This window comes from Vulpes lagopus, chromosome 21, assembly GCF_018345385.1.
Source record: "Vulpes lagopus strain Blue_001 chromosome 21, ASM1834538v1, whole genome shotgun sequence".
NCBI classification, from domain to species: domain Eukaryota; kingdom Metazoa; phylum Chordata; class Mammalia; order Carnivora; family Canidae; genus Vulpes; species Vulpes lagopus.
In genome coordinates, this window is record NC_054844.1 from 38990348 (window position 1) to 39134235 (window position 143888).

Here is a 143888-nt window from a genome sequence, read left to right on the forward strand (position 1 = left end):
TTTCTATCACTGAAAGCCTGAGACTTTGGGATTATTCAATCCCTAAGCTTGTTTTCTCATCTGAGAAATGGGGATAATAGTGCCTACATCATATACTCGTGGGGACTAAATGAGATCATGTATATAAAGTCTTTGGCACAAATGGCTGGGACCAGGGCCTCAATAAATGCTTATTCCTATTGTTAATATTATTAGAAGGTAGCTCCAACTGCTACATGGATGATGCATTGGAAGCCAGGGATCCTTGGGTGGCGGTTTAGCGCCGCCTTCAGCCCAGGGCATGATCCTGGAGACCCGGAATCGAGTCCCAGGTCGAGCTCCCTGCATGGAGCCTGCTTCTCCCTCTGCCTGTGTCTCTGCCTCTCTCTCTCTCTGTGTGTGTGTGTGTGTGTGTGTCCCTCATGAATAAATAAAATAAAAAAATCTTAAAAACAAAATGAAGCCAGGGACCCTGGGTAGGACACACTGTAAAGCAGACAGGAGGACTTGAATCAGGGGGAGGCTGTCAAAAAAGGAAAGCATAGGCACCCAGGACACAGCATGAACAGAATTTTAGTGAGAGACAAAACAAATGAGTAAACTGATGTAGAATTGTTGGGTTTCAGAGTGGATGGCCAAGAAAGCTTTAGATGTTTTCAGTGCAAAAAGGTGGTTTTATTACAGCACCAGGACAGGATGGCAGAAAGAGTTGCACTGGGGCTGCGAGGGAGTGACGGATTATATACTTTCAAGTTGGGAGGGGGTCAGGGACAGCACAAGGCTTCAAGGTATTTCGGACACAAGGTTTCTGGGACCCTGAGGGGGGGTGGCTAGCTATTGTTAGGAAAATGTTATTGTTGTTAGTAAAAACTCAGTCATGAGACCCTTCAAGATGTGAATTGGTGGGTCCTACACTTGGAGGATGACTGCCAACATAGATCTTGGGGGGTAGAGATAAAGGATGCTTCCAAAGGAATTTCTGTATGTTAAAGTAGACTCACAGGATCCTGAGGAGTGGGGCTAAGATTGCTCTTTGCCCTTACCAAGTGTCAACATCAAGGCAGCTGAGTTTCCAGGGAAAGGTCACCCCACCTGTTTCAAAGAGTTGTTCATGGGCTGCAAAGTAGGAAGGAAATTTGTTTCTTGTTTCCCACATCATTAATAAAACAGTCAGATATGAAATGCTACAGAGAAGAAAAGAAGGTACCGGAGCTGGGGAGCGTGTGGGGATGACACTGCACCAGAGCCTGGAGGTGGTGAGGGCCTGAGTCAGGAGGAGATCTGAGGGAAAGCCCTCCAGACACAGCAAATAGGAAGAACCCCTGTGAGGTGGAAGCAAGTTAGATTTGTCAGACCAACACCAAGGAGGCCCCTGTGGCCGAAGACCAATGAGCCTGGGCTGAGGGGTGGGGGAGGCTGTTGTTTGGAGGTGGTGGGCCCACAGTGCAGGGCCCCTGTAGGCCATCGCAGGCATCCATCACTGCCCAGTGATGGGCTGACGGGAAATGGGGCACAGGTACACAAGGAAGCAAAACAGTTTTCCTGGAGTTCAGAAGTATCTGAAACACAAATTCCTTGAAGAGCAGAACAAGCCTCCCCACCTTCCCCCTACTGGGCCCTTTGTAACCCTCTGTAATGCAAGATGACACCAGGGCCCCTGGAGCCCCTGGGGACAGACACTGACTGACTCACAATCCAGTCCAGGTCCCACTTTGAAGGAGTCTTCTCCCTGTTTGGTGACAGACATGCAGATCCACGCAATCGTCAGCTATCCCTAACCACATTCAGGAATGAGAAAATGAGAATGGCTTGAAGACTTCCCTTTTTGCTCCAATCATTTTCAAAGGGTTGAAAAATCTTAACCGTGCCTAGAAAACTATTAGAACTCAAGAATGTCCTGGAGGCTACAAGGGACTCTTCTCACACAGATAAAATCATTTCACCAACACAGTGGAAGATTTTTCAGAAGCTGGTGCTTTCTTATGTTTTATTCTCTGGAGTAGGAGCTTTACAGGTAGAGAGGTTAGATTGTGAGGAGGAAGGGGTGCAGGAGACAAGGGATGCTGTTAGCAGAGTGGGTTGGAAGTCCTGACTTGTGTGTTTGGCTCAGGAGGGCCCTCTGGCCAGCTCCACAGACAGGCCTGGTTTTAAAAAGTGCCAGGGAGCCATGGATTTGCATGTTATTTGCGTTCCAGGCTTCAATTCCAGGTATGTGGAATGAAATGAATGAATGAACAGTATTCAGACTCTTGGTTAAGGGGTGGACTCAGGAATCCAGACCACACTGAGGATCCAATCACTGGTCCCATTTGGATCAGGAGACACAGACACAGAGACAGAATAAACAGTCAAAGAGACAGAGAGACAGTCTTAGAGAGACAAACACCACCAGGTCCCTTTTTACCAGGGAGTTTCCAGTCAGCGCAAAAAAGCAAAATCCACAGAATTTATTTTAAATAAATCAACTTTTAAGAATTAGGGAGAGTCACGCACAGGTGGATAAATGCAGTATCATCCCTGACTTATCTCCACCTCTGTCCCTCCATCATCCACATCCAGCTTCCGACTGGACCAGGTGCCTATGAGTTGGCCTTCTGGATAAGGTCCGTTGCTTGGTGTCTGCATCACCTCCAAATTAGTTAGACTCTAAGGTCCTTGAGGACAAGTGACTTTTATTTCCTTGGTCAAACCATCTTTTCACTCTACCCTCCAGGGCCCTCAAATCCAGGGCTTAAACACATGCTTATTAGACACCCATTGTAAAGGGTTCATTCCCCAGAGTATCTGACAAGGCAAATGGCTAATTTGCCTTAGCTCTGGCTAATAAACTTAGCTCTGGCTAATAAACTAGACACAGGCAGCATGTAAAGTGGTCCCATTTAAAGCACAAGGCAGAAAGGGACTCTCAGTCTCAATCTACAAGGGATGTACAACAACACTGGAAATAAAAAAGATGGAGAAGACTAGAAAGATGTGCGGTTAGGAAAAAAATACTATGATTAGGTCCTTCGGACGGAGACCAAGATCCCGGGAAGGCATGCTAAACTGCCAGGGAAAAGGTGTAAGGGCAGGCTGGGGCATTAGGTTTGGGGCCACAAACCAGGTGCAGTGGCTCACTGCAGGCTGCCATAAGCAGTCCTCCTTCCCCAACCTTCAAAATGTGGTCTTTCTCAATCAATGTTTAATGCAGTCACCCTACTCCTCCCTGGTTGGCCTGAGAAGCAGTTTGCACTCCTGGCTTGAAGAAAAAGCACCAAAATCACTAACCTCCCCTCTGGCAACAGCCCTCAGTCCATTCCTGATGTGAAAGACAGATTACAAATAGTATGTGGAGTTATAACATTTTCTGATTCTAAGGGCTACAGCTGTCCAAATAAGAGATTTTAAGATAATATGATCAGGGAAGGCTTCAGGGAGATGGGATTTTGGGTGTGTGTGCTCTGTAGGTACTTGTGAAAGGGACACAGGAGTAAACTGAATGAGGAGTGCTCAGCAGACTGAAGACTCGGGGCTCCTTTATATCACTTTCCCACACTTTTTCTCCAGAACACTGATATTCTGTGGAATAGAAGCATAATTTCCAGGAGTAAGCAGTTGATGGCTACCTGTCAGCTGAAAATGGAGAAGTCAACAGCTATGATCTGTCCCATCAGAGTAAGACTCTGACTGGGCTTTAATTGTAAGACCAAGCCATATTGGTAAGACTGGCCTTAAACTTGAACTTTGAATCCCTACCTTGACTGAATTCTATTCCATGCAGAACTATAGCCCTCAACATTTCAGAATCTTGGGCTCTGACAAGACCCTAGATCTGGTCCAACCACTCAGATTTATCCCTGCCGTATCCCTGACAGCCCAGAGAGGCAGCCTGCACTAATATTATCTCAAGGTTTACCCTCTGCCTCTGTCTCCTAGTTTCTCTTTTCTATCTCACAAGGGATTCATGTGTAAGGTCTCCCTTACCTTTATGATAGGTAAGTGACCCCCACATACCCTTATTGTCCCTCCTCACCTCCAAAGCCAGGAGTGATAGTCATGGACTCTTAAGAGAGGTCAGGATTCAGCACAGGTGATGTAAGGCTCTGGGATCTAAGGAGAGATGCTGGGCTAAGCCCTACATTTTAGAAAAAAATTGAAGCAATGGGAGGTCCCCCTGGGCAGGGAAATATGGTAACTTTCCCAGGAGTCCAGCATGTAGCTTGTCTGAGTCATCGACAGGGCTTGAGCATCCATATTCCACCTCACCCTGGCCCATCCAGGGAGAGCAAGGTAGAAGACAAAGTCCAAGGGTCAATTGTCTGTCTCTCTTACTCTGGCAAGATATATTTGAGAGCTGGAGGGACGGCACAGGACCAGAGGCTGAAACATGAAAAAAACAGGGGCTCTCAAGTGAATCCTGTCCCTCTTCATAAGCCTTTTATAAGCCATGTAAAACCAGGTGGTGATAGACATACTATGGGATGGGGTTGCTGGCAGTGCTTTTTCAGAACACCTGTTTCTGCTACAGGACACTAAAACTTGGGGCTAACATTGCAGTGGGCAGTGGGTAGAAAATGCTGGCACAATTATAAGAGCTAAAGAAGAGCTGAAACCACAGGAAGTATGAAGCACCTCATATATATAGAGAGGAGTCACTTCACACAATGCCTCCATGAGGGAAGAGAGGGAGGTGAAAGTACTCTTACATCCAACCGCAAACACCCAGGAGCAACAGTCGGTCCCCAGCAACAAATGGGACAGAACTAACCTCCATGCCTTGGACCATGTATTTTCAAATGTTCTGATTTTCTCTACAGGGTCCAGGAGTGATTGGTGGGGCTGTGGTTCCTGTTGAAGGCTCTGTATCTAGATAGAGTTCATCATCCCTCAAGTGTGTCCCTTTTTAAAGGGAGGTAGGTGATTATGAGCACTGAACACAGGGAAGGAGGAAAGACAGGAGAAAAGGAAAGCAATAGGCTTTAGTTTAAAGCAGTTAAACTAAAATATTCATAGCATGCCCTTGGCACTGGAATGCAGGAACCTCCTTATCCCCTCCCCAGTCATCAAAGCCCACCCTTAAATGAAGGAGAAACTAAGTTTCCAGATGCTAGTCCTGATTTTGTTGGCTAGTCCTCTGGAAAAATGGCCCGCTAGAGAAGTCTATATTTGGTTCCCACTGAGCCACCCTGGGCCACAACCTTTGTCTCAGCTTGGTCCACAACCTTTGTCTCAGCTTGGTCCACCCATGTAGAGTGGTCTCAGGATCCTAACTTCACCTTGTACAAAAATGCATTGGTCAGAAAGGGGGTCCACGTTCAGACAGGCTCAACAATTCCTTATATATTTTTCAAAGTGCTTTTGTTGCATGTTTCATTTTCTGTTATACATGGCAATAAATATTTGTTGCTTTGGTCTATACAAAAAGTCTGTGAGGAAGGTAAGACAGATGTTGTTATCTAAATGGACAAACAATAAATACAGACAACTATCTTGTTCTGAGTCCCCCAGACAATAGCAAGAGCATCTGAAAAACTCAGGTCTTTTGATTCATAGTCCAAATCTATGCCATACTGCCACCTTTCAAATTGTCACTGAAATACATAAGTACCAAGAATCCATGTGCAGGAGTTCTACAATGAGCCTGCACACTGTAGTTTTCTAAAAGAGAATGTGAAAAGGTCTCAGCAACTCATAAATAGAAAGCTATTTATTTCCTATAGAAAAACACAAGAAAGGAAGGGAGGAGGGGAGGAAGGAGGGGGGGAAGGGAGGAATGGAGGAAGGAAGGAAGGAAGGGAGGAAGGAAGGAAGGAAGGAAGGAAGGAAGGAAGGAAGGAAGGAAGGAAGGAAGGAAATGAACAAACGAATGAAAGAAAGGTGGTCTTCCCCAAAAAAGGCAGGCAGTTATGAAAAAGGTAGGACATCTGGTTGCTGGAGTGGAAACAGTAACATTCAGTTAACAATGGAATATTTAAAAAAAATAGTTTTCTTTTCAAATTGTAACCTGTGGTAAAACATAGAAAAATGTACTAAACAAGCTTGGTATAAAACAGAGTAAAATTTTCAAATAAGCCCAGAGAGAAAGCACAATGTTGGAAAGGATGGGGTACAAGGGAAGAAGAGAAAATATTTCATACAAAACTACCTATTACAATACAGAAAAAAGTATAAAACGTTCCTATTTTGGAACTTAAGTACAAAATGACACTGGCATTGGATCGTTTCACTATCTAGCCTGAGGAGCGAGCGCTCAGAGGGTGGGGGAGATGCTAGAAAGAACAAAAGGAATAGCAGTTTTTTAGTCTCAAGTTGATCAGTCCAAATTCCACCCGTTTTCCAGTTGAAAATCTTGCCTCCCTCTGTAACCTCTACCCCTAAGCCAAAGTTCATCCAGGCCTCAAAATATTGTTAGGAAGTCCACAAACACCCTACACATAGGGGCTGGGATCTGTGCGTGCTAGAGCTAAATTTGGAAAATGGATATAAATCTAAGGCTAAAGTGGTAAACACATTCAGCCTTTTAAAAAAACACATATCCCTGTGATTGAGATATATAATATATATATATATACACACACATATACATATATGTGTGTGTGTGTGTGTGTGTGTGTGTATATATATATATATATATATATAATTCTCTGTGGTTAGAAACATATTTAAACTAGCCACAGACCAAACTAGACCTGCATTCATCCAATGCTGGAATTTTATGCTAAAGACTGAGGTCCTTCTTCTTGGTCAGAAGTAGGCGGCAGTAAGAGTGGTGCCTTTGTTGCTCCACTAAACCGCTCCCTGGGTGGGTCTTCTCCATATCATGTGTTGTGAGCACATGCAAACCCCTGCTTTAAGGAAAGGACTGCCTGGGACTTTGGGGTCCACCCAGGGCTCATGTGTTGTGCCTCAGGATAGAGGAAGCTACAGATGATAAAACAGCCTTGTACAGAAGCAGATGGATTTCACAAAGAGGCATATAAATAGGGAAGTCCTAGAGGGACTTATGCATGTGGCCCAAAGTCCAAGTTTACAGTCACTTTCCTGACAACACATCTTGAAAATCCTGCATGTATGTATGTGTGCGTGTATATGCTGGTGGTTTTCATCCCTACTTTTTTGCCCATGCCCTTTCCTACCTCTTAGTAAGGCCTAACAACAAGAGTTTATATGAAACCAGGAATCTGTCCAAGCTTCTCTCGGCCCCCAAATTAGGGACTGAGTGAGGCTGGAGCCCTTTGAAAACAAGATGGCAGAACTGAAGAAGTGAAAAGCAGTCTTTCTCTTCAGCTTAGGGATGTCCCTCACCCCTTTCACAGCACCAAAGTTTCTTTGCAAAAATAGTATCTGAGATACAAAAGGAAAGGCAGATGTGCTTGTGAATGCATCTCGCCAGGGCCTGGTCCAGGATCAAGGGCTTTACAAGAACAGAGGGGTGGGAGCAGCTGTTTCCAAGGTCTCTGGCTGTAGACAACAAAAAGCTGGTCCCCCACAAGGTCAATGTCGGGTAACTGAGACATCTTCACAAAAGCTTTCGGTGGAGAATCTCCCAGACCATCCGCTTCCGGAAGTATGGCATGTGTTGCTGTAGGGACACAGAGATACCCTTAATTGTTTCATTGCTTTCATCCAGACCCAAAACTCCTTTCCTTTTCAATGTTTTCAATTAAAATAGCTTCAGTTGCATTTCTGGTCCTTCAAATTGCTCAATTCTTGATTACATGTAATTTTTTCCTATCACTATCTACCTCTACTATAGTCTTACAAATTTTACTGGACACCACCAGGAGTCCCCAGGCTATACCCAAATGTCTCCAAGAATTTTGAGAATAAATAATATCAAGTCCTCTAATGTTGAACTTTTAAGCTATGAGATCTAGGGCCTGAAAACCAAAAGCTTACATTTTAGGGGAAGAGTTATAGGAACTGCAAGAGTTAGCTCCACCCTAGGGCTATGGTGGAAAAGTCTGGTAAAGCTATTAATTTAAAGTGAAGGATATAAGCCATAATCTCTAGTCTCAATCCACTTTGGTCTCTGAAGTACCAGATGGACAGAAATAAACAATCACAAACTAAGAGAAGATTGATCAGCTTCATCAAGCGAGGGGCAGGGGAGGAGGGCAGCATGACCAATTACACTAGGAATTCAATTGGTGGCCTGTTCCAAAACCTAACATGCTAACCAAATGAAGAGAAAATGAAGAAAACTTGCTCTAGTCCCAGTTCAGTTTCTTACAGGATCTGAGGTAGGTGGGGGAGAAAGAGGCAGTTAAAGAAGGCTCTGCTAATGACCAGGATTCCTTGACTACAGCAAGTGACGTAAGGGAACCCAGCATGTGGCCTATCACTACCCGTCTTTTTCTTATGATGTGGTCTGCACAGTAACCATCATGTTATGAGCCATAGGCAGAGTTCCCTAGGCAGAGCAGTTGGAGGAAAAAATATCTACCAGGCAGCCTGGAGGCAGGGTGGTCACAGGGCTCCATCCTGAAGGCTCGGCTCACCTGTGTGAAGTTGATCGGTCTGTCTTTGGTAATGCAGTCAGCATATTTGCAAGCAAACATGCCACAGTCACTTCCATTCATCTGCTGTGGAATTTCCTGAAAGATTGAAAACAACAAAAAGGTGACATCTTTACAAGCTTCTTTCCTTAGTAGGTTATAAATAAGAACCAGAGGATATAAATATTACAGGTTTCCCTGAATTTTGAAGAGGTGACTCTAAGTCCTTCACCCAGAACAATGGAGGCTCAGAGAAAAAAAATGAGCATCTCAGTCAGGTCTTCCTATTAATATTAATCTTCACATCAGGCACACGGGAGACTATCTTAGACTTCCATGACACCTACAGATGTAAAGACAAGTCCCTGCCACAAGGGCCAATCAGCAAATATTTCCCACAAAGAGCTTATTCTATCTTCCCCAAGGAACCAAACAACCAAGCCAAAGTCAGGCTAGACACTAAGATAGAAGGTCTCTGGGAATTAAGCAATAAAACCCTTTCCTTTTCAAATACCCTAATATCAAGATTTCTACCTGAAGAGAGGAGATGTACCTGGCTTTTCTTGCTGAAGAGCTGCCAGCCATTGGTGTCAAACTCTTTCCTTTTCTTGTCAATGCTTTCTTGCTTCAGGTATTGCCTAAAGGTATTGGGAGAGAAGGAGATGAGCTATGGAAACACTGATGTCAGTTGCCACTCTAAGAATGGGGTTAACAATCTCTTAGGAAGGGTTTTTGTCTATACTCTGAGGAAAACAGTACACAATGTTGGACAGAGAGTCTCTGGACTGCTAAGCCACCCCTGAAGCTCCCATAATTCATGCCCACCCTGTCAACCCAAGAGAAACAGGACCTCTGCCTCTGACACCCAGATTCCTTCTACCTATTGTTCCTCCTAAGGAATGAGTTTTCATTCTTTTCCTTGGTTTATATGGTCCTTTAGAACTCAGTCTCATGGAAGAAGGTTTCCCTACCAATATCAAGGCAGTTATTCACTATTTATAGTCTTGACTCTCCTGTGTGAAAATTCAATCCAAATTACAATTTGATGAGTGCATACCTCATACAGAGCACTCTTCTTAAGTGCAAACTGTTCACCATTCTGGAACCTACCTCCTCCTGGCCACCAGAGTGGTACAGTGGTACAGTGAGGAATAGGCATTTTAGAAAGAGAAACAGATGAGGTATAAAGAGATTTGCATTCTGGTTCCCAGTTGAGCCACTAACTAGTAGGACCTGAGCATATCAAAGTCACCTCTGTGGGTCTTGGTTTCTTCATCTGAAAAATTAGGAGGTTGGATTAGATAATTTCTAATTAGTTACTATATCTATAGGTATATATTGACTCATTCATTATTTTTAGTGCCCTGGGACAATAGTTGTGCCCATGAGGGTATTTTTTTTTTGGTATTATTATATTATTATTAAATTTTACTTACTTACACATAATATATCCATTCTTACTCAATATGAAGATTTCCTTTATTAATCTTAATTATTCCATGGAAGGCGTCAAAGAAATGACTTCAACAGCTGGAAAAATACAACATACACCCAACACCAAACTCTTTTGTTCTCAACTCCCTACTTACAGGAGGATCCTGCAGGCTTCATTGTTTATCCCACCCATAGAGTCATAATAGGTAATATTCTTCTTTCGGAAGTCCACAACCTGGGAATAAAAATATCTGTGTATTCATAAAATAAGAAAAATAGTTTCTCAGCTTATGCTTCCCTGGAATTTGAAACTTTCTGCCAGATTTCCTACAGCACCATGACAAGTTTGATTGATACTTTGCACTATACCATGCTTAAACTGCAGCGGAAAGAACAAGGGGACTATTTACATAGCACTATGTAAATAGTAATGAGTGGCCTCATTAACGGCCCTGAAATCTTTTTTTCTAGTATTTAGGTTCTCCATCTGCCATGTGGACAACAGTGAAGACACACACGCTCTTTAGAGACTATAAGATGAATGAGATCATTGCCACAGGGTTTCAGAAAGATGATAAAATATTCAGGGTTTTGTTTCTTTCTGTGGAAGTTTTCTCTTTGGCTTTATGCTTTTCTTTTTTAGGTTTTATTTATTTATTTGAGATAGAGAGGGAGGGAGAGAGGAAGGGAGCGGGGAGCATGAGCAGGGGGAGGGGTAAAGGGAACAGCAGACTCCCTGCTCAGCAGGGAATCGATCAAGGCTTGATCCCAGGACCCTGAGATCATGACCTGAGCCAAAGGCAGATGCTTAACTGACAAGCCACCCAGGCACCCTGGCTTTATGCTTTTCAAATATAATTCAAAATAGGCTGTGAGATAACTTTTATATTTTTATTAACATATTAAATGAATGTATGTATGTTCTCAAAGAGTCATAAAAATATTAAATTACCAAGTATGCAAGGCAAATCATAATTAAGCAGAAAATAAGTCACAGAATCTGAGTTGGCAGTATCACTAAGAAGTCACTTTTTCTCCCCATGCCTTTCCTTGAGACTGTTTAGACTTACAACTCCCTTTTAAATATTTCCAGAAAAGGAAATTCCACAACTTTCTTCAAAGTCTAAGTATCTCCCACTCTTGACAGGAAGTTCACTGATCTATCCAATTTTCAGCCAATGTCTTACTATTCTTTCTCACAATCACCCAGTGAAAATGTCGAATTACAAACTCACTCCTCTATATATTCTATTAATTACATAGATTTCTTTTAAATTTGATTGAAAGTAAGAGAGGTACTCACAGCAAGACACCAGTGCACTCCCAGGTGAATGGGCACCAAAAGAATGTCAACAGAAAATACATCCACTTTCTTTGTCCAACGTTTCACTGCCTGATAACCGGCCGTTTTTAACTTAGTGAAGAAAAAGGTATTAAATGCATGCACACTTGGCAATCCCTTCTCTTTACTTCGCTCCATCAACATATTCATGTAGAAATTGATGATCTGTGGGAAGAAATTAAATGTATTAAAATAGATACTCAGGGATCCCTGGGTGGCGCAGCGGTTTGGCGCCTGCCTTTGGCCCAGGGCGCGATCCTGGAGACCCGGGATCGAGTCCCACGTCGGGCTCCCGGTGCATGGAGCCTGCTTCTCCCTCTGCCTATGTCTCTGCCTCTCTCTCTCTCTCTCTCTCTGTGTGACTATCATAAATAAATAAAAATTTAAAAAAAATAAATAAAATAGATACTCAGTCCCTAAAATAGTTGTGTTGTGTGAAGGAAAAGCAGTTGCTGTGTTGCAGAGCATATGTTATTGTTTCTTAATCAACTGAGACTTCAACACCCCAAAGCCTCATGTCCCTGCATCAAATTCTGGAAGGTTGAGGGGCTTATAAACAGTGAAAACAGAAAAAACTGATATAGAGATGTAGATGTACAGATCTACAGATATCTTATGGGGTTGAGGATCCATATGGGGCATGCTGGTCAGATCTGTAGAAGACTGAGGATTAGATCCAAAAATAAGAAGGAGGAGGAAGAAATGCTAGAAGAAAACACTTAAGAGAAAAGGAAAGGAAGGAACCAAGCAGTTGATGAGACACATTAGAGGAACTTTAATCTACTGGGAAGGGGTGAGCAACTTAAATAAATCCTGAGCTCAGTTTAGTGTAATACAGCAAAGACCAATAGTTCAATCCTTTGTGTGAGTCACCTGGTTTTGCACAGACAGAAAACTGTTCCATGACTAAAGACTGCCTTTTCAGCCTAATAAGTTGGCTTGTAGAGGCAAACGGCTCTGGTTTCAAGTAGAATTGAGTGACAGGATAAACCATCAACTATACTGAAAAAAACACCTCTCAACTGACAGTAGCTCAACATTGTCATCTTTACAGAGGCAGACATGGATGTTGTATAAAAACCTACATTACATGAGACATGAAAATCCAGTCACAAACATGAAGAGTCAAGTTTTCCTCCAGAATCTATATGGTTTGCTTCCTCATTTTTGTTGACTCCATATATGTCACCAATATCAAGTATGACTGTAAGAGATTTGAATGCTTGATATGGAAGATAACAAGATTCTTTCTATTAACAAAACAATATATTCTCTAATAGTGACTATGTCGACTACGGCCCCTTTAGGTCCAGGACTCCCTGGTACTAAAGCCTGAAAGTTACTGTGCCGGAAGTTACTGCATACCTACTTTATGTGGCCAGCTGAGGCCAGGCCAGTGTCTGTCAACTGCAAGGAATGAATGGGCTAACTGATCCACAGCTTGGAAATATGACTAAGAAAACAGGCACATTTTTCAGAATGCTTTTTGGGGAATGGGAAAACGCCCCTGTCCTTTGACAAATATTTACACACTAGGATGCCAGAGCAGTGAGCTACTGCCCAACAGTAGGCAACTACATACTGGGTAGGCAGCAGGGAACACTGCCAGGAACACACCGAAACATGGTCTAGACTAGAGAAAGGGCCTATAGATGAAGATGCCGAGGCAGTCTCAGGGAAACCACACTGCCATGAAGCAGAGCTCTGAGGGTGGGGGGGAGGAGGGGAAGACTAGGACTGAAGAAAGACACTGTTCTGCCTTCATCTCTGAAGACTGAGCAACAGGCCCAACCCTCTGGACTTGGGTCATGGCTGATTCTCTGCCTAGTGTGATGCCCAACAGATACCTGGAGCTCAGTTATTTTAAATAATGATCATGAATCAAAACCTAATTAGGATCACAGATTTCTCAAACTGAGGTTTTCAATCTAATTCTGTCCCCAAGGATAATGGTGCCAAAAGACAATTCTAGGCTTGTGATAGGGAGCCAGGAATGTAGAAGACCTGCCCAAAAAAGCAGAGATTTCTAGGCTATAAAACTACATTCTCTAGTGAGGGAAAACCAGCAAGAAGGAATTGATTCCTCTGGTATTCTACTCATCCCACAATATTAGTCATGTTATGAGGCTAAGCCCTTCAATCCAAGGGCGAGGTGAAGAGGTAGATGACCCATCAGTCACTGTAAGCCAAACCTTCCATGGGGCAAACAAGTCATATACTGTAAAAAGCAATACGGACTCAAGCAGAATGTGCAAAGAATCAGGCAAAAAGATAAGGACAATCTAACACATGAAAGCCATGGAAATGTATCTCCTTTAGGTGCCCATCAGAAGGGTATCACCTTTGGGATCATTAACCTGAAGTAAAAAAGAATGACATAAATGAGTATCATGCTATCCATAATTTTCCTTTTTTTTTTTTTAGGAGGAAAGAGTTCCAGAAGCCAATGAAGTTAAATTTACACAGCCAGGTTGTTTGGTTTCTTATTCTTACATTTTTATTTTGAGAGCATGGATTATAAAGCTAAAAACCAACCCAGCTTAAGTAGTAAGAGACCTAATGATTAGGATACACATTGTCTATTTTCTTTGAGAATCCCTCTTCCATGGCTTTAGTTCTACCTCCAACCAAGGTTTCTCCACTGCAAGGGAAATGGCCACCTCCAAAGTCAGCTTGTTAGTCAGCTTTAAGGAGTGATCTGGGCTCTTTTTCATTTCCCTTGTATCCCAGTAGGAGAGAGCTTGGTGGCCTCAATGTTCTCCTCATCAGCTGATGTATAATCTGACACCTGAGGCAGAACTGAGATCCCAGTTTCCTCAGTTTTGCAGCTATTACTCTGTCCAAATGAGGAAAATTGCCATAGTTTGGCCAAGACACAGTTCTACCAAAAAAACAAGCTAGTAGTTAGAGAACAAAAAGAATCCTACATGTCAACTCACAGAGGAGGGCTGAAGATGAAGGAAAAAGAAATGAGAGAAGGGATCACAGTGCGTAAGATCAAAGAGAAGCAGTGATAGAGCATTTGCTTATATTTTGTGAAGACAAGGGTCCCTCTCCCCACCATGGGGAGAGCCTTTCTGCATGCATGTAAGACTCTCTTAGTTCCCAAGAGATCTCAAATTCCCCTTCAAATAGGGGGCTAAGGGCAGCCCTGGTGGCTCAGCAGTTTGGTGCTGCCTTTGGCTCAGGGTGTGATCCTGGAGCCCCGGGATCGAGTCCCACGTTGGGCTCCCTGCATGGAGCCTGCTTCTCCCTCTGCCTGTGTCTCTGCCTCTCTCTGTGTGCCTCTCATGAATAAATAAAAAAATAAAATCTTTAAAAAAATAAACAAACAAACAAAACAAATAGGGGGCTAAAAGTGATCAGCCCTGTGCTACTGTTTGTCTTGCCAATATACCAGCATCTGGGGACAACTGCCAGTGTTGGTCTACCTGTCCCTCTTTTGGGGACCCACACTTGTCTGTCTGCTTGCTGTAGCTCCAGTGCCTCAGGATCTGCCCTTCCTGCTGCCTTCACAGCCTTGGCCATGAGCGCCTGCTTGTCTATGCAGTGCTTTTTGGGGGGTAGGACTGTTGTTTATAGTGTCTTGTTCCTTTGTGATTTTATTTGAAGAGCTGCCAGGCTGAAGTTGGAAAAGCTTCTCTTTAAAAGAAAAGCCTACAATGTTTTTAAACTAAAGACTCAATCCTTTTCCTGTATGTTACCACAATGACATAAATGACCATTGCTATTTGTATCTTCCTTCTCACCCAGTAGACCTGCCAAACTATTGTTTTCTCACCCATTTAGAAGGAAAACATCTCACTAACAGTAAAATCTTAACTTTTAACCCTTTCCAACTTTACACTCTGAACCTTTTCTTTTTTTTTTTAAGGTTTATTTTATATGAGAGAGAGTGTGCACACAAGTCCCACTCGGGGGAAGCGCAGAGGGAAAGAATCTTCCACAGACTCCCTGCTGAGCATAGAACCTGACACCATTGGAACTCAGGACCCTGAGATCTGGACCTGAGCCGAAACCAAGAATCAGACACTTAACTGACTGAGCCACTTAGGTCCCACTGAACCCTTCTAATTGGCTCAGGAAAAATAAATTTAAAAAAAAAATTTAAAAAAAAAACCATTCTGAAAGTTTTGGGCGTTAACACTGGTCCTAAGTAGAGACTAAGACAAGTTTTAAGGGGAAAAAAAGCTTTTTCCTGTTTTACCTGTTTTACTTCTCTACATTTTCACCTTGACCTCCCTGTTCGGTTGTTTAAATTAAATCTAGCCTTGACCACAATGCCCAAAAGACCAGCCATGCAGTAACACTTAAATACTATGAGTCAGAAGATCATTCACTCCTAAGATCTAACCTAATTAATATACAAAGTAGACTTTAGGTAAGCTCTGTGCATTGCATCCCTCACTGTGAACATATACCCAGGATTTTTCTCATACGCAAATCCAAGTAACAAATGATTAGAACCACTGCTAAAGTTTTAGACAAAGACAGGCAGGCAACACCTATTTTTATGGAGTTGTGACAACCATAATGACTCTTCTCCCTGTGACCTTGCATAAATCCCTGGTTTATCAAAAGGACTCGTTCTATTAAGAAACACTTTGACTATAATGATGTGGAATCTATCAGTGAATCATGTTGAAACACTAAAATTTCCATTCTGATCATTTTATTCTACACGTTAAGAGTGCACTGCATATGGCAGACACATCATATTCACTTAACTAATTTATCTCATTTTCTCTAGTTTTTCCCCTCCTTCTTATGAAATGAGTTTTTATTTCCTAAGGAAAACCTATTCCTTGTGTTAGGCTTGTCTAGTTGGGCTTAATGTTCTACAGGCCATTTTCTCTCTATTTATTGAGCATTACTTAAATTTAAATTAAATTTAACGGCTCCTTGGAAACAACCAGAAAGCTCTGATCACTACCAATTAATTCCCCATTTCCACTTTTGTTATGAAAGAATGCTAGACAAAGAGTTACATGCTCTAATTTCAGATGATGATTCCACAGTAAAAATCAGATGACCTTGGTATATCCCTTATTGTCTTACTTCTTTTTTTTTTTTTTTTAAGATTTTTATTTATTTATTTATTCATGAGAGACACAGAGAGAGAGAAGCAGAGACAACAGGCAGAGGGAGAAGCAGGCTCCATGCAGGGAGCCCAATGTGGGACTTGATTCTGGGACCCCAGGATCACGCCCTGGGCCCAAGGCAGGCGCTAAACCGCTGAGCCACCAACCCGTCCTTTTAAGTCTTCCTAAGTCCCCTCTATCAATCAAGTAAGAATACATCCTTTATACACAAGGCTATTGTGATGCAGAACAGCTGAAAGACACCTCTTTCTTTTCAGAGACTTAAAAACAGGTAACTGGTTGGCCTGGTTAGCTTGATCATCAGTCAGTATGCTATATAGATTCTACCTTAATTCCTCCTGCATTTCCTCACACCCCACATATGCTATTAGTCATTTCTTTATGGCATTTCCCTAGCTGGGAAAAAGTCAGAAATACAGTATTCCAACAGTCTAGTGCTTTTGCATTTTGGAAACAACTGACAATAATTAACAAGGGTTTGCAAAATAAAACCAGAAATAAAGACTTGGCTGCTTGCTATTTTCCCAATTCATCCACATAAATTAGTAGTACAGGATGACAGGAAGGAAAGAATCTTGGAGGGAAAATGAAGAGACCAAAAGTGCAGCATCATCCTGTTTCTCCACATGGGATGGGACACATTTAGTGCTGTGTAAAGGACAAAGTATTTCTTGCCCACAAGCATTTGGGTAGATGGTATCCATCTACCTACTCTGGCTTTCTACATCCTTGATGATTTTCTATTTCTCCTACTGATTGTTGAGAGAAGTGCTGAAATCCCCAACGATAATTATAAATTTATCTATTTCTTCTTTCAGTTCTGTAAGTTTTGCTTCAGATATTTTGAACTTCTCTTAGATTAAGTCCTTTTGAACTTATCCCTTTCAAAATGTCTGTCACTGGTAATATTCTTTGCTTTGAAATCTACTTGGTATGATATTAATATAGTTACTTCTTTCTCTTGATTAGTTTTACATGGAATATTTTTTCTATCCTTTTACTTTTAACCTACTTGTGATTGTGTCTTCACATTTAAAATGGGTTTCTTGGGGTGCCTGGGTGGCTCAGTGAAGCCTCTGCCTTCAGGTCAAGTCATGATCCCAGGGGTCTTGGGATAAAGCCTCACATTGGGCTCCCTATTCAGCTCCCTACTTCTCCCCCTCTCTCTCTGCTACTCCCCTGCTTGTGGCTCTCACTCTCACTCTCAAAAATAAATAAAATCTTAAATAAAATGGGTTTCTTGGGAGCCAAGCTGCCTCAGTCAGAAGAGCATGCAACTCTTGATCTCAGGGTCTTAAGTTTGAGCCCCATGTTGGGTGTAGAGATTACTTAAAAAAAAAAAAAATCCAGGAAATTTCTAAATAAATAAATAAATAAAATGGATTTCTTGTAGACAGATGTTTTTCTTACCCAATCTGACAAGCTATGCCTTTTAACTGGATGTTTAATCTACACTGTCCAATATGGTAGCCACTAGTTGAATGTGACTATTGAGCACTTAAAATATGACTAATCCAAACTGTGCTATAAGTATAAATATGCTGTAAGTATAAAATGGGTACTATATTTTAAAGAAAAGGTAACATATCTCTAATAAAATTTTACTATTTATTAAATGCCAAAATGACATATTTTATATATATTGTGTTAAGTAAAAAATATATATATTTTTTTAAGATTTTATTTATTTATGTATTCATGAGAGACACAGAGAGAGAGAGAGAGAGAGAGAGAGAGAGTCAGAGACACAGGCAGATGCCCAACCACTGAGCCACCCAGGCATCCCATGTTAAGTAAAATATGTTATTAAAATTAATTCCACTGGGGACCCTGGGTGGCTCAGTCAGTTAAGCATCTGCCTTCAGCTCAGGTTATGATCCCAGGGTACTGGGATCGAGCCCCAAGTGGAGCTCCCTGCTCAGTGGGGAGTCTGCTTCTCCCCTCATGCTCTAATAAATAAATTAAAAAGTTTTTAAAATTAATTTTACCATTTTTTGTTTGTTTTTACTTAATGTGACTACTAGAAAATTTAAAATTACATATGTGCCTCATGTTAAATTTGTATCAGGCGGGTATTGGGATAGATCGTTTACATTTAATGTGATTATTGATACCAATGGGTTTAAATCTACCATCATGCTCTTTTTTTCTATTTGTCCCATCTGTTCTTTGCATTTTCTTTCTTCTTTTCGAGCCCTCCTTTGGAGTATTTTTTTCCATTTTATCCTCATTATTTGCTTATTAACTATACCTCTTTGGTTTGTGTTTTTGTTTTTCAGTGGTTGCTCCAGGGTTTATAATATAGGTCTTTACCTTATGATAGTCTATCTTCATATAACATTATGTCACTTCATGTACTCTGTAAGAATCTTAGAGTCGTATGTACTTCCACTTCCCCCTTCTTTTGTATTGATTGTTATATTTTACATTATAGACCCCACAATACATTTGTTTTAACTAGTCAACTGTCTTACAGAGATATTAAAAAATGAGAGCATTTCTACTGCTCTTCATTCCTTTGTGTAGATTGAAATTTCCACTGTTATATTCTGTGTAAAAAATATCCTTCAATATATTTTTTTTAATACAGGTCTGCTGGTGATCCATTCTCTCAGAATCTGTCCGAAAAAAAAGTTTTTTGAAAGATACATTGGCTGCATATAGAATGTAAGTTGACAAGATTTTTTTTTCTTCAGTACCTTAAAAATGTAGCTATACTGTCTTTTGGCCTATATGTATTTCTGTCAGAAACACATTATGTATTCCTCTAGTACATAATATGTCTCTTTTCCTCTGGTTGCTTTTATTATTTTTTTTCTTTATCACTGATTTTCAGCAACTCGGTTATTGTATTTTTTAGTGTGGTGTCTCTTCTACTTGGGGTATGCTGAATTTCTTAGATCTGTCAGCATTAAGTTTCCAAATTAGGAAAATCTACCATTATTTATTCAAAAAAAATTTTTTCTGATACTACCTACATCTCATCTCCTCTTTCCTTCTGAGACTCTAATTACATACTCAGAACGCCTGATACTTTCCTCAGCTCATATATACTCCTCTTTCTTCAGCCTTTTTTGTTTCATTTGGATGGTTCCTATTACTATATCTTCTACTTCACTGTTTTTTTTTTCTTCTGTAATGTCCAATCTACTGTTAATCCCATGTATTTTCATGTATTTTTTATTTCAGATACTATATTTTTCATCCCTTAGAAGTTCAGTTTGGGTCTTCTTTTACATCTTCCATTTTTCTCATCATCATGTCAATTTTCCTCTAAACTCCTGAACATATGGAGTGTGTTTATAATATCTGTTTTAATATCCTTCCAGTCTATGTTAGTTCTGTCATTTTTGTCATTTCGGGGTATTTCTAGAAACTGTTTTTCCCTTGTAATAAGTTGCATTTTCCTTCCACCTTGCATAATTTTTGAATGGATGCTGGACACTGTGATTTCATGTTATTGGGTTTTGCTATTACTAGAATATGTTTGTATTTCTTTAAATATCATTGGGCTTTTGTTCTGGGATATAGCTAAGACACTTGGATCAGTTTCAAGCTTTCAAAATTTGTATTTAAAAAAAATTTTTTTTTGTATTTAACTTTGCTACCACAGGTCCAGAGTGGCCTTTATTCTAGGACCAGTTTGGACCCACTTCTGAGGTAATATCCTTTAGAGGCCACTATTCAATGCCTCATGATTTTTCCACTCTAACTAGTTGGAATATGAACTATTCTAACCACCTGTTAGCTCTAAGCTTTGTTCTGATTCCTTCTTTCTGGTGGTTCTTTACCCAGCCTCTGTAGTTTCTTCCTATCTACATATAGATCAGGGCTCAGCCAAAGATTTGAGGGGGGCCTCTGTACATATCTGATGATTTCTTTGCACAGCAACCTTCCCTTCAGTATTTTACTTCACAAATCTTGGCCCACTTTCACCTCCCTGAACTCTGAGCTATGTCTCCTCCACTGAGCAAGACTGTCAGGCACTGCCAGATTCTACTAGCTCTCCACACTCAACAGACCACACTAGTGAGGTGGGAGAAATCATCAGCTCATCTTTTTCATTTTCCTAATCTCAGGGATCTCTGTTATCTATTGTCCAAAAATTGTTTCATGTTTTATTTCATTTTCTAGTTAGGCTGAAAGGGTAAACCTGATCCATTTCATTCTATCATGACCAGAAGCAGAAGTCAGATCCATTTACTTATATGCCTAAAAAATTTCCATATATCTTTAAATTTATCTGATGCCTTATAACAGCATTTAGGCCCTCTAAAAAGTAGAATGATCAGGCCATAAAGCAGAGTCATTAAGCTACTGGATCATAGAGGTTATCTAATGCAATTGCCAGGAATCAACAAATAATTTTTAGTGTTGATATCCATTTAAAAATATTCTCTTCTTGTTTCTGGATTGTGATTTTTCAATCCACTTTTGCAACGAATTCCTCCTCTTTAACCCTGACCTCCTTCCTTTAATTAGATATTTCTATTAATAACTTATCACCAGACCCAGTAGGGAAATCCCCATCTGTAATGTCCCTGGTGTCATCAGCCTTCCAGCTCCTTTTGTATTGACAAAGATAACCAATCCCCATATTACATTTCTGAGAAGTTTCATTTTCTTACAGTGAGTTAAAAATGTCAGTCCTATCAACCAATCATTAGTCCTTTGAAGCTATACAGAATTTAACTATTCATCTATACATAAATCCATTCATGAAAAATGTTTAAAAGCCTATTTTGTAAATAAGCAATGTAGCCTACTCTTCTTTTAGGAACAAGACCAGAGAAAGAGTAGCCTAACTGCTTTCTCCACATATTCCAAATATAAGACTTCTGGATTTTATTTTCCTTATAAATTATTCACATCTGTTTCACTTCCACTTCCAGACACTTCCATTGCCTATAAAATGGTAAGAATAATATGCCAATCACCTTATTTTGGAGAAGGACTTACAATAGCTTATAAAACTGACAGGAGATATAGAAAGAAAATAAATGGTTATTAATGAAAATATCTATTTGAGGGAAGAACAGGATTGAAGAGAGCATGAATTACTTGCAAAAGAAGACTCAGAGTTCTTAACAAAAAAAAAGAATTATGTATTTTTAAATGAATATTAATACTTAGGGATATCTACTAATTCCTCATCAGAATGTTAGCTTCTCAAGGACAATAACTTTGAAAGCCTGAGAAGTACAGTACTTTGAAAATGGTGCTTTTCAAAATAGTTATCATCATCATGGACATGTGAATTGGTACCTGCTTTCAAGGTTAACATTCTAAACTCAGAAGACAAGTAAGCACTCTCTACAAAAGTAATGGGTAGGTGTGGTAGAGATAAAGTAGACAAGGAATATTTCCTTCTCCTTGACTTTTCTAAATAATGTAATTTCCACTAACTTTGCTTGCTAAAAATCCAACCTTTGATGGGCCGAAGGAATGGAAAACATGTCCTGATGAATGCTGCCTCTGTAAGGGATCTCACCGAATTAACTGCCATGGTAAACAGCACTGACCCAGCTCATATCCTACTCACTGCTGCCCTCTAGGAGGCTTTGCATAATCTACAACAAATGGGTTACAATGGCTGTAGAATAACGGACTCCTTTCCATTTAGCAGTGAGAGGCACAAGACAGCAAGAAACCACAAATCAATGTCTTCACATCAAAAACATTTAATTGATGGATACTTTGAACTGTCCTTGATTTCTATTTTGCTCTTTAATCTGGCTGAACTCTTTTTTTTCCTGTTATTTGATCCAATGTTCAAATATCACTCTTCTGAACCAAAAGAAGCAAGGATGCTTTCCCCTAACACAAGACAGTATCAAACATACCTTCCTTACCACTCTTTGTCAAAGATATTTTTCAGGTAGTGATTAACTTCTGAAATCTATATTTTAGAAACCGATCAGTGGCAAAGAGAATGGGAATAATCCAGCTGCCCCCAGAAAAAAACAACATGCTGGACATGGCATATGGCTCTCAAATTCTATACATCTAATCCTAAGACAAGATCCAATTTAGGATTCTGAGGCAGTACAATATAATACATAAGACCTATTGCTTGGGTCTAAATCCTGGCTCTGCTTTACTAGGCATGTAACCTTCCAAGTTTCTTAATCTTTCCATGCTTTGTTTCTTTATCTATAAAATAGAAATGAAAAAAAAAAGAAAAAAAAATAAAAATAAAATAGAAATGGATAAAACTACAGTATATACTCTAAGGTTTATGGTGACTATTATCTGAATAGAACACATAAAACACAGTAGTGTCCAACATAATGTAAATGCTCAATAGATGTTGGTGAGTTGTTATTTGGAGGAGCCTGAGCTTACAAAATCAGATTATAGATATCTAGAATATCTGGTGCTTACTATATAGAGTATCTCAAAATCTTCCATGGCTGTAAAGTTTTGAGTACACCCAAAATATCAGGCAGGGATGCTTCTACTGGGCCTAAGGAAGGAAGCAGGTACTTAGAGAAAAAAACCCAACCCCATTCTCTTCTTTTGAAGTGAAAAATATTCTTCTAAAATAAAACAGGCTCTTACAAGTTTAAGAATGGGGACAGATTAAAGACTGTAGTGTAATTAATCTACTTAAAATTATTAGCAGGAGGAACGCCTGGGTGGCTCAGTGGTTGAATGTCTGCCTTTGGCTCAGGGCATGATCCCAGGATCCCAGGATCGAGTCCCATGTTGGGTTCCCTGCATGGAGCCTGCTTCTCCCTCTGCCTAGGTCTCTGCCTTTCTCTCTCTCTGCGTCTCTAATGAAAACATAAAATAAATAAAAAATTATTAGCAAGAGCTGAGGGCCATAGCTTTCTTTCAACTCAGTACATCAAATATTTAATAATATAGCTTTTTCAGTGTCAGTTTAAAAAAATATTATGTATAACTAGGCTACTTTAGAAAGCTTATCTCTCGGGATCCCTGGGTGGCGCAGTGGTTTGGCGCCTGCCTCTGGCCCAGGGCGCGATCCTGGAGACCCAGGATCGAATCCCACGTCGGGCTACCGGTGCATGGAGCCTGCTTCTCCCTCTGCCTATGTCTCTGCCTCTCTCTCTCTCTGTGACTATCATAAATAAATTAATTAATTAATTAAAAAAAAAAAAAAAAAGAAAGCTTATCTCTCATAACCTACGTGAACTGGAACAAGTACAGATGAAAAAGGAAGTAGAAATGGAAGCTCTGATGGAAATCCCAAAGTACTCCTTCATGCTATAACATAGTCAAAGTTATTAAATATTTGCTTAAACAATGTGAACTGCAGGGTAGGTGCCTTAAAGAGAGTGAGAGTGAATGTCCTCTCCCTCAGTGTCTAAATCTTCCAAACAGAGAAAGGTAAATCATCAATTCTTAGACTCAAAGGTGCATAAAAAAATATCAACTGAGGTACTTGTTTAAAATGTGTATCAGGGATCCCTGGGTGGCGCAGCGGTTTGGCGCCTGCCTTTGGCCCAGGGCGCGATCCTGGAGACCCGGGATCGAATCCCGCGTCAGGCTCCCGGTGCATGGAGCCTGCTTCTCCCTCCGCCTGTGTCTCTGCCTCTCTCTCTCTCTCTGTGACTATCATAAAATAAATAAAAAATTAAAAAAAAAATAAAATAAAATAAAAAATAAAATGTGTATCAAAAAAAAAAAATGTGTATCTCTACCACACTGCCTCATACTCACTCAGGAGAACAGACAAACCTAGGAGAGCCGATTCTATGTAGGCCATCTGAGGACCATACTTCGAGAAATATTGAGATAATGCTTGATTTAGTTTCCATTTAATGTTCACGTACTGTTTGAATATAAAAAAGTACAAGATTACCTCATCATTGAGCCAGTTCAAATGGTTTAGAGTTTGAATATCTTTGCGTGTAATGGTCAAGCGGAATGCTTCACTCAGAACTTCATCCTGATTCCCATTACGAAATACATTCTTTATTTCTTTCTCCATTTCCTAGGGAACCAAGAGGTGCCAGAAATGAAGCATTACATGGCTAAGACACATTAGATTTCTCACTAAGTCCCATATAATCCCCAGACTATATTTATCAGTAATCAACTGTTTACTTCTAACATTTTGGTTTGATTTCTATTCCTTCCAGTAATCTCCTGGGTCACTTCTTTTCATCCCATCTTGTCCTCCCTTATCAGCAGTACATTTCAGACCCTTCTTTCTTTTATTCCTAAGTCTGAAATAACCTTCTGCTATCAAATTTTCTAAGTTCACAAAAAAGACCTAATTATATTTCATATCTTTGGTCCACAGGATTTCCTAATAAATAGAACTTTTTCCAAAAAGGAAACCTTTTTCCAAAAGGTAGTAAGGGGATAAAGGTAGTATCTTTCAGATACTTTTTCTAAAAAAATTTGGGCTTTTTAAAGGTAAATTATGGAATCCACCACAACTTTAATAAATGTGTTATACTTACCAGCTATATGATAGTTTTACAAACAGAAGAACAGATTACAGAACAGATTATCTTACAATATACTTAGACTTTCATATATTTTCCAAATTTTTATACTGATTTTATATTACTTAAAAACTACTGTCTCAACTTACTATTTGATGTCAAACACATACGTTAAAAGTAAAAATGTACATAAAATGAAACATAAATTTATTTAATGTTTTTTTCACTAAAGCTGTGAAAAGCCACCCATAAGTCTTTCCTCAATTTTCAATAATCCTCTAATAAGAGGAATACAATTTAAATGCCAGGTGTTCTGTTATTTCTGTGGTTGAAGTTCATTCAAAGTATTTTTTCTAAACACACTTGCTAGCATAAGAAACTGTAGTATGTAATTTACCTCTGTGATTTCAGGAAATTCATCTTCACTATCAGTTAACTTATGACCTTTCTTTTCTGTTTCTTGGGTGATTGTGACAGGGATCTCCTTTTCAAGAGGCACACGAAGATGCAGTTCTACTGAATCATGTACTGAATGTTCCTGTTCCTGCAATCTCTGCAAAACAGAACTTTAGAGTAAGTGGGATAAAGAAAACTACTCCTTGTCTACATACACTGAGTAGGACTAGCTGGAGAGATCAAGGATATACACTAATCTGGCACATTGCAATGGCATAATGCTAATGGCATGCTAATGGCATAATGCTATGCCACCATAACATCTTGCAATTATAATTGCTTTGATCCCAAATCCAGGTAATCTTCCAAATTAGTTTCAACTTGGATATGCTATTTATTTACAATCTTATCCTCAATTTTTTGTTACCTGATTTTGAAGCTGCAATGCCAGTGCTTTTTGCTCTTCAATCTGGCGCAATCTCTCCCGCGCTCGAGAATCATAAACACTAGTTCTAGGAAATGAAAAGGAACATGACACAAAAGCAGACCACTGTCTTAGTATCATGCACATTGCACAATGAGCATTGAATATAAAGTCTAAACTCCTTACACTACACTGATATTTTAAGAGAAATATTAAAATATCACTAATTCTATCACTACACTGATATTTTGAGAGAAACCACATGGTATTATTAAAATTATCCTAATTTTATTGAAATGATGAAAATCATTAATTTACTGCTAAATCTGAACAGGTGACTTTTGTGGATATTTGTAAATGTGTAGTCCTTTTTTTTTAAAAAGCATGCTTCTATGATTATGGAGAAACTGAAGCTTCATTCTAGAAACCCAAAAAATGAGACTGAATCTCAAAAGAGCAAATAATATATCACTGAGGTTTTAATTCAAGTATTTATAATCCAAAATTAAAATATGAGTTAATTTTTTTTCTCTAAAAAATGAACAAGACCAGGGATTTGGATAACTCAAAGTGAGTTACTGAAACTGGAGACTAAAAACTTTCAGTAATTTTGCAAATTCCAGAAATGTGAATTATTCAATAAATTAGTTTGATCATTGTGAAAATTGTGGCATTTATTTTCCCTTCTATGTAACCTAACTTTGAAAGTTTTTCAACTCAATTTAGTTTCAGCAGTTGTTATATATTTAATAAACCTGAGCATAGAAATGTTCTAACCCCAATAGAACTCTAAAAACCCAATAACTTAAAAGTTGTCATATAAATATATATTAAATAGGGAATATTTGCTGATTAAATATAGGTAGGATGATTGGCTGACTACTTCTAACTGGAAAGGAAGTGATGGAGAAGGAAAAATGATGCCAAAAAATAACAACTTACAATTCTTTGATCCACAGCTCTGCCTGGAAAAAAGTAGGACTATGGGTGGGGGAAGAAAATGACAAATGAACAGGAGGCTTCTAAGAAAATTCAAATATTTTCACCAAGAAAATTTACCATTTAAACAATTTACAAGAATGCTTTTATGTATGCAGTAAATAAAAGGTCCTAAATTACATAAAACAATGGCAACTGTGAACTAAAAGAATATAAGTATGAGTCATTTGTGTATATACTAGTTTAAAAGATGACTCAAAGTTCAGCAGAGAAATTAACTGTAGCATAGCTCTTTACCTGCATGAAGAGACCAGTATGACGCGGAGGAGTACATCACTTGTCAAGATAATATGATAAGCTATAACATTACTCCTCCCAAATGGTTCAGACTGACAGACTTATTAATGATTTAGTCAAATCTTGGATGACTTCTTGTCAGTCTACTTGAATCAAAATATATTCAACCAAATCATAGTGAACACTGAAAATCCCCACCGACACAAGAGTCGATATCAAATTGCTAGTGAGCCAATGCATCACACTGGAAAATCAGCAATACAACTCCCTCTAAAGATGAGCGACCAAATCCAATCAATGCAGCTCTTGCTGACAATCAAAATGAATAATGCTTAGCAGAAGCTTTACAGGCATGTTCTCTCTTGTAGAGCCTCTAGCTCTTCTCAAATGTCCTCATCTCCTCGCCAATCCCTAACTGAAGGATCTCCCACAGAAACAAACAGAAGACAAACTTTTCCAAAGAAAACTTTTAGATACACAGAACAAGCAAACAGAGCAAAGCATCAAATTGGGAGTTAAGAAACCTGGATTTCCCAGAGTGGTCCCTGATTCACTTTGTGACTTTGAACAAGTCACTTCATTTCCATGGGTCTTAGTTTCAGATTTGTAAAATATGGAAATCAGAGTCCCATTCAGTTCTTCAATTGCTAGTCTGTCCTAGTGAAGGAAAGGACTCAAGAGACTATTCCTGGGACGCCTGGGTGGCTCAGCAGTTGGGTGTCTGCCTTTGGCCCAGGGTGGGATCCCAGGATCTGGGATCAAGTTCCATATCGGGCTCCTGGTAGGGAGCCTGCTTCTCCCTCGACCTGTGTCTCTGCCTCTCTCTGTGTCTCTCATGAATAAATAAATAAAATCTTTAAAAGAGAGAGAGAGACAGACAGACAGACAGACTATCCCTTTCTCCTTTGCCTATCTTTTGAGAATCAGTATTCCCAGTCATCCTTAGGCTGGGATTTAACAATGAACATGCTATTCTATTGCCTCCACACTGTCACTGAGGTTAATAAGGGGAAAACATATGATAAGCAGCCTACACCCTTGGCACAGTGAATACTGATGTAACAACGATAAAAAGCCACAAAGATCAGTGGTAGCACTGTGAGGGGCTTAGTGTGTGATACTAAAAACAAGTGAACATGAAAACACATTTACTGCACAATATAAAGAAGTGACAAGAACTCCCCAGAATTTAATGGTATTAGACCATGCTATTGAAATTTATCTGCTTCTTTTATTAGACCATAAACTTAATGAGGATAGGAATTTTTGTGTTTCGTATTTACTACCGTACCCTCTGCACCAAGAATAGTGCCTAGTACACAGCAGGTACTCACTCCTTATTGAATAAATGAATAATTTAAGGGAAAAGTACTTCTCTTCAATGGATCAAGGTATTTGCTGGCTTAGGAAAGTAAAATGCAAGGAGAGAAAGCAAAATCTTTGGCTTTTCAAAGAGATCATACATTATTTTTCATATGATTGAAGCACAAAGTAATAACTAAAACAACTTATGAGCACCTGCTCAGTGCTGTGTGAAATTCTGCTCTAGAGGTTTTATAGTAGTTTAGCCTCATGGTAATTCTCATACTAGTTATACTCAACAGAATATTTAATAAGGAATTATTACTCATAGTATAAAGCAAAGGAAATTGGGGTTCAGAGGATAATCTTTCTTGGAAGTCAGAATTAGAAACTATATGCATCCAATTCCAAAGACTGCTTTCTACTCTTGCAATGCACCTTTCAATAAACCAAAGCCTTAAACCAACAGGGAGATGATGAGTACCTGAGCTACTCAAGAGAGCATTTCAAGATTTCAAGAAAATGCATGTTTTATTTACTAAGTACCCATCATCTGCCAGGCATTATGATCAACACTAGGTGATCAGTGCAAGGTATTAGTAATGAACAAGATATAGGGATAGAAGTACTAGAGGAAAAGGCTAATGGTTTCTAGAGAAGTCAGAGAAACGTCTTGAGAAAAAAAACAACACCCAAGTCAGATTCTGTAAAGCAAAACAATAATTTAAGAAGTAGACAAGGACAGAAAGGAAATTTCAAGAGTTAGAATCAGCATGTATAACAGTACAAACACAGGAAACGACATGGCATATTCTGGGAAATAATAAGGGCAGATCTTCCCTGCTAGAACTTAACCAAGAGGCAGTGGTGGGAAATTAAGAATAAAGAGCCAATAAACCAAGCTTTGGGAGAGGGGGGCTTCAACTTCGATAAACAGCATTATTCAATCAGCCTTACCCAACAGACCATTTTTCCCTCCATCTCATTCTTCAGGCATCACTATGAGAAATCTTCCATAAAGGAAAGGCACACTGAGTAAAAAACCATAAAGAACTAAAAGCACTCTTTACATGAAATCGACTTTTTCCCAAGAGGGAATACCTACTTTTGCGTAGTACATGTGAAAACACTTTTATAAGTGTTTTTCGTGTATTTTAACCTCCACAGTAAATACTAAGGTATTAATATTGGCATTTTCATTGATAAGGAAACTAAGCTTCAGAAAAGTAACTTGTCTGAAGTTACATGATGCCTGGACGAGAGCAGAATCTAGGTCTGACTCAAGAAAAAAAATTTATAAAGAGTAAGAACTCCAGGGCAGCCTGGGTGGCTCAGCGGTTTAGCGCTGCCTTTAGCCCAGGGCATGATCCTGGAGACCTGGGATCGAGTCCCACATCAGGCTCCCTGCATGAAGCCTGCTTCTCCCTCTGCCTGTGTCTCTGCCTTTCTCTCTGTCTCTCATGAATAAATAAATAAAATCTTAAAAAAAAAAAAAAAAGAGTAAGAACTCCATACTATAAAATCTCCTTGAGAAACTATAACAGAGAATTTTTCTTTAAATATCTAAAATTCAGGACATATAGGAGAGCTGCAAAGAAGTACACAAGCTGAAATGAACAAGAACATTTCATTATTTCTAACTTCCTCAATGAAAAACTGATACTATTATTCCAACAATTGAATTGCTAAGGTCACAGAAACAGCAATGGCAAAGAAACTGCAATCTAAGTAAATCTACTGAATTACAGAGCAAAAAGTTTCATGTAGAAGTATTATATAGAAGATCATACTTGAATTGAGACTTCAAAGATAAGAAAAAGACTCCTGCTTCTTTAGATAGACAAGTTGAGGTAGGGGGTACATACCAGGCTAAAGGAACACTGACTATGAACATAAATAAGTACATATCACATTCTAGTTCAGCATGTAATAAAAACATGAAAGAGCCCCATCTTCCTATACGGCTCCTCCTCTCACCTCTATCATGACTCTCCTCAAATGTCACTTATCAGACTTTCCATGACCATCCACATAAACATCCACATAAACCCCAGTCTCTATGTTACTCTGCTTTATTTTCCTCCACAGCCTTTATTATACCAGACATATATATTTATTTGTTCACTATTTGTCCCCCATTTCTTTCCTTACACCCCGTATAACCAGAATGTAAGCTCCTTGAGTGCAAAGCTTTCATTTATGTTCACTGCTATTATCCCCAGTGTCTGTATTAGGACCTAGCACACATAGGTCATCAACTAAAAAGAAAACAGCATGTCAAGAATGTCCTTTTTCTAAAGCTTACCTGGGATTTGGAGCCTGGGAATCTTTCACTTTGAGTAAAATCACAGAGTCCGATCCTAAAGAAAGAAACAAAGAGCATATCATTATTAATAAAATCCTACATAGTTATACACTCTAGAGGTCTGTAGTCTAAGTTCCCATACTTTGTCATATTTTATTTTCATAAAAACAATGCAATGTAAGAACAAAGGCAGGATGGAAGAGAAAGAGAGGCAGGTCCATTTTCACCAAGCCAGAAATAGGGCCCAGTGAAGAGCGTGCCTCACAAAGAAAGCAGTTGTTCTAAAATACAAATATATATGCCCTTCATCATTTACTCCTGGGCTGTGCTTGATTCCTGTGCTGCTTCTTTCTGTTTCTGGGAAACAAGAACAAGCCAAGATTTCTCAAAAGTCTTTAGTTCATGAACTACCATGAGACTGAATAAGGTGAAGGCGAGGGGGTGGGGGAGGGAAGGCAGAAAGACAGAAAGGAACAGGTACAAAATTCTACCATTCCATCATTTATTTTCAGAGTTGATAAAGGCAGGAATCCTTCTAAAGGATCGTGTCCTAATGAAGTTCTAATGATTAGAATTTCATTTAAAATATTTATTAAATGGTACGAGAAAAGTAAGCAAACACTTCAATGTACTATAGTATGTTTGTTTCAGTTTAGTTTCATCAAAGCATTTGTCATATAACTTATGTTTCTGAGGTTAAAGGCTTTTTTTTTTTTAATATTTTATTTATTTACTCATGAGAGACACAGAGAGAGAGGCAGAGACATAGGCAGAGGGAGAAGCAGGCTCCACACAGGGAGCCTGATATGGGACTCGATCCCTGGTCTCCAGGATCACGCCCTAGGCTGAAGGCGGCGCTAAACCGCTGAGCCACCGGGGCTGCCCTAAAGGCTTTTTTTTAATGGTAGTTCCCAGTAAACTATCTCACAAAATTTTATAAAGGTTTTCATGAATACAAGTAGCTATATATATATAATGAGGACATCAACGATTTTAATCCTCAAGTGAAAATTTTAAGTAAGTGAGGAATAGCTTAAAAAAGAATAATCAAACCATCTGAGGGAGGGAAGAGCTTAGAGATTGATCTATCAAAATATCCCTAATGTATAACCACTTAATCTAAAACTGTTTTTTTTTTTTTTTATTTTTTTTATTCATGATAGACAGAGAGAGAGAGAGAGAGGCAGAGACACAGGAGGAGGGAGAAGCAGGCTCCATGCCAGGAGCCCGACGTGGGACTCAATCCTGGGTCTCCAGGATCGCGCCCTGGGCCAAAGGCAGGTGCTAAACCACTGTGCCACCCAGGGATCCCCTCTAAAACTGGTTTTAAGCTATATACCTAAATATATACTATCATAAATACACATAACACATAACTAAAGAAGGGGAAAACTAAGCAAAGAAATAAAATTATCATAGAAACCCTTCATTAGCTAGAGTGCTAACTAGAGTAGATATTTTGGTTCGCTGAAAATTAGGTGGAAAATCTTTTTGTTTCCAAAATTTGCTGATGACCATTCTAAAATGCACAAATGTACTATACAGTCTTGTAATTATTACCAGGTTAATAACTTATACTTCAATACTTAATTGATGTTCCAAAACTTTGAGAACTTCAGAGTACTTAATGGCCATTGTAAAGTACTAGAAACAGAGAAAGTACTGAAGTAATTGGGCTGACTGTACTGACTGTAGACTCTGCTCAGGAAGTTAATCTTCTAGATAAAAATATATGAAATCATTTGCATCTCTGTAAGAAAAAAGCAAGTTACTTGCAAGGTGTAGTTTATTTGTAGTATGGCTAACTGAATTATCCGTATTTAAAGTTTCTTATATGTTAATTAAGTTACATGTATATTACAACCTTGCCTATAATTCACATAAACCGTTAACTGGCTATTAGGACAGAAAATATACAAAACCAATTTTACCTTCTGATTGTGTATTTGAAGCTGGTAAGTTATCTGGCTGATATAGAAGAGAGTGATGATGTTGGGGTTGATGGAGAGGCTCAGAATCTTTGGATCCAAATGCAGTATCTGGGGCATAAGATGATAAGGAATATACATTGTGGGACAGTTGCTCCTGGGTAGTTAAAATGCTGGCAGATCCAGATGATGAAGTATCAGAGCCAATGATCTGAGCTGCACAGGAGTTTCCATTTTTAAACAGTGGGTCTTTCAAAGTATTCTTACTGGAACTAAGACATCGAGACCTAGCAAGAGAAAAATATAAAATTCAGTATCAAATAACAAAATGCAAAATTCATTCTGTTCAAATTCAAAAAACCTAAATTCATTTGAAATATGTTTCTGTGACTCACAGATGTAAAGGAAAATGTGTGGTAGGTTTGGCTACAGAAAACTGTTTCCCTGTGACCATCTGTAGCAGCTGTCTGTAAATCTCTCTTTCTTCTTCTTGGACTGTCTATAAAAGAAAGAAAAAATATTAGACACATCCAGTGAGGCAAGTTTCTTTCTTTTTTTTTTTCTTTTTTTTTGTTTTTTTTTTTTTGCAAGTTTTTTTCAAAGCAGTATCTAGACCCCCAGAAGTTCTGCTAAAGTTTAGGTAGAGTCCCTCAAAATAATTAAGAATTATCATTAGGGATATTCTAGAAAAGTTGTAAAAGGAGTTAAATGAAATGCCATATACTTTGGAAAATTATGGGACACATATGTAAGTAAATAATAGTGCAGAGAAACTATAGGATATGAAACCAGAAGGTCAGTAGGCAATCACTTTTGAGTCAACTGATAGCGTCCCAGAAACAAAACATTTGAAGATCTCTCAATTAGGATTCCAACAACCCCCATGATTCTTGGCATCTACTAGAAAAAAACCACAAGGAAGTAACCAGAATAGTCAGAATCAGAGTGGGACACCTTGCAGTTTTCTATCCTACCCAATTTTTCAAAGTATCAGTATTTTCCAGAGATGGATTTCCATCTCTAGTATTTACTCTTTTTCCTAAGCCCCACTACTGAATTCAGGGAAAAGCACGTACTTCCTAACATTCATTCATTTGCTAACTTGAATACTCACTAGAGATACTGCGCTGACTAAAATAAAATTCCTGTCCTTATGGAGCTTACATTACAGTTAAAGGGAATGGCAAACAAGACTGACTAGTCAGCTAGTATGAAAAAATTAAAGATGAGGGAATAGAAAGTGATGGAGGGGAAATAACAAGTAAAACCACCTAAAAAGGTGATGATTCAAAAGAAACCTGTATCAAGAAAGAGGTAAATCACAGAAATTTATAAAAGCCTATTCCAGGTAGAGGAATAGCAAATGGACAGGCCCTCAGACAGGTATGTCCTTGATGTGTGCAAAGAAAAGTAAGGTCAGTGTGAATCAGAAGAGCAGTTAAGAAATGAGGTCACTTAGCAGAGAACTGGATTATATAAGGACTTGTAATCACAGGAAAGTATCTGTTCTATACTGATCCCCTGAAGCAATGGGCTGCATTCACTAAATAATATGCCCTGGTCCTTAAAAAAAAAAAAAAAAATCTTATATAAGTTTAATACAACCACCAATCTTCACGAAATAATTTTAATACTTTGTGCTGGGGCTAGCAGCATCCTGCACTATGACATTTCAATATGTGCATAACATTTTATTCAGTTATAAATGTTAAAAGCAGTATGAATTAAGCAATATTTATGCAAATGCAAACAGACTCTAAATTTTTTCTTCTTGATCAAATTTCTTGTATTAAATTGCTACATACTAAACTTCAATCACATTGTCACTATAATGTTACTGATCTAACAAGATTCACCTTGAACAAAGAAGCATGACAACTCCTTATGAAAAAGAGCTAAATTTAATTTGAATAGATGAGTAATAAAGTAGAATTAATTAAACTTTTGGTGGAAAAATAGACCCAAGAGAAAAAGCAAGTTGAAATTTTCTATACGAATAAAATAAATTCCATTATTTTACCCCTTATACATTAATAATATATTTAAGATAACAGTAGCTCTTTTTTCTAGTGTTTGTGAAGAGACAGTCTACAGTATTGGGTAGGTACTTCAATGATAGCACAAAAGTGATAACGGTGAGCAGGTAAACATTGATATCAATTACCAAATCTGTAGTTTTTGGCTATTGTACTGAGGAAGCCATGAGCATCTGAGGGATAAATTTAAAAACTATAATTAAAATAAATGCCTTTAATAAAACCTAAATTTGCTATTATAAAGGTTCTTTAAGTAGACAGTGCAAAGAATGAAGCATCATTACAGATTATTAGATTTTAAGAGATTGCCAGGCAACTCCATAGTGATCTATACACAGGAAAGCTGTGTTATCTAGTACTTTAATGACTGAAATTTTTTAACACCCCTCAATGTAAATTTTGGCCCCACTTTCCCACTACACCAAATAATCTAATTCATAACCAACAATACAATAGGATTAACAGGAGTGGTAAAATAGAGGGAGTAAAGGCAAACCAAAGGAGTAATACCACCTGGATCATTGAAATTAATTCTTTTTTTTTTTTTTTTAAGATTTTATCTATTTGAGAGAGAGAGAGTGAGCACACGTGTGCAAGAGAGAGAGAAAGACAGAGACAGAGACAGAGACAGAGAGAGAACAGGAGAAGGAGTAGAGAGAGAAGCAGACTCCCCACCAAGCAGGGAGCCTGATTCGCAGTTCGATCCCAGAACCCTGGGATCATGACCCAAGTCAAAGGGAGGGGTTTAACCGACTGAGCCACCAAGGCACCCCATTAATTCTTAATTAACCAATCATTTTAGTTCATTTCCATTGTCCTACCAAACTAGATTTTTAAAAAGCTTTGACTGCATTATCACATCATAGGGAGGAAAATAAAGCAGAGAAACAGCCATTAAGAGATTACTTTGCATACCAAGGAAATGTAAAGAAATATACCCATCACATGAAGACTTCAAGATCATACCGAGAACAGTAAGATAGAAAGATCTTTGCTTGTGTACCCTACAGACTTCAACTGTATAAAAACACTTCTCTCCTCCTTCACATCACATAGCAAAATGGTTTCTTAGAATAAATCTTTATACTTCTAAATAAAACATGAAGAACCAAGGTGCCATTAAGTCATTCAGCTAATTATGACAAACCTATATTAATTCAATGTAAAGAACTGATTTTTAAAAATCCAACACACATAGGTCATCCACAAGTCATTTTCCCCAGCTTTTCAAAGAAAACCTTCTGTCTAAGCCTGAACAACCTCACAGTCACTAGACACCATAAAATGAACAGGAATAGAAGTTCTGTATTCCAAATAATTATCTGAGGTTTCTTGAAGCCTCATACTTTCAGTTTCAACTAACTTATAGTCTAAAAAAGAAATTATAGGAAAAAGATTAAGAACTTTTCACTGTCCTACATGTTAATTTAGAGGCCACAAGAATTTATCTTCTATTTAGGACCATTCAGGTCCTAAGGAAAAGAAAAGATAGTCCCGGAAACTCTCAAAAGAACATATAACACTTGGCTTTACCAAAAGAAAATGCAAAAAGGTAAGTCACTTTATAAACACAATTCTTTTTTGAGGCATCTGGTACTATAAAGTAAAAGGAAACATCTTTCTCTGCACATTACTTATTAAACTATTTCTACTGAGTAAGCAAATTAGGAAACTAAGAGGAAAGGAAATAATAATTGGATAATATGTTAAAGTAAAAAAAAATTGGCTCATGTTGTTTTATTTTTTTTAATTTTTTAAAAAAGATTTTATTTATTTATTCATGAGAGAGAGAGAGAGGCAGAGACACAGGCAGAGGGAGAAACAGGCTCCATGCAGGGAGCCCGACGTGGGACTCGATCCTGGGTCTCCAGGATCACACCCTGGACTGAAGGCAGCACTAAACCGCTGAGCCACCCAGGCTGCCCTCATGTTATGTTTTAAACCTAATAAAAGACCAAGGAAAGTTCAAAATGGTATAAAGGTAATTAAGGTGTTGAATCTATTTTTTTTAAATGTGAAAAATATATAATAAATAAATAAATAAATAAATAAATAAATAAATAAATAAATAAAGTGGCAGATTCTTGCATTTAGTTGTTTCTCTTAAAAGGCTCCATCATCGGGACACCTGGGTGGCTCAGCGGTTGAGCATCTGTCTTCGGCTCAGGGTGTGATCCTGGACTGGAGTCCCGGGATCGAGTCCCACATCTGGCTCCCTGCATGGAGCCTGCTTTTCTCTCTGCCTATGTCTCTGCCTCTCTCTGTGTCTCTCATGAATGAATAAATAAAATCTTTAAAAAAAAAAAAAAAGCTTCCACCATAAAACTAAACTGTCTGAAAATTATAAAAATTCAACAAAGAACACAAAGTAAATCTTACGAAACTAGTAAAACCTTTTGTTATAAATTACTCAAATAACCTTATAAATCTCCCAACTTTAATTCTGTTTAAAGAAATAGTTTTGTACTGTATAAATTTCAACTATCAAAAGGACATAATTCAACAACTTTCTGGTTTTAAGTCCAAAATTCTAGGTTATAACAAAATTATAAAGTTTGGCTTTCTCTCTTTTTTTTTTAAGATTTTATTTATTCATGAGAGACACAGAGAGAGGATCCCCATTTTGTTTTGTTTTTAAAGAATAAAACCATCGGTGTCATCAGGACAAGTCAGGAAGTCCAACATCTTAAAATGTGGCTCAGTATGTTGCAAAGAAGCATGTCTGGAAGCAACATATAAGTGAACGGAAACTATCTGTTTTTCTTTTTTTTTTTTTTTAAGATTTTATTTATTTATTCATGAGAGACACAAAGGGAGAAGCAGAGACACAGGCAGAGGGAGAAGGAGGCTCCATGTAGGGAGCCCGATATGGAACTCGATCCAGGATCCTGAGATCATGCCCTGAGCCAAAGACAGACGCTCAACCACTAAGCCACCCAGGCGTCCCTATCTGTTTCTTTTTTTAAAAAAATTGTTTTTGCCATTTTACATTTTTGAAATCCCTAGTATTTTCTCTTTCCCAAACAAATCCATATCCTGTAAACAGTGTTAATTATATTAGAGATATTCTCTATCTGTACTGTCCACCAGGGTAGCCACTAGCAATATGTGGCTAATGAGTACTTGAATTGTGGCTTATGTGACTGAGAAACTAAATTTTTATTTTATTTGACCTGAATTAATTTAAGTGACACATGTGATCAGTGGTTACCCTACTGGACAGTGCAGTTGTTTAATGATGTCCTTGCATCAGTCATCACCCAAGTGGTGGTCTGTCTCGTCACCACTTACATGTTTCCAAATTCTTCTTTACATATTCTCTTTAAACTCCTGTTGTAAGACTGAAGAGTGCAGTGGGAAAAACATCACGTTAATTTTATAGATGGCTTTATACTCCTGAAGGTGGTTAATAAATCCAGCAGTAAGATTGATACACAATTTTCCTTCCTTAACATAAGCAATTGCATCTCCCTTGGAGAGCACAGTATTTGCATGGAAAATAACTTTTCCTCCACTTTGTAAGCTCCCGCCAATAAATTCGTTATTCCCAGGGGGGGGAAAGTATTGTATTTTAATCTAGATAATCTGTACTATCCAAGACTAAATATAAATGATCTATTGATAATCTAATGAAGTTTGGTCTAATATTTTGTTTTATACAGGTGATTCTATATTTCTGTAATACAAGTGACTCACTTTTCATAGCAGAATATAGACCAACTGAAGCAAACAACAAACTGAAGCAAAATTTTCTGCATCTGTTTGATGGAATAGGTTCTATCCTTGGCATCTATAGAAGGAAAGGGAACTCTGACTTCATGTTCTATACTAAGCCAGCCTGTGACCTGGAGGGTTGAAAATTATCCAGCTGGCCCAAGTTCTCATGCTGGAGGTCGAAGTGAAAGAGGAGGGGCCGAGTGGCCCAAAGGACTATTTGACTAGTGGGTGAATGGTGGGCTTACAACGAACACAGATAATCTTAAGAATCTCACTGATCTCAGTGGCAGCCACATGAGGTAGAAGAGGGTTGGGAAGTCAATATCCACCTACCATGCTGCTGTTGTCTGCTTCCTCACAAGTCTCTCTGTACCCTGCAGGCTGCCTAGGCTCCAGGAGAAAGCACAACCCCAGTAACTTAAAAATACTATTTTTGTAATAATGCATATGATACTGAATTGAGTAATACAAAAGTGAAAAATAAATCTCACTTTTGTAACTGTTGCTCAGCTCTCATCAGCAAAGGCGACTGCTGCCAGTTTCTTATCCACCCTTTCCCTACTAAATATAACTTACTAGTTCAGCCACGCTCTGCTTGAATATTTCAGATTCAATACAAAATTAAAACCAAAAGGATATACAGCATTTTTACTAACCATGTCATAAATAATCACATCTTGCCACTCAAAAGATCTTCATTATCGAACTATCTATTTAGACAAAATGCTGTATTCTTGACTCCTTAATCTGTAAGCTCCAGTAGGCTGGAACCACACCACCGTGTTAATATAACAGAAAGTATACCAGACTAGACTCCAGAAGACCTGGGGTGTAGGCTGGCCATTTACCAGTTACGTGACCTTTAACCTTTACTCTCCTAATATGTAAAATGTGGATATTACCTCATCTCTACCTACTTCACCGGATAAAAATGACCCAACATAGTAAAAAATGTGGAAGCATACTGGAAACTCTATATGCTACATAAATGTAAGGTATTGTTATTTATTTGTATCCTCATAGCAAGCAGTCCGAAGCTAACTAGATACATTATAAATATTTACCATAAGCACACTCCCTACCACATAAATTAAATGCCATATTAACAGAAATTTTTTCCTTTAGGTTCACTGAATGCATATAACAATCAAAGTTTCAATACAACATCTTTCTTTGGGGGAATATCTATGATCTCAAAGCTCTTCTTACTCATAATGAAGGGATGTAAATTATTTAGCTGGCTTCTTGACTTTCCTTTTATACTGAGGGAAAATTGTCCTAATAAGAAATAAGGGGGCAGCCCGGGTGGCTCAGTGGTTTAGTGCCGCCTTCAGCCCAGGACCTAATCCTGGAGACCCCGGATCAAGTCCCACGTCAGGCTCCCTGCATGGAGCCTGCTTCTCCCTCTGCCTGTGTCTCTGCCTCTCTCTTTCACTCTGTATTGCTCATAAATAAATAACTAAAATCTTAAAAAGAAAGAAAGAAAAAGGGCAGGTATTTAATCAAATCCAGCAAGCTTATCAGTTTTGCCATATGAAACAAGAGTTGAGGAAGGGCCCAAAAAAGAGAGAACAGAGGTAGTTTGATGTATGAGAAGTCATTTAGAAAATACTGAAAATTAAGTCTGCTGCTCAACAAGAATAGAAAGCAGTAAGAGAAGTAATAAAGTCCTGATAAAATCTCTCTTCAATTTCTTTAGCACAGATGACAGCACTCAAAAACTTAAGAAAAAGCACAGAAAGGATTAAGTAAACAGAATGGTTAATAAACATCTAAATCAGAAGGAACAAATGGCTGAGTACAGGGAAAGATTCTAACCTTTAGTAGGCTTTGTGGCAGGTTTTCCTTACCTCTTCTGCTGTACTAACATGTCGCCTCTGAGTTTTCTTGGGGCTCAAAAGGTTTCGACGACATGAACCACTCCAAGACGGACTTGGAACAGGCTTAATAGGAAACGATTTTTCATATGCAGACACATGGCAGTGATGGTTTGACTTTCCCGTAAAAGTGTTTGATAATCCACTAAAAAAAAAAAAAAAGAGTTTGTAAGTAAAGAACAGCAAGAAAATTGAACCTAGTGATTTTTACTTTCAACAAATAACAAAAACAACCAAAGTGTCAACAAAACCAACACCACAGGGAGAACGGTGGATGTACCATTTGAGAGAAATGTACAAGAAATGATACATGGGTTGCTCTATCAGGACTTAAGATGTCCTAGATTGCTATACTATATAATTATCAAACATTTAAAATTGTATCTCTTAGCTTTACAGTTCCTTTGGTCAGGAACCAAAGACCTGGGCAGTATAACCAAAAAGTTGATCAGGTGAGACTTCAGAAAACCTGGGTCTGAGGTACCTAACATACACTTTCTATTTACTCACTACAGCCTCCTCCCCCAATTCCCTTTGAAAGGAATTATTTTAAGATTAAATATGCAAAGATGTATAAGCTGAAGCCTTTCAATGAAGCTTTTAAGCTGAATTTTAAAATTTCCTAAAAAACCAACAGATGGCTCCCTTCCTTCATTAAAAGTAACCAGAAGGCTTTCTCCTAAGCTACATCACTATGTCAGTTCTCCTCCTGGCCTGTTTACCTCCTCTGAAGGAAAATTTTCTTTGTGTTTCTTTAAACTGTTTGTGTTCCCCAAATAATGGAAAAACTGGCAGGAAAAATACTTCTGTGAACTTAAAACCCAGTCTTATCTCTAAGACTAGATTAATAATTTACAGTTTTTTCTATGTGGTCTTTTTCATTTGTTATTGCCCAGCAAGTATGAGCTACTTGCTCTCAGAATACTAAATCTCCCCCAACCCTTTTTTTTTTTTTTTTTTTGCTGAGGATGCAGAACAGAGATACATAGCTGATTAAACTGAATTCAATGAAATCAACACTTTAAATCAGGACATTCAGTCTGGATCCAAATGCAATCAGACTAGGTGTAAAGAAATAAAAAAGCATGTATATACGTGCTCTCAAAGGGAAAAAAAGAGAAAGACAAATTAAGAGAGGAGGTGAGGGTGAGAGAGAAAAGTGAAACAGGTGATGAGGATTAAGGAGTGCACTTGTGATAAGCACTGGGTGATATACTGAAGTGCTGAATCACTATATTGTACGCCTGAAACTGACATAACACCGTATGCACCGTTACATGCTAACTCTTCAAATTACAATGGTTTTTATGTGTGTTAGAGTGGGGAAAGGAACAAGGAGTCAGAATTTCAGGAACAGAATTATTTCCTTAGGATGGGTGGATGCTTGGGATCCCTGGGTGGCGCAGCGGTTTGGTGCCTGCCTTTGGCCCAGGGCGCGATCCTGGAGACCCGGGATCGAATCCCACGTCGGGCTCCCGGTGCATGGAGCCTGCTTCTCCCTCCGCCTGTCTCTCTCTCTCTCTCTCTCTCTCTCTCTCTGACTATCATAAATAAAAAAAAAAAAAAAAAAAAAAAAAAAAGGATGGGTGGATGCCACTACAAAAAGAAGGCAAAGGCAGTACAATTTGTCTGGTGAAGATATAATGAATTCCCCTACATTGCCTTTTGTATTGATGCTTCCTAGAATGTGTGTGTTTAATGCAAAAGACTTTTTTCTAAATAAAAAACAGTGGGAAGGCATATTACGATGCCAGAAAGCAACAACGAAAGAGGTTGGGCCAAATACAGCAGTAAGCTTAAAGGAGCTCCCTGTGGCAAAAGCTGTGAAAATGTAAACATTAAAAGAATAATGATTGTAGTGGATCGAAACACACTGAATCTGGAATGACACTAAAAAAGAACAGAAAAATTCAGCTGAACCACATGAAGTGGCTATTAAAAAAAACAAATTTACTTTGAAAATTGCTAATGAAAAAGAAAGATCTAATCCTATCTCCTGCCTTTCCAGTAGATGTATTTCAGGATAACCAAACAACCCCACCTAATAAGCTAATAAGGAGAAAAAAGCTCCCCTTCACAGAATGACTAATAAGTATAGAAGAAATGGTAACATTGGAAAAGTACTATTTCATTAACTCTAATAAAACTATTATCAGGTCAAAGGTCAAAATGCACAAACTTCAAGTTATAAAATAAGTAAGTTCTGGGGATATAACATACAATGTGACTATAATTAATAATACTGTTACTGCATATTTAAAAGGGAAGGGAGAAGAAATGGGTAGGAAATATCAGAAAGGGAGACAGAACATAAAGACTCCTAACTCTGGGAAACGAACTAGGGGTGGTGGAAGGGGAGGAGGGCGGGGGGTGGGGGTGAATGGGTGACGGGCACTGAGGGGAGCACTTGACGGGATGAGCACTGGGTGTTATTCTGTATGTTGGCAAACTGAACACCAATAAAAAATAAATTTATTATTAAAAATAAATAAATAAATAAATAAAAGTTGCTAAGGAAGTAGGTCTTAAAAGTCTTCATCACAAGAAAAAACTATTTTGTAACTATGTATGGTGACAGATGTTAACTAGACCTACTGTGATCATTTTGCAATATATACAAATATTGACTCATTATGTTATATACCTGAAACTAGTATAATGTTGTATGTTAATTTCACCTCAATTAAAAAAAATTATCCAATAAGGATTATCAAATGATATGAATAGCTATTAGGCTAATGTGGAACTGGTCACTGATATAATGCCAAAGTAACATCACTTAGATTACATTCTAGTCATCACAAGGGGGATAAAACCTAACTGTACAAAAGGACCAGATTGTTACCTCCTTAATCCAGAGGTTAATCCAGATCACTAATGAAGAGAACCCAGATTTGTAGGTTTTAATGTGATATAACACAGCACCAACTTTTATTCAAGACAAAAATCTAGTTTACAAAAGAAAAAAAAAAATACAGAGGATATATTACAAAATAATACTATGAGGAAGAAACCTGTCAAATTCAAAAGGTGGAATATTATGTGAAAAAAGTCATGTCATAAGAAAAAGGGGATGTTCTAGATTGTAAAAGGCTTAAGGGCAATAACCACCACATTGAAAAAATGTAGGTAATGCAGAGAAAAATATCTGAAAAGATATGTACTAAGATATTATGGAGGTGATCTCTCACTGGTGGAAACATGATGTTTTACTTTTTATTTTTACCTGTTATTTTCTGATTTTTTTTTTTTTTTTTACAAACCATATGTACTTGTTAAATAATGTTATTTAAAAAAAAAGAAAAAAAAAAAAAGAACAGTATGGCCTTACTAGTAAAATAAAATCTTTAATGATACATACAAAAAAATCTTTAATGAAAACAAAATAGCATTATACATTTCATAGTATATATAGCATATATATTATGCTATATATAAGGAAAAGGAAAACAAGCATAGGGAAAAGTTTGGAAGGAAACATACCAAGGGAAGAGGAATAAGATTGTGAGGCATGCTCAAGGATCTTTAGCTTTACTGGCAATGTTTTAATTTTTACAATGTAAATGCATTAACGAATTCTTTTTTTTTTTTTTGAATTCTTATGTAATTTAAAAATATATTAAAAAGTGGGGAAGACCAGCCCTGGGAGTATTGACACATTTTTCCAGAGTCCATGTGCTAATAATCATAAAATAAATGCCATCTCATTGGTTTCTATCAATACCAGAAAGTTTAGCATTGACTAAGCAGGAAATTATATGATCCCACATTCCTAAAATCCATCACCAGAGTAAAATTTAAGAAGTCATAAATAGTATTTTAAAAAGGAAATATTTTACCAATAAAGTTCCTAAGGGAAAAGTTTCTCAGCCAAACTTTATCTGTCTTTAATGATCAGTATAAGCTTGGTGAGGGAATAGGTAGCACTTATGAAATTGGGCTAAAAAGGATAAATTTCTTTGTAACTCTATTTTCTAAGAGTAGCGTAGGTCTAGTTGACCAAGGCCAAGAAGTACAGAGTTTCTTTGGTTTAAGCCAGGTCTCTCTGGTCATGTGAGACCCTATAAAACATACTGATTACTTTGCTACTGAAGCTGTAGAAATTGAACGATTTCCGCTTTAAGATTCATAATAGCCATATTAATCCCAAAATAATCAAATGCACCAAGATTTCCCTTAAAGCTCTCCTCTAAGGAGAAATTTTGGCTGTCATCAAAATTCAGCAGTGAGTAAATTAAAAGCTGAAGGTTTAAAATGGATTTGTCCATATTTTCATGGTTTAAGGTTCAGAAACAGTGTGTTTATATATATATATATATAATAAAATGCCAAAGTCAGCAACTATCTTATGGCCATTTTCTCTTATATCAGAGGAAAGGCTTGTGAACTAAGTGGCCAGAATACCTACCTTGAGGTCTTTCGGGTTTCGAGGTAAAGACTTCGGCTGTTCCTTGATTTTTGTAAAGCTGAACCTGATGCTGGAGTGGAATTTCTCCACTGGCCATTTGCACTCTGGCCAAAGGTTCTTAAATCTCCTGAGCCAAGAAAACTGTCTGAGGAAGGGTTGTCTAAAAGAATAAAAGTTTGAATAATTAGACAAATATCTTACAATAGTAATTTTCCATATGACTGCAACCATGTCCAACATTGTATTCCAAAGTAATGTGGCAAGCACCATGTCTCTCATGGAAGAAAGATCCCAGTCTCAACTGCCAGTAAAGTCTGCAGTAAGGGAACTTCTACAAACTATAATTGATTCAGCCATACTAACCTGAAAATTGATGAAGGAGCTGAATCCTGCCACAGCCATGTGCCTTATCTGCATCAATGTGACTCCGTGGTGTCCACCAAAAGTCAACATTTTACCCCAACTATATCTTGCAAGCACTCCCAGGCCTGGGCCTGAAAGAAGGTAGGCCAGACCAGTAAGAAAGCAGGTGGAGGGCCAAGGAGAATTGTAATTCAAATGAACAACAGTTATTGCTTAATAAGCAGCTGGTGTCACTTTCTTGTTTTTAATTACCATGTTCACGACTCGGGGGCACTCTCTAAGAGCAAAGATAACCTCGTTGCTGCTTATTCTGGCTGGCTTATGGCAGGAATGACCCATCATACGCATCTGATTCTGGTATGATAACATTCGGTCACTTAATGTCATAACCATCAGATATATCAATACTACCTATGATGCTTGTTGCTGCAATCATCCTAAGTGAGGATTATTTATTATTTGAATCTTCTGACTTGTGGCTTACAAGGTAGGATAAGAAAAGTCTCTTGAAATTTCAGGTAGAAATAGAATAATTTCTTTTCTTTCTTTCTTTCTTTCTTTTTTTTTTTTTTTTAAGTAGGCTCCACATCCAGTGCAGGGCCAAACTCACGAGCCTAAAACCAAGACCTGAGCCGAGATCAAGAGTCAGATGCTCAACGAACTGAGCCACCAAAGCGCCGCAGGAATAGAATAATTTCTAAATTCACCTCTCCCTATCTGCAGGATCAGACAATTTAAAACAGTACCTTCAAAATAATTTCAGATGTTAAGTTATGAAACTCTGAGGAACACCAGTGGAAAAATGAGAATGATAATTCTCTACTTCCTGAATTTCTGCCTAATGCTAACATCATTTTGAAGATCTTCTCTCAAAGGATATAACTATAGAACTTTGTGCAAAGTTATTTAAAATATTTAATGTAGCTTTTGATATTGTATCCAAAAGATAAGGTAGGTGACAAAAATAAGTTTTGTGCTGTTGTGACTGTTGGTTTTATTTGTTGTTGTTTTTTAGAATCAGGATTATCAGGATTTGGGATAAATAAAACAGCAAAAAAATAAAAGCAGCATTCAGGGGTGGTATAACTACTAGCTGATTCACCAGTAGATGAACTTAATTTAATAAATTTACTTTCAAAATGAATTGTAACCTTTTAGCTTTGTAATCAGTACCTATACTTAGCATCTATTACTATTATTTTAAGAAGAGAAACCAAACTGATAAAAATGAGTTATCATTAAAGGACCAGAACATTTTAATCTTTAAATGCAAAGCAGTAACATCAGAAATCTGTCTTCTATACTTTTTTTTTTTTGCTAAAATATGATGGGGAAATGATCTAACTAGAGATGTCTACTTGAGGAATAACTCTATTAAAAAAAATGCAAAATTACCCTGACAAGTATGAAATTTGAGTGAGACCAAGGATAAGCCAGAGTTGCCTCCTTAACGGCATTTCACAAAGCTTTCAGCTTTTAAACACAAGGGAAAAAGCACAGCATCAGGCAGTCTTTTAACTAGAACAAGGTGGTTCCATCTCCACTCAATGAAAGCAATGAATAGTCTTCTAGTGTTGATGCAATCAAAAGAGCTCAAGAGGAACCAACATGGATGGGGCTGCAGACACTCTTTTTTTTAGTGATGTTTAAGCTGGTTCTGTCATCGTTAAGAAATCAGATTGCAAATGCACAAATAAGACTCCTTATTATGTGCACATACGCAACACAAAACTATAAGGATCTACACCAATAATTTAATTTTGGTTGTGTTCCAATGATAGAGTGATGGGTATTTTTCTACTTTTCTCTACAAATTTTCTATAAGGACAGGAAATACTTTTATGGACATAATGAAAGAAACTTTATATTTTAAGAGAAGTATGTCAGGCAATCACAATAAAAGTAACCATCATCAGTTGCTCCTGTTAACTTTCAGGTTTAGTTATTAAAAGTAGCAGGATGCTTTAAGTCATCTACTAAATGACAGTTTGGCAATCTCATTTAACATATTTTCCAAAGATAAGATGTTGATAATGATTCTAAGCATGAGCAAAATCACTTCTTTTCATCTTTATCTACTTTTCTTTGTTTAGTGCTTAAAATGTTTTAATTTTCAATTGTGTTCTTAATAGAAGCAAGGTCCTGAAGTCTGACCAGTAGTAAATTATTAAAATAAAAGAGCTGCATTTTCTCTGCTTTCTAAAAAAAGATTTTTTTAAAATAGTCTAATCTTAATGGATTAAGAAGCAGATTTTTTAAAAACTTGATATGGAGAAGAAAATTCAGTAAAGCAGGAAATAGTAAGCTCCAGACCCTGGATTCTAAAGTTTGGGGCTTTCCCATGTTTGTTTTCATCTTGATAGAAAAGAGAACAGCAAGAGAGGAGACAAACATCAAGACAGAATGAGAAGACTAAAGAAAGTAAACTGGAGACCCCCATCAAGCAATGAAGCTCAAGGTGACTGACCACAGAAATCAATGTGGGGATTATCGGAAAAGAATACATACAAAGGAGACAGCAGAGACAAAATTCTTAACAATCAGTTGGAATGGGTGTGACAAAGGAACGAAGTTTAAAGTGCACAGTAAAAAGTAGATTTAAACTGAAGATTTTAAGAGAAAAGTATTTAAACCCTTGGCCTTCACAGATTTAAAATTCTGATTGTCAGAGAGCAACCCTGGAGGTCTATGACATGCCATACATTTGTTTGGTCAGGGATAAGATGAAACTTGGTAGAGACACAGCCGAATACTCTGCCTCAGGCTGTAAATTAGGGAATAAATCTAATAGTTCGGCAACCCCATTTCAATATGGCTCTGTTAGTCACAGTTACACTTTCGCTATTCATCATGTATACAGTAACTGTTATGATTTTTTTTTATTTTCCTAAAAAATGGCCTTCAAGTGAGAGACAAAACTTCCGTGTAAGATTTGCTATGGGGATCAACTTAGGTATTAGGAGAAACAAAGGAAAAATGTACCTCTCAAGAATCATGTAATTGAGTAGAAAGCCAAGAATCTGGTTAAATACTATCATAGTCAAGAACATGAGATTTTTGAGATGATCTTGGATACATCCTTTATGAATATTAAGGGTCTAATGAAATTTGAAAGAAAAAGGGCTATACATACAAATGTTTTTAAGTCATATTATTTATAATAGCTATAAACAGTGAGAGTGAAGGGGACCTAAACCATAGAGAAAATAATGAAGTAAATGAAGGCATGGGCCCATTATCCTAAATCATAGTCCCCTAGGTCCCACTGCACTTCTAAATTTAAAATTTTGGGGATTTTAAAAAGATAACTATATAAATAAACACACACACACATAAACGCACATACACACTATGTAACACTTCAAGGTATAATTTGAAGGTACATCCTGTAATCAAACATATTGATGTATCTGCAGTGAAATATATAAGAAATATAAGAAATATATAAATACTCATATTTACAGAGATAAATAGAAGACAAAATATAAATAGTTTCGTGTCAATTCATGTGGGTTTTGCCAAGGAATGACTTCAGGTCAGGTCAGTTTGGATGCCAAGTGAATTATAAAAAGAATTTCTGGTTTTCAGAACCTTTTATATTTTGGAATTGCACATAAAACATTGTGAATGTGCATATCAGTTCTATGGATTACTAGAAATCAACAGAAAAAGGTAGACACGAAGAATAACATGTAAAGAGATTAAAAAGTAAAAATTAGTCTAAAATGTTAGGCTAAAAAAGATGATATGTATTGAATCATACAATGTGTATCATGCAAGTATACACAGATAAGTTACACAGATAAGGCCACAGTTAAGTTACACAGACAAGGCCACAGAGTTGAGTTGTTATGGTCAGCAGATTTTGAGTATAATTTTTATAAATAATTGTTTCTTATTAAGCAATTATTTTAAACTGTAAGTAAATATTATATCCAATGGTAAATCAACATATGAAATTATAAGCAATCACAGCCTGAGTTCAAATGTATATATTAATGATCTCATTTCATTATCCACTCAACTGTCCTTCCTCTAGGATTAATAATGAACTATTCAACCAGATTTCAGGCTTTCTGCTCATCAGAAAGGCCTTTCCAATAATAATGATGGCAGAGTTACTTTCTGAGCCAGTTAACTGATTTTCCTATACAAACTATGCACATACTTTGCAGAGACCATTTCCCATACCAACAAACAAAATCCAGAGCCCAGGGTACCACCCACCTAAATGACATTTAAATATAATATAAATCTAAAAGATCATCATACTAACGTCTTTTTAGGGGAGGAGATCTCATCTTGCTGACAAAGAATCCTGAGGAAGCCAAATAACAACAACAATTATTATTTGCATTTCATATTTATTATCTCAATTTATCCTTATAAAAATCCCATTAGGGCAGGTTCAGCAGTTTTATTAATATTCCCATATTAGTGGGAATGTGAGGAGACTGAAGCATTAAGAGTGATAAGACACGGGAAGGCATTATGGCACTATAATCTTCCTGGGTTCTCCTGCCAGGAAGCTAACCAACAAAAACCTCTTAGTTTCCCCAAGACAGAGCCAGAAGATCACTGGAAGTCCTAACCTTAGGAAGGGGGCAGATGGAAAGTCAGGCAGGCCATGGACTAGGAATAGCCTAGAGAATGCTGACTTCTGTCATGGATCACAAGCTGAACAGGTAAGCCCTTGAATATGCAAGCATGGCTGTGGCAGGTGCTAGACAAAAACATGTTAACATTTCCTGCCCTGATGGAGGGACAAGCTTGGGTAGAAATAATTTTTCAGGATTCATGGTTTCAAGCAGAATAGAAATAAGCTAACTCTGTGCTTTATATCAATCCAAAACAAACATCCTTTACATCATATACACATACCTCAAAAAAAAAAAAAAAAACCCCAAACCAAAGTTGTACTGCTTTCCACAATAACATAATAAACAAGTAAGAAAATGGATCTCAAAAAAAAACTTTTTCATTAAAAATAAGTGGTTGAGACTAGGTCAGTAAAGTATTAGAGCAACTCCCACCCTCCCCAACACACACACACACAGTGATGTTTTAGTGGAGAAAATACCATTTTGCTTTTGACAGTGTTTTCACTTTAGAGATGGTAAACACACACAATTTGCTAGAAAGAAATCTGAATGGTACAACAAATGTTGTGACTCCAAGTAAAGTGTCATACCTGAATAATAATTTGGGTTACAAGCTGCACTTCTTGTTGAACATGTATAAGATCGGTCCAAATTTCCTTCCCTGGAAGGTAAAATCTAAACAAAGCAAAATATTTTTCTTAAGTCATATTTTTGGCGATAAAATGGAAAAAAATTTATACTAGGAAAAAATGTATCATTAAACAAGATTGTGAGATATTTCAGAATTCAATATAACTATATTTTTACATATCATAAACTACATACTAATGAGAAAGGAAAATGCATAGACAATCTGATGAAATGAGTGAGGCTTCAAGGGGAAAAACAGGCAAAGTATCTGTTACACAACTTAATTCAAAGGACGCTCATTAAAAGGTAAATATGCACGTAGTATATTCTGTTCTAAAAGCCAGTTGTATTATTTATGAAAGAGGATGACAAAATGCATCTGATTTTGAATCTTTGGATAACTTCATACAGAAGTTCTTTATCTGGGTGGGGCTATACTCCAGTACCAATCTGGAAATGTGTGGCTATACATTCAGTTACCAAAAATCATTATTAGGGGCAGATGCTACAGGTCTTTAGTGCCCAAGAGCCAAGAATGCTTAGCATTCTGCTTTGCTTGAGAGAGATTCACACAGTAAAGAACTGTCTTTTCCATATTAGTAACAGTTTTCCTACTGAGAAAGATTGTTCTATTAACAATGCTCCTCTCCTCAGACCTTAATGTGTAAATAAACCAGCTGGAGACTTTTTTTTCTTTTTTAAAAAAATGTTTTAATTTCCGCATAGCTAATATATAATGTTACATTGGTTTCAGGTGCACAACATAGAGATCCAACTTTTCTGTAGGTTATGCTATGCTCACCATAAATGTAGCTATTGTCTGACACACTATACCCCCCCATGCTGTGTGCCTTTTACTTCTGTGACTTACTCCATAACTGGAAGCCTGTTATCTCCCACTGTCCTTCATCTATTTTGTTCTACCTCCCTCCCCACAACCATCAGTTTGTTCTCTGTATTTACAGATCTAATCATGCTATTTGTTTTTTAGATTCCATATATTAGTGAAATCATGAGATATTTGTCTTTCACAGTCTTAATTCACTCAGCATAATACTCTCTGAGTCTATGCCATACTGTCATAAATGGCAAGATCTCATCCTTCTTTATGGCTGCATAATATTCTACTGCTTATATGTATATTACATCTTTCTTATTCATTCACCTATCAATGGACGTTTAGGCAGCTTCTGTGTTTTGGCTATTGCAAATAATGCTGCAATAAACATAGGGGTGCATACATTTTTTTTTTATTTAGTGTTTTCATTTTTCTTGGGTAAATACCCAGTAGGAGAATTATTGGAATATGTGATATTTCTATTTGCCAGCTGGAAAATTTTAAAACTGTAGATTCTGATTCAGTAGGTCTGGGGTGAAACCTGAGGTTCTGCATTTCTAACAACCTCCCAGGGGATGCTGTTGCTGGTGGTCCTTTATAGCACAGGGAAATCTAGCACCTCTGTATACTTACATATTTCCTCCCACTTAATGCTCAGCAACTTTAAGACACTAGTTTAAAAGAACACTAACCTGTGTTTCAGTAATTGTAATATGCACAGGAATAATAAAAAGTTTTCTAAAAGATACTGTTCTCAAAAGACTCATACATAGCCTAGTTCTTGTCTTTAATATATCAAACAAAATTGAAAACACTAGAAATATTGATCCTAAAGAGTTTATATATGTTTATCCTTTTGAGTGTGGCATTTAAATTATATCAGATGAAAATTTAAGCCAAAGTAATTCATTAACTAAGGGAAGAAAATTATTCCTAACCTGATGGTCAGAAAATGAAAGGTGGTCCTCTGGAAAACTTGTCTGTGCCAGGAGATGGGTTTTGAATATGGAGTTGTGGTTCACTAAAGTTACTTCTCCAGCATCCATCCTCATCCTATCAGCAATATCATCTGGGGAAAGAATCCAAATTAATTCAAGTCATATAATTCCTCAATAACTACTTTCCTATGAACAAATCATTTCACCTAATAAAAATGACTCCCAAAGAACATCTCTATATTCAAATACAACCCTTCTTTTATAACCATTGGTCAGAAATCTCAAAATGTCATGGTCAAAAAAGAGGCCCATGTGCAGAAATTGGCTCCTCTGGAATTTACCACCTACCAAAAAGTTCAAAACTTGTGCAAGTATAGAAAAAGATGAACTCAGGATGCCTGGGTGGTTCAGTGGTTGAGCGTCTACCTTTGACTCAGGTCATGATCCCGGGGTCCTGGGATCGAGTCTCGCATCAGCTCCCTGGGGGGAGCCTGCTTCTCACTCTGTCTCTCTCTGTGTGTCTCTCATGAATAAATAAAATCTTAAAAAAAAAAAAAATCCGAACTCAAAGTTTTAAAAATTTTCCCTAAAGAAACTCTGCATGTTTATGTTTTAACTGTAGAAAAAAAAATTAACTATTAGAAAAAGAGAGAAAGAAATCTCACCATTTAGAAACAATCACTGTTAACAATTATTTATTTCCTTTGTCTAACTCAAAAGAGTGCTTTAAAAATTAATCCACCTGAACTTTTTTTGTGTGTGCAAAAAGTATCATTTATTCATATGGCTCTTAACAGGTATCAGCTCAATTACTATAATGCTACGGCAGAGCCTTACTTTATAACCACCTTTGAAATCTTTGTTAATACGAAGAACTAGAACATAAACAAATGAGAGGACAGAACTCAGTGACTTACACTGACATCAACAATTAGAGTAAAAGGGAAACAAATGATCAAGGCAGAGAGAAGAGAGACTAAGAAAAAGGAAGAAACAGAAAGAAGAGAGAAGACTAATGTGACTTTAAAAGAAGCACATGGAATTATAAGAAAGAACTGTATAAATTGTTCAATCTATTTCTGATTGGTGACTAGTCCTGAGCTTGTATTGGTCCCCTTTATAGAGATAAAGAATCATGATGACTGGAAGATGTTGTAATCACAATTCTCAATGCTACTAGCTAGATGAAATTTACCTTCATCAAATTGTTTATCATACAAAAGTTGGTATGACATAGTATGAAAGAACAAGGACTCTGGAACCAGACTGCCTGAGTTTAAATTCTGTTTACTGGCTCTGCCAGTATAGTTGTTTCTTAACCTCAGCTTCCTTGATGATATTAGGCACCCATGTAAGGCAGTTGTAAAAAAAACTAATTGAATTAATATATTTTAAGTACTCAGAACTTGGCCTGGCACATAGTAAATGTTTGCTAGTATGCATCTGGCTTTTTCAATACAATGAATGAGAAAATGTTTCCAAATGATGCTATAAACAATGTCTCAACCTAAAGAAAATTGTCTCATGTTACGTTGTTACATAATTAGATTGAGACCTCCTTTAAGATCATTATTAAGCACAAAAAAGCAAATACGGAAAATGTTAAAAAAAAAAAAAAAACCAAAAAAAAAAAAAAAAACCAACCCACAAACATTCTTTCGATTCAACTTAACTAATCAGAGCAACTAAAAAGATTGAATTACTACTTCATAGTCAGACTTACCCATGTCAGGTCTTTTCACATCACTGACGTTAGCAAAGATACAAAGTCCTATGAAAGAAGACAGAAAACAGAAATGTTACATACTGAAACACCTCCTTCATATAATTATAGAACAGGAAGTCACTCCCAAGTGACATTTGTGTTCTTTGTAGAGAAAACTATAAGGTGGTAAGGAGAGATGACACACTTGATGGGAAGAGAATAGAAACTAAAACTAGAGGAGGCGATTCCAAACATTTCTGAACCCTGAGTTATATTAAACAGCAATTATGGACTACTCCCAGAATCACAGACTATTACATCAAGGAGTTGGGAGTGCCAACCCTTTGGAGATTAATTTGCATATGCTCATAAAGTTAGTCAGGGACTGCACTGAAATTACAACCTAGAAATTCTTTGCAACCCACTGCTGTATTAAACACATGCTAAACCATTTTATAAATAAGTAATAGATCTTAGGGTGATCCCATTAGACTTCTCTTCCATATGTTTTGGTCAGCGGCCAAACATAAAGCTACTGATATTCTGAGAACAATCAAGGAATACTTCTCAGTTGTACTTTTTCTCCCATCATTAATCAAACTGTTACAAACCAAAGTCTTTTTGCCTACATGAAATTATTTTTTCCTCTGATGTACCTAATCCACCCCCGCCCCCAAAAGGAATCTAAAAACCTAACTACTTGGAACTCGGATAATAAACATACCATCGGCACATAAGCTTCTTGGCACATCTAAGAGGAAACTAGGGATGGTAATACTCACACTTACTATAATCATAATCTTATATTTTTAAGAAGATTGAGCACTTCAACTTTAGTTTATCATCAACGTTATCAATACCTGTATCAGTATCAGGGCTTCAATCCACTAATGAGACCAGATAATGATAATAGGTATTCCTTATGAGCGCAATAACACACAAAGAAAGCCGGCTTGAGCTTTTCTTGGCATAGCTACAGACTAAGCAGAGTAATCATCTGATTACGAGCCTCGTTGGGGAGGAGTCCCAAATAACTTAAGCCTTATATTTAGGCTTCGAGTATGTTTCCAAATGCTCAACTTAACAAAAGGCTTCTATTTGGAAGTTCTCCAGGTTTTTTTTCCCCCCTTCTTCCATTTTAAATGAAGAATTCCCTGGGTTCCACATTAAGGGAAAAAAATCCCATCAACCAGTAAACTAGCAGTGACTTTTTCTCATTTCACCCCTTTAGGCTATTTCATACGTGTCCCCACTAGCCTTTATTCTTGATTCAAGGAGAATGCCAATTTAAAAGTGTGGTGCCTAGTAAAACAGTACCATGTTACTTCCTTTGTATTGTTAAGATAGACGTAGAGGGAAGGAAGCAAGAAATTAAAGAATTTTAGAGACTATGTCCAGACAAGTTAAGTGATTTGCCTGAAATCACATAGATGGGGGCAAAGGAAGATAAAAATCCAGGGCACCCTAACTCCCAAGCAAATGTGTTTTCAACAAACACCACAAAACTTAGTATCCTTTAACAGATCTTCATCAAGGATTCATACACTTTAGCAAAATGAAAGTAATTCTCTGGGGGATGGTCCTGGGGGATTCCACGCTGTTTCACGATTTTAATAATTAAAAGACTCACATTTACATTTTAATACAAATACACCCAGCTTCTTCCATGTGCTTATGTTACTTTCTTTTTGCCACTTGCATTTACATTAGAAGTAGAGATATTTTGCTCCAAGACTCAACATGAAATGCTGGATCTGGAAACTCTGATGCCACCAAATTCCCACGAGCCTAAGAATGTTTCCATCTTAAGAAAAGTATCCTAATAACGGTTCCTGGTTTGCACTGGTCATTAATTTACTGAAAGAATATAAGCTGTTACAGGTATTCAGGTGAGGTCAAGTTAATAGCTGAACACAAAATATTAGGAAATCTGAAAGAGAGAGAGAGAGAGAGAAAGAGAGAGAGAGAGAAAAGATGGCCAAGTCCTGACAGTATCAGAATGTAACAGGTACAGCAAAACATGTATAATCTTACAGGCGAAGAAGTGGTTATGAAAGAGAATGTTTACAGTTACGATGGCTAGTTACTAGAAAGTATACAGACTGAGGAGAGGCAATTGGCTTTATCCAGGACCAAATGTGGTTAGAATAATTTATGATACCAGAAGGGTGTGGAAGTGATCTCAACTCTGTGTGTATGATACAGCTTGCAGCATATCATCGTGTGTCCGGGTCTCTCCTATTTGTGTCTATAATCTCTCCCACTTAGACAAACGCCTTAACACTCAAGCCCCTTAAAACACTAAGCTTTCCACCTCTCCAGGACACGGGCATTCCGTGTGCGCCAGTTACACGCGAGGCACTAGGCACACGAAGATGAGTCAAGAACCGGTCCCTGCTGCTGCTGCTGCTGCTGCAAACACTCACTGTGTCCTGGGGGGAGGGGGGAAGGGGGAAACTGGATCCATCAACAGATCACTCCTAGCAAGAAAAGTAAAGCTGGTGCAGCTGGCAGGAGGCGTGGGAGTCCCGTGAAGGAGAGGAAGAGACTTTTCAAAGCAGCAGTCAGAGGGTTACATCACCTTAGCCCGAAGTGGGAGAACCTGTTTTTTAATCCATTCTGCTCCCTCCAGATTTAACTCCGCTGACGGGTGACATAGAAGACCATGTTTGCAGGCGGGATAATCAATGGGAATTGGGCAAAAAAAAAAAAAAAAAAAAGAATGAGACTTCCCAAGATTAAAAAAAAAAAAAAAAAGGGAAATGAGGCTTCCAAAATGGGACTGGGGAGGGGAGGCGGGGGTGGGGAGAGAAGGGATCTCTAAGTTGGAAGATCTCTAAGTTGGAAGGGACCGTGCTGAAGAGAGATGCTCGAGGCTTCGCGGGGACTGTAATTTCAAAGGCAGGGGGACCTGTCTTTTAGCAGGAGCGCTCAGCACAGTCATCCCTGCACAGGACGAAGATTTAGGAGCCGATGGGATCCTGCTGCACCCGCGCCATCCAATTAGAACAAAGGCCCTCAGCCAAATAGGTGGGCAGCCTGGGGAAAGAAGGCTCCATGATAAACTTCACCGGCATCCCCACCCCCACCCCCACCCCCACCCAAGTGTGCCCAGCGTGGGATGAAATGGCCTTAATAATAAAGGCTGACTCCAAAGTGATAAAGGAGCTTAAGTCCTTGCACACAAGATAGGGAAAATACTGCAGAGGCACCGATAAACAGAAATCACCAGGCTCAAGACAAGCCGGGCACCTGTCCAGGAGGGATCGCGCTAGGGGTTCACCGAGACGGAGAGACGGTTCGGGGGGAATTACCCGGAGGCGATGAGCCAGGTAAGCGGACCGCGGCGGGCGCCGGGGTTCTCATAGCCCGGGCGGGGGCGTCCGGCCGTGTCTGTGCGGTGGCGACACTAAGCGGTCACCCCACCCCGGGGGAGGACGCCGCAGAGTAAGAGAGTTGGAGGAATGTTTACGCGAGACGCAGAAGTAGTCGAGAGAAGGGCCACCGAGGTCTCGAGGGAGGCGGGAGGGGAAGCAGGTGTCCGGGAGAGCGGAGCTTCCCGCCGCGCAGCGCCCCCCCGCCCCCCGCGACACGAGCCCCGGCCCGGGCGGGGGCGCCCCCGGATCCCCGCCGGCCTTCCTCCCCCGCACAGCGCCCCGGGATGCGGGGCCCGAGGTCACGGCGCTGAGGAGGGCGGGAGCGGGGAGTCGGGCCTCTCCCCGGCCCAGGGGAAAGGCGCCTTGAGGGAACGGCCCCGGGAAGCCGACTTAACGGCCGCCCGCCGGATCGCGGCCGGTGGAGCGCGGGGGGGAGGGGAGGGGGTCCCAGGGGGCGGGGCGGAGGAAAGAGCGCCGGCCCCACAGCCCTCCCCGCTTCCGCCCGGCCCAGCCCAGCCCGCTGGGCCCGGCCCGGCGCTGCCTCCCGGCCCAGGCTCCCTCCATCCTCACCCCTCCCCCAGCTTCCCGCCGCCACTCACCGAACCGGAACCGGCTGCTATGCGAAGGGGTTTCCGGCCGGGCGCGGAACGCAAAACCCGGGAACCGCCGCGAACCGGAACAGCCTCCACAGCACCGGAAGAGCCGCCCGGTGGCTGCAGCTGCGGCGGCGGCGGAGGGGGCGGGGGAGGGGAAGGGGGAGGAGGGGGCGGGAGGTCAAAGAGCAGAGTTGAGGACCCGGGGAACGCCTGCGCAGTGCGGCCAGGCCCGAGCAGCGCCCGAGGCTGAGGGCAGAATTCCCCTGTTCCCCTTTCAGTTTGGGGGTTTTTCTCCTTCGCGTTCCCGTTCTCGGGGTTACTGTTAGTGCAGCCGTCGTCCTTCGCTGTTTTCTGTTCCCTCGAGCCCCTGGCGCGCCGTCTTCTGGTTCCGCTGGGCGATTTTCGCTTTCGCTCTGGTTTCCATGGCAGCTTTCCGCCGTGGCCCGCCCGCGGTCGGCGGGAGCGTGCGGCCCCCCGGACGGACGCAGACCTGAGAGCCGGAGCGGGCGCTGCATCGGGTTTCACGGAGACTCACGCAACGGTGGTGCTTACAGTGGCTGTGGGAAGCGCGCGAGGCGAACCGTTTCGGGGAGGGGCACGTCCTCTCCCACAGTCGCGAAGGGCCTGGCAAACGTGGGACGACGAGACAAGTTTCCTAACTTGCAGTCCTGTACGCTTTTACGTCACGTTGTGCTCGAATGGCCATTGGGAAAAAGGAAAAAGGGGGGGAAAAAAGGCAGCATTTTTTTTTTTTTTTAGGATTAGCTTAGGTCAGGCTCCGGAAACATGGAGAACTTGGCACGACTCTGAGGGAGTTTGAAACCTGGGCAGAGGTGTGAGGGAAGCTACTGGGGGGGAGGGGGGGTCCGCCGGAGACACAGGTGTCGGTCACCCTGTGAAGGACTGAATGGCCCAGGTGGTGGCCCTCTGGCTGAGGTGGCTGAGGTGACTGACGTGTAGTCCGTGAGATTTTATTTATGTATTTATTCATGAGAGTCACAGAGAGAGAGAGAGAAAGGCAGAGACGCAGGCAGAGGGAGAAGCAGGGTCCCCACGGGGAGCCCGACGTGGGCCTCGATCCCGGGTCTCCAAGGTCACGCCCTGGGCTGAAGGCGGCGCTAATCCGCTGAGCCACCCGGGCTGCCCCCGCCCCCAGCCCTGCTTTTAAAAAGGAAATAATGGGGAGAAATATGTTGGTTCATTCAGACTTTTTACCAAGTCCTTCAGCTTGGCCTCTTGACCCTAGAATCTAGGAGTCTTGGAGAAATGCTTTAAAAAAAAAATTTTTTTTTTTATTCATTTATTCGAGAGAGGCAGAGACACAGGCAGAGGGAGACTCGATCCCAGGTCTCCAGGGTCACAGTCTGGGCCGAATGGAGGTGCTAAACCGCTGGGCCACTGGGGCATCCCAGAGAAACGCTTATGAAACCTCCCAGGTCTGAGCGCAGTCTTAGAGCAGGGGAGCCTGGGGGGGGGGGGGCACCTTTTACCTAGATGCTCACTGAATCCAGGAGCTCTTGCCCTGTCAAATGCATAAAAGTATATTATTTGTACCACTTCCTGTGCTGATATTTTATGTGGTCATGTCCCAAGGCCTTCAGGACGGGGCAATACCTGGCCCATGACCGTTTTGTCCCAACTCCATCGTTCCACAGATCTGTTCATATGGATTAAACTGCATCTCTATTTCTAGGAGAAATACAGCCATGCGTAAAGAGGAATTTCATCTGAAATTTTTCATGTGTGTGATTCAGTCTCGCGGGTTAGTCAGGACTCCTCAGAGCACAGGTACCATGGTCTCCTGATCACACTCCAAGGACAGACGGGTTCTCTTGCAGGGAGTTTCAAGGCAAGATGAGACACTTACTGGTCTAAATGTAGGTGTTAGGGGCCAACTGACTTTATCCGTTCCATCTCCACTGTAGTAAAATATTTACCTCTGAGTCGTGTCTCTTCCTCATACGAGTATCAGGCGAGATTTTGGTCTGATGTGTGGGAGTAGGCCCAGGCAGGTTAGAAGGATGGCCCTGGGAGTTGAGGAAGAACAGGATTTATAGCATGTGAGCGGGTAGTTGACTTCTCTGTCTTTTGTGGGCCCGTCTGTCAAGAGTCCTTGTTACAACTGTAATCGACACTCTAAGACCTATAACCTAGTGTCCCAAGGAAAATGGCTTTCTATTCCACCACATGCTCAGAGTAGCTAGTTACACGTTCTGCTTTTCTCTCATTTATGTCAAAGGAATAGAACCTTTTTTAAGGTAAGAGAGTTATTGAGAGGGGTCATTGCTTCTCTAATTTTTCAATGGATTATGGGGGGAAAAGGCCCTGGACAGCTGAGAGTTACAGAGGAAATGAAAGAGAATAAGTAAGACTCTCTTCCCTGAGTCCCACCTTGAGGGTGACCTAGAGATATTGCTTCTCAGCTGGGGAAGCTTCAACTTCCAGCATGCTCATACAAAAGCCACCACCTGAGACAGACGACTTGAAGCCTCTACATGCTGTGGATGATCCAACCACCATGGAAGGCATACCTATTTTGAAAAATGGTGAGGCATGTGGTTAAACAAGGGGGTGGGGAAAGGTGGAAAATGAAGTTTATGCATACATTATAAATTAGGATACAACTACCAAATTTGAAATATGAATTAAAACACAGAGGAGAAAATTTGTGCGTGGGGGGGTGAGGGAGACAGAGAGAGAGTAGGAGATCATCTGGGAAACTATAGAAAGAGGGACAGTGCTTTCTATGAAAAACAGCTCGATTTAATCAGTAGCCATTCAGTTGGCTTCTCATGCCTATAAGGCACTAATCTAGTTTATCCTATTACCAGCAAACTTGATGTATAAAAATATGAAACTCAAAAAATAGATTACACAAAGGAGTTATACTACAAAGTGATTCCAAATATTGTAAAATATACTCACCTTAGGAATCCATTTAATAACAAATTTCTCCTGTATGTTTCAAATAGTGTTTAACTTGTAAACAATTTGTATGGAACGTTGGAAACATCTCCCCGTTTCCTCTCAACTGAAATACATCTGTGTTGGAGTCCGTTCATTGCAAACATTTCTTGAGTTCCCACTGTTGTGCCCAATAATAATTTCCCATGCTAGAAATGATAGAGACATTGTAAAAATTACATTAAAGAACATAACCTTGTCATTTTCCTAATAGTTGCCAGTTTGAAAATGTCTTACTGAGTCCCAACTGCTCATATTTGAGGAAGAAATTCAAGTCGAAAGTGGTCTTCCTCAAGATGCGAACCAATTCATTGGTGTCATCAGTCTCAGTACCTGTGAAATTTATAGCAATCTTTATTCAATCATTTTTTCAAGCAGTTACTATTCAGTCATCGCACTTCAATAGCAGTACATCTCCTCTACGATAGTACATGACAAGATGAGCTAGACACTTTCCCTTTCCCCCAGGGGCCTGTGATCAGAAGGTGATAACATAACACGGGAGTGATAGCTTTCGTTCAAAATGTTGAATTTCAAAAGAGGATGCCATGGAGAGGTAGGAAAGGGAGGGAGCAGCTGACCACCCCTTAGGCAGAGTTCACTCTGGCAGGACACCATCGCAAAGTCCTAAGCTTCGTGATGCACAAACTATAGCTTAATTTAGTCTCATTTTAGTGAACCTAGAGTTAATCATGCTCACAAGAAAATGGTTTGTACACAAGAATACCAACTTAGTAAGACATTGGAGCAATATATATCTGTATATGACAATTGTGTGTGGTTGATGTCCTTTTAATCACACTTGCTTTGCCCATCCATAAATAGCTGCTAGGTACAAGAAATAAGCCCAGCTTGTGCCCCTGTCCCACAGTTCCTTGAATTTGAATAGATTATTTCTTATTTGCCCTATCTTCCCTGCTTTTCCCATTCTCGTGTTGCTCTATACCTAATACTCACCTCAGAACTCCTTAGCTCTGATCTATTTGGTGCCTCTTCTGTGGTTTGAATTCAACAGTATCCCACAAACAAAATTCTGATGTTAACTTCTGCCTTTAAACACTGAGGACTCAGGTAGGAGTTACAGTGAACCCTTCCAGCTTTCCCACTAGAGGTGGAGAATCAAATATCTTCCCAATTAGTCCCATTGGGACCTCTGTTCCTCCTTTTCTGCCTTTCTCCCTGCCTGCCTCCCTTCTTTCCTGTCTTCCCTCTTCCCTTCCTCCTTTTCTTTCTTCCTCTCTACCTCCCTCCCTCCTGACTCCTTCCAAGAAAAGTGGTGAGCACATACTGTGTCAGGCACTGTAGTTGGCACTAGGAGTAGAGCAGCAAACAAGTAACATTGCTTACTGTCATCAACTTTATAGCCCTGTGGGAGTAAGATGGCAATCAGATCATCACACACAGATCATTAGAATGATGCTAGTAGAGTGAAAATAATATCACATAATCAGAGTATAAAAATAGGGTAAGTAAGCAGACGTGAAAAGTTGGAAAAACCATTTCTAAGGAAGACCTGAAAAAGGAGTATGTATCAGCCAGGAAAAGGGGAAAGAAGAGCTTTTTGGGAAAAGGGACAGTAGGATCTGAATTGAGAAAGAGTTTGGGGACGCCTAGGTGGCTCAGCAATTGAGCACCTGCCTTTGGCTCAGAGTGTGATCCCCGAGTCCCGGGATCGAGTCCTACACCTGGCTCCCTGCAGGGAGCCTGCTCTTGCTCAGCTTGTGTCTCTACCTCTCTCTCTCTGTCTTTCATGAATAAATAAATAAAATCTTTAAAAAAGAGAGAGAGAAGGAGTTTGGCTCATTGGAGGAGCAGAGAAGGCCAGTACAACTTGGGTGAGAGAAGAGTAGCTGGGGAGTGAACTATAAAGATAGAGTAAGAGCCAAATCATGCTGTGCCTTCTAGGTCTTACCATTCCTGAGCTGTGAGAACTCACTGAAGAGTGACAGGATCTGGCTCCTGGGTTGAGGATGACTTGGCAAGAGAGGTTATGTGCTCTGACGGGATTGGAAAATGCCACTGCCTGGCTCCTCTCCACCCAGAGCATGAGTGAGAAAGTCATGCCATCAAACAGCATGGTTGGCAGGGTGAGCCCAGAGCTACCGACACCACAGTACCCCAAACCCCTAGCCTGTGTCCTGCTGCTGCTATCAGCCTGAAGAATCCATAGGCAGTCCACATGAGGCTGTGTGTGGACAAGCTGACCTCTAATCCTGATGGAAAATGGAACACATTTTATTTCTAATTTCACACTTGGTGGAGAAGCAGCTGCTGTTACTATCTTCTCAGACTCCCTGTCCCTTAGAATAGACCAGCTCTGCTTGTACTGTGATGAGGCAGGCCCCACAGTGTGTGCATTTGTGTATGTTTCTGGCCTATGGAGGATCAGTTCCCAACCCAAGGAAGCCATTTGGTCCTGGCCTGGGACACAGCAAAGGAGTGTGTCACCTAAGCACCTAACCTTTGCGGTTAGAATTCCAGGAGAGCCCAGAGCGTGAGACAATGACATCCAGCACAAAGGCTCAGGGACAGCAATAGCTCTGTGGGTCAGGCTCTGATCCAGCGGATCCAACCTCCTGCTAGGCCCAGAGCTTCTCCTCTGTACACACCTCTCTTAACCACTAATGGACAACTGGCCTTGGCAATCCAGGAATCCTGAGATGACTACTAATCATGCTGCAAATGAGGGAGTGCACCAAGATAGTAGTGTTACACCCATCTGCCCCCTGTGTTACCACTTCTCCCTGGAAGCATAAGACCTTACTACCATATTTCATACTTCATTTGAGCGATCTGTTACTAGCATTGCCCGGTTCCAAGGACCATTCTGTTCCTTTGACAGTAGGACTGTCAAAACCGCTCATATCCTGGTTTATGCAGACCAGGATGCAATGTTTCTCCAACACTGTGAATGCAACTGATACATGGAGGTGATTGCTCCCCATAGCCCAGGTTTCTTCCAAGCCAATGTACTTGTTTTCTGCATCAGAAACAAGATTCGCCATATACAGATGCCATGTTATAAGTGACCCAAGACCTGTTCTATTGTTGAAGGAAAATCAATGGGAGTTCTGCCTCTGTAAAGATTGTCTTAATCTCAACCTAGTTGCCATTCAACATTGATCTGATCCCAACCTTTCAGGACTAGCTCCAGAGAATTTGATGGACCTGAAACTCTCAGGGCTCTTCAAATGTCAACTGAATTGGGAAGATCATTGAGTAAGAAAATAGACTTTCAGGTGCTCTTCTTTCAGTCAAATATGCAAGGATACCAGTAAACTTCCGGAACACTTTTTTCATCTTCCATTGATATTAATCTCTATTAAGAGATAATCTTATGCATCCCCTTTGGCCACCCTACTCTGTGTTGGTCCCCTGTCAAATTGCCTCTCAGTCAATCCAGGGAAATGTATTTTTTTATTCTTATTTTTTAAAGATTTTATTTATTCATGAGAGACAGAGAGAGGCAGAGACACAGACAGAGGAGGAGCAGGCTCCATGCAGGAAGCCCGATGTGGGACTCGTTCCCGGGATTCCAGGATCACGCGCTGGGCCAAAGACAGGCACCTTCTAAATACTTGTCTGTACTCTGAAGATCAATATAGAGAATATATCTTTTATTGTTTGGTACCAGGGTATGACATATAAGGTGAGATATTATTTGGCTTTTCTCTGTGCATATTGGCTTCTCCTGACATGCTGAAAACAGGAAGACCATCACCAGATAGTACAAGATAGAAGAAATAGTGGATTTTTAAAAAAGATTTTATTTATTAATGAGAGACACGGAGAGGGAGAGAGAGAGGGAGAGAGAGAGAGGGGCAGAGACACAGACAGAGGGAGAAGCAGCTCCATGCAGGGAGACCGACGTAGGACTCGATCCCAGGTCTCCAGGATCAGGCCCTGGGCTGAAGGTGGCGCTAAACCACTGAGCCACCCGGGCTGCCCAAAATAGTGGATTTTTTTTTTTAATAAATTTTTATTGGTGTTCAATTTACCAACATACAGAAAAACACCCAGTGCTCATCCCGTCAAGTGTCCCCCTCAGTGCCCGTCACCCATCCCCCCCCACCCCCCGCCCTCCTCCCCTTCCACCACCCCTAGTTCGTTTCCCAGAGTTAGGAGTCTTTATGTTCTGTCTCCCTTCCTGATATTTCCCACACATTTCTTCTCTCTTCCCTTATATTCCCTTTCACTATTATTTATATTCCCCAAATGAGTGAGAACATACACTGTTTGTCCTCCGATTGACTTAGTGAAATAAGTCAAAATAGTGGATTTTAACCACATGGCCTTCTCAGTCCAGCTGACCTTCTTTTGGGTTCAGTCACAAGAAATTGGTACATTATAATTGTTAATTGGGGTACTGGTTTCTTCAATTATATCCCAGGTCCAGTGAAATAACTAAACCCTTGTTAGTCCCTCTAGATTTTTTTTTTTAAGATTTTATTTATTCATGAGAGAGAGAGAGGCAGAGACACAAGCAGAGGGAGAAGCAGGCTCCATGGAGGGAGCCTGATGTGGGACTCGATCCCAGGTCTCCAAGATCAGGCCCTGGGCTGCAGTAGCGCTAAACCGCTGAGCCACCGGGGCTGCCCAGTCCCTCTAGATTTTAAACTCCATGAGAGTTTATTATAACTCAGTACCTGGTACAGTGACTGGCACATAATGAGTCCTCAATAAATATTTATTGAATGTAAGAATTAATAATGAATAGAGATTTCCTAAGATTCTTATAAAGAAGACATTTATGGCTTTTCTTAACATGATGTTTTTCTTCTATCAGCTGTCTCTATTTTGTGTTGGTTTTTACTAGTTTAATTCTCAGAAAGTAACATCTTCAAGTTTGGAGATAGTACTAAGATGACATAAGCACGGCCTAAGTACTTCTGAGAAAATTCTTCTTTTCTGGGACTCTCACTCACAACTGACCTGAAGGTTTCCAAACAGCCTTTTGAGATATTTCCTTGATTTCTGCTTATATAGTTTTCCAGGAACTCCAGATGACTGATCCCTGGACACAAAAAGGAATCTAAAGGATCAAGTGTCTTTGAATAAGGCTGTGAGTAACAGTGACATTTCCTTGCTTTCACCTAATTAAGGTAGACTGATTAATGCAATAATTCATTAAGAACACTTTCAACGAATATTTAAGAGTTGGCTTTGAGCCACATGCAGAAGAGTGAAACTGGACCATTTCCTTATACCATACACAAAAAATAGACTCAAAATGGATGAAAGACCTAAATGTGAGACAGGAATCCATCAAAATCCTAAAGGAGAACACAGGCAGCAAACCTCTGTGATCTCGGCCAAAACTACTTCTTGCTAGACAGGTCTCCAAAGGTAAGGAAAACAAAGGTAAAAATGAACTATTTAGACTTCACCAAGATAAAAAGCTCTTGCATAGCAAAGGAAACAGTTCACAAAACCAAAAGAGAACCGACAGAATGGGAGAAGATATTTGCAAATGTCTTATCAGATAACGGGCTAGTATCTAAAATCTATAAACAACTTATCAAACTCAACACCCAAAAAATTAATAATCCAATCAAGAAATGGGCAGAAGACATGAACAGACATTTCTCCAAAGAAGACATACAAATGGCCAAAAGACACTGGAAAAATGCTCAACATCATTTAGCATCAGGGAAATGTAAATCAAAACCATGATGAGATAACTACCTCACACCAGTGAGAATGGCTAAAATTAACAAGTCGGGAAATGACAGAAGTCGGCAAAGATGTGGAGAAAGGGGAACCGTTTTGCACTGTTGGTGGGAATGCAAGCTGGTGCAGCCACTCTGGAAAGTAGTATGGAGTTCCTCAAAAAGTTGAAAATAGAGCTACTCTATGGCCCACAATTGCACTACTAGGTATTTACCCAAAGGACACAAATGTTGTGATCCAAAGGGATACTTGCATCCCAATGTTTATAGTAGCAATGTCCACAATAGCCAAACTTATGGAAACAGATGTCCATTGACAGATAAATGGATAAAGAAGATTACACACACACACACACACACACACACACACACACACACACAATGGAAACTACTCAACCCACAAAATTAAATCTTGCCATTTGCAAAATGTGGATGGAACTAGAGGGTATTATGCTAAGCAAAATAAGCCAATAATGGGATGCCTAGATGGCTCAGCCTTGCCTTCGGCCCAGGACGTGATCCCAGGGTCCCAGGATTTAGTCCCACATAGGGCTCCCTGCATGGAGCTTGCTTCTCTCTCTCTCTATGTCTCTGCCTCTCTCTCTGTGTGTCTGTCATGAATGAATAAATAAAATCTTAAAAAAAAAAAGTCAATCAGAGAAAGACAATTATCATACGATCTCATTCATATGTGGAATTTAAGAAACAAAACAGGATCATAAAGAAATAAGATGAAATCAGAGAGGGAGACAAACCATAACAGACTCTTAATCATAGGAAACAAACTGAGGGTTGCTGGAGGGGAGGAGTATGGGGGATTAGTGTAACTGGGTGATGGACAGTAAGGAGGACACATCATGCAATGAGCACTGGGTATTATATAAGACTGATGGAGGATCCCTGGGTGGCTCAGGGGTTTAGCGCCTGCCTTCTGCCCAGGGCGCAATCCTGGAGTCCCGGGATCGAGCCCCGCGTCGGGCTCCTGGCATGGAACCTGCTTCTCCCTCTGTCAATGTCTCTGCCTCTCTTTCTCTCTCTGTGTCTATCATGAACAAATAAATAAATAAATATTTAAAAAAATAAGACTGATGAATCACTGATCTCTACCTCTGAAACTAATAATACATTATGTGTTAATTAATTGAATTTAAATAAAAAATAATATCTGCTGCTGAAAAAAAAGAGTTGGTTTTGGGTAGGGGACCCTGGCTGGCTCAGCTGGTAGAGCATGTGACTCTTGATCTTGGGGTTGCAAATTGAGCCCCACATTGGGTGTAGAGATTACTTTAAAATCTTTTTAAAAAGTTGATATTGTGTAGAAGGGGGTAAAGAATAGATTGCCTCTCAAATTTCAACCTGTGTTGGAGTTAGAAACTCTAGAATGTTGTGGGAAGCTTTTCCAACTTTTCCTTTTCCAAAACTCTTTAACATCTTTATTGAGATATAATTCACATATAAAATTCACCCGTTTCAAGTGTATAATTTGGACTTTAGAGTTCCTCCTAAGTAGCTTACAAGTCCCCACTCCATCCTAGCAATGAGTAAGTGAAAAGACTGAAAAATTAACAATTCCTGGATCCACAAGAAAGGGCAAACTGCTAGCCCCAAAGTTGGAGAGACAGACCAGCAAGTACCGGTTCCTCACGGCTTACTAGAGCAGAGACCCATGAATGGGAACATTCTTGGAACCAGTGATGCTGTAGGAAAACCTGAACTGTAATTAACAAGTTGCTGAAGGCTCAGCGTAGACCATTCTGAGAGTTAAAAAACGCAGGGGGTCCAGTCAAAGGGAGTCTACACAATATTGTGAGATTTCCTTTCAGGAGCTCAACCCGATTCTCACAGTAAATATCAAAGAAACCCCCCCTAGGGCTTCCAAAACGGGGAGAAGAAAAGGAACTGTTTGGAATACAACAGAGCATTCCTTTCTTGTTAACAAGCCCCGCCTTCACAGGAAACTAATTAACCAGTGCCTAACTTACTGGGGTATTCTCAGAGCCTAACCCACTTGTGGGAGATAAATACCCAACTCCAGTCCACTCTAGCCTTTCTAGAACTACCTAGGGAGGAAAACCTGAGAAACTCTTGTCAAGTTCACAATCTAGGGGCAGAGATTGAAATCTAATCATTGGACTATAGATTGCTTCCTCTCCTCACCGCATCTTACCACCACATTACTGAAGGGCAATTTACAGTACTTCCTTTTACCCATTACCTCATGTCTGGCTATCAGGAAAAAATTACAAGGCATATAAAAAGACAAAAAATACAATTTGAAGAGACGGAGCAAACATCAGAACCAAACATAGCAGGGCATTAGCAGACTAGGGATTTTAAACACCTATGAATAATGTGTTGAGGACTCTAATGAATAAAATAGCATGCAAAACAGAGGGGCAATGTAAGCAGACAGATGGAAATCCTAAAAAAGAGCAAAAAAGAAATGCCAGAGATAAAGAACAAACAATCACTGTAACAGATATGAAGAATGCCTTTGGTATTAATTAGTACACTGGACATTGCTGAGGAGAGACTCTGAACTACAGAATTTATCAATAAATTCTCAAAAACCAAAAAGAAAAGAAAATACTGAAGAAAACAGAATACCCAAGGACTCTGGGACATCTACAATAGATGTAATACACACAAATTAGGAATACCAAATGGAGGAAAGAAAGAGATAAAGGAACAGAAGAAATATTTGGAACAATAATGACTGAGAGTTTCTCCAAATTAGTGTCATACATCAAACCACAGACTTAGGAAGCTCAGACATTTATGCTAAAAATAAAGACAAAACCCCCTACACCTAGACATATCATTTTCAAATTACAGCAAATCAAAGATAAAGTAGCAAAAGAAGCCAGGGGAAAAAAACACCTTACCTATAGAAGAACAAAGATAAAAATTACATCCGACTTCTCCTCGGGAACCATGCAACCAAGAAGAACATGGAATGAAACATTTGAAATGTTAAGAGAAAATATCACCAACCTAAAATTCTGTACCCTGAAAAATTATCCTTTAAAAGTGAAGAAATAGACTTTCTCAGACAATTTGAGGAAATTTGTTGCCAGTAGACCTGCCTTGCAAGAAATGTTAAAGAAGCTCTTTAAAAAGAAGGAACATAACATGGGTCAGAAACTTGGACCTATGTAAAGAAAGGAAGAACATCAAAAAATGAAAACATGAAGATAAAGTAAAAACTTTTATTTTTCTTGTTTCTAGTTAATCTAGCAGATAATAAGTTGTTAAAAGTAATAATAGCAACAATATATTTATGTAAACTCATATACATATCATATCTATACAGCTTACTCTTGAACAATGTGAGGTAGTTAAGGGCACAGTTGAAAATCCATGTATAACTTTTGATTCCTCCCAAATTAAACTATTAATAGCTTACTGTTCCTGGAAATCTTATCAGTATCATAAACAGTTGATTGACAGATATTTTATATGTTATATGTATTATATGCTGTATCCTCACAATAAAGTAAGCTACAGAAAAGATAATACTATTAAGAAAATCATGAGGAAAATAAATACAATTACAGTACTGTAAAAAAAAATCTCCATATAAGTGGACCTGCATAATTTAAACCAGTGTTGTTCAAGGGTCAGCTGTATATGTTTATGTATGTTTATAAGTGAGTGAAATGAATGACCACATTCTGGGCCATCAAATACACCTTAACTAAAAGAACAGAAATCCTACAATGTCTGCTCTCAGACCACAGTGGAATTAAACTAGAAATCAGTAACAGAAAGATAACTGGAAAACACCCAAATATGTAAGGATTTAACAACACATAAAACACACATAAATCAGAGAAGAAATCTTAAGGGAAATTTAAAAAACATTTTGAACTAAATGAAAATGAAAACACAACTTGGCAAAATTTGTTGGATGCAGTGGGAGCAGTACTTAAAGGGAAATTTATAGTATTGAATATATATCTATATATCTATATATCTATATATCTATATACACACACACACACACACACACACATATGAAAAGAAGAAGGTCCAACATGAATAATCAGTTTCCAACTTGGGAAACCATAAGAAAAGAGCAAATTAAATCCAAAGTAAGCAGAAAAAAGAGATAATAAGAATTAGAACAGAGGGATCCCTGGGTGGCACAGCGGTTTGGCGCCTGCCTTTGGCCCCGGGCGCGATCCTGGAGACCCGGGATCGAATCCCACATCGGGCTCCCGGGATCGAATCCCACGTCGGGCTCCCGGTGCATTGAGCCTGTTTCTCCCTCTGCCTGTGTCTCTGCCTCTCTCTCTCTCTCTCTCTCTCTCTGTGACTATCATAAATAAATTTAAAAAATTAAAAAAAAGAATTAGAACAGAATTTGGGTACCTGGGTGGCTCAGTTAATTGAAGGTCTCTTTATTTCAGCTCAGGTCATGTTCTCAGGGTCATGAGGTTGAGCCCCAGGTGTGACTCTGTGCTGGATGTGGAGCCTGTGTAAGATTGTCTCTCTCCCTCTTCCTCTGCCCCCACTCCTCCAAGGGGAAAAAAAGAATTAGAGCAGAAATCAATAAATTTGAAAAAAAAAAGAAAGCAATGAAACCACAAGCCAGATCTTTGAAAATATCAGTAAAACCTATAAGCCTTTAACTAGGCTAACTAAGGAAAAAAGAGTGAGGACGCAAATTCCTATCAGAAATAAAAGAGGGGACATCACTACAGATTCCAGAGAAAATAAAAGGATAATAAAATATTACTGTGAACAAATCTATGCCCACAAATTTAATAACCTAAATGAAATGTACCAATTCCTTGAAAGACAAATGTGCCAAAATTCATACAAGAAGAAATAGGTGATCTGAATAGGCCTAAATCTATTAAAGAAATTGAATTAATAACCTTTCAAAAGAGAAAGCACTAGTCACAGATAGACTCCTGGTGAATTCTGTCAAAGATGTAAGGAAGAAATCTTGCCAGTTTTCTACAATCTCTTTCAGAAAATAGAAGCAGAGAAAATACTTCTAAATCATTCTATGTGGCCAGCATTACCATAATACCAAAACCATACAAAGATACTAAAAATTAGAATACTTCAGATCACTATCTCTTATGAACATAGATATAAAAATCCTCAACAAAATATTAGCAAATTGAATCCAAAAAAGAATAAAAATAATTATATACCATGATCAAGAGCATTTTATCCCAGGTATTCAAGGCTGGTTCAACATTTGAAAATCAATATAATTCATCAGATAAACAGATCAAAATAGAAAAATCACATAATCTTATCAATAAACACAAATAATATTTGACAAAATCCAACACCCATTCATGATGAGATTTTTCAGTAAATTAGTATAGGGTAACTGTTTCAACCTAATAAAAACTATCAATGAAAACCTATAGCTAACTTTGTACTTAATGTTGAGAAATTGAAAGCTTTCCCACTAAGATAAAATACAAGGCAAGAATGCATCCTCTCACCACTTCTTTTCAACATTGTGCTAAAAGTCCTAGCTAAGGCAACAAATGATGAAAAGGTAATAAAAAGTATAATGTACATGAGGAAATAAACACATTTGTAAAGGCAAAAAATAAAGAATAAAAAATAAAAAGTATAATGATTGAGAAGGTAGACAAAAAACTATTTTTGTTCATAGGTGATATGATTGTTTATACAGAAAATCTGAAAGAATGGACGAAAAATTCCTGGAACTAATTAGTGGGTGTAGGAAGGTTGTAGGATAGAGGTTAATATGCAAAAGTCAATTGCTTTTCTATACACAACAATGAACAGGTGGAATTTGAAATTAAAAACACACTACCATTTATGTTAGTGCCCCCAAAATGAAATACTTAGGAATAAATCTAACAAAATATATATGAGATCTTTATGAGGAAATCTAAAAAGCTCTGGTGAGTGAAATCAAAGAACTGAATAGAGAGATCTTCTGTGTTCATACAGAGGGAGACTCAATATTGTCTAGATGTCAGTTCTTCCCAACCTTGTCTATAGATTCAATGCAATCTCAATCAAAAGTCCAGCAAGTAATTTTATGGGTATCAAGATGCAGATTCTGAAGTTTATGGAAAGACAAAAGACCCAGAAAAGCCAATGCAATATTGAATGAAAAGAACAAAGTTGGAGGACAGATGCTACCCAACACCTCAAGACTTACCCTAAAGTTACAGTAATCAAGACAGTGTGGTATTGGTAAAAGAATAGACAAATAGATCAACGGTCCAGAAATAGACACCCATAAATATAATCATTTGATCTTTTACAAAGGAGCCAAGGCAGGACAATGGAACAAAGATAGTCTCTTCAACAAATGGTGATGGAACAACTGGACATCCATGTGCTAAAAAGACTCTAGATACAGACTTTATGCCCTTTACAAAAACTAATTATAAATGGATCATAGACTCAAATGTAAAATGCAAAACTATACAATTCCTGGAAGATAACATAGGATAAAACCTAGGAGCCCCTGGGTATGATGATGCCTTTTTAGATGTAATACCAAAGATATTATTCATGAAAGAAATACAGCCGACCCTTGAACAACACAGGTTTGAACTGTGCAGGTCCACATATACATAGATTTTTTTTTTTTTTATACATAGATTTTTTTTTTTTTTATACATAGATTTTTTTACAGTATAGTACAATAAATGTACTTTCCCTTCCTTATGACTTTCTTAATAACGATTTCTTTTCTCTAGCTTACTTTATTGTAAGAATACAGTATACAATACATACAACGAACAAAATATGTGTCAGTGAACTGTTTTTGTTATTGGTAAGGCTTCCAGTCAACAGTAGGCTGTTAGTACAGTTGGCCCTTGAACGACGTGGGACACTAACCCCTTGTGCAGTTGAAAATCTGCATATTAACTTTTGGCTCCCCCAAAACTTAACTACTAATAGTAGGAACTATTAACTCTGTACAAGTGAACCCATGCAATTCAAACCCATGTTGTTTGAGGGTGAACTGTAATTAAGTTTTGGGGGAGTCAAAATTTATATGATTTTTGACAGCATGGGAGTCAATGCCCCTAACCCCCATGTTATTCATGGGCCAACTGCAATAGATAAGCTCAAATTCATTTCAATGAAAGCCTACAATTCAGTGGTATATAGTATGTTCATAGTGTTTTGCAGTCACTTTGAGTTTAGGACATTTTCATCACCCACAGTAAAAATCCTATCCTCATTAGCAGTCACCCCTCATTTCCACATCGCCCTAGTAGGCAATTGCTTATCTGCTCGCTGTCTCTATAGATTTGCCTATTCTGGATATTTCATATAAATGGTATCATATGGTATGTAGTTGTTTGTTCTTTCACTTAGCATGTTTTTTTTTTTTTCACTTAGCATATGTTTTTTTTTTTTTAAAGATTTTTTTTTTAAATTTTTTATTTATTTATGATAGTCACAGAGAGAGAGAGAGAGGCAGAGACACAGGCGGAGGGAGAAGCAGGCTCCATGCACCGGGAGCCTGATGTGGGATTCGATCCCGGGTCTCCAGGATCGCGCCCTGGGCCAAAGGCAGGCGCCAAACTGCTGCGCCACCCAGGGATCCCAGCATATGTTTTTAAGGTTTATCCATGTTGCGGCATGTATCAGAACTTCATTCTTTTTATTGCCAAGTAATATTCTATTGTATGGACATGCCACATTTTATATATTCTTCATCAGTGGATAGACATTTGGCTTGTTTCCACTTTTTGCTTATTATGAATAAAGCTGCTATGACCATTGGTGTACACATTTGTGTGTGTGTGTACACGTTTTCATTTTGCTTGGGTGTATAAGCTAGGAATGGAATTGCTAGGTCATACAGTAACTCTGATTAACATGTGGAACTGCCAAACTATTTGCCATAGTAACAATATAACTTAACATTTATACCAGCAATACACAGGGTTCCAGTTTCTCCAGGTCCTCTCTAATACTTGTTTGTTTTTGTAAAAGTCACTTTAATAGGTGTGAAGTGGAATCTCGTTGTGGTTTTGATTTGCGTTTCCCTACTGATTAGTAATATTGAGCATCTTTTCATGTGCTTATTGGTTATTTGTATATTTTATTTAGAGGAATGTCTATTTAAGCTCTTGCCATTTTTTGTTTTTTTAATATTACAGTTTCATTAGATATATATTTTTAAAGATTTTATTTATTTATTCATGAGAGACAGAGAGAGGGCAGAGCCATAGGCAGAGGGAGAAGCAGGCTCCTCGCAGGGAGCCTGATGTGGGACTCGATCCCAGAACCCTGGGATCACACCCTGAGCCAAAGGCAGATGCTCAACCACTGAGCCATTAGATATTTCATTGAACAGAGTATGTTTTTTTAAAAATTAGTAGACATTGTTTGTTAGAGAAGTTTTAAGCTTACAGAAAATTGAGCAGACTGCACAGTTTCCTCTCCTGTGGTCAGTTTCCATTTATTACTATTTGCATCTGTGTGGTATGTTTGTTACAACTGATGAGCCAATATTGATACATTATTAACTAAAGTCCATAGTTTGTTTATATTAAGGCTCACTCTTTGTATTATAAGTTCTCTGAGTTTTGACAAATGCACAATGTCATGTATTATGCAGAAGTTTTATTGCCCTAAAAGTCTCCTGTGCTCCACCTATTTATCATTCTTTCTCTATGCCAGAGAAATGTCATTCTTTACCTTTTCCAGAATGTCATTTAGTTGGAATCATATAGTATAGAGCCCTTTGAGACTGGCTTCTTTGACTAAGCAATATATATTTACGTTTCCTCTATGTCTTCTTTTCTTGCTTGATAATAGGTCATTTCTTTTTACTGCTGAATAATATTCCATTGAATTGATATACCACAATTTATCCATTCACCTTTTGAGGGACATTTTGGTTGCTTTCAGTTTCTGGCAATTATAAATAAGCTGCTATGAACATTCATGTGCAGGTTTTTGTGTGGATGTAGTTTTCAGCTCATTTGGGTAAATACTTAGGGGGTGTGATTGCTGGATCATATAGTAAGACAATATTTTGCTTTGTAAGAAACTGCCAAACTGTCTCTTAAGGTGACTGTACCATTTTGCATTCCCAAGAAAAAAATTAGGGTTCTTGTTCCTCTACATTCTTATCAGCATTTGATATTGTCAGGTTTGTTTGTGTTTTGGATACTAACCATTCTAATAACATGTAGTGATATCTGTTTTAATTTGCAGTTCCTGAATGACATACGATGCTAAGCATCATTTTTTTTTTAATTTTTTTTTTTATTTTTTTATTTATTTATGATAGTCACAGAGAGAGAGAGAGGCAGAGACACAGGCAGAGGGAGAAGCAGGCTCCATGCACCGGGAGCCCGATGTGGGATTCGATCCCGGGTCTCCAGGATCGCGCCCTGGGCCAAAGGCAGGCGCCAAACCGCTGCGCCACCCAGGGATCCCCTAAGCATCATTTTATATGATTATTTGCCATATGTCTATCTTCATTGGTGAGGTATCTGTTCATACTTTTTGCCCATTTTTAAAATTGGGTTGTTATCTTTTTTTGTTGGATGGCAAGAGTTCTGTATATATTCTGGCTACCAGTCCTTTATCACATATATGATTTGCAAATATTTACTCCCTTTCTATAGGTTGTCTTTTGATGGTAACATTTGCATCACAAAAGTTACTTTTGTGTACTCCAGTGGTTTCATCTTTATTCTCAGTGTTTGCAGCTAGCATATATGCAGGGGGTAGAAACAAAAGTAAGTAAGAGGAAGGGGAGTAGAAAGAGCCTGGGGAGGAGAGATGCCTGTGAAGAGGCATTGCCTCAAAGACTTGGGTGGAGAGAAGAAGGAATAAAGCAGATCAAGGAAAAGAGGCACCTTGGCTCTGGGAGTACTTGGCTCAGGCTCCAGTGGTGGATGCTGTTTGCTTGGTAGCCCTGTATTTTCCCTGAGAAAGGTCCATACATGTAAAAGGAGTTTGTTTTTGAGATCCCTCTATGGAAAATACCAGAGTTCAATGCTCCTCCAGGGTAGGGAGTCTGTTTCCTTTAACTTTTCATCCCTCAGCACCTACTCCCAAACCTGGCACAAAGCCTTTCCATGAATGTTTGTTTAAAGAGTGAAACAGGTGGGAGACAATGCATCAGGCCAGAGGGAGGGGGGGGGGGGGTATTTTTAGTTGTTGAGGGTGTTTGGATGCAAGGAGTCTCAGTCAATCCCAGCTAGAAAAAAGTTTTCTCTGCGGACAACATGGGAAGCAAGTAAATAATTTCTGATTCCCCCTGTGTACAGGAGCTGATGGCTCCCGAGACAGACATGGGGACCCGAGAACCTTCTGGGGAGTGAGGGGACTAAGCTGATGCCATATCTGAGCAGTCCTTGGGAGGAGGAGGAGGGAGAGGAGGAGAAAGAGGAGCAGGAGGAGGCGGAGCCTCCCGGCCAGCATCAGCTAGTGGAGGTTGGGAAGCCTCTCCTCTTTCCCCTCCCTGTCGCCTCCACCTGGCTCCTCCCCGCGTTGGCCAAGCTCCCCTCCCCCTTCCCCAAGGACAGTCTGCAAGGAAGCCGTGGCGGAGGAGAGCTAAGACTAAAAGGCAAGAGGGGCCCTTGGGTAAAGACCCCAGGGGAGAGCCGAGAGCGAGGTGGGGATGACCGTGCTGGGAGGAGGCGGTGGGGAGAACTGGAAGGAGAGGACGGGAAAAGAAGAGGGGGTACAGCATAAGAAACTGGAGGGCGGAGGGGGATGGGTAGAGGCCGTCGCGAAGAATCCTACCCTTTGGCTCATCTCCCCCGGCTTGCACGCACAGCCCCCCTCCCTGAGAAGCAGGGATGGGTGAGTGGTGCCCGGACCTCGTCGCCCTTGGTTGCCCGACTCCTGTCCTGGCACTCCTCCAATTCGAATCAGTGCACCTATGATGTTGCCTCCCTGTGTTTCTTCCTCCCGCGTGCTTATCTACACACATGTGGTTTTATATTTAGATTTTATGTCTGTGTATCTCTACGTGTGTGTCGCTGTGAACCTCTAAGGATGCTTATAGACGAATCTGCGTGCATTTTGGTATCCTGTACCTCTATAACTGGTTTGAGATGCAGGAGAAGAACCTGAGCTGTTTTTTTTTTTTGCAGGTCAGCACTCCTAACCGCCCCCCTTGTTATGGTGAATTCTCTCCCTCGCTGAAGCCCCCAGGGGGTGAATGATCCCTGGGGGGTTTGTAAGTGATGAGCTCCCAGAGTCAAAGAGGAAAAGAACTCAGGGGAAATGGGATCAGCATAGTCATGTTTTGTTCTTTCGTTCCCAAATTTTTGCCTTCCTCTTTGCACCAGCTACTTGGTTTTTCTTTCTTTCTTTGAACATCAGAGATTTGGACATGCACACTCTAGTAAATAGGAGAGTGTTTCTATCTCTGTGTTTATTGTATTCCTTTTGCTGTTTGTCATTATATGCTTTCTGAAGTCCTATTTGTATCTGTATGTCTTAGAAGTAGAATATGGAGCTATGTTTGTGTCAAAGCATATTAGATAAAAGTTTTCATATGTCTCTGTGCATTTTGTATTGTTTGTCAATTCACTAATGCTTTCAACAAGGATTTATTGAACTGTTATGTGCATGGACTTCACCAGGCTTTTGTAAGCTGCGGGAGAGTTTTTAAAAAATGAACATGATCCTTCCCTGGAGGATTGTTCAGTCTAGTTAGGGAAAATGGCTTATAGCAATCATCTATCCAGGGGTCTGCAAACATTTTTTGTAAAAGGCCAGGTAGTAAATATTTTCGTCTTTGCAGGCTACCTAGTCTTTGTCACAATAATCTACTCTTGTGGTAGCAGAAAAGCAGCCATAGGATGACATGTGAAAGAAAGAGAGTGGTATGGACACTGAAATCTGAATTTCATGTAATTTTCCCATGTTGTGACATTGTATTTTCAACCATGTAAAAATGTAAAAACCTTTTTTAGTTTGCTGCCATACAAAACCTTAGAAAGGGCTGCATTTGATCTTTGTGCTATATAGTTTGCGGATCCTTGATTTAGTCCAACATTTTTGACATATAAGAACCAATTTCAATATCACATAGAGGCGCCTGGGTTGCTCATTGGTTAAGCAGCTAACTCTCAATTTCAGCTCAGGTCATGATCTCAGGGTCCTAGAATTGAGCCCTGAGCCCCCAAGATGGGCTCTGCCCCCAGCAAGGAGTCTGCTTCAGGATTCTCTCGCTCCTTCTGTCCCTCCCCATCTTTCTCTCTCTCTCAATGAAATAAATAAATCTTAAAAAAAAAATACCACATAAAGTAGTGATTAAATGCTAAATGAATGATCCACTACCAGACACTATATGATTAGACGAGGTCCAAAAAGAATCTCTCCTTGCCCTGTGGTAGTCAGTGAAGGCTTAAAATAGACTTAATATTAATAGAATTGCGACTAGGACTGGTCTTAAATGATATTGATATTGATCTGATATTGATCTGTGGGATATTGATCTGTGGAAGGGCCAGGGTGGCCTTCCAGATGCGAGATGCAGTGTGCTCAAGTACACAAGTGGGAAGGAGCAAAGTAATGTTCAAGTGATGATGGAGCAGAAGATTTGTGGGAGCAAAGGTTGAAGGTGTAGATGAGGGCTAGATCACGGAAGCTTTGACTGCCAGTCTCGGAAGTTTGGACTTTATCTATGGATTATGTGTAGTATGTCTGAGAATCTGTGTCCCTTAATAATACTATGTGTATTTGTGTATGTATGTCTTCATGAGTGTCTCATTGCATGTATTTTATTGGCATATATTTGGATTTGTGTTTTTATGTGACCTATGTCTTTATCAGCAGCTACCCAGATTTCCCCAGATTCACAGCAGAAACATGAGCTGTGCTTAAAGGTCATCAGCCCCCGTTCAAGTGAATGCATCCTCTCTCCACTGAGGCCCCAGGGTCCGGTGACCTTCCCGTGGAGGTTTGTTTTGTATCTCTGATACAGTGGAGAAGGGAAATAAACAGAGGGAGAGCAGGTAGGCAGTCCAAGTGGGGAGAGGCAGCGAGGATCACAAAGAAGCGAAGGGTAAGGGAAGACATTAAGGGAGAAAATTAGGATTTGATAACCGTTTTGACTCTGAGAGTATGGAGGAGATAAATTTAAAGATTTAGGTTTTAGCCTGGGTAACTGGGAAAGTGATGATTTTGTTGACATTTTTTTGGATACAAAAGTATGTCTTGTGTGTTCCTGTGAGAAAGAGAAGCCTTGAAGACAAAAATAGGAAGGTGGTCACATGTACTGTGTCTATATCTATGTATAGGTGGCAGTGATTGTGGTACTCTTCCATCTGATAGCATGGAGTGTAAGGGGCAAGGCCTGAAGATGAGGTGGGAGATGCTCAAGAGTCAGGGAGCCTGAGAGAATGGAAGAAACTGGAATATCTTTTTTTTTTTTTTTTTGAAACTGGAATATCTTTAACCATTCCTGAGCCTGAACCATTGATTTGCGCAAGATCAAATGTGCATGTAAAACCCCAATCCCAGTTCCAGCCTAGCCCAATTCCATAAAACTGAACCCTAATCTTCCTGTAATCCAGCCTGCCCTCGCTTTTCTGCCTCCACTTAGCTGGATCTTGATCAATGCCCCAAACCTCATCTGATTCCTACAATCTGCAGCAGCCCTTCCCTTCATGAAAGGGAAGGATCTTTGAGGCTAACTTAACTTTCCTCCTTCCTTTCTCATTTCTGTTCAGTCAACTGCCCTTCCGCCTGACCTTAGCTTGTTCTTCAAATAGGCTCCAATTGAGGTGGGAAGGATTAGCCAGGACCTTTGCAGTGTTGGGTTTGATTACTGTGACATTTCAGCTTGTCACTCTGCGAGGGAGTGGCCCTCTTCTGGAAGAAGCCCAAAGCACCCAGGCTGTAAAGCCCAGAGTCAGTATAGTGAGAGAGCCTGACTGAGGTGGCTCTTGCCAGTCTAACAGAGCCATTTCCCGAGCACCTCCATCTTCTTGTGTCTTACCTGGTCCTTCCCTTGAATTCTAGAGTGGATCATGACCCATGAAGAGCACCATGCAGCCAAAACCCTGGGGATCGGCAAAGCCATCGCCGTGTTAACCTCTGGTGGAGATGCCCAAGGTAAGGAGGATGGCCCTGTTTGAGGAGGGACTGGGTGGCTGGTAGGCCCCCTTGAGTTTCTTGACTCCCTTCACCTGTAGAACAAAACTATCCTCCTTAATGTCCTTTTGTAGATTCACACTGGATTCCTGGGCCTTCCCCAAAATCTGTCAGGTCTAAGTCCCCAAGTGCTTCTGGATATTGTTTGCTCTAATTTACTCAAACCTTCATAACACTTCTTTCCAGATTTTTCTGAAGATTTGGGATCATTTGGGTCCTTTGGTACCTAAGAAAACAGGTGTTTCCTCAAGCAACATTAGAGACTGAAGAGATAAAATGGTTGAGAAAGCAGTAGGTGGATTCACTTCAAGCACATTGGAAGTGGTGGGGAAAGGGAGGGGCCCCTGAACTGGGATTTGGTGGGCCCTACCTAGACCCTTAGGTATTGCCTCCGATGTCTGTAGAGCTCCTGCACTGGCCAGAGGCCGGCACCTCACTCTGACAACACTAGAAATAGTTCTACTTCATTCTCAGGCTTTTTCCTCCTTTTCTGTTCCTTCAGCCCTCGAACAAACAGGAACAGCAGCAGTTAATCAGTGCAGATCCATGGGTCGGGGGTGGGGTGCAAAAAGCAGAGCCAAAGAGAACCCCTGTCTGGGTTGAGTCCCAGAAACCTGGAGGTCAGGAAAATCAGGTATATGGAAAAATGAAGTAGGAGATAGGGAATGTGTGATTTTTTTTTTCTCCTTTGATGATCTTGTATATTCTAGTTTATAATGCATTGGAGAGAGGTAGAATCACATTGGGAGGGATACCAGGACATGAAGACTGTGCTGGGAAGAAGACAGAAGGAAAGAGATTTCAGCTAGTCTCCCTTTCACTCTGCTCCACTCTCTCTAGGCATCCTAGACTTTGTGTTAAGGACTCACTTTTTTTTAGAGCCCCGTCTTACATGTTGTGAAGAAGTTGATTTCCTTGGGGGATTTGTAGTTTTAGGAGGAGAGATGACATATATTAGCAAAATTCTTACGTAAGGCTCATAAATAACAATAATCAAGTGTGCCTTAACCAAATAGAACCCACTCTGATAATGAAAGGCTAGACCTTGGTATGATTAACCAGGAAAAAGTTCCCAGAGAAGGTAGATTTCGAGAAACCGAACTCTTCGTTGAATGAATTCTTCATTTGGTAATGCCTGATACATAGTAAATGCTAAGTAAATGTTCCTAATTAAATGCAAAGGAAATTATTGAGCACCTGTATACCAAAAAGGATGGCGGGCACTAAGGATATATCCATGAAAAAGTCACATGTTGTCTTTACTCTTATGGTCCTTTTCTAAATGTAGATTTTAGATATGCTTTTTTAATTAATGTTCACTTAATTAAAACTGTGGCATATATCATGAATATGAGAATGCTAGAATGAGGACACATAGGAAGGAGGGCACAGAAGTCCGAGTTCAGGAATAGTGGCCAGATAAGGAATGCAGAGCCCTACTGGAGGCTGACCTGGCTTCTATTGCTTCTCTGTTCTCTCCTGGAAAGAATCCCTTGCTACATAAAGTCTGAGTGTTGACCCTAAAACCTTGGTAGGGTGGCCTGTGAAACTAGATTAAGTGAAGCAAGAGCCTGCTAAAACTCCAAGTGAGGTATCTGAAGTTAGGAAATTATGAAAAAGAAGGGCTTTCTGGAGAGGGAAATAGGGGGAAAAAAAAAAAGGAAAGAAAAGAAAAAAATGAGAGAGACCTAGGATATAACTTGGGTCTAAGAGCAGCAGAGCCCTTCCAGCTCCTGATCCTGAGCAGAGAAATCCTCATTCCAAAGGGACTTTCACCTGCTTTAAGGGAAGATTATCCTTCATGGAGGCAGGGGCTAGCATAGGCTGATTTCTGGAAGGCCAGCTGGACCAAGGCCTTCGGGATCCTGTGACAGGCACAGTGTGCCCAGGGAAATATCCCATTGCGGGCCACATAACATCACAGGTGCACATTAGTAGGATGAAACTAAGAGAGGCAGGGAAACAAAGCAGAAAACTCAAAGAAGAGCTGATAGGTCCCAATAGAAGGAGCAGCTCAAATACAGCAGTGGCCTGCCCAGAGATAGGGTTAATGATCTTCAGTTCTCCCAGGGAGAGGGCACAGAAATGATTTTGCCCCAGAGGCTGTGGGCCACGTGGGAGAGTGAGGTTGGGCTCTGTAAAATCCATAGAGGCCAACAGCTCTGTCATTCCCTGAGTTTAGCAAAGCTGATAACTTCTTAAAGCAGAAGAGAGGCCAGAAGTCAGACATCCTGAGCTCAGAAGCTGGGCTGAGTTGATACAAATCCTAATTCTTCTTTCAACCCAGGAATGACCCCAGCTCTGCTAAATCATACCACATTTGGCCGTATGACATTGGCTTGTTCTGGAAAGGATCTCTGTCATCTGCTCTAGCCCTCTGTCTTCAGATGGGCAGTCCATTCCGAATGCATGTTTATCCTGTTTAAAGTTTTTAAAGGTTTATAGGAACAGGGATTCAATTACCTCTCTGAATTGCTCTTCTAGGATTCATAATTTTAATTTGCATATTCAAAAGTGTCATTCAGATCTAACATTTATTTCTCATGTTGGAATTACCGGATTTTTTTTTCCTATTCAAAGTCCAGTTAAAATAGAAAGTTTTTAACATCTGCTTTCCAAAAGGTAGTGACTAAGTCATTTATTGTTTTTTTCTGTCTCATGTCATAGAGACCCATCACCCTTAGTTCTCCTCAAAGCCTCTTCCCTATAGGCTGTAATTAGAAACTCCAAAGTACGTGCCTCTGAAGTTCTCCAGAGCCCCTCCTGGCTGTACCCAGAATACCCCCTGGGTGGTGCCTGTAATCTTATCCTTCCTCTTGCTTCTAATAAGTCAGACAGCTGTGAATAGAGAGTTATTTAGGGTAACATGGAACGGCCAAGGAGAGTCTGGCCAGGACTGGTCTGGGACCAGTAATGTTAAGTAGGAGAGCCCAAAGAATTACTGGGACTCCCTAGAATAAGTTCCATATACATCCCAATCTGTGATTTCTAGGGAACTGAGAGTTAGAGATGCAGGTATAGGGGGCAAAGAGTCCTAAAACTTGGTTTCTAGGAAAACAACTGTCTAACTTAGAGGCAGGATGGATGACCTCTGGAAGGTTGAGGTAAGAGGGTAAAGAGAGGAGAGAAGAGAAAGAATCTTCTTTTCTTGTGGGATTTTGCTTCTGCCCAATGGATTTGGATATTTCCTACCTGCCATCTATTTACACTTAAAACCTTTTAAGTCACTTTTCTTAAATCTTTTCTCCCTACGCTTACTGAGCTTGGGAGTGGGAAGCAGTATTCTAACCTATGAATTCCAGAAGAATCTTATTTCCTTATTTCTTAAGATCACAGATTCATACTCCAGAATTTCAGGTATCCCATAGAGAATCCCACAGGCTTTGTGAAAGTCTAGAAAATAAAGGATAGTTTCATTTCTGTTCTGATCATACTGACTTTATTTATCCTTCCTAAGGCACTGATGGCTTTGCGTTGGCTCCATTCTTTTCACACACAGTCTTTCCCTAAAGCTTCTGAGAAGCCTGCTCCCATCACAGATTTTTCCCTTTTGATTCCTTCAATTTGGGGGTGTGAACCTAGACTTCTAGACCTCATGTGACTTTGCTTCAGTGGTGGCGGAAGTGAGCTTTGACAGTGGTGCTCACCAGAGACCTTGTGTGGCAAGCTGAGTCTTTTAGCTCTTACTGAGATCAATTATTGGAAGCATTCAGCACTGTTCCAGCTTCTTGCCACTGTCCCCTTTGGCTTCCAAGACATCGCTAAGACCTGGTTTCCCTTTTGTCTTTCTTGCTGCTCCTCCTCAGTTTCCCTCATGGATCTCATGTTCCCTGCCTATTCCTTCAGTATCAGTGTTGCTCCACATTCTATTCCTTGCCTTTCCCATTCAGGTTCTATCATTCTCTTGAGACAGCCTCTTCCAAGTCCTCATGGATGTCCCATAAGAACATCAAGCTCAAGCTCTCCCAGTACGAATGTGTCATCCACACCCCCACCTGCCTGAATCGAAGCCTGCCTCTGCTCAGTCAATTGCACCACAGTTTTACCCTTTGCCTGAGTCAGTCATGGGGCTTTTGCATTGTCCTCTCCAACACCCTGAAATCTTGTTTCCTAGATATCTCCTGTCCAGTGTCTTCTGTTTTGTCCCAAATGCCAGTCTCCAGTCCAAGCCCTCATCATTTTTTGCCTAGGCTGCCAGATAGTCATCTTATCCCAGCCTCCTCTGCATTGCTGCCACGCTGATCTTTCCAAGATGCAGGGAGCATCGTGTCTGTCCACTCTCACAATTGTTCAAAGATTTTCCATCATTTGCAACTTTTTTTTCCAGGTCACAGACTCCTTTAAGAATCAAATGAAAGCTGTGGACCTTCTCTCAAAGGAAATTTCCATGTCCAGAAAGCTTTCCATACAGTTTCCTGGGGTCCTTGAATTCCCTGAAACCATCATCTATGGATCCCTAGTCAAACCCTGGCCTGCAGAATAGGAGCCACACTCCCTCACGTGGCATGCAGATGTCTGCCTGCCTGTATAGCTTCCTCTCTCACAGCTTCCTGTCTTACATCTTATTTTTTATAGTACTGAATTACTTAAGGTGGTTTCTTGACCTTCACCTTCTTCATTTTTCACTGGCCAAAAAAAAAAGATTTGTAAGGAATTGCCACTGGGTCTGAGGCCAAGTGCTGTCTTATCTGGTATAACCTGACCTGACTTACTCCTGGCAGCTTGGATGCTCCTTCTCCTTGTTCCCACTGGCTTTGTACGTACCTCCCTCATAGGGACCTGTGTTGTAACCATCTTATACTCTTTGCAAGTCTTGAGGACCATTACCAAGTCCTTTATCTTCATATCCCTGGACTATATCATTCACTGCTGTTTCCCCAATGCCTGTAGTGTGTGGAGCACGGTAGGTGTTCAGTAAATATTTGCTCAATGAGTGCATGGACCTCCAGTTTAACTTGACACATATAGCCACCCGATACCAACTTTGTCAGTCTGCAAACCCCTGCAAATATTCTGATCTTTTTTATTTTATTCCATTCCAGGTAGTTTTGGATTTTGTAGTAGTTCATGATGGATTTTGGTCTGCTGCTGCAGATTTTCTAATTACTGGTTTCTCTAGTACTCACTGGTATATGATAATTCTCTAGGCAGGATTCAGGACCATAAGAATAGATTTTAGATTGAAACAAAACAACAAAAAAACATGCTAGGGAAGCATCTGAGGGAAGGTGGTTAAAATGGTTCATAAGAAATTGATCTATCGGGATCCCTGGGTGGCGCAGCGGTTTGGCGCCTGCCTTTGGCCCAGGGCGCGATCCTGGAGACCCGGGATCAAATCCCACGTCGGGCTCCCGGTGCATGGAGCCTGCTTCTCCCTCTGCCTGTGTCTCTGCTCTCTCTCTCTCTCTCTCTGTGACTATCATAAATAAATAAAAAATTAAAGAAAAAAAAAAAAGAAATTGATCTATCTTGGCTTCGACATTCCTTGAGCATCACTGTGAAGCCTCTCCTCACATTACAAGGTAGGATGGGTTACCAGGATCAAGACCTGGGAATGTCTTCTGTCTCTCACCAGGGAAGCTCTGCTTAGCACAGTTATCAGTAGCATTGGTTCTAATATGGAGGCCTTTACAGCTTGCTCCATGTCTTGTGTGTTATGCAGGGTAGTTCCTCCACTGTACTCTTGGGAGGGATGGTTCTTATTGCTGAGTAGCTCCTCAAAAGGAGTAATACTTCTATGGGAGAAAGGGGAAAGACTCTCCTCTCTGTTTTAGTCCTAATTGTTTCTCCCTGTGGAGAGACTGGCTCTGTGACCTTGACCTCTTTGAACTTCAGTTTCCAGATCTGTAAAATGGAGGCAACTTTAGGGTTGTGGATAGGATTAAACGAGATGACATTTGATGAGCGTTTAGCAGTGTCTCCCACTACAGTAAGCATTCAAGATTATAATTCCCAGATTGCCCTGTGAGGAGAGGTCTTAGGAAAGATGGGATTTGGTGGGGAGGAAGCTGACTAGGGGATATCTGGAGCTACCTCAACACTAAACATGGTAATTCAGTGTTAGTGGAGGAGAGTTTTCTAGATTCAGAGAAAAGCCTGAGAAATGGACTGAATTGTATCTTATAGTCCAGGCTGCTTTTCTCAGGAATAACCTCTTCCTGTTGTCTCTCCTCTCTCCTCACAGGTATGAATGCTGCTGTCAGGGCTGTGGTTCGAGTGGGTATCTTTACTGGTGCCCGTGTCTTCTTTGTCCATGAGGTTGGTTCTCTATTTTGTTCTCTGTTGTTCTTTCCCTATTTTCTGCTCCCCCTTCCCCACTTCCTGTTTCCTCACCTCCCAGTTACATGCTGTCTGACCTATCTCAGCTCCCTGTCTTCATGAGTGTCCCCTGCCATTCCAGTCTCCAATAACGATGGTGGGATCTGGGGACCTACAGACTGGGTCCTCATGTTGCCCATCCAGTTAAAGGAAGAAGTAACCCTCTCTTCCCCTAACCTCCACCAAGATAAAGAGAGAAGCTGAAATGAGTATTTCACAGAAAATTTAGGTATGTCCAGAGCTAGAGCCTTTGGAAAGAAGAGTCTCATCAGATTTCTGTAGTTTGCAAACCTTCTGAGGTTCTGACTCCTCTTTCCTTCTCTCCCTTCCCTCTCATTCTTTGTCCACTCTTCTTTCTGTAAATTTTATCTACCTTCTCCCAAATTTTATCTTTTCCAGTCCTATTTCTCTCTTGGCCTCCCTCCAACACCCTTCTCTTTCCCCTCTACTGTTAACAAAGCCATCTGTTATCTAGTTCCCTGGGAAGCAGATTGGAGGACATGGGATGAGCCATAAGCAAGAGGAATTAGGATGAAATACTAGGAAGGGCATCCTGACCTTTTGCAATTACAAGAAACTAGATGAGGGTCTTGAAAAGTTGATGTCTTCTTCCTTGCATAGTGTTAAATATGACAGTGTCATGGGCATCCAGGACTCAGTAATGGGAGGAGGTGACTTGATTCTCAAAAAGCTTCTTCCCAGGGATTCTATCTTAATCGTGGGGGTTTAGGGAGAACTGGCCTAGCAGGAGCTGAATGGCTGTAATGTGCCCCACAGGGTTACCAAGGCCTGGTGGATGGTGGAGATCACATCAGGGAAGCCACCTGGGAGAGCGTTTCGATGATGCTTCAGCTGGTATGTTCCAGAGGACTCCCATCCCGTATTTGTCCTGTCGTTGTTTCACCCCATTCTGGTTTGGCCTCATGGTTGCCCAAGTCTCCCCCCAACCCACAACAATGTGGCTCGACATGAAGGGTTCTATGACTAGAGAGGTGCCACAATTGCTCTTTACTCTTTGAGTTTGAAAACATCACCCTGTTTTCCTGCGGTGGCATGGGGGCAGGAATGCGGTCACAGGACAGTTTGCTCTTTAAAGAAAGGTCATAGGCAAGACTTGAGGAATTGGTAAGTAAGCAGGTCCTGCTCTGGGGTCACGGGGAAGGTCTGGCCATGAAAATAACTTTACCAGAGGACTGGAGCCAGAGCCAGAAGTAGAGCTGAAATCTGCCAGTCCTCATGTGATGGTGATAAGGTCACCTGAAACCAGAGTGTTTAAGGGAGGAAGAAACCAATATAGAGTTTCCAGAAACACCCTAAGATTATGCTGATTGCATCACAACCCCTTGAGCTACTTTCTCTAGGTCATATACCTATTTTCGGATTTACTGAAAGATCTACAAATTACATTTGTATCCCCATTCTTTACCTCTATCCTCTAAAAATCCATGGGAGGAAATTTAATGTGCAGTGCTTTGTGAAGGTTCTTTATAGGCAATAGTGCCTGCTGTAAAGTGGTCTGAGAATGAGCCAGACTTCTCCATCAATACTCCCAAAGTCATGGATGCCAGTATATATGATTTGTGAACCCTAAGTATACTTACCTCTTTTGGGGTATCTCTAAACCCCTGACAATCCTCAGAGCCATTTTTCCTGTGAATACCTAGGTCTTGTGTCTCCTTTCACTAGTGCCATAGATCCTGAAGAGCAGAGAGGAAAGAATTGGCAGTGCCTGGTTACAATTAGAAATCAGTGAGTTCAAAAGGGAAAAAGTACTACCAGGCACATTGGGATGAACTCCTAAGAATAGTTTGGATGCAATCTGATGCAGTCAGGTCCTAGGGAGAATTTCCAAAGACTGAAGCCAGTGCTATTTCATATGCTTCTAAGAACATGTGAAAGATGGAGATGATTCCAAAAGCCAACAGCATGTATGTGTTCCTTTGCTCCCCTTGAGGATAATCACTTTGATGACAATGCCTTCAATGAAATGGGTTGATCTGAGCAGTCTTCAAACAGGTGTAGCAGAATATAAGGAGTGACCCTGTGGTAGCTCAGCCAGTATCATTTCCCTCTCCTTTAGAAGGGACAAATGACCTGTAAGGATGTCAGGGCATGTCCTAGAAAGCCATGTGGTTATGACAGCCCATCACAGTGTTGGAATAGGGGAAATCTTAGCATGTTCAGCCAAAACTCAGCTTTCTCCTCTGGGGGCGGGGGGGACTCCTACCTCTTCCCCATAGGGTGGCACAGTCATTGGAAGTGCCCGGTGCAAGGATTTTCGGGAACGAGAGGGGCGACTTCGAGCTGCCCACAACCTGGTGAAACGTGGGATCACCAATCTGTGTGTCATCGGGGGTGACGGCAGCCTCACTGGGGCGGACACCTTCCGTTCTGAGTGGAGTGACTTGCTGAGTGACCTCCAGAAAGCGGGTGAGACGTGGTTGTCAGAAGCGTGTGCACCCCCACCCCATTGGAGGAGATCGTTACCCAGACACGAATGGGGCGGGGGGGTGGGTGGTCCTTGCTCTCCTCACTGTGCCACTGCCTGCGGTGCCCACTGGCTGCGGGTCCTCTCTGCCCATGTGTTCTTTAGGCATGCCAGGCCCCTCACCCGGCGGCTCCTGGCTTCTTGTCTTTGTCAGGTAAGATCACAGCGGAGGAGGCTACGAAGTCCAGCTACCTGAACATCGTGGGCTTGGTGGGCTCAATTGACAATGACTTTTGCGGCACTGACATGACCATCGGCACCGACTCTGCCCTGCACCGGATCATAGAGATCGTGGATGCCATCACCACTACTGCTCAGAGGTGAGGGGGCCTGCAGAGAGGCAGCTGGAACTGGCTAAAGGGCTGGGGTTGGAGAAGAGGCACGCACTGGAGCTGCAGGCCATAACGACCAGTTTTCTGGTGCCGGGACACTCTAACAAAGAGTGATCTCTAGGGCCTGAGACTGCACTGCTGTCTGAATGCTGTAGGCTTGCGTCTTCTCACCATCTAGCCTACTGGCCACACTAGCTCTGGGGGCTTTGACACCCAAAGGATGTCCCAGGATTAGCGTCCAATCTGAGACAAATCTGGGGAGCCCCACACCTCAGCCACCCTTTTCAGCTGTGTCATAGCGATTGTGGGGGCTGTCGCTGCCACTGCTCAGAGTAGGGGGTGCGGGGGAGGCAGTGTGCGAGACTGGGAGGACAGAAGGTCACACTTTGCCAAGGCAATCCCAGGGGATTCCAGACCGGTCAAGTCCTCACTTCTTCACTTCTGTTCCCTTTCCCTCCTTCCCTTCCTGGGCCCCCTGGGCCCCCAGAACAGAGCCATAGGACTGACCCCTTTCACTGCACGTTTCAGCTCCCCGTGGCTGATGTGTTTCTCCTAGGTCTTCCTGGCTCTCGGGGAGCCTGCTGGAAGGTCTAGTGGCATCTCCCAGGGAGGTTACCCATCCTGGCTCTGGGGGCGGCTTGATCCTGGCCGTAGGGACAGTAGGATTGTGTCAGCCCTGTGTCTGTCTCTTGCAGCCACCAGAGGACGTTTGTGTTGGAAGTGATGGGCCGGCACTGTGGGTAAGATCATCTGGACTTGCTGCTTCTGAGGAGTCAGCACTAACCTTCTCTTCCCCGGAGGATCCAGGGAGGTCTCCCGGGGGAGCAGATCTGGAGGGGCCCACGCTCCTCTGGCTGGGGCCCCGTTTCCCTGCTTCCACCCCAACTGTGTGCGTGTGTGTATGTGCACAGGCCCACTCCAGCATGAGAGGACACCCAGTGCTCTGAGGTCTGATGCCACTGTGGTAGGGTGGCATGACTAGAAGGTGCCCTTCAGGGACAGAATCTCACTGAGAAGCTGTCTCAGCGGTGCTCCCACCTCCAAGAATAAAACCACAGGTCCTCAGACCCTTCACCAACTATGGGGCCAGGCAACCTAACCTGCAGGGTTCGGGTGAGGCTCTTGGTGGAGTGGGGCTCCCCACCTGATGCTTCTGCCTCTCCTCTTAGATACCTGGCCCTTGTCACCTCCCTCTCCTGTGGGGCTGACTGGGTTTTTATTCCTGAATGTCCACCAGATGATGACTGGGAGGAACATCTTTGTCGCCGGCTTAGTGAGGTACTGGCACTTCTTTCTTTCTTTTTTTTTTTTTTCCCTTAAAAAAACCCTTGCCGGGATCCCTGGGTGGCGGTTTGGCGCCTGCCTTTGGCCCAGGGCGCGATCCTGGAGACCCGGGATCGAATCCCACGTCGGGCTTCCGGTGCATGGAGCCTGCTTCTCCCTCTGCCTGTCTCTCTCTCTCTCTCTGTGACTATCATTAAAAAAAAAAAAAAGAAACTTTAAAAAAAAAAAAAACCTTGCCTGTCCCGCTGATGATGCCCTTCCCATCCATCAGTTTCACCCCACTGACCACTCTTCTCTTTGTTCTTGACCAGACAAGGACCCGGGGTTCTCGTCTCAACATCATCATTGTGGCTGAGGGTGCGATTGACAAGAATGGGAAACCAATCACCTCAGAAGACATCAAGGAGGTTAGTATCCATGAAGCCAAAGAGGCCGGATGCCATCCTGCCCACGCCCTTCCCTGGTGGTTTCTGAATCTCCCCTTAGTCCTTCTGCACATCTTTCCCCAAGTTTCCTGCCCCCTAGTTTCCAAGGAATCATTACAAGAGGTTAAACCATCTGTGGTTTATCTTAGTCTCTGCTAGTTTTTGGTCTCTGACTCTGTGTCCTTCTGTCTTCAGCTGGTGGTAAAGCGTCTGGGATATGACACTCGGGTCACTGTCTTGGGGCATGTGCAGCGGGGTGGGACCCCATCAGCCTTCGATCGAATCCTGGTAAGTCTTGGGGTTCTGTGGCCCTCACATCTTTGGACCCACAACTTGCAGGACTGCACTTCACCACGACAAGGGCTTACACTTTTGACTGTGCCACCCACCACCAGCCTCTGGACTGCGGTGGCCCTTGACCCATTCCCATACATTTAAGAATTCCCTTCTGTTGTAAAAACTGATGGGAACCTCTATGCTCCCTGAACGGTGAGGTCTCATATCTCCGCTTCGAGCATTAGTAACATTAAGATCTAACTCAGACACTCAGATTGAACCCTCGTATCTGACCTGCATTGGAAGAGAGAGGCCATATTCTTTCTTGCTTTATCAATAAGAAGGAACTGTTATCAAGCCTCAGTAATCTCCTTGATTGCTACATTGGATGTGTTTCTCTGGAACCAAATAGAATTCTAACGGCAAGAGGATGAAGAATTATCAAGCTATAGATGAAATCTGAGTAGGGAGGCAAAGCCCAGCAAACTCTTGGCTGTGGTCCTTAAATGTGCAGCTCCGCCCTGTGATTTGGAAGGGCCTTGAGTGCCCTGGCTCTCCAGGCCGAGTCCAGATGGGGAGGCCTGAACAGACTTGTCTTTGGTTCCTGGGCTCCCACAGGGCAGCAGGATGGGTGTGGAAGCAGTGATGGCGCTCTTGGAGGGGACCCCGGACACCCCGGCCTGCGTGGTGAGCCTCTCTGGTAACCAGGCTGTGCGCCTGCCCCTCATGGAGTGTGTGCAGGTGGTAAGTACTGACCTCGGCTCCCCTTCGTAACAGCCCCGAGCCTATCTTTGAGCTGGAGCTTAGAGGGAAAGAGACCAAGTTCCAAGGCCACTAGAACAGGAGCAGATGGAAAGGCAGCATGGTGTAGTTAGAGTGAGGTGGGGAAGAGCAGAATAGGCTTTGCAAAGAAGCCGCCACCTCGCTGAGCCTCAGCGTCCCCGTCTCTAAGTATTCCACAGGAGAGATGCTGACCCTACCAAGTAATGAGACCCAATATCGCGTAAAATCCAACCTCGCATCCAAGATTTTGCAATGTCTTGGCTGGAAGAGAAATGCAGTCTCTCTCCAAACATGAGTAGAAGCAGGGATGTTATTAAGGTCTGGCTGGCTGGCTTCTATGTTTCTGTGATTTATTTATTTATTTTTAAAAGAGATTTTATTTATTCATGAGAGACACAGAGAGAGAGAGAGAGAGAGAGAGAGAGAGGCAGAGACACAGGCAGAGGGAGAAGCAGGCTCCATCCAGGGAGCCCGATGTGGGACTCGATCCCGGATCTCCAGGATCACACCCTGGGCTGAAGGCAGGCACTTAACCGCTGAGCCACCCAGGCACCCCTGTTTCGGTGATTTCTACTTGGACATGCTTCTCTGAAGCAACGTGAGGTTTCTAGCACTCATCCTGAGGGCTGTTACAAGGAGTGGAGGGGATGTTTGGGATGGGTGTGACGCAGTACCCGGAAAATGCTGTGCTCAGGGAGTGGTGGCTCTGGTGATGAAGGAATCAGTCCTCGGATGCCACAGAGCAGACCGCGTGGCTGGGGGCTAAGGGGTCTGGCTGGCTGATCCTCCGGGCTGGCTCCCCGCTCCTGGCCTGCTTCTCTCCGAGGCTCAGAGTGTCAGCAACCTACAGCACAGACACGCTCCAGCCTTGCTTGGGACTGCATATCCAAAAGCCCAAGAGCTAATGCACCAGAAATCAGTAGCTGGGAAACACATGGCAGGGATCAGCCTTTCTTCCTAACCACGCTGTCTGGGGGGGGTCTTCTTCAGTCATTCAGTTCAGAGGCTGCTTTGAGGTTGGGGCCCTGGGTGTGGAATGGGGAAGAAAGCTCTTCTACTGCTGAGTACTCCTCTGCTCTGCCCAGGTTCTAGTAAGTAGAGCACTGAATCAGCTCCTTCCTTCTGCTGCTCATTACTCCACAAATTAAAGAAAACCAAAGATATCTCTTTCTGTGAAAGCTTGGAGCACATAGAAAAGGTGGGGTGCATGGTGGGCAGCATCTTTGCAGAAGCGCAGAGACAGGCAGGGTCTTACCACCGGGCAGAAATCCTGCTGTGTAAAGGGCCTTGCCTCCTAGTTGTGACTCTTGCCGTGTTCCTTCCTCAGACCAAGGATGTGACCAAGGCCATGAACGACAGGAAATTCGATGAAGCCATGAAGCTGAGAGGCCGGTGAGGGGATGACCAGAAGCTCAGTAGCTACAGAAAACAGACTACTGGAGTGAAGAAAAAAAAAAAAATTGGACATAGCTTCAGACCCAAAATAGGAGCTTCTGCTTCTTTCTCTTGTGATTGTCTCTGCAACAGTTTCTTCCCCCGGAGCATGGGCTGTGGGGTGACCGGGAGGCACGGACCACCCCAGGGATGCTCTCCCTGGGATTGGCCTTCTGTAATCTGGTGTTCGTGTGTGTGGATTCCAGCTAGTTTTGCCCTTTCTCTAGGCGAGGGGCAGCGTCTCAGGCTGAGCGCAGCGCGCGGGAGGGGAGCACTCTGGCCGGGGTTGATTAATTTGTGGCCCCTTATCAGCTCCTGTCGAGTGCCTGCATGACCCGGTTATATCCCTTGAGCTTTGCCCCATGGAACTTTCACACTCAGAGCAAAACTTCAGACCCCCTTGGCTGCTGGCCAAGAGGAGTGGCCTGAAGTCCCCTCCACCCCCCACCCCGTACTTTTTACAGGAGCTTCATGAACAACTGGGAGGTGTACAAGCTTCTGGCTCACATCAGACCCCCCGTCTCAAAGACATCGGTGAGCTCTCTGCCCTTGACCCTTCTCTTGGCCTCCCTGTGTGTCCGCTCCTGCAACCTCTAGCCATGCCGGCTTCCTTGCCCCCGTCATCTTCGGTACAGGGTCCCTGACCCTGTGAAGAACTCTGCTCGTAGCCACCCCAGATACCAGCCCCGTGATCCCAGTGTGCCCTGGTTGTCTCTAACCCAAGACCCACATCCAAGTTAGGACTCCCAAGGTAGCATGCAAGGAAGGGAAAGAGGCTTATGTCGTATTTCCTCTGAGCAAGGCTGGGAATAATCACACCTGGGTGTACCTAAGCCGCTTCTTCCATGGAAGGCGTGGCTCTCAATATGTAATGTATATCAGAATCATCTGGGCTGCTTATCAAACATGCAGGTTGCTGGATCCTTCCCTCAGAGAGGATTTAGATCTGGGGCAGGGCTCAGGAATATGCAGGTTTAACAGGCACGAAGATCAGGTAGTCCAAGGATCACGCTTTGGAGATGCTGCCCAGGAAGGCCTCACCATTACGGAATGAATGGGGCCTGGGGTCAGGGACAGTGGCTTTACTTACTGACTTGTGACAGAGTTTTGCCTCCATGGTACGAGGAGACGGGCCGTGCCGGCGCTCCCAGGGACAGGGTGTGTTGTCCAGAGGCAGATATCCTCGTCCTAGGACCATGAGGGACCCAGAGTTCAGCTGCCCTTACTGACCTGTCCCCTCCCATCTGCTGGTGTTTCTGTCCCATCTTTGCCCTGCTTCCTCTCGGCTTCCTCCTCCCCAGGCTAGCATGCACACGGTGGCCGTGATGAACGTGGGTGCCCCAGCCGCAGGCATGAATGCTGCCGTCCGCTCCACCGTGAGAATTGGCCTCATCCAGGGCAACCGGGTGCTGGTTGTGCATGATGGCTTCGAGGGCCTGGCCAAGGGTCAGGTACGGGGACCAGAGGGACGGAGGGCCAAGGAGTGGTCGTGGCGAGGGGAAGCATAGCAGGGCGACCTATCCATTTTCTTCCTTTCTACACTCCCCCTCCCCCCGCCCCTCACTGCCTTCCATTGTCTGCGTTGTTTTCGTCTCAGGGTTTGAGCAGAAGTAGCTACTTAATTTTAAGGCAGTATAAACAGGCAGGAGCCACATACGTGATTTAATTCTCTATCCCAAAGCTCAGTGCGGCGCCCGGCATAAGTAGGTGCTTAGTATTTGTGAACGAGCCCGTAAGGGTGGAAGGAGTTCATTGGGGTGGGGAAGAGCCGGTGCCTGGCGTTCCTCTTCCAAGGGGTTGGGGTTGGGGTGGGCTCAGAGCTCAGGGAGTGGTGCAGACCTGCGCAACCCTCTCCTGCAGATCGAGGAGGCTGGCTGGAGCTATGTGGGGGGCTGGACTGGCCAAGGCGGTTCCAAACTTGGGACTAAGAGGTAAGTGGCACCCTAGGAGCACCTCCTCTGGGTCAGCCCTGAAGATTCCCCATGAAGTATAGTGTCGGTTCATTAGGTCAGCGTCCCCACGCTTGCGGCTGCCTCAGTGAATTAGCAGCTCTGGCAACTTAAAGCCCCAGGGCGGACCCCTGGGCAGCGGTGAGAGGTGGCAGAGGGAAGGGGCACAAGTCCGGAAATATACATCAAGCACCTCCTGAGTCTAGCTTTTCTCTCCCTCAATTTTGCTGTCTCCTCTCCCCATCGCCCGCCCCTGCCCCACCCCGCTCAACCAGGACTCTGCCCAAGAAGAGCTTTGAGCAGATCAGTGCCAACATCACTAAGTTTAACATTCAGGGCCTGATCATCATCGGGGGCTTTGAGGTGAGTGCCTTGCCGTTTCTTTCCCTCTGCACCGCCCCCCCCCCACTCTCACTCCCCCCCTCACCGCCACCCCTGCTGTGGTTCTTCTTTGCAGGCTTACACTGGGGGCCTGGAGCTGATGGAGGGCAGGAAGCAGTTTGATGAGCTGTGCATCCCGTTTGTGGTCATCCCTGCTACGGTGTCCAACAACGTCCCTGGCTCGGACTTCAGCGTGGGCGCTGACACAGCCCTCAACACTATCTGCACGGTGAGAGCCCACCGCCGCCCCCCTCCCCCCCCAGGCCTCGGGCTGGGACTGTAGTCCCTGGGCTGCCTGTGCTCCTAGAAAGTGAATGGCTCTTTTTTTTTTTTTTTTCTAATTTAAGATTTTATTTATTTATTTGAGAGAGAGAGAGAGCATGAGCAAGGGGGAGGGACAGAGGTTAGAAGCAGGCTCCCCGCTGAGCAGTGCTGTGCTCAGTCCCAGGACCCCAAGATCATGACCTGAGCTGAAGGCGGACACTTAACCAACTGAGCCACCCAGGTGCCCCAAAAGTAACCTCCTTTTTTGCTACCAGCCAAGCGAGTGTTTGAAAAGTGCTTCTTGAAGCGCAGGCCTTTTCCCAGACTTTATTGGACCACATATGGGGCTCATTCTCACCTGTGAGTCTCCATCCTAGAAACCTGCTGAATGGTTTCTCCTTCCTGAGGGCCTGTGGCCTAATTTCCCCACTCTGAGCGACAGAAGGGCCGAGTACGGCTCCCTTCTGAGGAGAGGACTTCCACAGCCTGGTTGGCAAGCGGGGCTGCCGTCCCTGAAGGCAGGAATGTGATGAGGCGTAGGGGCTGGCTGGCCTGGGGAGGAGTTGGGTTGCTGCAAGGGCCAGAGGAGGGACGAGGATCAGATCCTGGGCCCGTCTAACTAGGACCCACTGTCTTTGCAGACCTGTGACCGCATCAAGCAGTCAGCAGCAGGCACCAAGCGGCGAGTGTTCATCATTGAAACTATGGGTGGCTACTGCGGCTACCTGGCCACCATGGCAGGCCTGGCCGCTGGGGCGGATGCTGCCTACATTTTTGAGGAGCCCTTCACCATTCGGGACCTGCAGGTAGACGGCCACCCGGGGCCTGTAACATAGCTCTGTCCGCACTGTCCCCACAGCAATCTGGTCCGTGGGGCCCTGCTAGGAGACTGCGAGGAGCGGCACGCAGGCATTTCCCAGCATCACCTCACACACACACACAACCACAGCTCCTGTCGTAGGGAGCATTTGTTGCGAAGGATGGCATGTTGCTAAGCCCTTCTCATGTGTTTTTGCATTTTGTCTTCAAAACAGATGTGCAGGAGAGTTATCATCTCCATGTTACAGACGAGAACCATTTAGAGACGTTAAAAGCCTTGTCTAAACTGGCAAGGTGGTTTAACTAGCAGAGAGTCAGTCTTTCTACAGCATCAGGCCACCCCTCCAGATTTCCCTTGCTCCCAGGCTCTTTCCTGTCACTTCCAGGGTGGGGGCGCTCCGACTCCTGTTCCACAGAGAGACCACATGATCCTAATTTTCCAAGATCTCAGTTCGCTGGAGGAAAGAAGAACCACCAAGTGGAGGGGCAGCGGGCTGAGGGAACTCCCTAATCTGAAAACCCAGCCAACCCCTGCCAGGGAGGAGGGTGGGAATCTTCCTCCTGTACCCCCGACTCAAAGCCCAGATGAAGGAACTGGTTCCTCCCCGGTCAATGACCACTGCACACACACAAGCAAACCATTTAAAGAGCGACGTTGGGAGCGAGAGTCAGCCCCGAGGGAACCGGAAACCCCTGGGAAGGGACACTGGGAGCGGGTGGAAAGGCAAAAACTGGCAGTTGCCACAGCTGCCTCAGACTTGCCTCCTTCCAGCTCAGCCTGTCTCGTTCGGAATCTGTTTAAATTTCTGTCTGCTGAACTTCTTGTAGGGACGAGACAGGATCGCAGACAGCTGTCTTCTGTGTCTCCGCTTCTAGAGAGAGAGGCCTGGTGGGGAACCAGAGAGCTAGGCACGTGCCCAGCCTCATCCACTCCCAACTAGGCTTAGGATTTGCTCTCTTTGTTTTCAGGCAAATGTTGAACATCTGGTGCAAAAGATGAAAACAACTGTGAAGAGGGGCCTGGTGTTAAGGTACCTCATCCACGGCTCGTTCCTGAGTGAAGAGACAATAGGCTCTGGCTCTAGCCCACAGGCTGCACCCACGCTCGGGACACCCCTGGGGAATTTGGATACAAAGGGAGAGAACCTGAGCCACGGGAGGAGATGGAAAAAGCAGGAAAGGGTTGTGAGGGATGGATGGGGAGATGACCAGAGTCAGGCTTTTGGTGTCTACTTGGCAGGAATGAGAAGTGCAATGAGAACTATACCACGGACTTCATTTTCAACCTGTACTCTGAGGAGGGGAAGGGCATCTTCGACAGCAGGAAGAATGTGCTCGGCCACATGCAGCAGGTAGGGAAGGTGTCCCCATCCTGCCCCTCACCAGATGGCCATACCCTCCGTGGCCACTGGGTCTCCCACTGGCCTCCAATCTGCCGGAGGCCATTGGTGCCACCATAGAGCGTGAGCCTGCAATTTCTTACTGTCATAGGACCTGAATATCTCTACTCTGGAAATAGCCTTAGAGATGATGTGGTCTGTCCTCTCCACTTAGGGCAGGGTGGGCTGGATAATTCTTCATAGCGGGTGGCTGTTGTGTGCACTGTGGGATCCTCTAGGGACATCCGTGGACACTACCTCCTGGAGGCCCGTAGCACCTCCTTCCAGAGTTGTAACAACTACAAAAATGTCTTTAGACATTGCCAGATGTCCCCTGGGAGGGAAAGTCACCTCCAGGTGAGAACCACTAGTTCAGATGAAGAACATGAGGCCCAGAGAGGAGAAACAAGCCTGGGTGAGAGCCAGGGCACCTATTCCAGGGCCCTTCCCACCACACCACGCTGCCTTCCAGAAGGAACCTGGGGCGTGCGCACAGGGACCTCGCTGGTGTGGGCTCCATCTCCACGAACTGGGGTTTCCGGGGGAAACGGACACCTTTCTACCAGCCACGTTCAACCCCCACACCTATGGTGGGTCTCACTCCCTGATGGTACTAGTGGTCTTAGGCCTCCCCATCCAGTGTCTCCAGCCGATGCTGCTTAAGTGCGGACCCCAATAGTACCCTTAAGAATGGGGTACTATTGGATAAAGTATGGCCACCTCGTCCCCGCTTCCCACCTACGTTCGCTTAGTTCAGAGAAAATCTATGTGGCATTTTATGTTATTGTGAGGTGCTCCCAAGGGCATCCATATTGGTTCCTAAGGAACGCTTCTGTGTCATTGATGATGGTGACTGACAAAGGTTGCTCAGAAGTGACTGAATGGCCAGACGCGAGGTGAAGGAACAGGAGCTGACAGCTGTGGAGCTAGAAGAGGCAGCTGTGAGACCAGTTACCCCCTTGTCTAATTAGTCACCCTTACTCCTGATAAATGGCCACACCTGCTGTGCCCGCACACTCTGGTGCTCAGCACTGTCTCAGAATTTTCTTTCAGAGTTAGACTTCTGGATTCCTGTTACTGGCCATAAATCTGAGGCCTTTTCTTTATCTCTGTATGTTCAGGTATCTCTGCTACTTGATTAGAGTCTTTCCTCTGTAATCTTTATGCTTTTTTTTCCAGGGTGGGAGCCCAACTCCATTTGACAGGAATTTTGCCACTAAGATGGGCGCCAAAGCTATGAACTGGATGTCTGGGAAAATCAAAGAGAGTTACCGTAATGGTAGGTTGGGAAAGAGGGGAAGCCCCCTCCACAGAGGCTGGTTCCCCATTACTGAAGCTTACTGATCGTCCTTCATTGCAGGGAGGATCTTTGCCAATACGCCAGACTCGGGCTGTGTTCTGGGGATGCGTAAGAGGGCTCTGGTCTTTCAACCAGTGACTGAGCTGAAGGACCAGACAGATTTTGAGTGAGTACATCTGCTTCCCTGGTAGTTTCAGGGTCTACTCTTCCCAGCCTGTGTGCTGCCTTCAATCCTCATCCTAGGACTAACACCGTCATCACACCTATTTCAGATCTTAACCCTGTGCCCTAAAATCCGGCCTCTTCTACTCAACTTCTTTCCATAAGCTTTGGATAGAAGTCAGTTGGGGTGCTAAAAGCTGAAATCATCTCTCTCATTTCTCTGTAGTCACCGCATCCCCAAGGAACAGTGGTGGCTGAAGCTGAGGCCCATCCTCAAAATCCTAGCCAAGTACGAGATTGACTTGGACACCACAGAGCACGCCCACCTGGAGCACATCAGTCGGAAGCGATCCGGAGAAACGTCTATCTAACCCTCTTTGGAGTGAGGGTCATGGATTGTCTGATCATGGTCAGCTCACCCCCTGATAGATCCAAGTCCATGTATCCCCAAGTATTTAGCTCATTTTTCTTTAGGTTTCCTTTTATTCTGCAACTGTAGCCATGACCAGCTCTGGCCAGGGAGCTGGGGCAGTGGGCAGTGAGTAGAGGCTCCTTTTAGGTGGAATTTATCAACTTCTACCCCAGCTTCATCTGTCACACAAGACTGGGCTCCTCTAGTGCTACTGCTAGATTTCAGCTACTCGGTTAGAATTTTCCTGAAAATAAGCTTTATTTATTTCTTTGTGATAACAAAGTCTTGGTTCCTCTACTGCAGTGACAAACAATAGCTACACTAATAAATGCCAACTGGTCACTGTGCTTTTGGTTCTCCTGTTGTCACTTTCACAAGTGAATGTCATCCTGTCAACCCTAAGGACTGGACTCTGCTCAGACACCTGGGAAAATGCAGCCCATACGATCACCCCATGTACCTCTCTCCACCTCATGGCTTTCGTCCCCCCACAGCATCTCTTGGCTATGAACATAGGGATCTAGAACATCATTGTACACTGGTCCTTACCCTCATTCCACACCAGTCCCTCCTGCATCCTCCATAGCCATAGGACGTGCCAGGCTCTCTTAAGCATGAAGTTGTGTTTCACCTTCTGATCATATGCTCATGACCTGAGGGTGCTTTTTTCCAGCCATCCTATGAGCTCTACTCCTCTTCTCACAACCTAGGGTTCTTTCTTCTCAACTCTTCCCCTGTACTCCTTCCTAGATGAAAGGCAGACTCCATTTGTGAGGAGCCATGCACATTTTGAAAGCCTGGGAAAGGGACCCCCAGACCAGGACCTGGTTTGGTGGGTTGGCTGAAATATGGCTTTAGAGAGTTGTTGGTTCTTATTCAGCTCAATTTATTTTCTGTGCCATAACAACAGCTTCCTCCTCCACATTAGCCATGTGACTGCATCATGCAGTTGGTCTTCAGGAACCATCTAAACTGATAGGATGGTGCCCTGTTGATGCCGGGTTTAAGCTTAGCTTCCAAAAACCAGATCCTGTCACTCGTCACAAGCACACATACTCCCCCCAACCCGGTTTCCTCATTTGCTTGACGAAGCAGGGAGAGGTTCAAGGTTTTACCAGTGGTGGAGGAAGGATTATCTCTAGTACGCTGCTTTTGCTGGCTGTCCAAAGTATTACCTCTGTACTGTGCAAACGGTTCTGAACAGGAACTGAGGTGGCTTGTCAGAATCCAGAATTAAAGCAGCCAGATGTTCTTTGGGCAGTTCTTTAAGGGGAAGAGAAATCACAATAAATATCAAGCACTGTTTGTCACGGCATCCTCAGACCAGCTAATGAGGAGGGTGATGGCAGCCCCGCTCCAGAGTGATGGACAATGGAACTCCCAGTGATTAAATAACGTGGAGAGAAGCAGGAATAGTAGAAATTGCCAAAATTGCTTTTAGAAGTGTTTATTTCTCTTTTTTCAAGTGAGAAAAAAAAAAAAAGAAAAGAAAAGAAAAAACAAACAAAAAAAACCCCTAGCAACAGCAAAAGGGCAAAAGCAGACATAGTTTTTCAAATTAGCTGTGTCAGCAGATTCCAATCATTTTTATTTGTAGTTTCCAATCAGTTAAAAAAAAAAAAAAAGGTTTTTCAAAATTGCATCTGGGTCATCCAAGATCAGTAACGACTTGATCTAGTTTAGGACCATGAAAAGGAAGGGGACTGTTGGCTAAGTATGGGTCCCTAAAGCAGCTCTGTGGTGAGTAGGCGGGCCATCGCAAAAGCAGCTCTTACAGAGCTCGTCCCCCGCACCCTCCGCTCCCCTGACGTCTTGTGTAGATCAGTAAAAAGCAAACTTTCCAAAACAACTGAAAGGAAGGTAACTCCCAACTCTTAGGAGAGTGAGCTTCCTACAAGAAAATGAAGAAGACCCGTGGGAAGAGGCAGCCCAGCCCATCGTCTCCTGCTGGCGTAAAACACCTTCACCAAAGGTGCTCAAACACCTGCCAAGCCCGTTGGAGCAAATTGGCTTTCACCAAGAGAAAGAACTGCGTTAGGAGAAAAGTTCTGAGGACACGGAGTTCTTAGGACTGCTCGGACCTCTCTTCTACCATGTGGAAAGCAGCAAGACAATGCTACTGCTGAGCTACCGTAAGCCTCAGGCACACCCATGGAAGAGGCCAAAGGTGCGGGTTCCTCTGATGGTGAGCGAGTGGCAATCCCCTCCGGTCGCTCGCTCCGTGCCGTGGCCGCACCTTAGGGCATCATCCAGCCCAACTGTGAATCTGCACATCCTGTGAGGTTGGAGGATCTTCATCTTTGGCTGGGATGTTTGAAACTTCTTCATGGACCAGTTACAATGCTTCTAGAGGGATGCTTCTGAAATGTTAATCATGTTCCCGAAGGAAAGCTAAACACACATTCTTTAAATACTCTTCATCTTCCTAGAGTTTACTTGCACTTTTTCCCTATAGGGGAGGGGGGAGGCCTCTCCATTTGCAGGGTGCAATATAAAAAGCCAAGTATGCAATAAACAGAAAACAAAAGTGAGGGATTTTTTTGTTTGTTTGGTTGCTTGGTTTAGGGAGGGGAGATGGTGTGGAGGTTACTGTTGTGACACGTTGCCTCTAAATACAAACCACACAACAGGAACGACTGCTTTTCCTGTTTTCCAAGACAAAGAGTGTACTGCAGGGAAACACCTTGGCCGGAGTTGCCTGCGTGACGGTGCAAATGTCTCCTCCAGCCTATTCCACGAGTAACAGGTATTCCTTCAGAGAAGCTGGCAGTGGGAGGCCCTTGACTGCATCTGGCAGATACTGGAGTCCTAAACTCCGGCGCACAGCATAGCGAGAGAGTGTTTTTAGAGTTCCTGGGGCTGAGCACAGAACAGTCAGTTTTTCACACAGCTGCTGGTCTCTGGCCACTTCGCGTGGCATGGTGCCATTCTTCCTTAATTCAAAGTGTCCAACAGCTCTGTGGAGGAGCTCAAAGCAAGAGTCTTCCTTCTCTGTTCCGAGTCCCCTAACTAACAGAGCCACCAGGCGGGAGATGGGCGTCTGGCCTTTTAGGTTGATGACTCTGACCTCTGCACCATAATCAAGAAGGATGCTAACGCTCTCGAGATTCCCCTTCATGGCGGCCCAGCTGAGCGGGGTATCATTGTTATAATCCAGGGCATTGACAGAGGCCCCGCTCTCTAGCAGGGCCCGCACACACTCGGCATTGTTCTTAAAGGCTGCCCAGTGAAGTGGGGTGTCTCGGTTGCCATCCAGTGCATTGGGGTTTGCTCCATACTCCAAGAGGACCTCCACACAAGCCTCATCTTTCTCAGCTGCATAGTGGAGGGCTGTTCGGTTGTAACCATCCAGGGCATTCACCTGTAAAGAGGGAGGAACTACATTACAGTAGCTAGACTGCTGACAGGAAGATGGGCGGGCAAAAGCTTGCGTGTATCAGTCCACTATCTTTGCTATGTCCTGTTCTGAATATGAGAATCAACAAGCAATTCCCAAGGAGTCTTGGTGATCAAGAGGAGATATGACAAGAACTTAGGAACAAATAGGGAGAGAATGGTCTCAAAACAACCAGCACTCTATTCTGGGCATTGACTAGGTGGCCTGCATTATTTAGGCTTTTGCTCTGTTCTTGTTTATTATTCACTAGGATCCCTACCATGGGGCAAGGGGGAAAGAAAGAGATGAAGTCTAAAACCTTGTAACTACTCTGGAAGACATTTATTGGAAAGTAGCTTGAATATATTAGCCAGAGTAAAGGTTTTAGATTATTTTGCTTATCCCATCTCACTCTATCCTGTAGCTAATGGCAATCACACTGAAAAATGAGGCCAAACTCTGCCCACGTAGCGTTGCTGTGCTCTGTAGCCATACAGAGCAGCTCAAATTGTTAATCCAATCAGCTCCCTTGCAAAAATATGCTGTGCAGTCACAAGAGAACTTCGATAAAAGCATCTGAAGGGAAGAGCACAGATCTTCCAATGCTGGAAGAGCAGCTGACTTGCTAAAAATCAACATTACTTATAATTTTTGAATGCTACAAAGACTCCAAAACCCAAATTTATACTATCTGCCCCTAAAAATGCAATAAAAATACGCTGAAATATTTAACTGAGTTTAACTTTCTATTTAGCTAAAAACCTTTCTCCCCCAGGAGATTTTCATCATTGATATTAGTCACTGGCTTTCATTTCAGGGCCACTCACAAGAGTGATGGAATAGATAACGACAAGCAGAGAAGAGCATGGCTGTGTGGAGATGATGGCCCCTTAGGCTAATTGACCAATATTTGGGGCCTGAACACCAGCTTCATGGCACGTCTGATTCCAATTAGTGCCTCAGCACATGCAATTTCCTGATTGCTTGCAAATAGTTAAAACTGCTTATTTATTTATTAAACAAGTGCTGACTTAGCAATTACTACATGCTGGTGTACTACGTACTTGACAATCTTGTGAAGAAGGGATCATTATCACCTTCGTTTTACAGATGGGGAAACCGAGGCAAAGAAAAATTAAGTAACGTGTTCAAAGTCACACAGCTGGAAGTGACAGAGCTGGGATTCAAATCCATGAAGTCTGGCTCCCGAGTCCATTCTTTTAATCATTCATTACACTAAGCTGCTTCTTGCTAATGCCAATATAAATTAACCCATGTCTCTTATTTTAAGATACATTAAAAAGAAGATAGGAACAAGATACAATAAATGGAAAATAATTAGTGGGCAGATAGCACAAGTAGCTCAGCCCTGAGGAATGGGTTACCTAATGATATTCATCTCCCAGTTACAGTGGTATTAGAAGTTCATGTCTGGTAGCAGGTGTCAATGGTTTAGATTTAATCACTTGAGGGGCCTCTGTACTTAGAGCTCCTGGACAGTCAAGAGGCAACAAGAGGACTGAATGGAAATGTAAACAACCCCAGAAGGAAGACTGGGAGAGAAAGGGAGATAAAACCCCCTCTTCTGGAGCCACAGGCAACTTAAGAAAGAAAGGCAAAGGAATGAAATCCTTTGGGTCACAGAATATATTTACCGTTACATTTTGCTTTAAAACTGGCTATGCCAATGTGACCGTGGGCCAGAAGATGGGAAGATATGGGAGAAGAGACAAGCTTTAGGAAAATGTGAAGCTCAAGTTTTAGTGGACCATTAATGTGACAGTGGTAAAAACTTTACCTCAGCTCCTTTTTCCAAGAGTAACTCCACACAGTCAGCATCTGACACCATGCAGGCACAGTGCAGTGGCTTCAGCGTGCCATGGGTACAGTTCACATCTGCTCCCTATGGGCAGAAGGAAACTCCAGTCAGTGTGCTCAGCTCTGGCTCGCTGAGCGGGACGAGACTCAGAAGTGAGTCCAGGGTAGAAGAGGGTTGTAGCTCTGACTGTACTATAAACATGCTACTGGTCCCAGTTTCTCTTCCTATGTATTAAATAATATCCAAACCAAGAGAATACTCTGAAGATGAATGAAAGGAACTATCAATTCCTTAGATCAAGTTATTAAGTTTTTCCACAAGGCAACTTGCCAGGTGGTCATCTAGACACCGCTGAGGACCTATAGCCTCAAGTGTAAAAGCAATGGAAAACTTAGCATCGGGCAGGAAAGCTGGAAAAGCAATCCACTCTCCATGGCCACCATGCTCTGAAAAGGTCACGAAAGGGAGTCTGTCACACTGAAGCCAGAACCTGGCATGTTCCTTTTGCCATTCAACAGATGAACATCATTAATAGTGAGGTCATCTTAACGTTATCTTTTTGTTTATAAACATCTTCAAAGTAGCCTCTTAGCTTCGGCATTCTCTGCCACCTAGGCCCTGCTGGTACTTGTTTCAAATCTGATGAAAGGAGATGGGGATCCTAGGGGCAGACCAAAGTCGCTGAATGACTCAGCAGCAGAGCTAGAATTAGAATGTGACAAACTTCCTACTGCTGGATCCTCTGGTACCGCTTTTGCTGAGAACAAGTTAACGCTGTATGACTATTTCTTCTCAAAGCTGCACCACCCAACTCCGCAGCAGCTAAAGAGCTCCAGGCTGTAAATAAGGATTCTACAGTTGTTGAAAGAATGTACAAAGGTAACCACCTGGATACATTTTCTAGGGAGCAAAAAATTACCCTGTAACTTCTCTTCAATAGGAATAACAGAAAAAAGTATCAAAGACCAAAGACTATCTAGGATACTAGTCATATAACAATTGTTGCATAGCAGTGGTTAGATATGTTAAGATGTTTTCTTAAGTCAAAAATTACCACGTACTTTAGGGGTTGACATTCCTTACAGAACTCCCAAGTGGTAGCTGCTGTCAAGATGGATGGCAAGTGATATCTCTCTGTGTAATTATTATAAACCACAAGGATGTGAAAACCACTTCTGCTTTGCTCGTCTCCTTCCTCCCTTAGTAAAACATGTGTAGAAGACTTTGAGCTTGCTGGATCCCATATGTAACACATCCAGAGAGACATTTTACAAAGACTGTGAGACTAGGGTTATCTAGAACATATTTCCTGAGGAAAATATCAGATGCACAAAGTGAAAGGGAGAAGGAAAGAGAAGCAAAACACAAGGAAATGTACTTTCATGGTCAAGTTAATACATGTGAGAGGACCGTAAAAACTCCTTGTAATCTTGTGGTGAGTCAATGCTACAAATCTGTAATCTATTATGATTCCCCCAGGAACTGTCCCTCTTCACCTCCCACAGGACTCCCCGTCAATCCAGCACACTCACCCCTCTGATGAGGTCCTCTACATTATCATGTGGGAAGGAACGAATGGCAGCGATTGTTCGGATTAAGCGCTCTGAGAGAGAGTATTTGCTCTGAATGCTCTGCATAATATACCACATACTGGAACTCATCAAGGCTCAGAGTATGTTCACATGCTCCAAACTGCCTGAAACAAAGAAGTTTTAGGCATACACAATATCACTGAGCAAACCAGTTCCTGGGATTAGGAGTTCTCTGAGGCCTTCCCAACTTTTACTAGTAGATTTCAAACAGATCAATGATTAATTAATATTTTTTCTTAATCATAAAGAAATAGATCATAATAGTTGCCTAGGGAGCTGGGTAAACCGCATGAAAATGCTCTGACCCTTGGCACTTCAATGCTACTCTCTGAACTAGTCCCCAAGAGGCCCCAAGACCCTCACTGAGCTCTGTGTAGTTTAAAAAAAGACCAGGCAAGGAAGGGGATTTTTTTTTTTTTTTAAGGCTGAGGATGCCACACAACACTCTTTTCCTCCTCTGGATTCTGCGGTCTTTCCTATCAGCATCACCTTTAGCTTACTTGTTATATTTGGCCCTGCAGTATAGTTATTTTCATACCACTTCTCCTCTAAATTGTAATCAATTAGAAGGCAAGGTCTCTGTCTTCTATTTTTTTGTCCATGGAAGGCCAGCCAGAGTCTCACAAAAAGTAGGTATTTCACAAAGACTGGTCGATTGACCAAAGGCTATAGAAGTGATCGATACCTGTGTAAAGAGAGGGAAAAGGCTATGGAACAAATATATCTATGTTAACAACAACGAGGCATCTGTGAAACAGTTTAAAATGTCTTCAAAAAAAAAAGGAAAATATTTGAGGTGATATTCTAAAACAAAAATGTCAAAAGTCACGTATATAAAATTAGAAAAAAATTGCAGTTGATATCAATGACATATGCTTGTGGTTGTAGGAAAACAAGAAGATTTAAGAGTGCAAAATGAACTAAAATTTTTAATAATTGGCTGTTCAAGACAGCTGAGAAATAGATTTGGGCAAATATATGTTCAAGCCACAATTTGACAGTGAGTTCTAGCATTCAAGAAGAAAATAATGCAAAACACTTAACTGATAAAAGTTTTGGCTGTATAAGAGCCAAAGAATACAGTATGCAGTATCAGCTTTCTAGACAGAACTGCTTAGGAATACGTGTTCTTATTGAACTATACGTTCCTTGAGGGTAAATATAGTGTTATTTTCAACAGTTCCTGGCACATGGCAGGTTCTCAATATTTGTTGAACGTAAAGATTATTACTTTAGATTCTAAAAATCCAAGGCTTGCATAATTACATATGTCATGCATATGGTGACTACTAAGGTAAAAAACCCAAAGTTATTTTAGTCCTTTCACACTACATAATTTTTGCTTTCCATAATGGAGTAGCCCCTTACAAATTATGTAATATAAGTTTGAATAGTTTCTATTTTGCGAATCAGTAGCCATTTGTCTGTTTAAGCTATTACAGTATTAACTAACAGGATGTAAGTTAACAATGTTCTGAGGCATCAAAGATTCATACTGGGCATTCTTCTCCCCTACGTTATTATTATTATTAATTATTATTATTATTATTTTAAAATATTTTATTTATTTATTCATGAGAGATATATATAGAGAGAGGCAGAGACACAGGCAGAGGGAGAAGCAGGCTCCATGCAGGGAGCCCAATGCGGGACAGGATCCCGGGTCTCTAAGGTCACGGCTCAGTCCGGGGCCTTCAGGGTCACGCCCTGGGCTGAAGGCGGCGCTAAACCGCTGAGCCCCGGGCTGCCGCCCCTACGTTATTATGAATGAATAACCTTATGCACTTATTTATATCTCTCTGAAATTTTCTAGATAGTGTAGACTTGACATATGTTTGAATCTAGCAGCTTAAATGCAGACACAAGGGTCTGTATCTTATACTTCTTTGTTGCAAGGAAAAAGGAGAAAAAAGCAGAGGTGCGTTTGCGCCAGAGATCCCAAGGACCGGGGCAGAAGACAGAGCATCTAAAGCGAAAGGCCCACCTGAACTGGTGCCGCTAACCACTTACGGGCCACGATAACCTTGAAGACACTAAACCCCGCAATCATTTTCGGGGCACTCTTGGGACTCCTGGCTTGCGAGTCCTAACGGGGGGCAGGGCTGGCGGTTCTGTGCTGCTGCGGCCAAGCACAGCGCACGTGGGCAAGGGCCACGGCAATGTACGCTCGACCCGTCTCCTGACAGCAGCCCCGCGCCCTTTGACCCCAAGGGGCCCCCTGCCTCCGCTGGAGCCGAAGGCCCCCCCCCCCGCATTTCACTTCGGATCCAGAGGAAACACCAAGGGGTCCTCTATGGCAGAGCGGGAGAGGGGCGGCACTGACGGTTCCGGCGCTAGCGAGGTGCCACCGCGCGCCCAGGCCGGGAGACCCTCCGCGCAGCCGCGCAGCCGCGGGCGCCCCGACCCCGCCGCACCTGCCACGTCCGGCCGAGGCAAGGCGCCGCAGCGCAAGGGCGCGAAGCGCGAGGACGTGCGGGGTCGCTTTCCGCCAGGGATGCGCAGAGCTCGCAGCAAAGCCTGCAGCGTCCCGGGGCGGGCGGCGGAGACGCGGTCGCGCGAGGGACGCCGGCGGAGCCCCCGCCCGACTCCCCCAAGGCCGGGGGCCGCCTCTGCCTCGAAGGCTAACGAAACCCGAGCTGGGAGCGGAGGAGGAGTTCCCGGGCGGAGCGCCACGGGTTCCCGGGCGGAGCGCCACGGGCCCGCACTCCCGCAGCCGCGGACGCACTCACCGGACCTCGGGCGCTGAGCCGGGCGGGGAAAGCCGCTGTCAAGGCGTGACCCGGAAGCAGAAGCCGTCGTCTCCGGCGGGCCCCTCTGTCCACAGGATGTGAAAAGAGACGGGGAGGGGTCCCCGCGCGCCGACCAATGGCTGCGGGCGGCGCGCGCCTGCGCAGACTCCCGAGGCGGCCTGCGTCCTCCCCGGCAAGAGGTAACAGGTGATTTTCTGGGCCCGCCGGGAGGGTTGCGCGCAGGCGCAGTGCGGCGCTGTCGGCCGCCGCCGGGCGCTCGGGTCCGCGGCTCCCGGGCGGGTGGTGGGGGCGGCGCCTGCGTGGAGCGGGCTCGTAGCGGGCCCTCGGTGCCCTCCGCTGCCCCGCGCCGCCTGCCGCTGAGCGGGGGCCGGAGCAGCGCAGTTCGACGCGGCCAAACCCGCTGGGTAGCTGGGGAGACCAGGCGGGCAGCGGCAGTCCGCAGGGCCCCAACGCCCGCCTGCTCCTCCGCACCCGCCGGCCACGCCCCCCGCCCCCCCGGAGCTGTGCCGCAGGTAACCACCCGCCCACCTGTCGGAGACGGAAACGGACGGAGGGCTGCACCCTCCCCGCCGTGAGGGGAGCCCACACCTGTCGGCGAGGTGCCTTCCCCGCAGAGCCGCCGCCGGGAGACGCGCAGCCTGTGGCCCGCCCGGCCGCGCCCCTCACCTGCTCCCCAGAGCGTGTCCTGAGCCCCATAATCGAAGGAGTTTTAGCGTAAAGCAGGGCCCGGACACGTGGTGAGCGCCACCGAGGGGATGATGAACTGGGGGAGCTCATGCCTTGTCTGCGGACTTGGAGCGCTCTTGCCGTGCGGGGATGCGCCCTCCACCCCTGCCACGCTGCTAGGGCCAGGTCGTCCGGATTTTGAGACGAGTGAACCCTCCCCGGTTGCAAATATGGGCAACGCCTTTTAAAAAGAATCATTTTGAAAGCAGGCAACAGTCAGCCCGTGAGCCACCGATTCCATACTCTGGATTAAAGGCTGCTTTGGTCGTTGGTGGTTCTACGGGAAGAAGGGCTTAGGGTTGACTGGAAGCTGCAGCTACCTAGTAACTACAGCGCTTTTAATTCATAGATTTGTTTAGGAGATGTTGAAGGAATCTGAACATTATGTGGAGCCCCCCCCCCCCCCACAACTACTGTAAGGCATTTGATCAAATTCAGCGAATGGAAACAGTTTGATTCTGTACCCATTGCTTCTAAACCAGAAACCTGTATTAATCTCTAGGGCCCTAGAGAGTGTTAAACCTTCAAACACAAGGGCAAGAGATACCGGTGTTGGTGCTGATCCACAAGTTCATCCTGTGAACCTAAGTCGTCCTTCCTGGCCACCAGCAGGGAAGATCATAGATAAAATCAAAGCACTACGTGTCTTGTCAGATCTAACCTTGTTTCAGTCAGTACCTCTCAAGCTCCCATCCCTGTGTCTAGAACTGTGTGACTCCTATTAATGCCCCAACGGTATATTCTCCCTAGAATCCCCCTTGAATCCTACTTGGCTGGGGGAATTAATGAGGTGAGAGGCAGGTGTGTAATAAATTCCACTGCATGATGCAGTGGTCCAAGGTGTGCTAGCTCTCCCTCTCTCTCTAGGCCCAGTAAGGTGATGCTTTGCTTGGCACCACCCATAGCTTTCTCTAAGTGGAGCACAAGCTTCAGACAGTTGACCTATTGAAGGGTTGATGACTGCCTCTACGGCCTTCATTTTATTAAGTCTAGCACTACTCTGTGTTGGAAAACCCACTGCACAAAAGAAGGAGGTCCCCACGTGGACACAGCAGAAATGATAGGGTCAGAAGATGCAACGTGTGCAAGTAGTGCACCTGAGTTTCCCTGCCTTGGCAGCTTTTATTTAAAAGAGTCGTATGCCACTCAGGTGGAGAGAGAAACCAGAGTACACAAGTACAGAAGACCTAACTTTTGTTCTGGCTTTGAGATTGACAGTTACTTCATCCCATTTCTTTGGGCATCAGTGTTCTCATTTGTAAAGAGAGCACTGGCTGAAATAACCTCTGAATATCCTTCTATTTCTATAATTCTGAATCTGTGTGATTCTTGCTCCTAAAATTTTTTACTCTCTTGTCAGATAAGAACAGCTTTGTGGCTATCATAATACTACTACATTAATGGGACCTGCAAGGGCTTAATTAGAAGATGCCAAAGTCGACATAGTTTCCGTTCCATTTTTGCTTCCTCTGGTGCTTCCTTTCTAAAGCAGGGTAAAGACAGGGCTGATTCCAAACTTCAGCTTTTAAATGTTATTTGTGTTACATAAATGTTCAAGCATACTAAAAAACACTAGAGAGAATAGTATCGATGAACTCCTATCTGTCATCCATATTTAACATATTAACATTTTGTCAAACATTTTAAAAATCCATTTTTTCTTTGTTGTTCTGTACAGCTTTAGGGTTTCCTAATAAACTATTCAGACAATACCCACAGTTCCCACGGTTTGGGAGGGAAATTTTTGACATCCTGTAAGTTTTCTAAAAACTTGAGCTATCTCGTGTTTATGTATTCATTTATTCCTTGAAAAAACTGTGAATTTTTCCCCGGGTTGTCATGTTTCTCAAAAGTTCTTGATTGGTAAATGATAGGGTGTATAAATTCTGGCAAACTCCCAGCATCTTATAAATATAGAATGAGACTCCCATAGGCCATCTAAGCAGATGATTTCATAGTGTCTGAGGATCCACTGCACAACCAAAGGAGTTTTCAGATCCATTCATTCGTACATTTATCAAACATTTACTGGCACTTTGTTCCAGGCCCTGTGCTCACAATGCAGGGAAGACTGATGGAGAAACACATTCTCTTATTACCAAGGGTTGGAGATGGATTTGCAAACCGTCAGTTGCAATTCAGGATTAATTATTTCAACAAAGTTTTTACATTCAAAGTCAATGTTGAAGAACAGTTGTACTTCACAGTGAGATGGAGAGAATATAGAGAGGAAGGGTCTGTGAAGAGGTTTCTTGAGGAGCAATTTGTTTGTGCTCTTCAGTTCCCACTCCCTTCCCACCCAAAGGGAGAGTTAGTGATGGTGCTGCATCCCTGTCCTCCAGCCCAGAGAGGGCCTTCTCTGGGACCAGGGAGGTTGGCAATTGTTTCTCATAGTTGTAAAACACAGAGAACTGCACCAGCACTTGCCTATAATTTAAAGGCAGTAGCTACAAACAGAGATGAATGCATTGGGATCTGGCACATTCACAGAGTTGATAGGGATGACAAATGTGTAAATGTTTCCCAGGACCGGATGTGGGCCATACGGAAGACAGTCAGCGTGGCATTGCCTTTGGTTTATTCATATGGCTGTCTAGAGGTGTGGAGGGACTTGGGGACCAGAAGCTAGGAATGAATGAACATAGGAATCCTGGAATACACAGAGATTGTCATCTGTTTAGGCCAAAAGTACTGAAGTGAGAGGTCTCTGATGATAGGATCTCCAAAGAACCTTTAAAAGCACCCTACAAGAAAAAGTCAACTTAAATCATCTGCCAGACCCGGGTAGTACAGATCTATCATATCTCTTAGCTGCCCTGCTTCCCACTTTTACACAGCAGGTCAAACAGCAGTTAGCTAGTTGGGGAAGGAGGTAAGGAGAAAGCTGAAGGCAGGCAACTGCCAGTCACAAGGGGCCTTACGTGGGGCAGACAAGGGAGAGGAGGAGAAGCCTTAAACTAGTGCCTTAGAATGAAGACTGAAGTATTAACATCCTGGACTGGAAACATTCTAATCACCAAATCAAGACTCTCTTGACTTAAAGTGACTAACATAAAGGACCGTCAGTTATCAAACAATGAACCGAAAGGTCAGGAAATCTGCCCAATTTCCCACTCAGGAAAAATTGCAGGGGAAGATCATCCCCTCCATATTTTTATATTAAAAATATATTTTTAAAGTAGGCTCCATACCCACCATGGAACCCAACGTGGGGCTTGAACTAATGACCCTAAGATCGAGATCTGAGCTGAAAAGAGTTGGACACTTAACTGACTGAGCCACCCAAGTGTCCCCTGCCAAAATTTAAAAGACAGTAAAAGCCAAAAAACAAAATGGTATTTTGATCACATCCAATGAATTTTGCATTCAACATTCCAGCTCCATCTCTATACATTTTAGTTTGTTATTTGTGATCTTCGTGCTTTGATTATAAGTAAATTGTTTTTTGCTTGTTTTACATACATTTTGTCTCTCATAAGACTTTTAGGGTCATTATTTTCTCTTCTCTCCCCTGCTGATTCCAGTTCTGCTCTCAAGAAGTGTTCATTAGATGGTGTTGACTGACAGTACAACTAGTGTTCCTATTTTCAGACCTTGGCACAAACTTGAGCTAGAAATTTGATAATGATGTTTTGCTTGTAGTGATTGCTGCCATCACCGTTCAACACGTATTAGTGTCCAGGATCCGGGTAGATGCCAGTTAGCTGTCCCAGGTTACAGACCTGGGTGTCTTGCTTTTTGAGCTTTGGGGCTACTTCACAGCCCCAGGCTTTTGTGCAACTCTTTTGGAGTGGAAAAACTCCTTTCTTCACCTGCTGGCTTCAAACCCTTTCCTGATTCTGAGTGCAGTCCTCTAGAGTGACCATGTACTGCAGGAGAGGAATGCTGTCTTGCAACCTCTGTAGGTCGTAACCCGAAGCCTTTCACAACAGTTGTCTGGCTTCGGGCCAGAACTTATCCATTACTCTTCTGTCTAAAAAGGACTCATCTTTCCTCAGGGGCCACTTAGCTAATGTTGATGCAAATTTTTCCTGACACCCTTCCTAGAGAAAGATGACTTAAGGAAGAAGTGATTCCTCCCAAATGAGTTCTTTTGTCACCAAAGAGGGAGGAAAGAACCAAAAGTAAGTTTGTGATACCCTAAGAGGAAAGGAGAGAGAGGGGATCAGTCAAAATTAACAAGATAAGGTGAAAAAATAGGATCTAAGTGTCAGACTAGTTAGGAAAATTAGCTTTGCTTCATTAATATGTGTATTTTCTCTTTGAATTTCTTCAATTTTTAAAGTTATTGTTTATTGTATATCCCTTATTTTAGAAACAACATAATATGCAAACACCTTAGGGACCAAGTTTCTAGTTCTGATAGTAGTTCTAGTTACTCTGCCTAAGCAAGTTACATTATCTGAGTTTATTGATCTGTACAGCAGGATGAGAGTAGCAACACTTATCCTAAGAGCTAATTTCATAAAACTGAGATCACATTGGTGAAAAGTGGTTTTGTAAGCTATATAAATGCTGGTTCTTATCTATGTCATCCTTGTAATATTTTGTATTTGTCTAATCCTCCTAGTTTCACTGCAAGCACCTCTAAGACAGAGATTTAGATTTCCTGCACTCACCCCCCCCCCCCCCCCCGGTAGCACAGTTCCAAACATACACCAGGTATTAGGTACATGCAAACAGAATTGAACTAAAGTGAACTGACCTCTCAAAGACGGGAATAGTGGAATACCTCTATGTACTATTGCTCCTTGACCCTGAGAAAGAAGTCAGAAATTGCATTTAAAAGGAAATTTGAAAAGGAGCTTTGGAAATAGAGCAAAGGAAAAAAAAAAGTTCAGAGAAATATAAGCCTCTTGAAACTTTTCATACACTTAAACTTTGTCCTGGAGAAAGTAGTTCAGCAGAGAAAAGAACAGCATTAATGTGCAGCAGGGGTAGTCTCCCAAGATGTGCCATCAGGATTAAACAAGGACTTCTTTCAGAAACTGCTCAAAGGCAGACATGCTCCCAATATTCAAACTCGATTCTTTTCTTTTTCCTTTTAACTTTCCCCGAGGCACAGGGAAATCTATGAATCGCTATTTTTTGAAAACTAGCTTTTCATCAATATTTTATTGTTTTTGGCCTTATAGGTTACCAATATTTTCCACTATCAGAACAATTTTAAAACATTTTGAGTCTTTGTAGAGAAAGAATGCCTAAGGGATTTTGTGGGGGGAGGGATGCAGTAAAAATACAAATAAAAATGTTAATGATAATATTTAAATTACATATACATAGATACTATTTTTCCAAGAATGTGGGCAGTTACAGCTAAATCATCTAGCAAACCAAGACTGGAATAGACAAACTCTAGCAGGAAGGATTTTAAGATTGTTCAAGGAAGGGAAATTAACAGAGGAAGTGCTCACTTGTCTGGTACCATTGAGTGGTTTAGACTGATCTGGAGAGTTCTACTAGCAAGGAATGATTGGATTCTCTGAATCAATTTCAGGGATTTAAGCTTACTATTAATTTCAGGATTTTGTGCTCTCTTGAGGTCCATGCTACTTCTAGTATCTAGTAGGAGTAGGTCTCCCCCTAGAGGGGAAATGGAGAATTTGTTCCTTAGGCTTCTTGCTTGGAATTCAATGAACTAGTTCTTTGTTCATTCACCCATCATTCATCCATTCATTCAATAAATACTTATTAAATTACATTACTGTGCTGTTCCTTATGATAGATGCTGACGCTACAGCTGAAAATAATATCATTATTATTTTGCCTCCAGGAAAATTATAGTTAATGTCAGAAATAAACATTAGATAATCACACAAAATTATCCTCCAGGAAAATTATAGTTAATGTCAGAAATAAACATTAGATAATCACACAAATAATCACATTAGTGATAAGTTCTATAAAGGAAAAGTATGGAGGATAATATGACAATTCAGTAGAGAGCCTCAATAAGACTGGGAAGTAAAGCAAAATGGCCTTGAGTACGGATTTGGAAAACAAATGGATATAACCAGATCAAAACTGTTTAGGGAGTGGGCCCTCCAGCAAACGGACAAGAGTATTCAAAGACTGAGAGGGAAAAAGCTTAGGTAGTTGGAAGAAGAATATGAGGACAGAATAATAAAGAAGAAAAGGGCACAAGTTATGGTTAGAAAGGTACAGATGCTCCAGATCAGCCAAGGTCTGAGTGAACATACTAAGGATTCTAAACTTTTTCCCAAAAGAATAGGAAGTTATTGATAGGTATTATACAAGTGATATAATCACATCTGTGTTTTTAAAGGATCACTTTGACTTTTTGATGAGGAATGGGTTATAGGAGCAGATATTAAAATAGGAAAAACAGCAATTAAGTGATCTGGGTAAGAAGTGATAGGGATATAGACTAGGGTGGGGGCCATATAAAGGGAGAGAAGTGAGTGAATTTGAAATATTTTAGATCAGAATTGATCAAAATATTGGCTTGGTGACTGACTACAAACTGAAGATAAGGTGGTAGAGTTTGCCAAAAATGACTCTTAGATTTTTACTGTATGCTTCTAGATGAATTGAAGAGCCATTTACAAAGGTAAGAACTTGTGTGTGTGTGTGTGTGTGTGTGTGTGTTGGGGGGAATCTGATCAAAGATCAGTTCATTAAATATTAAGGCTCCTACTAAATGTCAGGCACTGTGTTTAGCACTAGACACTGGAAATTTTAAAGTGGAGGCAAAACAGGATTTCTGTCCACAAAAACTTTTGACTAATGAAAGATAATGATAATATTAATGCATCATTTCAACATTATGCAGCTATGCAAGAATAAATGCCATCCAGTAGAATCCCAGAAAAGAGACATCTTAGTACAACCTGGGGGCTCAGAGAAGATCTTTTAAAGAAAATTATAATGACCAAAGTCTTGAAGGATTAGGAGAAGTAAAGAAAGGTAGAATTTTTTTTCTTCAGGGAAAAAAAGGAATTAGATTACTTAGACCAGCCATCTGCTGAGAACAACTAGGGTACTGAATAGATATTTTTTAAAATATCCCTAAAAGTTATCCAAGATGTTTCAAATAGGATTCTTTAAAGACCTATAATCCCAACTCCACTCTAATGCACAGAAAAAGGACTTCAAAAAATCTTTAGTGAAATAATAGAACATTGAAACCAAAATGTGATAAAGATTATACAAAAGAAAAAAAAAAACAAGATTATACAAAAGAGAAAGCTACAGATGAATCTCATTCACAAATATCAATGCAAAAATCCTAAATAAAATATTAGCAAATCGAATCAAATAGCATGATATGTCATGACCAAGTGGAAATTGCTTTAGAAATGCCAAGATGGTTCAATGTTAGAAAATACATTAGTATACTTATTAGTATTATTATGTATAAGAAGAGATGTCTTATGATTATCTCCATAGATTCTAGAAAAATATCTAAGAAGACTCAAGATGTATTCCTAACAAAAAATAATTTTCAAAACAGGAAGAGTATTTTCCTAACATCATAAAGCATCTTGCTTCCCAGTATCTTATTTTTATGGGAAAACACTGGAGGCATTCTTGCTAATGTTTGAAACAAAACAAGTATGTCCACACTATTACTATAACATCTAACATGGTATTGACAGTATTTGCCACAGCACTGACACAGAAAAAGCAATTAGATATAGGAGAATTGCAGAAAATGTAATGGTGTATCTAGAACATGAAAGCAAAGCAATAGGAAAATTGCTGAAAATAAAAAGATGAATCAGTAAGGTAGCAGGATACAAAAGCAATTTACAGATGTCAGTAGGCTTCATACATATAGGGAAGAACCAGTTAGAAAATAATGCAGAAGAGAACATTGTAATCCCATTTGCAATAGCAAATTACAAAGCCCCCAGGAATAAAGTTAATAAGAAATATATAAAAACCAATGAGGAAAGCTTTATCATATTCCCTGAAAACCAAAACTTGAACAAATGAAAGACATACCTTAATTTGTAAATTTAATTCCAGTAAAAATTCCAACAAGTTTTTTGTTTTTTAGTTAAATAGATTTTTTTAAAAGATTTTTTTTTCTATTTGAGAGATATAGTGCACACTAGCTCAGGGGTAGGAACAGAGGCAGATTCCCTTCTGAGCAGGGGGCCTAATCAGGGCACCACCCAGGGCTCTCTACACAGGGCTTGATCTCAGGACCCAGGACATCAGACCCCAAGATCACGACCTGAGCTGAAGGCAGATGCTTAAAGTAGTAAAACATATTGAAAGAAAGAAAGAAGAAAGGAAAGAAAGAAAAAGAAAGAAAGAAAGAAAGAAAGAAAGAAAGAAGAAAAGAAGGAAGGAAGGAAGGAAAAGAAAAGAAAAAGAAGAAAGAAAGAAAGAAAGAAAGAAGGAAGGAAGGAAGGAAGGAAAGAAGGAAGGAAGGAAGGAAGGAAAGAAAAAGAAATTACATTACATTGAGATAGCATTTCTTACTGTGTTGGCAAAAATCCAAAAGTCTGAGAGCACACTGTTGCCAAATGTCTGGTGAAAGACACATACTGATATGGACCAGTGGAAGTGTAGAATGCTACAGCCCCCAAGGTGGGGAATTTGGTACTATCTAGCAAAATTACAAATAGATGCAGTCATCCTTTCGCCCAGTGAGTACATTTTCTAGGAATCTATCCTAAAATACATCTGCACAAATTTGGAATGATCTATGCTCAAAGTTATTCACTGTGGCATTATTTTTAGTGGAAAAAGACTATAAATATCCCAAATGCCATTTAGAGAGAGGAACTCAATAGTTAAATAAATTATAGTATATAATAGACATACTCATACCAATATAGGAATATTTCTTTGCATTGCTATAGAATGATTGTCATAATAATATTACGTGAGGCAAGGTGCAGAGCAGCATATGTGGTAGCTACTTCTTGTACAAAATTAAACATTAAAAAATAATCCAGAAACTAATAAAAATGGTTATTTATAGAAGGTGGGGATGGGGAATGAGGATCAGGGGATAGGATAGGAAGAGAGACTCCTCTGAGTATACCAATTTTTGTAGTTTTGAATTTATAATCATATAATTTTACATATTCAAAAAATAAATTAAAAAGGGAAAAAAAAAGAGCAATCCTCCAAACTGAAAACAAATTAAATGAACCTAAGCATGTGATTGGTAGCACCACCCAACACACACACACAGACAAGATTTATTTCACATGACTTTTGAAACTTCATTCTGTAGTTTTATTGTTAATACCAATACTGGTATCATGAAATATTTTATGTATATTATAGGATAAATCAAGTAAGTTCAATATAAGAGGTGATAAAAATGTAAAATCAAATCAGTTAAAAATTGAGTGTTTAAATTAAATCTGCAAGCTATAGGTATTCTGAAGAAGGCAATGATTTCACTGAAGAATATAAATAAGCTGAATGATGTAGAGCTATGGATGAATCTTTGAATGAGGAATCATAGAAGATTGTTCTTCAGGGGGCCGAGCCTGATGATTCTCCCCACAACTTCTGTGAAGCTAATGACATATAATACCTTGACACTGAATATGTAAATTGTTCTTAATTCTGAATATTACACAATTATAGGGGACCAGATGCTTGGAAGGTAGGGAATATCGTCACTCATGAAGAAAACTGTTTCAAGTCACAAACGATTAAAAACCCTTTAGGGCTCTTGGGTGGCTCAGTGGGTTAAGTGTATGCCTTTGACTCAGGTCATGATCCCAGATGCCCTGCTCCATGGGGAGCCTGCTTCTCCTTTTCTCTCTGCCTGCCATTCCCCCTGCTTGTGCTGTCTCTGTCAAATACATAAATAGAATCTTAAAAAGCAAACAAAAACCCCTTCAAATATTTTAGCTTCTGACCAAGGGGAATGTGAAGAGAACATTTTTCACAGATGGTTTCCATGTAAAAAAAAAAGAAAGAAAGAAAGAAAGAAAGAAAGAAAGAAAGAGAGGAGAGCATTTAACAAACTACTATCTGGACTGCCTGCAAGCATTAATGTGCATCTGAGTGCAAGATAGTTTTCACAGTATACCTGTTTGGAAAAGAAATGGGGACATGCATTACAGAATTTCACCAGTGTGTTTCATGGAATTTTCAAGAACTCATATTTTCTCTACTTAAAAGAATTAAAGGCCTTTATCTAAAGAGTTATTCTCTGAGCATCCAGATTTTCAACTGTTCAGTGGAAATGAAGTTTAAGATTTGGAAGACAAATTTACTCTTGGAAATATTTTATAAAGTTAAATAATTTTTTTTCTAAAGATTTTATTCATGAGAGAGAGAGAGAGAGAGAGAGAGGCGGGAACACAGGCAGAGGCAGAAGCAGGCTCCACGCAAGGAGCCTGACATGGGACTCGTTTGCAACTTTATAAGAATTATTATTATTATTTTGCTTGGAATAGAAAAAGGAGGAAACTAACTAAAGGAAGACTTTAGACTGCATTATAGAAATGTTACAAAAATTATGGACTGTGTTTGTTGGTTTAAATGTCAACTGTGGGAAAATATTCAGACTCAGGGTTTGGGCACTGCTTCGAAGTCCTCTTTTTCAGAGAAACTGATAGCAATCATAGCAGAAAGTGGGCCCACTTACGAATTCCATCTAATCAGACAAGAAATAGTATCATTGTTTACTGCAATTGGAAGAATTTCTACAAGTGTAAAAGAAATGAAAAAGTTCAGGAACTTGTTGCAAAATATTCATTAAAAAATGAGTTGAAATGTGCCTACAATGTGGCACATTCAAATGTGCCTCTGAATAACAGAGGCCAAAGAGTGGATTAGTAAGACAGTTTGAAGTCAAACCTCTTATATAAAGTCACTTTTATCAAAGAAGAATTATATTGTTTAAATAGTTTTATTCAGTGGTTGTATTGAATTTAAACATGTAAAATATTATTGTGAGTCAAATAATATCTTGATAATGTGGCACAAATGTTAAAGTTTAATATTGAACAGAATCATAATTATCAAATTTTAAATTTTTAAAAATTTTCACAGGAGGAAATATAGTAAATTATAAACTACAGAAGAAAAGATTAGAGAGCTTAAAGGCCTGGAAATAGGAACTATTTAAAATGAAGTATAGAGAGAGAAAAAAGAAAGGATCAGAGCAAAAGTGATCTGTGAGATATATCAAGCAGTTTAACACACATGCAACTGAAGTTTCAGGAATTGGGGGCTAAAAATATATTCAAACAAAAAGTAATGGCTAAAACATTTCCAAATTTGAAACTTCTGAAATCTAGTCAGAATAAACTTAAAGAAAACATGCCAAGGCACATCCTAATCAAACTGCTAAAAACCAAGGGTAAAGAAAAAATTTCTAAAAGTAGCCAGATAAAAAAAGACACATTACATATAGAGCAAGGATTGGCAAACTATGGCCCATGGGACAAATCTGGCCTACTGCTTGTTTCTGTAAGTAAAATTTAGTTAGAACACAGCCCCACGGAGCAGTGTGAAGAAGAAGAGGCGAGAACGACCCCCGGACCTGCCAAAGCCCGCGTGCCGCCCCGCATCCCCGCGTCCAGCACTTAGGTCCCAACGCGGTCGCCACCATTGCCCAAGAGAAAGGCTGAAGGGGATGCTAAAGGAGATCAAGCCAAGGTGAGGGATGAGCCACAGAGAAGATCTGCAAGGTTATCTGCTAAACCTGCTCCTCCAAAGCCAGAGCCCAAGCCTAAAAAGGCCCCTGCAAAGAAGGGAGAGAAGGTACCCAAAGGGAAAAAGGGGAAAGCTGATGCTGGCAAGGATGGAAACAACCTGCAGAAAATGGAGATGCCAAAAGAGACCAGGCACAGAAAGCTGAAGGTGCTGGAGATGCCAAGTGAAGTGTGTGCATTTTTGATAACTGTGTACTTCTGGTGACTGTACAGTTTGAAATACTATTTTTTATCAAGTTTTATAAAAATGCAGAATTTTGTTTTACCTTTTTTTTTTTTAAAGCTATGTTGTTAGCACACGGAACACTTCATTGTTGTCTTGGGGGAAGGGCATATGTCACTAATAGAATATCTCCGAAGCTAGATTGATAACAAGAGGGAAAAACACCTTCCCCTTCTAGTTTTGAGAAACTTCCTCTTGGCTCCCAGGAGGAGGGATTCCTTGATGTTGACACACATGAGCCACCTTGGTGATGTGGAAAAACTAAAATTCATTTTTTTATGTCCTCTTCTCCCTCTCTGCCTTCAACATAGACTTGACTCCCTTAAACCCAGAGACCTGTTGGAACCTGATCCCATGAAATGGTTCCCAGTATGTCAGGCAATCTGGACTTTACGGTGTCACCACTGAGATGGCGTCCCTCAAAAGAGTTCCTTTTTTTTAGCTTGTGGATCTTCAGATTGGTAATTCTGCCATTTTCATTTCATTTCCTGAAAGTCAGGGTCGGCTTGTGAAAAGTTGTTAAACAACATGCTAAATGTGAACTGTCAACCCTCACTCTAAACCTTCCCTGTTCAGAGCATCACATGAAGACTTCATTGGGTTTTATAGTGGCTTTCTGATTTTGGCAGTCCATTGAAGAAGGAAGTTTGAAAGTTGTTGTATACTGTTAACGATCGTCCGCCCATGTCCTGCCTGAAATACCATGATTGTTTATGAAAAGTATCTTTAATAAAGCTGGATACAGTTTGGCTTGGAAAAAAAAAAAAGAACACAGCCCCACAAACTCATTTATGTATTTGCTAGGGCTGCTAGCCCTTGGCAGAGTTGAGTAGTTTAAACAGCCTAAAAGGCTTTTATGATTTGCAAAGCCTAAAGGATTTACTATCTTTCCCAAAAAGTTCGCCATTCTGCTATAGAGGAACAAAGAAAATAGCACCAGATTTCTTATAAAAGCTACGCAAGACAGAAGATAAGATCAACCCAGAAGTTTTTACTCAGAAAAAATATCTTTCAAAAACAAAGGGAAAATAAAGACTATTTTAAACAAGCAAAAGATGAAATGTTATAAGGAAGCTCTTCAGGCAGAAGAAAAAAAAACGTGAAAATTTGGATCAACACAAAGGAATAGAGTGTGAGAAGTGATAAAATGTAGGTAAAATACAAAGAATATTTTTCCCACGTATTAGTCTCTTGAAAAGATAAACGACTACAGTAAAAGTAATAAAAGCTCACTTGAGATTTTAGCATATGTAGAAGTGATATATGACAACAAAAACACAAGGATATAAGGGAGGAAGGAAATGAAAAATGTTATACTATTTGAAGGTTGGCTATGCTAAACTGAAGTGTCTATTATAAACTCTGTAGCTCCACCATCTCACACAGTAGCTGGTTGCTACATGTGGCTATTTAAATTACAATTTGACAAAATTAAAAATTTAGTTTTTAGTCATACCAGCCACATTTAAAGTATTCAATATCCATATGTGGCTAGTAGTTACCATACTGAGCAGTGCAAATTAGAACAATTCCATCACTGCAGAAGATTATTTTGGAGGGCACCTGGGTGGCTCAGTGGTTGAGTGTCTGCCTTTGGCTCAGATCATGATCCCAGGGTCCTGGGATGGAATTCCGCATCAGGCTCCCTGCAGGGAGTCTGCTTCTCCCTCTGCCTATGTCTCTGCTTCTCTGTGTTTCTCATGAATAAATAAAATCTTTAAAAAAAAAAAAGAAATTTTGGAAAGAACTGTTTTAAAGCAATACTAATGACAACAGAGCAAAAGAAAGAAAAGAGAATGAAAAGAGGAAGAGCTAATAATCCTACAGGTAAAAAGTAATCATTTAAAAATCCAATTAATGCAAACACTGGAATAGAAATAAGAAAAAGGAAACAGGCGGATCCCTGGGTGGCTCAGCGGTTTGGCACCTGCCTTTGGTCCAGGGCGTGATCCTGGAGTCCCAGGATCGAGTCCCACGTTGGGCTCCCTGCATGGAGCCTGCTTCTCCCTCTGCCTGTGTCTCTGCCTCTCTCTCTCTCTCTCTCTATCATGAATAAATAAATAAAATCTTAAAAAAAAAAAGAAAAAAGAAACAGAACAGATGGGACAAACAAAACAAACAGCAAGATGATAGATTGAAGACCAATCTTGGGCAGCCCCGGTGGTGCAGCGGTTTAGCGCCACCTGCAGCCCAGGGCCTGATCCTGGAGACCCGGAATCGAGTCCCACATCGGGCTACCTGCATGGTGCCTGCTTCTCTCTCTGCCTGTGTCTCTGCCTCTCTCTCTAGCTGTGTCTCTATGAATAAATAAATTAAAAAAAAAGAAAACCAATCTTATCAATAATTATAAAAAATTTAAGTAGTCTAAATATCCCAATTAAATGTAGAGACGGTTAGGTTAGATAAAAAGTAAGACCTAAGCATATTCTAAATATAAAGACATAAAAGGAAAAAAATGGAAAAGCTATGCCAGGAAAACACTAACAAAAAAAGCTGAAATGGCTTCATTAACATCAGACTAAATAAATGTTGAAGCAATGGATATTACCAGGAATAAAGAAAAGCCATTTCATAGTGATAAAGTTGCCAATTCAGCAAAAGGACACCCTAATCCTAAATTGTCAAACACCTAATAGTTTCAAAATGTAGGAAGCAAAATCTAATAGAAATGAGAAATAGATAAATCTACAAATACAGTTTAAATCCAAATATTAATGTATTGATATTAAATATAATTAGACTAAATGTTCTAGATAAAAGACAAAGGCTGCCAAATTGGATAAAAAGGAAAACAAAACAAAATCTGACTATATTCAATCTACCAGAAATATACTTAAAACTTAAGGAAACAGGCTGAAAGTAGATGAATGGAAAGGGATACATCATGCACCCCATTCAAAAGGAAGCAGGTGCAGCTATATTAATGTCAGTCAAAATTTAAGACAAAAGAATAAGAAAACAATCTAATAATGAAGAATATTCAATTAACTAGGAGTTATGACAATTAAAAAATTTAGATTACACTTATAACAGCATCAGAATATGTAAAAAATAGAAAAAAATTATCAGAAGGATAAATCCATAAATATAGTATAAGATTATAATAGCAACTTGTTGGTAATTTGTAATATAAGTAGAAAAATCACTTAGGATATAGAAAAATTTTATAAACAGTTTATAAATTTGTTTAAAAATTTATACTAATATATCTAAAACTTACATCTAAAAAATGCAAAATATGGGCAGCCTCGATGGCTCAGCGGTTTAGTGCCACCTTCAGCCCAGGGCCTGATCCTGGAGACCCAGGATTGAGTCCCACATCAGGCTCCCTGCATGGAGCCTGCTTCTCCCTCTGCCTGTGACTCTGCCTCTCTCTCTCTCTCTCTCTGTCTTTCATGAATAAACAAAATCTTAAAAAAAAATGCAAAATATATATTCTTTCATTTATATATATAATGATTATAATAAAGACTTGTATATTAGGCAGATTTCAACAAATTTTGAAAAGTTGATACTGAACAGGAAGTATTCTTCAACTACAGTGAATTTAAGCTATTAATCAATAATAAAAAGACAACCAGAAAATTCTCATGTTTGGAAATTAAGAAATGTGAATTTACTCAACAAATATTTAATGCATGCTTATTATGAGACAGGCAGTGTTCTAGGTACTTGGGATTGTATCAGAGAAGATAATAAATAGAAGTTTGACATACCAGGTATTGGAGAGAATATAGGGTAATGAGAACTTTTGCCATGCTGATGGAGTATGAATTATTACAACCACTTTTGAAAGCAATTTGATGTGTTCTAGTAGCGCTGAAGATAAACATACCCTATGACCAGCAAATCCACCCCTATGTATAAACTTCTGGAAAATTCTACTTTAGAAAGGCTTGTTATGCATACCGAGAGATATGTACTAGAATATTCATAGCAGTATTGCTAGTAATAACCTAAATTTGAAAACAACTGAACTGTCCATCAACAGTAGAATGCAACTGTAAAACAGATATTTATGCATTGCGGTATATTCATATAATGGAATAGAGAAGAACAATGAAAATGATGAAGCACAGGTACCTCAGGAACATTGATAACTTTTACAAATTTAATGGTTTGAAAAAAGGACATAAAACACTAAAAAATAGTGTGATTCCATTCATATAAAGTTCAAGAGAATAACGTCATTATGATTCCATATACATAATGTTTGAAAATAGGCAAAGTCACCCTATATTGTTTAGAGATGTGTAAATATGTGATAAACTATATAGGAAAGTGAAAATTATTATCATGGCGATCAAGATAGTGGGTTCCCATAGGAGGGAGAGAGCGTGGCAGTGGAGGACTTTGGGGAGGGAAGATAATTGCCATATCTGTTTCCTAGATAATGATTATACATCTATTGCTGTTGTTCATTAAATTGTACATGTATGGTTTATTTACTTGTATATAGTTTGTTATATTTCACAACTGATGAAGGCCCAAAAATAAAGGTAAAAAGGCATAATGTCAAGAAAGACATTAACATAGAGGACAGTGTAAATAAAGGTATGGTGGCATAAAAGTGTGCTGGGTGGATGGGAACTACAAACACACTTGTGCCTCTAGAAGGTTAACAGTGGAATAGAAAGTGCTGGGAAAAAATGAGGCTGGAAGCTATGGAAGCCTTTTGTACATTTAAGCTGGGCTGTGAGAAGGCTCAAATCTGAATTTTAGGTAGATTCCTCTAAATGCTGCAGGGGAGAAGGATACCCAAGGAGGAGAAAGAAGGGAAGGGGCAGAAAGGCTGAGAGAAAGGAGCTATTAGAATCTTCTGGGCAGGAGATACCAAGGGCCTGAAGTATGGTGTCCCTTACTGAAATGCAGAGGAGGAAATGGATTAGAGAAGTATATGTGTACATTCTGGTAATCTTCCTATTTTGAAAAAACACAGTCACTCCAGGGCTCTTTCAACTTTGGGTTTGTGGTTAAAATGTGGGTAGTATGGTGCCAAGATATCACAGAGCTAGTCTCAAGCATATATAAATCTATTTCTTTCCAAGCTAAACTCAGACAAGTAATACTCTCCCAGTTTTCAAGTCCTCCAGGCAACTGAGGATCCTTCATCTGAAATATCCATCACTCTCAAGAAGCCCTTTAGGTAGTATAGACATTTTAACAATGTTTGTTCTTCCAATCCACGAGCATAGAATGTTTTTTTCATTTCTTTGTGTCATCTTCAATTTCTTCCATCAGTGTTTTATAGTTTTCAGAGTATAGATCTTTCACCTATTTGATTAGGTTTATTCCTAGGCATCTTATGGCTTTTTGATGCAATTGTAAATGGGATCAATTCCTTGATTTCTCTTTCTGCTGCTTCATTACTGGTGTATAGAAATGCAACCAATTTCTGTACATTGATTTACACCTGCGACTTTATTGAATTTGTGTATAAGTTCTAGCAATTTTTTGGTGGAGTCTTTGGGGTTTTCTACATAAAGTATCATGTTGTCTGCCAATAGCAGAAGTCTGACTTCTTCCTTGCTGGTTCAAATACCTTTTATTTCTTTTTGTTGTCTGATTGCTGGGGCGAGGACTTCCAGTGTTATGTTAAATGATAATAATGCCAATGGACATTCCTGTCTTGTTCCTGACCATAGAGGAAAAGCTCTCAGTTTTTCTCCATTGAGGGCATTAGCTGTGGGTCTTTCATATATGGCCTTTATGATTTTTAGGTATGTTCCCTCTATCCCAACTTTGTTGAGGGTTTTTATCAAGAATCGATACTGTACTTTGTCATTTGCTTTTTCTGCATCTATTGATCATATGGTTCTTATCCTTTTATTAATGTGGCATGTCACATTGATTTGCAAACATTGAACCACCCTTGCAGCCCAGGAATAAATTCCACTTGATTGTGGTGAATAATTCTTTTAATGTACTGCTGGAGTTGATTTGCTAGAATCTTGCTGAGAATTTTTGCATCAATATTCACTAGGGATATTGGCCAGTAATTCCCCTTTTAATGGGATCTTTGTCTTGTTTTATAATCAAGATAATGCTAGCCTCATAGAATCTGCACATTTAATGCAATCCCTCTTAAAATACCACCAGAATTTTTCACAGAACTAGAACAAACTATCCTAAAATCTGTATGAAACCACAAAAGACCCAAAATAGCAATCTTGAAAAAGAAAAGCAGAGCTGGAGGCATCATAATTCCAGACTTCCAGGTATATTACACAACTGTCGTCATCAAGACAGTACGGTGCTGGCACAAAAACAGACACATAGATCAATGGAACAGAATAGAAAACTCAGAAATGGGCACTCAACACTATGGCCAACTAATCTTCAACAAAGCAGAAAAGAAGATTCAATGGATAAAAGACAGTCTCTTTAACAAATAGTGTTGGAAAAACTAGACAGCAACATGCAGCAGAATGAAACTGGATCACTTTCTTACACCACACACAAAAATAAGTTCAAAATAGATGAAAGACCTAAATATGAGCAGGGATCCATCAAAATCCTAGAGGAGAACACAGGCAGCAATCTCTTTGATCTTGGCTGTAGCAACTTCTTACTAGACAGGAACATTATCAACAACAGCCAAATTATGGAACTAGCCCAAATGTCCATCGACTGATGAAAGGATAAAGATGATGTAGTCTATATACACAATGGAATATTACTTAGCCACCAAAAGAATGTAATCTTGTCATTTGCAATGACGTGGATGGAGCTAGAGTATAACATGCTAAAAAATACGTCAAAGAAAGACAAATGCCATATGACTTCACTCATATATGGAATTTAAGAAACAAAACAAGATGAACATAGGGGAAGGGAAAAAAGAGAGGGAGGCAAACCATAAGAGACTCTTAAGTGTGGAGAACAAACTGTAGAGAATGGAGGGATGGGCTAAATGGGCGATGGGGATTAGGAAGGACACTTGTTATGAGCATGGGGTGTTACATATGTGATGAATCACTAAATTCTATGCCTAAAACCAGTAATACCCTATGTGTTAACTAACTAGAAGTAAAAACTTGAAAAATGAAAACAAAAAAGAAGCCCTTTAAAAAGACTTATATGTATCATCCTGCCTTTTGCCTTCACAGGGGATCAGGGAATGATGCTGCTGTCTATCCTCTGTGCTAGGTTGTTTCAGAGATAAAAATCTACTGAGAGGGCAGCCTGGGTGGCTCAGCGGCTTAGCGCCTGCCTTCGGCCCAGGGCATAATCCTTGAGACCCAGGATCGAGTCCCACGTCGGGCTCCCTGCATGGAGCCTGCTTCTCCCTCTGCCTGTGTCTCTACCTCTCTGTCTCTCTGTTTCTCATGAGTAAATAAAATCATTTTAAAAAAATCTACTGAGAAGTTCTTTCTAGCCTATCTTCCTCTCTCACATCTCTGTTGATTACTTCCTTTCTTCCATTAGACCTTAGATTCAGATTATACTCCAGCATCACCTCCATGCTTCATCTCCAAAGAACCTTTCTCCATAATCACTCTTTCCAATGACAAGAATTTCCCCCCAAACACTAAGGAAAGTCCATAAGTGTGAAGCATAGGGGACTTATGTCTCACAGACCTCATTACAATTAAACACCTGGAATTTCAATGTTCTAACCATGTGAAATTGTGGGCAGTTTATTATCAATCACACCTGGAGGTGCCTTGTATGGTTCTCATTATTCTACAGAACTGCAAAAGCCAGTAAGAGGGAATTAATTTTTAATAACACCAGAAGCAGCTGGAAGCAGGTGTGTGATATAGTGATGGATAAGCTGGGATGAATGGGAGAATGGATATGTGACTCAGGATCACACTTGAGGGGAAATGAGTCCTGGTTTGGTATATTCATTCTGGTAATCACCAGTGAAGTCACATAAAATTGCCCTCTGCTTCTTAGAGACCCAGACAATACTGTTGAGAATAGAAAGGCCTTACTGAAATTGTTCTACTAAGGTTGTTTAGGGACTAACTTTGACTTCTGGAATATTGTTTTTCTGATCCGTGGTTGATTTTTTTTTAAAGATTTTATTTTTTCATTTTGATATATAGAGAAAGAGAGAGCCTGAATGGTGGTAGGTGGGGGTAGTAGAGGGAGAAGCAGGCTTCCAACCAAGCAGAGAACCCAACTTGGGACTTGAGTTGGGACTCCAGGGACTCCAGGATCATGACCTGAGTGGAAGGCAGATGCTTAACTGACTGAGCCACCCAGATGCCCTTGATGTTTGGTTTTAATTTGGTTTTGCTATTCTAGAAAGTTTTATCCTTAGATCTCCTTTGTTATGTATTTGGTCAATGTGGAGAATTTTCATTTTTGTTTGGTTTGGTTTTAGAACAGAAGTAGAGAAAGCACAAGCAAGGGGCAGAAAGCAAGGGTCAATTTTATTGCAGTAAAAGGTACCCTGAACTAACATTACCCTAAATTACTAGCCTACTAGCTCAGGAACTCAAAGGGAAGAGAAACACTAGCTTGTAAAGCACAGTAACCTTCCTATTCATAATACCCTTGTCAGTTAGCTACCAATCTTATAACCAGTAGTAGGGCATTTTTTTTTAACCTGTCTTTGGTAGATTAAGAATATAAATCAGGAGTTCTCCCTAACATATAGGATGGGGATACATTCTCAAACAACACTGATGGGAGGTGGGGAGAAAGCATGCAGTTCTCTGACTTTGAGTTCTGACTGAAACTTGGCTCCACTATCTTTGTGACTTTGATGGGGAGGGTGGTAGTATATACCAACGGGGGTTCCAGTGGGTGGGCAGGTGATGACTCATTTCAAAGCCGTAAGCACTTTCCTGTTTTACAAGTAGATACTTCTGTGTGTCTTACAGTAAATATTCCTTTTTTTTTTTTAAAGGCCACTAGTAGGGTCATTTAATTGTGTGAACATAAACTTTAAATCACTAATGTAGATGGGTGAAACCAAAGAAGCTACGCTGCTCTCTAAGATAAGACAGAGTTGGAGCTCTGCAGCTACATGTCCTTAAGGGAGATGTTTCTTTTTCCTAGATATGGATTCAGGCTTCATTCATTCATCTATTCAGCAAATATTTATTGAGCACCTATCATGTGCCAGGCACTATTCTAGGCTCTGGAGATAGAGTGAATAAAATCCAACATCTGCCCTAATGGATCTTATGCCCTATTTGAAAGTGAAAGACAACAAATAAATAAACAAGTAAAATATAGTGTAACAGATATTGACTGTTCTTTCTCCCTGTGGAGAAGAGTAAAGCAAAGAAAAGGGACTGGAGAGTTCTGGAGTAAAGGGGGATCCTTGTGCCTGCAAGAAAAAAACAGGGGATGACTAGGTGGCTCAGTGGTTGAGTGCCTGCCTTTGGCTCAGGGCGTGGTCCTGGAGCCCCTGACGGACTCCTGCATCTGGCTCCCTGCGTGGAGCCTGCTTCTCCCTCTGCCTATGTCTTTGTCTCTCTCTCTGTCTCTCATAAATAAACAAAATCTTTTAAAAAAAGAAAAAAGAAAACAAAGCAGGCACTGTGCCTATAAATTGTGAACTTATGGTTGACCATAGAAGATGGAACTGTTTTCACATAAGACTTTTATTTAAAACAGGGGCTTCAGGGTCTGTGTGAAAAAGTTGGGAGAAAGACCCTTCTCCTCACTTCTGCCTAAGATCCAGCACTGCTGCAGTACTTTGAAGATGTGGATTACCTTCTGGAAACCCAGTCTGGGAAACCATCATGAATACTAGTGTGGTCCCCATTTGTATGTATTGAATAGAAGCCTAGGGCACCTTCACAGTGGCTGCTAAACTGTAGCTGGCAGTGCCTTGGTCATAGCAAAAGAGATGTGGTAAAAACTATTCTTGATAGTATTTTTAGGGGTCTAAGAGATTTGGAGAGAGCACAACTATATGTGTTAGTAAGAATGAGACCCACAAAATTTTGTATGAATTGTCTACAATAGAATACCTTAGACTCCCTCAACATATGACAGGAGAGAAGAGGCCTGGAAATTTGCATATGTCAGTATATAGGAACACCGAATTTCTAAAAATTCATTTAAATGGAAGGGCATATTTCACTCAGCATATGAAATAAGTCAGTCAGAGAAGAATAAACATATGGTCTCATTCATTTAGGGAATATAAAAAAATAGTGAAAGGGCATAAAGGGGAAAGGAAAAAAAATGAGTGGGAAATATCAGAAAGGGAGACGGAACATGAGAGACTCCTAACTCTGGGAAACGAACTAGGGGTGGTGGAAGGAGAGGTGGGCAGGCGGTGGGGGTGAGCACTGAGGGGGACGCTTGATGGGATGAGCACTGGGTGTTACCCTATATGTTGGCAAATTGAACACCAATAAAAAATAAATTTATAAAAAATAAAATAAAATAAATGGAAGGGCAGACATACCAGAGTCTGTGCCCTGTCCAGATACTTGGGACATAATTTCCTCCAAATTGGACTGATACTCTCTGGGAGAGGCAATTTGTCAAGCAAAATTGTCCCATGGAACCAAAAATTGTGAGTGGCCTTCAGTGGTAAAGCATTATCAGTGCCTGATGAGGGTTGGGACTTGCGGCCAAACCAGTCCCTGAGCTGATGGCAACTTTCTGGGCCGGGAGGGGGGGGGGCACAAAAATATATAGAAAAGATGGAAGGTACATGAGGCCCTGTTACAAGCATCACAGTTGGCTCCCGAGCTCCAAATGCCAGTCTGTGGCCAACTACCCAGCAACACTTGGACTGGAACTAGCCCTGTCAGAGTAGCACAGGATAAATGATTGAATGTACACTGAGGAAAAAAAGCTGTGCTGCAAGTGCTGACACAAGTCATGCAGAAAGGGGAGATAGGGTGAACACCAGCACGACAGGTTTAATTGGAATGACAGGTGATCTTCAGTGGAAATTCAGACTGCGTAAGAAGGAATTCTCACTTTGAGTAAAGTTAATATGGAAGAGAAAGAAATGTGGGGGGAATGGCCTTTTTTAAGACTCCTAAAAATGATTTGAGGGCACAAAGCAACTGAAAGTCTTGCTCGGGCTCGTGTGTGTGTGTGTGTGTGTGACTTCATGGCCATGTCTGTGACAATAGTACTCTGGAGACTGTGGACAGTTGGACACCCTCTCCAGCTAGAGGCTCATAATGGCTCAGGGTCCTTGCAAACTACCATGTCCACTTCTCTGTACAAGGGTAGAGGAAATGAGCAAACAGGTTGTCTAATACCAGGCAAAGCACCCTCTCATGATGAGAATATTTAGTCTATGAGACAGACCGAACCTACAACAATGAGTATTCTCGTCTCTCTTGAACCTCTAGAAAAAGGCCCCTGCCTATGACAGTTGGTGCTCTCGCTACCAGTGCAGAACGGAGGGCAAAATCAAAGATGCTGAAACAAGGACAAAAGTTCCTTCTCATAAAAAAAAAAAAAAAAAAAAAAAGAATACATCCAAGAGGTGAAGTGAGCAGGCGAGTGAGAAAGCAAGGGCCAGGCTTGAGAGAAAGTATGGGAGTGTCTGCAGTGAAAGGAGAGAGAATGGCAGCGACAGCTCTGTCAGGATGTGTGAGATGAGGAGAGGAGGAGGGAAGAAAAGTTTAAGATGTTTTGCTCTGTGCTGAGAATGTGAATTCCTTTAGAGTTTTCCCAGAGATTATAATAAAAATAAAGCGCTTTTAAATTCTTTTGGGCTGTTGGATGTGTTTCTTTGGAATGTGACATCATGATGGGATGGGCTTCAAGGTAACTCCATGCCATACAAGTTACATCTGGACAGAACTGTCTGGGATGGTTGGACGTAAGGTGTAGCAGTTAGCTCCACCTTGATTTTGATCATCACTCTCCATCTGGGTCAAGGCAGCATCTTCATCCTGGCTGTTGGATTTATAGTGCAAAAAGTACACTAACTATATAAAAGACAGACTGGAGAGAAACTGGACGCCAGAGAGGAAAAGAGCAGAAACTTCTAAGAGTCACAATTCTAGCGAGAATGTGATGGTTAGAACTAGGTGTGCCTGACAGAAATCTGTATCTGTACACTATGGAGTCTCTTCCCCACATTGGCTCATGAGACTGGAATGAAGGAATAGACCAGCTGGAGCAGTTCCCTGAAAATAAAAGCAAGGAGCAGAAGGGATTGTTTTTTTCTTGCTAGATGGCATACATGCTATGTGCAAATACGCTAATGACGTGGCCAGAGTACCCATTCAGCCCCCTTTTGTTTGGGAATGGATCCATTCAATAAATCCTAGGGCACTGGTGTCCAGAGATCCCGGCCCTGAAACCTGGCCAGTTGACGGAGGCTTCTTTGCACCCTGTATCTGTCCCCTTTTATTTTTCAGAGGCTAGACCCTCCTATTTTCCCCAGTCCCATTTCCACACAGAATTCCTAAAATGATCTGGTTCTGAACCTGATGCACCAATAGTCTCCTCCTCACATTTTCAAGTCCTGCTACTAGTCTACTCCCCCAGGTCCCACCTACCCTCGGCTCTCATACGTCTGACCTGGAACTTGACTGGTTCAGCCACACCACTTGATCTCTGCACCTGTATCCCATGTTCTTTCGTGCTTCTCCAAGATTTTCCTTCCCTCTAAGCTCAGACCCCCTGTACTCTCAGCAGACTTCCTCCTAGCACCTCTGGGCAGCATAATGTAATCTTATGCTGAAAGCCTTGACATACATGGTATCCTCAACAATAGTGGCAAAAAGCCCTGTATGATGACATAACCCAGCTCCTACTGTACGGGGACCATGTTTAATGTAAGAGTAAGACTAAGATGGGAAGCCCTATATTAGGGACAGGGTCATTTTTATGGATAAAGGCAGGGACCCACTTGAAGGGTGAGATAAACTGGCAAGATGAAATCAACCATTTGAAATACTGATCAAGAATGTGAAGTAACAGACCCAGGCAAAAAGCCCAAAGTCCTGTCTTCTCTGGCTATAGCAGAACTCTCCAGGGAAGGATGAACCACAGGGTCAAACCCATACGCCCTGAGAAGATGCTTTCTATAGTATGATGAGGAAATTACACCGTGTAAGCTAAGCTGTGTATGTGTGTGTCTTGTCTCCATTTCTAGTTTTCCTATACTTTTCTTGTAAAGACTTTTTGTAAATACCAGCCCACTTCAGCTGTGCTTAGGAAACCCAAGGAAAAGCATTTCTGTCTTCTCCTGAGCTTTAGGACTAACCCCATGGGGAACAGAGCACCACAAGTTTGTGGAGTAAAGAAAGGAATGAGCAAGCAAATGGGATCGAATCATTCGTTTTAGAAAATATCATACTGCAGGGTTTTTAATTTGTTCACATATTCGTTCTGGGAAATCAAATTTCTAATGGCTGCAAATAATACTTTATAATTTCAGCCATCCCTTAGGTTAAACTTTCTGCTATTTAGGTTACCTCCCCACTAATTTCTATTTTAATAATAGTAGAATAGACATAAACCAAACAGTTCTTTAGTGCTATAGTGCTACAAAAGTTCCTCTGGGCCAGCCCCACTCCTCCTTACGAGTACACAACCAGGGAAATCCCAAGGTAACAAGTCGGCTGTTGTTGAACTACTAGGGTACAAAACATTTCACGCAGATCTAGCTCTTCCCCATCTTGAAGTGGTCCAGTTTGTTTCTCCTCTTTAGATTTATTTCCTCGTGCGAAATTCACTTTTGGCTCCTGACCACCTGGCTTCTCCCAATGTGCTAGGGTCATTACTAGTGAGTGTGCTGCTGCCCAGGTGCTTCTGCTTCTCAATCTCAAGTCAGATCTGCAAACATATTAAACTCAGAGTTTCTTCCTCCTCCCCTTTCCCACTCCGCTCCTCAAAGAGGGAAAGCGGTCACTTTTGTGAGGCACTTGAGGATGTCTGTGCAAGGACACTGGGCCCTGGGGGTGGGGGGAGGGGACTGCCCTCACACACACTGTCCCCATCCATCCCTGTCACCCCTGAGCTGATGCAGTGTCAGGGTTAGAGATGATATGGTAGATTATTCAATCCAATCCCCTAACAGATGAGGGAAATTATTCATCCAAGGTCTCCGCACTTGGTCTTACGGCCAAAAGGCCGAGAGAAGCGATATCCAAGGTCTCTGAATTAAAAGGCGGGAACAAAATCGGACTCGGGTGCCCTGAAGTCGGCTGTGTGGGCTGCAGAGCTCTGGAGGCGGGAGCAGGGGCGCACCGCGGTTCTGGGCAAGGCTTCATCCAACCAACAGAGAGCGTCTTACTTACTACGCGCCAGGCACGATTTTAGGAGCCGGGGACTCCGGGGTTGAGGGCGGGGAGCCGAGGGCGCCCGCACCTTGGGGAGCTTCCGTCCTCAGGCCTTAAGTGCTTGGCCTCCTCGGGCTGGGAGGCCTCCCCGCGCCCCGGGCGGCGGGCGGCGGCGGCTGGCTCAGCCCGGAGGGAGTCGCGCGCTTGCTCCGCTTCCGCGCGGCCTGCGGCGGGGGGGGGGGGGGGGCGCTGCGGAGGCCGGAGCGAGAGGCGAGGAGGCCTCCGGGGCGCCCGCCCCGCGCTCTGCACCGCCGCGGCCGGGCGGGGCCGGCTCCCGGGCGCCTCCGTGCGCGCGGCCGAGGGCAGAGCGGCCAGGCCCGGCGCTGGCGCCATCCTCTGACCGAAGGGCGGCCGGGGGGGGAGCTCCCAAGGCAGCGGGCGCCGAGGAAGGACGACGTCTCGGTGACCGGGAGGTCCGTGCCGCGCTGCCCCGGCGGAGGCCCCCGCAGCGCCCCCTCCCCGCCCGCCCGCCCCACTGCAGCTTCGCCGCCGCCCGCCCCGCTCGTCGCCACTTCCCGGTTGCCATGGAGACACACGTCATTTACGTGCCGTGCGTCGCCTTGGAAACAGGGGCGCATCCGCGGCGCGGCTGGGAGGCCCGCCCCTGCCACTCCAGGCACGCTCCGGGCGCTGCCGGTTCCCGGCGCGGGTAGTCCCGAGCGGTCGCCGCCGCCGGCCTCCGCGAGCGCCTCGGGGACCCCGAGAGCCCGCGGGCACTCGCCGCTCGTGGCGCCCGGAGGGCGGCGCTGACCCGGGCGCAGTCCGGGCGGCCAGGCGGGGGCGGGCGCTCGGGCCCCGGGGCAAGGCGGAGGGTCCGCGTCCCGCCGGCTCCTCCCGGCCTCCTCCGACCGCGCCGGCGCCCTCGCTCGGCCCGGGACTCGCCTCTCCCGTCGGCTCCCCGCCCCTCTCGGGAGCCTCCTCTTCCCTCGGCCCCTCCCGCCACCCCCCCCCGGGGACCTCTCCCCCGTCCCCGTCCCTCCCTCCCCGCCCCCACCCCCGACCCCGACCCCGACCCCGGGGGCCGGGCTGGACCGGACCCAGAGCCGCCACCGCCCGCTCCTGCCATTCAATGGAGGACGGTCCGCTGGAGATCATGACCAAGGACGGCGGCGACATGCCGGCCCCCCTGGAGGTGTCCGCCGTGCCGGCCGTGGGGGACGTGATCTCCGCGGAGTACAACGGCGGCATGAAGGAACTGATGGAGCACCTGAAGGCCCAGCTGCAGGCCCTGTTCGAGGACGTGAGGGCCATGCGGGGGGCCCTGGACGAGCAGGCCTCGCACATCCAGGTGCTCTCGGACGACGTGTGCGCCAACCAGCGGGCCATCGTCTCCATGTGCCAGATCATGACCACGGCGCCCCGCCAGGGCGGTCTGGGCGTGGTCGGCGGCAAGGGGAGCCTCCCGGGTGCCCCGCGAGAGCCGGAGACCCCTTCGCCTGCGATCGGGGACAGCGGTTTGCTGGGTCGCGATCCCGAGGACGAGGACGACGATGAAGAGGAGGAGAAGGAGACGCCCGGCTCCGCCACACCCACTAGTCACTGTGAGCGCCCCGAGAGCCCCTGTGCCGGTCTCCTTGGGGGGGACGGGCCACTTGTGGAGCCCCTCGACCCGCCCGACATTACCCTGCTGCAGCTGGAGGGCGAGGCCTCTCTGTGAGGGGACTCCGAGGGGGCGCCACTTTCCCGGGCTGGCTTTGGGTTTCCGAGCGCATGACGCGAGGGGCCTGGACGGGGACTGGCCGGCGCGGTGCAGCACGCTTCCCTCCGACCGCTGCTCCCGCGGGTCGGGCAGAGAGACTGCCTCGAGGAAGGATGCATGGGGTGAAGGACCTTGGGAGCGTCAAGAATTCTTTCTGCCTAACCAGGGGAGACCTAGCAAACGGCCGAAAGGTGAGGTTCCGGGAGAGGAAGCGCCCATCTCTGGACTCCCATCCATCCCCTACCCTGCCCATTCCCACCCCCCCCCCCCACCCCCACCCCCAGCGAACAGGAGAACCCCTGAATTGTGTAAATAAAATTCTGCTTTTTCTATTCTGAAAAAGGACTTATCTAGGACTATGGCAAATAATCTCTAACGATTTACCTAGAAACTAAGGAATTGGGGGTATTCTGTTCTGGCAACAGAAAATTTACCCCTTCTGCTGAAATCCGAGATATTCAGCGCTCTGCAGAAGCCTCTCCCCCTCACAGATCTCTGCGGCTGCTGATTGGTAAAGGAAGCTTGAGGAGGGAACTGCAGCCCTAGGAATCTGGGTGAATGGGGTTCCGCGGGCCCGGGCTGGGAGGAGCTGGCTATGAATGTGCATGAAGACATAATAGCTCAACCTCTAGGATTTTTGCATGCAGAGCGGATCCTGCCTTGTCACTGACTTCATCTGGGATTGCTTTATCCACTCACTGGGGCTTAGAGAACAAAGAGCCCAGTACACAGGCAGAGACTTGGGGTGCTCAGCAGCAGCCCAGATTTAGGGGACGTTTGAGGGACTCTTGGGGGCCGCAGCCAAAAACTGTCTCTCTCCTGGCTACACCCGCTTAACTTCAGTTCCTTTTCCTGTCGATCTGTCCCTGCCCGCTGCCTCTCGGTGTTGCCTCCATAATGTCTTGTGTGTGCTATGTGTGTCGACTTGTGTAGTAGTGTGTGAGCCCTGAGGGGCAGGGCTTGTGGCTCTGGTGTTAGGTTCAGGGGGCTTCAGATCCTTCTGTGAGCCCCAGGCTATCATGGCGCTTTCCCCTGTCCTTTCCTCTTTTCCCCCACAACCAGGGCATGGAGCATGTGGCTGTCCTGAGGTTCTTAACTGATGTGCCTCCCTCCCACCTCTTCAAGTAGTGACTTTGTGTGCCCTTTCTCCTCCGCTGTGTATTCCTTCTCAATGCTTTCCTTGGTGTTAACCTTAATAAAGAGGCGTCATCTCCCCTCCTTGCTGACTGGTACTAGGGGGATGTCAGGGTGGGGCTTCTGGGCCCGCTACATGCTACATGGACCGGGGCTTAGGGGGGGACTGCAGGGACCATGCCTTCCCTCCTCTCTCCTTGCCTCCAGTTCCAAGGAGTTGGCTGACCCTGCCCTGGTTGGGACACGCGTCGCCAGCTCTGCCTCCTTTCCCTTCCATCCTGGACTCTGAACTCAAGCTGGACGGGGGAAGGAAAGGGGTATATGCTGAGTCTCCCAAACTAACCAGGGCTTTTAGTAGCAGAACTCCAGGTGTGCAAGTGACTTCTTTTCAGTAAAGCGCCTGCTCCCTCCCTGAGAGATGACTTCCAAATCTGAGTCCAGGAATGGCAGGCATGACACCTGTTCCATGGGAGGGTTAGGGGTGGGGTGTTGTGGGTATTGTTCCAGAGGGATTGCCCAGGATCTCTGAGAGGAGAGTGACACATCACAAAAGAAAGCACAATAACTGCCTCAAGCCCCTAGTGGAGAATGCCAGTAAGGTATTCCCTGTGGAGCTCAGACTGACATCGGCTCTAGTCTGCTCCCTTGGGCCGTGGAATTTCCTAAGGCTGCCCCAAACAAATTGGGGAGAAGAATGTGCTGGAGTGCTGTGGTGTATGCATATGCGTGTGTGTGTGTGTGTGTGTGTGTGTGTGTGTGTGAGCACACGTGCCTGTGGAGAGGCTGACAGAGCACTGGAATCACAGATCTGGGTTTGAATCTCAGTTCCAACACTGAATGACTGTTTGAGACTTGGTTTGCTGCTGGAGACTTAATTTCTGCAGGTGTAAAATGGGGACAAGAAGTTGTTGGGGATAAAAATATCTAAGACCTGTAGTAACTCTTGTGCAAATGTTAGTTCTTTTAATAGTTCTCTTGGGATGGGGTGATGATGGTAGTGACTGGCTCCTCTGGGAAAACAAAACTACCTAATGAAGGTTCTAGAAGCTCTCTTTTTATATATAATTGTTCCCTGTCTAAAGAACTCTTAACTTTTAGGATAGTCAAATAAAGGAGGAATGACGAGATTCTCAAGGTGCTTTTCATCATAGATGTCGTGAAGTTACGGGCCAAAAAGGTCTTGGGGACTAGCCCTGTATAGGATGACGAGAGGAAGTTCTGGGTTGTGCAGTGGTTGGGGAATGTGTGCTGGGTCCCAGAGAGGACAGCTAAAGTATATTTGTGGGGAAGTATCCCCAAAGGCTGGGAGATAGTTTCCCGTTATAATTCCAGCATTCAGCACCAATAACAATGATAGCTGTCATTTACTGAGCACTTACCATGTGCCAGACACTGTCCAGTTTTTTCCTCCAATGAGAAGAAAGCACTATTTTTATTTTCAGTTAACAGTTCCAGAAACAGCTGCCAAGACTTTCTCAAGGTCACACAGATAGTACTTGGCAGAAACAGGACTTAAACCCAGGTCTTCTGACTTAAAGAACCCGAAATTGGAACCGCTGTGCTAACTGCTCAATTATTTAGACCCTCAGTTCCCTTATTTCCCCAGTCAAGCGTCTAAGAGTCCTAAAAAGGAAATGACATTAGCTTTAGTCCCTTTTCATCCTTAGAACAAGAAATTCCACTTCAAGGTTCTGTTATTGGCCCTTATCAAAGTCTAGTGGATGATAATATAATAATGGCCCCGAGAAGACGGCCTCCTAGATCTGCTTCTCGAGAGGAAGAAGCGACTGCCCCCAGATGTTCCCCAACACAGCTCCATCGTCGTGCCTCTTTCCTGCTCCCTACAGCTCAGTTTCTGCAGAGTCTGACATGAATCCCAAGGCAGCTAAGCCCTTTAGCCTCTATAGAAAGGTCTGGTTGAGCTCTTTACCCTTCGGCTCCATTTCAGTTCCCCTTCCTATGCACTTTGTCCTATATATGTCACAAGTCCCTTAGCTTAGGTCCTTCCAGAAGTTCTCTAGCTATTCCTCTCAAGTCCAGATAAAAATATCCCCAGAAAAAGCAATTCTTCAGCTCTTTAAAGTTACCTTCACCAGCACAGGTTGGTGTCCCACCACCTTATTTCTCCCTCTTCCATATCCTTCTCTTGCGTTTCTCCTTTAGGACGCTCCTGATGAGTGAGGTTTTTTTTTTGGTATATGTTTTTATTGGAGTTCAATATGCCAACATATAGCATAACACCCAGTGCTCATCCCGTCAAGTGCCCCCCTCAGTGCCCGTCACCCAGTCACCTCAAGATAAGCGAGTTTCAGGTGAGATTCCTAACCTGGGACTCAGGGACAGGGTCGTTATTGAACTTCAGGGGGCCATAGCCTCTGGAAATTGAATGAAAAATTATAGAAGTGTGAGCATTCTCTAGAGATGTCTGTTGTTTCAACTTAATGCTTAAAGGCAAGAATTAAGTAAAAAAGAACCACTGAGCTAAAGAGTAATGAGACTTTTTAACTTGAAGAATACCGAGCAAGAGATGACCCTGCTGAGCTGGCGCTGGCTGGCAGCCCTATGGCACCCCTGCCTCCCGGCGCCTCCTAAACACTTCCTACGGTGAATTTAAGTCTTCACATCAATCTGTTTATTCACCACCTATTCAACACATTCAAATTATATTGACACCCATTAAAATATGCTAGTAATCCTGTCCCCCATCATTTTCAAGTCTTCTCGTACTTGGGAATTTGCCAGAGCACTGTTGGTGCATAAGTGTGAGGAGATGAACCCCGCACCCCCAAAGTTTTGCACTGCACTTTATGTCTGGGCCTCATTGAACACTGCATGTGACTTGTCATAACTCTTTCCATTTCTGGCACTTCTGTCTCTCATCAGTCTAAGGGAAATCTCTCAGAGTTAGCTCTTAAACTCAAAATGAAAAGACATACAACTTCAGAGAAATACGCTACAACTTTAGCCTGGTACAAGTAAAATCTGTTCTAGAGAAATAACTATTTTTATAAGAGAGGCAAAATGGCGTCTAACATAAATATGCATTTTTATGTGGCCTCAGTCTCACTAAAGACTGTGGTCTCTCTGCTTGACATGTGTAATGAAATGGTTCACCTATAAGTTTTCCCAGAACTAAGGAACAGTTCTTCCCCCAATTTTTGTAATTTTATACTTCCTGCAAGATAAAAAACTGCTTGTATCTTTGAAAAGGAGGGTTTTCCTAGGCATCTTTCCACATGTACGTGCCTAGGATTAGAAATTCAGCCAAGATCCTGTGTGACAGTAAGAAATGATATAGAAGTATAAAAGGAGTAATCTTGAATCTTTTATCCCAACTACCATTTTCTCCCAGCTTCTATGTTGTCCCCGGAAGGTGGATTCCCTCACAGAAACACAGCCTTTCTGCTTGGAAGCACTGTCCTTAGAGAAGGAAGTCTGCTCCGTAAATGGGGCTGTCATGGTGCCACCTGGCGAGCAATAGGGACATTACAAGGGGACCCTCGGTGAATTTAAGGCTTTCAATTCAGCAAGTGCTACCAACTGCTTACTAAAAGCCTGGCTCTTTGTCAAATAGTGGGTATGTGTGTGTGGGAACAATAAATAGAATGTATTTGAACAATATAAAAACTGACTGCAATAAACTCCTGGTCTTCCCTGGCCTCTCACACACCTGAAATCCTGAAGATTAGTCTTCCTAAACCACAGCTCGGAACACACATTCTCCTCAGAAATCTGCATCATGTCTTTCTTCCTGAAGTAAGTAAAATCCAGTGGTTGTAGGGAGCCAAGGTTCTCTTGGCTAACACCTTAGCGTACTTTTTTTTTTAACCTATACATTTATTTCCCAGGTACCTTTTCTAACCAACCATTCCATTTTTGGAGGCCTCTATGATCTAGTCAGCTAGATATGATTCCCTAGAGTACCCCAGTTCTTTGAAAATCTGGATCAGTAAGTCCCTCCTGACCCTTGACTCCATTTCTCTTAGTCATTCTTCCCAAATGCAGAGGAAGGATTTCTGCAGGCTTGGTCACCTCCACCAGCTTCTAGTGGGGTGTCCAGGAAGGCTGCTTTTTCCTTCTCTTATTCTACCTGCAAATGTTGGAAGTCCCCCAGAACAGTATGCACATATTTTTTATTATGAATTTGTGTTTTTACTTTTAGGAATTGGGTTCATTGCTTTCATCCAACTCTTAAAGGGATCTATAGAACAAAAAGTTACCAAACCCAGCTGTCAAATAAATTATTGACCATTCCCCAGAAATGCCCACGTTCCCACAGATTCTTTGTTCATTCCCTTCACTCTTCCTGCTCCATTCTGTTTCTGCCAGTTGGAATCCTACCAGTTATTTGAGGCTCAAGTGCTACTTCTTTCACGGAGCCTTTCCTAATGTGATCTCTTCCTCCTTTAAATATCCAAATCTTTTGGGGACAATTATGATATTTTTCCTTATTTCTGTTATTTATGTATTTGTTATTCTCCCTTCCAGAGTATGAA

At 42.1% G+C, this 143888-nt stretch overlaps 4 protein-coding genes and 2 pseudogenes across 14 annotated transcripts; 4 read left to right on the forward strand and 2 right to left on the reverse strand.

Annotated features, from left to right (window-relative positions):
* Nucleotides 1-5283: 5283 nt before the first annotated feature.
* On the reverse strand, nucleotides 5284-57576 carry SENP1 (SUMO specific peptidase 1). Of its 3 annotated transcripts, XM_041735374.1 has the most exons (19): nucleotides 56773-57323; nucleotides 56040-56497; nucleotides 53477-53524; nucleotides 51754-51884; nucleotides 49938-50022; nucleotides 44384-44543; nucleotides 39949-40120; nucleotides 32741-32844; nucleotides 32349-32632; nucleotides 30418-30472; nucleotides 26517-26555; nucleotides 25578-25662; nucleotides 25152-25307; nucleotides 24163-24294; nucleotides 11194-11397; nucleotides 10046-10125; nucleotides 9010-9094; nucleotides 8460-8555; nucleotides 5284-7540 (listed from the first exon to the last, which is right to left on the reverse strand). In XM_041735374.1, the coding sequence occupies exons 3-19, from the start codon at nucleotides 53478-53480 to the stop codon at nucleotides 7478-7480; spliced, it is 1935 nt and encodes a 644-aa protein (XP_041591308.1). In that variant the 5' UTR covers nucleotides 53481-53524; nucleotides 56040-56497; nucleotides 56773-57323; the 3' UTR covers nucleotides 5284-7477. The 3 variants fall into 3 exon arrangements, with proteins under 3 accessions (XP_041591308.1, XP_041591307.1, XP_041591306.1); XM_041735373.1 differs by lacking the exons at nucleotides 56040-56497; nucleotides 56773-57323 and adding an exon at nucleotides 57435-57576; XM_041735372.1 differs by lacking the exon at nucleotides 56040-56497 and having other exon boundaries at nucleotides 56773-57325.
* Nucleotides 57577-76558: 18982 nt separating this feature from the next.
* On the forward strand, nucleotides 76559-100520 carry PFKM (phosphofructokinase, muscle). Of its 2 annotated transcripts, none has more exons than XM_041735370.1 (23): nucleotides 76559-76622; nucleotides 80036-80128; nucleotides 86352-86425; nucleotides 87263-87340; nucleotides 88726-88915; nucleotides 89128-89293; nucleotides 90001-90045; nucleotides 90475-90583; nucleotides 90901-90996; nucleotides 91210-91302; nucleotides 91909-92034; nucleotides 93401-93465; nucleotides 93972-94041; nucleotides 94809-94958; nucleotides 95368-95438; nucleotides 95732-95819; nucleotides 95914-96066; nucleotides 96743-96907; nucleotides 97890-97951; nucleotides 98161-98272; nucleotides 99479-99578; nucleotides 99660-99765; nucleotides 99988-100520. In XM_041735370.1, exons 2-23 carry the CDS (start codon nucleotides 80044-80046, stop codon nucleotides 100130-100132), a joined length of 2349 nt encoding a protein of 782 aa, XP_041591304.1. In that variant the 5' UTR covers nucleotides 76559-76622; nucleotides 80036-80043; the 3' UTR covers nucleotides 100133-100520. The 2 variants fall into 2 exon arrangements, with proteins under 2 accessions (XP_041591304.1, XP_041591305.1); XM_041735371.1 differs by lacking the exon at nucleotides 76559-76622 and adding an exon at nucleotides 78862-78971.
* Nucleotides 100521-101604: 1084 nt separating this feature from the next.
* ASB8 (ankyrin repeat and SOCS box containing 8) lies at nucleotides 101605-111761 on the reverse strand. 8 transcript variants are annotated; one of them, XM_041735381.1, is made up of 4 exons: nucleotides 109690-109813; nucleotides 106901-107060; nucleotides 105348-105452; nucleotides 101605-103534 (listed from the first exon to the last, which is right to left on the reverse strand). In XM_041735381.1, the coding sequence occupies exons 2-4, from the start codon at nucleotides 107027-107029 to the stop codon at nucleotides 102902-102904; spliced, it is 867 nt and encodes a 288-aa protein (XP_041591315.1). In that variant the 5' UTR covers nucleotides 107030-107060; nucleotides 109690-109813; the 3' UTR covers nucleotides 101605-102901. The 8 variants fall into 8 exon arrangements, with proteins under 8 accessions (XP_041591315.1, XP_041591313.1, XP_041591316.1 ...); XM_041735379.1 differs by having other exon boundaries at nucleotides 106901-107064; nucleotides 109690-109809; XM_041735382.1 differs by having other exon boundaries at nucleotides 106901-107064; nucleotides 109695-109786.
* An 8024-nt stretch (nucleotides 111762-119785) lies between these two features.
* LOC121479778 lies at nucleotides 119786-120672 on the forward strand (annotated as a pseudogene).
* A 1032-nt stretch (nucleotides 120673-121704) lies between these two features.
* On the forward strand, nucleotides 121705-123071 carry LOC121479779 (annotated as a pseudogene).
* Nucleotides 123072-137012: 13941 nt separating this feature from the next.
* On the forward strand, nucleotides 137013-139473 carry CCDC184 (coiled-coil domain containing 184). The gene has a single exon (XM_041736944.1). The coding sequence runs from the start codon at nucleotides 137629-137631 to the stop codon at nucleotides 138214-138216; it is 588 nt and encodes a 195-aa protein (XP_041592878.1). The 5' UTR covers nucleotides 137013-137628; the 3' UTR covers nucleotides 138217-139473.
* Nucleotides 139474-143888: the final 4415 nt, after the last annotated feature.

Excerpts from the sequence above, each read along its gene's own strand:
- PFKM (XM_041735370.1), top strand. The coding sequence starts at position 80,044 with ATGACCCATGAAGAGCACCATGCAGCCAAAACCCTGGGGATCGGCAAA. Across the intron at positions 90,584-90,900 it reads TTTGTCGCCGGCTTAGTGAG|ACAAGGACCCGGGGTTCTCG; the intron begins GTACTGGCACTT and ends GTTCTTGACCAG. Across the intron at positions 98,273-99,478 it reads TGCTCGGCCACATGCAGCAG|GGTGGGAGCCCAACTCCATT; the intron begins GTAGGGAAGGTG and ends TTTTTTTTCCAG.
- ASB8 (XM_041735375.1), bottom strand. The coding sequence starts at position 110,634 with ATGATTCTTTTTAAAAGGCGTTGCCCATATTTGCAACCGGGGAGGGTT. Across the intron at positions 107,646-109,689 it reads GGCTCAGCGCCCGAGGTCCG|GTATCGATCACTTCTATAGC; the intron begins GTGAGTGCGTCC and ends CTCTTTACACAG.
- SENP1 (XM_041735372.1), bottom strand. The coding sequence starts at position 56,824 with ATGAGAACCCCGGCGCCCGCCGCGGTCCGCTTACCTGGCTCATCGCCT. Across the intron at positions 25,663-26,516 it reads GAGCTGTGGATCAAAGAATT|AACTAGTGTTTATGATTCTC; the intron begins GTAAGTTGTTAT and ends TTCATTTCCTAG. Across the intron at positions 9,095-10,045 it reads GAAGCCTGCAGGATCCTCCT|GCAATACCTGAAGCAAGAAA; the intron begins GTAAGTAGGGAG and ends CAATACCTTTAG.
- CCDC184 (XM_041736944.1), top strand. The coding sequence starts at position 137,629 with ATGGAGGACGGTCCGCTGGAGATCATGACCAAGGACGGCGGCGACATG.